The 144,179-nt window shown below is 36.7% G+C and overlaps 1 pseudogene; it reads left to right on the forward strand.

The window, feature by feature from the left end:
• The first annotated feature begins 91,502 nt into the window (after nt 1-91,502).
• On the forward strand, nt 91,503-92,987 carry LOC131493097 (nucleophosmin-like; annotated as a pseudogene).
• Nucleotides 92,988-144,179: the final 51,192 nt, after the last annotated feature.

Raw genomic sequence — 144,179 nt, forward strand, 5'->3', positions numbered from 1 at the left:
ATCCACTACAATGTGCTATTTCCTTCACTTGCATTATTTTATTTGTTCTTTATCATGAATTTGTGGGTGTTATGAAATAGTGCTCATACACTCATAATAGCTAAACATCTGATTCCAAGCCTGGTCACTTGGACGATTTATTGTTCCTACTCCTTCCACTGGGCCAGATTGCCTTCAGATGAGAGGCTTAAAGAAGAAGGCAGTAAAAAGAGGAAGAAAAGTTGAAGAATATCAGAAATGCATAATAGCGCTATAGCAGATGAGCTAGTGGTTGTGATATTAAAAATATACTCAAATTACTTGGCATATAGATGAACTGGGTTAAAGTAGAAATTTATTATTAACAATCTACTGGTTACACCCAGTGTGATATTTTTAGGGGGAGAGCTGTCAATGCCAGGATGGATGTGGTAGCTGGATACTAAAGTCTTAAAGGAAAGAAACAGCATGCTCCATGGCTTTAAGTGGAGAGTTTTAATGAATGGATTATTTACACAGGTGCAGGAAAAGTTAAGGAATAATGAAACTCATAGGGATGAGCAATAGTGCAAGTCTCTCAAGTTTTTAATGGATGGAGGTATTAAAGAGAAAAAAAAAGATTATTTCATTTATTTATGTCACTACCCATGGTCCTGAAAAAGGGAGGGGAAGGAATGGTATTACCGGAATTTGGCATCTCTAGAATTGAGTAAGAGCTATAGCTTTACAACAGGTGTGGCTGAAAAGAAGTCTTAGAGGAACATAGCCACTGCCAAAACCATAACTAGCCATAGAGGGATCTGGAGACGGAGAGGATCAATACCCTTACTTCTCTTTGATTCAACCCTGTGATCTCCCATCAGGACAAGATAGCTTGGGTAGAGTCCATAGAGATGCCCCTCTTAGGGCACATAGTGGGGTGGAGAGGGTGGGGAAGAGACCTGCAGTGGAAAACAAGAAAAGCCAGCACAGGGGCTTTAGTATTAGGCATGAGATAATGGGCACACCTACTCTCCCTGAGCCACCCCAAATTAAACAACACCAAACAAAAACACAGCACCTGCTCAGTGAGTGCAGACTCAAGCCATGTCCTTTAGCATGCATTTCCAACAAAATTACTGCCTCTAAGCTATCCTATGCAGAAATTCTGTAGCCACCCATGGGTAGGAGAAAAATGCTTTTCCCAGAAAGGGATGAGTAGAGAAGACAATGCCTTAGATTATTTCTTGCGTTAGATAAGAGAAAGTCAGAAAGACAAAGCTAATGGAGATGCCATGGTATAAAGAAAGAATAGAAATTAAGAGGAAGAACAGACAAATCAATGTTACAGGAAAATGTTATGGCATATTATTAAGAGAAAAGAGAGAAAGACCTTCAGCACTTCAGAAAGACCTTCAGGATGAAAGGTCTGGAAAAATTGATGGGAATTAACTCATTTACACTTCACGATAACCTAGTAAGATAAGTTTCATGATCCCCACTTTATGAATGAGGAAGTTAAAGAATTGTTGAAGAACACACATTGGCAATAGGCAAAGGTAGAGACCAACCTCCTATTGCCAATTCCCTTGGCCAACAGGCCAGACCCTGGGGAAGAGGTCTCAGCCCAGTGTATGGATTGAAAGCACAATGGGTCAATATCACACACCTGAGGGACTAAGTGGGTCCATCAGCTTCCAACAAATTACTTTTACTATAGGATATACCCTTTTACAGTGGTTCATTAAAGTTCTGTGGCTTTTGAATGATGGTTTCTCTTTCGCCATACTTTTCTAAAAACCCATAACCCTATACTTGACATGTCTCCATTCTTAAAGTGACAGGCATATAGTAACCATATTAATTTGCTGGGGCTGCCTTAATAAAGTACCACAAATGGGTGCTTCCACAGCAGAAATGTACTGTCTCGCTGTTCTGGAGCCTGGAAGCATGAGATCTAGGTGTTGGCAGTATTGGTTCTTTCTGAGATAGGAGGAATCTGTTTGATGGATTTTCTGTAGTTTCTAGTGGTTTGTTGACAATTTTTGGTGTTCCTTGACTTGTGGAAGCATTGGTCTGCTCTCTGCCTTTATCTTCACATGATTTTCTCCCTATATTCCAGTCTCTGTGCACATTTCTCCTGTTTATGAGGACATAGGTCATATTGGATTAGAGGCCATCCTAATGACCTCACCTCATCTACTGGAATTAGCCATGACCCTAATTGCAAATAGGGCCATATTCTAAAGTACTAAGTTTTAGGATTTCAAAGTATGAATTGAGGTAGGGGGGATACAATTCAACCCATAAATGCAACCTGTAAATTTGTCAGCATGTTTTACGAAGAATTGGTTCATAAGGCTTCATAAGGTAGAAGATCCAAAAGAGAAATTACAAGTGAAAGAAAAACAGTGGGCGTTTAGAATATTACTTATAAGAACTATAGTTGCCAATATCCGTATAAAAGGAGTTGGCTTTAATGCTGAAAATCAATTATACGAATATGTATGATGTGCAAATATATTTTATGTAAACCTCTGAGAATCAAATGAGATACCATATGTGATAGCACTTTGCAAGCTGTGTGCTATTCAAAGTAAGGCATTAATTTTATTGCTGTCACTATGTTTATGTAGGTAGCTTATTTTTATTGTTACATTGAACAATTCTCACTTATATGGTCCATTTCTTTTTACTTCAGTTATATTCTTGATTAGTGACATATATGTTTATTTCCTTCTAGGAAACTGAGCCTCTCCATATTTTTCTTCCTGATTATTCTAAAATATCTTTCCCTTTTCTCATTTAAAGATGGAGTAAAGTTCTGGCATTGGATTGTTCAAATGGCTAACAATAATTAAGTTAAGGAACTTAAATTGTCAGCACATTCAACCCACTGACTGTAAACCAGTTCACACAGTGATCAATTAGAAATTGAGACAGTGTCCTGGATGTTTCAGTTAGATCTAGCTAATACCTGCAATGACTTTTGTCTCTTTCTTTCTTTGACTAAACACACAGGTTGTTAATATGTAGTCCTTTGCAGTTTTGAGAAGGTGCAGACATGACACAAGCACAGTCAGGCTGAGAGGGGCAGCCCCTTTCTGCTGAGGGAGTGGAATTGACTGATCAGCAGCCACAGCTCAGTGGCTTGTTTTTTGCTTTGCCACAGCCTTGACTCTCATTAATTTTTAATTTCCTGAATTTTATAAGGGGAAATAATGTACCATAATGACAATCACTGCAAGTCTTAAAGTGTGTCTCTCAAAAAAGGCCAAATCTCATTTCTCTATGTAAAATATAATAAAGGCTATAATCTAGATTAGAAGCTTAGAAGTAAAGTACCTTGACATTTTCAGCCCCTGAGAGAACTCTCCCCACCCTTGCTGTGTTTCCTCAGCTTTCTACAAAATCTATGTATGTATCATACATACATACATACATTCCTCAGCTTCCTACAGAATCTATGTATCTATCAACTTGTAAAAATGCATAACCAGCCAGACATCAAATTATTCATTATGCCAGTATGTAAGAGCCGCCATGTCTAGAAAGTGACTTAACAAAAATAGGTATAAAACCTGGCTGCTGTCTTGAAGGAGTTTATAATCTACTTGGGGAAATGAGACCCGTTTCTTTTCTTGGCACCAACACAAGTCAAGAAGCAGAGGATGATAAGTAACAAATGAATAGTTCTCCATGTGCCTGATTCATTACCAGGAGTCTTCAGAGCCAGACTACATCTAGCCATAAAAACACCTTTTTTCCTAGAGCTATAGAGTGAAGGGTCTCTAAGTTGGCCATCTGGCAGAGTGGACTTACCAGTCGAGAAACAGGGGTGACAAGGACACAGAAGGCAGCCGTTGCAATTTGAAATGTGAATTTGTTTTCTAAAAGCTTTTCATTAACAAAATTATGTGCAGTGAATGGGGGATGATGGAACTAAGCCACTCCCTTCCCTTGTGGGTAAGATAACATTTATGAGCTTTAAATTTCTAGCAAACTTGAAGTCGCTCAAACCAGGCAAGGATGGAGATTAAAATCACCTTCGATGATGATAGAAAGTAGTGTTACCATTGAGGTCTCGGTCCTCCTGCCGGTGGAAGCAAATGTATTTTCCCCATTTAAAAGGATTTCCTTCTGGCCTCCACCCTCCCTGGTATTTGGTTGTGATGGGGTTCTGTTTGACTGATTAATTTTAGTGCTTCTGCTTCATACAAGGTAGACATTGATGAATTGATATATTAAAGATGTGATTAATGGTTACTTTCTATTCAGTGTAATTATCAGGTGATAGTTTCAATGAAAAATGCTGGAAAATGTAACTTTTCACTCCAGATAACTATCCACCCTGTCTGGAAAGAAAAATGGGTCTCTATTTTCAACATATTACTATAGAGCAAGGCCATGAGAGCAAGTGAACACACTGGTTTTGTGAGTTTTGTAGAATAAGATTGATTTGGAAGAGTGCCTGTCTCCAAAAAATTCTTAGAGAAGAAATCTCTGGCTAAGAAAACTTTGTTTTACCTTAATTCTGGACTATTTTACTAGCTTCCACCTAGGCTTTCCAATCATTTCTGGCATTTAATCCATTTTGCTTTGGATTAATATCCCTAAAGTACTGTATTAATCATATCACATTTTTCTACAGAAACTTGCAACATTTTTGTCTTAATATACTAGGAATAATTAAAATCATCAGCATGGCACTTAAGATCCTGTGATAAAAGACGGACCCTTTTTGTTGATGTTTCAATTCCAATCCTCTGATCTCCCAAGCTTATCACCTCCTAGTCATCTCAGCTGGCCATGTTCCTACTGACCTAAGCCTGACCTTGGCCTTTTTTCCACCTATTTCTGTTAGGAAAAATTGTGGATAACTCTAAAATGACCCAAAAGATTATTAGGCTACCTCAGGAAAGAGATTATGTATATTGCATAGAGCACACCCTCTGAGTTATTTGATTCTGTGTGGTTTGTGCATGTCTTCATTTTGGAGATATTATACATCTTTTTAGAGTGAGATGTTAACTTGTAAAAATGCATAGTAATAGAAATGATACTTTTCTATATATATGCAGATAAATTCTGCTCACTGGAGGTTCAATTTACTTTCCTCCCATACTGTGGAATAAGCTGGTTTTGGTTCTATCAAACACATTTATTTCAGCATTTCTGATGACCTTGTAAGTTTGGTGTGTGGATTCTCCTCTGAAATGTCATGGCGTTTGTTTTCAGCTCCCTTACTGTCTAAGGAGTTACACAATTTTTTTTGACATACGTTTGTTTTATATCTGTATCAGTACTCATGATTTATCTTTTCTGAAAATTATCCTTCAATGTCATCAACCCAGTTTTAAAAGCAATTTCAGGTTCTCAGTAAAGTTGATTGGGAATTACAGATGGTTCCCTTGTACTACCTACCCCTACATAAGCACAACCACCCCCACTAACAACATCCAGCACCATAGTGGTGTATCTGTTACATCGATAAACCTCCATTGACACATCATAATCACCCTAAATCCATAAATTACATTAAGGTTCAATGTCTATGGGGTTTGACAAATCTACAATGATATATATCCACGGTTATGTATCAGGTCGTTTTGTGTTTTACCAAAATTGTAAAAATGGAAGTAAGAAACAATAATTTTGTTGCCCTAAAAGTCCTCTGTGTTCCATGTATTCATATCTCTCTTCTCCCAACCCATCTCTGTCAATTACTTACCTTTTTACTGTCTGCATAGTTTTACCTTTTCCAGATTGGTATACAAATTAGAGTCATACAGTATATTAGTTTTTTAAGATCAGCCTTATTTATTTAGCCATATGCATTTTAGATTCCTCCATGTTTTTCATGGCTTGGTAATACATTTATTTGAAGAATAATATTGCATTATCCATAGGTACCACAGTTTATTTATTTATTCACCTACTGAAGGACATTTTTATTACTTCCAAGTTTTGGCATTTATGAACAAATTTGATCTAAACATCTGAGTGCAGGTTTTGTATGGACATGTTTTCTACTGATTTGGTAAATACAAGAGTACAATTGTAGGGCCATATGGCCCATATGCATAGTTTTGTAAGAAACTGCCAAACTTTCTTCTGAAGTGGCTCTACCATTTTTCATTTCCACGCACAATAAATAAAGAGTTCCTTTATCCTCACTATTACTTAAAATGCTTCCAGAAATCATTGTATTGTCAGTGTTCTAAATTTTGGAATTTGAATTGGTGAGTAGTGGTATCTCATTTTTTTGTAATTTGCAAATTTGCAATTCCCTGATGACATATGATATGGAGTACTTTTTCATATGTTTATTTGCTACTTTATATCATCTTTGATGAGGTATCTGTTTAGATCTTTGTCCCATTTTTTAGTTGCATTGTTCATTTTCCTATTGTTGAGTTTTAATATCTATTCAGTTGTTAATGCTTTAACTCCGTTTTCAATATCAGTTGTATATTAGAATTACCTATAGAACTTTCTTTTTTTAATTTTAATATTTATTTTTGAGAGAGAAACAGAGAGGGAGACAGACTCTGAAGCATTCTCCAGGCTCTGAGCTGTCAGCACAGAGCCTGACATGGGGCTTGAACCCAACCACAAGATCATGACCTGAGCTGAAGTCAGAAGCTTAACTGACTGAGCTACCCAGGTGCCCCACCTATAGAACTTTCGAAAAATAAAGCTCTAGCTTCAGTACTCCTTACTCCAGACCCATGAGTCTCAAATCATGTAAGCAACAGACTCCCTAGAGAGTTTATTACAATCCATATTGCTGGATCCCACCACCAGAATTTTTATTTCTTACATTGGGGCAGGGCCTGAGAGTCTGCATTTCTATCAAGTTCCCATGATGGCACTATACTTTGGGAACTGTTGCTGTAACCAGTAAATTAGTTTCTCTGAAAGTGCTTGCCAGGCATAGATATTTTTGAAACTCTATGTTGGTGATTCTACTATTTAGACAATGTTGAGATCTACCAGAAGACTGACCTCGTAGTGTCTTCTCTGTTTAGTATAGGTTAAATTTCTTCAACCTCTTCTTTTTCTATATCACCCTGTTTTAATGTCTAATTTTGTATCTTACATTTTGTTCACAATTACCTATTTAAGTGCATATGTTTGTAATCATAGCTTGGAATTGTGCTTTCTAGGTGACTTTTCAAATGAATGTTTATTGCCTGTTAAATTCTAGCTTTATATATAAATATATATTTTTTTGAATTATAGTTCACATATAATGCTATATTCATTTAAGGTGTGGAACAATGATTTGACAGTTCTTATGTGTTACCCTATGCCTATTGCAGTAAGTGTAGCTACTGTCTATCACCATAAAACATTATTACAATATTATTAACTATATTCTCTGTGTTTTACTTTTTATCCTTGTGACTTATTTATTTATAACTGGAACTTTGTACCTCTTAATTCTCTTAACCTATTTCACCCATTCCCATCCACCTCCTCTCTGGAAACCACCAGTTTTTTTCTTTGTATTTATGGTTCTATCTCTGTTATCTGCTTGTTTTGTTTTCTGGATTCCACATATGGATGAAATAATAGGGCATTTGTCTTTCTCTGTCTGCCTTTCATTTAGCATAATACGCTCTAGGTCTATGTGGTCACAAATGGCAAGATCTCATTTTTTTTTATTGCTGAGTAATATTCCACTGTGTATGTGTACCACATCTTCTTTTTTTTTTTTTTTTTTTTAATTTTTATTTTTATTTATTTATTTATTTATTTTTTAATATATGAAATTTACTGTCAAACTGGTTTCCTTACAACACCCAGTGCTCATCCCAAAAGGTGCCCTCCTCAATACCCATCACCCACCCTGCCCTCCCTCCCACCCCCCATCAACCCTCAGTTTGTTCTCAGTTTTTAACAGTCTCTTATGCTTTGGCTCTCTCCCACTCTAACCTCTTTTTTTTTTTTTTTTCCCTTCCCCTCCCCCATGGGTTTCTGTTACGTTTCTCAGGATCCACATAAGAGTGAAACCATATGGTATCTGTCTTTCTCTGTATGGCTTATTTCACTTAGCATCACACTCTCCAGTTCCATCCACGTTGCTACAAAAGGCCATATTTCATTCTTTCTCATTGCCACATCTTCTTTATGCATTTATCTCTTAAAAGACCCTTAGTTAGTAGAACACTACCAGATGGACAATGGTGCCTGGGGATACAACCACATGATCTTTAGAATTATTCTTCTAAAAGCTTAACAATGAAGGTAAAACTGAAGAATTTTTACTCAGTTAAAGTGAGGGAGTAGGAGTGAGGGACAAAGGGAGAGAAAGAGAGAGAATCTCAAGCAGACTCCACACACAGAACAGAGCCTGGCACAGGGCTCAATGCCATGATCCTCGGATCATGACCTGAGCTGAAATCAAGAGTCAGGAGCTCAATCTGCTGAGCCACCCAGGCGTCCCTGTCTATTATCCTTTTAAATAGAACTGTTAAAACATTTTGATACGACCAATGAAATTAAACAAAGATTCATAGATTTACCCACAGAGTTATAATCTATTAAGGCTACAATAGAATGTGTATATTCACATTTCAAACTGAATATAGATCTGCCTAACCTAAAATCTAGATGAGTTTGTCTTGTTCTAAAATTTAGTATCATAGCTTTTTTGCAGAGAAATCTGGTGATATTTAAGTGAACTTTGACTCCTTAAATTGGACTTCTCTGAGGTAACAGTTGACAATATTTAAGGTGGGTGTATTATACCATAAGTCTGAGTCTTCTCACTAAAGAGTTACCTGCTATTTTAAATAAATCCAAAACAACAGATCTACAAAGCTGAATAAAGTCTATTTTCTCTGGTGTAAGATAACATATTTCAAAAGATGATGAGATATGGAGTAACCTCTAGATAGCATTTTGTTCTTTTCTCATTGATGTTCAACTGTTATGAATCACTGTTTAATACAATTCTCATTTTCCTTCTAGGCTTTTCTTTTATCTCACTATAAAATTTTTTGAAAGCAACTCTTCTGGAGTGCAGGTATATAAAAGTCCTAGTGTGTTAATACTTTAAGATATTTTTCTGGTGAAGAAAGAAAAAAAAGAAAATAACAAATAAAAAAAAGAGAATCATAAAGCATTTAAATAAATATTGCTTATTTATTTTGAAAACATCAGGTTGCCACTCTAGTACTCCCAGATGACATTGTGAGTGTTCATTTGTCTCTTTTTGCAGGTAATTTTGATTTTGCTTTGAGACAAAGGCTGAAAAAGAAACATGCATGTGTATGAGCATGTGTGTGTATTTTTTTCTTTACCTAGTTACCAAAAACAATTCATAGGTAAGAGTATGCCTGTCATGGCTTGGTAATGTAATAGTTATTGCAAACTTAAATGCAGGAGTTATTGAGGAATGAACTTCTTGCCTAGAGTTGATAATCTCAGGTCATGTGATTCATATCTTTTTTTAATTTCTTTCTTTCTTTCTTTCTTTCTTTCTTTCTTTCTTTCTTTCTTTCTTTCTTTCTTTCTTTCTTTCTTTCTTCCCTTCTTCCCTTCCTTTTCCTTCCTTTCTTTCTCTCTCTCTTTCTTTCTTTGTTTCTTTCTTTCAATTGAAAGATCATTTAATAATAGGTAGCCAGTGACTTGGGTAAAGAGACTGCTTTGGAACTCATTGTAGCCCCACAAATGCAGGTTTTAGGCTTTATTCCTAGGCATGAAGAGCAGTTCATTTTTGTGAGGAAGAAATGGAAATTCAACAGGAATGCTGAAAGAGTATAGGCTAGAACCCTAGCCTCAGCATGAAGAGTTGAAGGTTTATAGGATAAAGGACATTCTGAATCTCCAAGTGGATGACAATGGAAGTCCCTCGGGATAAAGTTTCAGTGTTTGGACTGCGGGGACAAATTTTCAGATTTAGAGAATGAACTAAGAGAACTTGTATTAGGTTTGTATTGCCATGTAACAAATTGCACCTAAAACAGTGCACATTTATTAGCTCACAGTCTGGCACTCCATAGCTGAGTTCTCTGTTTAGGATATCAGAGGGCTGAAGTCAGGGTGTTGGCTTCTCTGGAGGCTCCGGGGAAGAAGCCACATACAGGCCCATTCAGCATATCCACAGAATTGTGTTTCCACCCACCTTCATCTCCCTCTTAATGAATCATTCATTCTTCTAACCTCTTTGACTTGTTTCTGACCACTAGATTCAGACTTCCTGGGCTCCAGTGATTAACCCAGCTCTACAGAAATAATCTCATAATCTTAAAGTCAACTATTTTGGACTTACATTACATCCATAAAATCCCTTCATAGCAACATCTAAATTAGTGCTAATTGAATAACCAAGATTAGGTATGTATACATCAGAGATGAAGAATTTGGACGGCCGTTTAGAATTCTGCCCACCCCTGAGCAGTAAACTCACACTCAAGCAATCTGTCAAGCTGACAGCTTATTCAGATCAAGGAGGCATCATTGCAGAGTGGACATTTATGGCCAGATCAAAAATTATACCATTTTAGCAGTAACACAGTATACTAGTTAAAAGCAAAGACAGAAATTGCCATCAGAATTAGGTTTTCTCTCAGCTTTTTACTGCTATGGGGTCTGACTTCTTTGGCATAGAGTATGCCTTCACATTTTGGGGCAATTCAGGGTTGGTAGGGCCTCAATAGGTGATAGTGAGCTTCCTGTCAAAAGAATGCATAGAAATTTGAAAATGATGTGACTCTTTGCATTACAAATACATGTAGGAAGTCACAGCATTTAAACATTGTTTTATTAACTTGTTGCAGGGTCTTGCCCCATGTCAACTCTTACTATTTTCTCTATAACATATGGGAGACAATATAGTTTGATAAAGAACATACTGGGATTCAAAATCCCCACTTCTTACTTACTGTGTGTATGACTTGAGCAAATTAATCTTAAACCTTAGTTTTATTTTTCTGTAAATTGGATAACATAGTAGGACCAACCATGTAAAGTAGTCATGAATAGTAAATGAAATACAATATGTAAAGGGCTTACAACAGACTTTAGTTAAGTGTTTAATACATGTTCTCTGTTGAGTATTATTTATCTAGTTACTGAGCCACATAAGTCTTTGGCTATTTTTGAACCGCTTTTCTATCATTGAGAATAGGATTGGAGTGGATTCATTCATTTACTGTCCATTTGTTCATTCAATGTCCAACCCATATTTATCAAGTTGCAAAGTAAGCAATGGAGATACCAATTTAAATAAGAACTCCCTAGTCCTTGAGGCATTTACAGCCTAGAGATTCTAAAGGGAATAATTTGTGTTCTCTCACCTGACTCCATTCCTACTCAGATTTAGGTAAAACCTTAGAGCATAATGCAGTTTTAAAATAGAGCAATAAAACAGTTTTCTCCCTTCCCCAAAACACTGTAAGCTCTTGGAGTTTAGGTACATTATATTATACATATTTTATTTCACCAGAATTTGGCACAGTGGGAAGCACATACTTAGTGAATTGATATAAACTAAAAATATTAGAAATAGGTATTGTCCTTAGGAAAATAAGCAATAGTATATGCTAGTACCAGTATCTAATGATGAAATATCATTTTAAATAAGAAAAATATTGATTTATTACATCAAGATTAGGGGCTTAAAACACCATTCAGAATGAAACAACATTGAATTCTATGCTTTTATGTAATGCCTCTAAACAAGGTCCCAGGTGTTTTAGAAGCTGTGCTGTTTTAGCACAATATAATATACTGCTGACTTTACACCCATTTATTCTAAAACAATGTGGATCTACTTTTGTCTCATTTATGTCTCACCTTCATCTGGTGAACCAGCAAATAAAACTCATTTTGAAGAGAGGGCTGAAAATCTATCCTAAAAAATAATAATAATAATTGGAGAGGATGGCAGATATTTATATCCAGAGATGTTACAACATCATTAGCACTTGTGGAAAATTGTAACTTACCTGTATGACTAGCAAAGGAGAAATGGTTAAGTATAGTGGTTAAGTTATAAGATAATCGTAAGATGGCATATTAGGCAGCCTTTGAAAATGTGAAGAATTTTTAGTGGTTTGGTGAAAGAGAGCATAATGTTAAATGGAAAGAACAGCAGAGTGCAAAATAGATGCAATATTTCCAGTTATCATAATTCTATTTTAGAACCTTTTTTCTAAGTAAAGAGGCTATTGGTTATTTTATTTCAGCCAGACATTATTTCAAAAACAACTGGCACCATGGTTGGTTGCATTGTGGTGAAATTTGAAGGATGTAGGTAAGGTCTCCATAAACACCTGGCTAAAAGCAGACACTGTACAGTTAGGGACTTGTGTTGTATATTGTGGGCTGGTACTCAGATCCAACCCTGTCTCTCTCTATTATGTCTTTCCAATGTATAGATGTGTAGAAGATAAAACTCACATTTCCTTCTCCCTTGAAGCTATGACTCTGATGTGAATAGTCTGTGAATTCAATTCTGACAGTTAGATATACCTCTATGCTATTTTGAAGTAAGAGAGAGGTCATTTTCCTGCTTCTTTTGGCTGTTTACAGAAAGTGGAGATGTAAAATTTTATAGTAGTACCTTACTAGTGAGCATTCTGTAAATCTTGTGAGTTTGAGAGCAGTGGAATTTTCTTGATCCAGATGCCCATACAAGTCTAAATCTGAGTGGTAACTTATAGCAGAGGAGGCAAACATCCCCTTAAGTAGGTCGGTTCTATGTAGTTCTGGATCGTTATTAAAGGCACAGCATATGGAATGATCCACCTGTGCCTCAGTTATGCTATAAGTGCCTAATGCTCTGTAGTAACCCTCTTTCTGCTGAAAATACGAGAGTGGTTTCTGTTTTCTGACATGAGCCAAATGAGGACAAATAAGCCAAATGAGACAAAATGTGCAAGTAAAAGAAACTTAGAATTTTAGGTGACACCATTGATGATATTTTGGCATGAATATGTTTTCAGCTCTTTTCCCATTAGTAGGTATTAATGTTAAACATATGTTTATGTACATAAATCTATGGGTATTGGGGAATGGATGGAGAACATCCTCGAACATGACATAAGTGCACCTACTACAGACTCTAAAAATAATTTCAGTCTATCAAACCAATATGTTGAATAGTTGTCTTCTGGTGACACAACTTTCAAACATCAATTTAAAAGAGGAGTTATATATAGGTATGCATTCTGGAATGCTGATGCTTTAGCCAGATACTCTTCCTCCTCCTCCATTCCTGTCTAATTAGACATCATGATTAGTCTCTACCTCCCTAGACACCCTACCCCAGGTGAGAAGCGTGCCAATATCTCTGAGTTTGGAGATATCCTACAAATCTAAATAGTTGAGATTTCTTTTAACTCAGTAAGCATTTATGAAGTACCAACTGGGTATCAAATGGCTGCTGAAAACTTCATGGTGATTCAGAAATGACTCTTAAAAAGCCTGCAAACATACAAAATGTTCTACTACTCTATTGGGAGAGGTGGGCTCATGAAGTGACATACCAGTAAATGTTTAAGTACCAGTTTTCTGAGGGAAAATATGAATGGATATATGCACATAAGTTTATTATAAATATTATTGATATGAATAAAGTGTTACACACATAATTTAAATTATTTATTGTAAATTTTATGTAGCTAATTGCTCTTCAAAGAATGCTCTCAGTGGTTTTTTGGCTGAACTCTTATTATCTGTGGCTAACTAATGGTTGCAATTGACAAACAGGTATAGCTCCAACATGAATAACAACTGATGTTTTTGCTTATGTTAACAAGTAAGAGGAAGGAGAAACAGCAAAGATGTATGTCAGAACCTTCCTTATTCATCATGACAGAGCATCTTTGGTCAGCTGGATGATAATTTTCAAATCTTGAACTACTATTTTTTTCATTTTTTGTGCTATTCATAATGCAGCATCTAGAAACCATACATTTTAAGTTTAATCTGTTCTATTAACATTTTCTCAACCATTTTCTTAAGTCTAAATGATCCCTATGACATCATGGAAGCCACAATTTGTGGTGTTTGTCAATTTTGAAGATGTACATATTTCTATCATGGTTGACTTCAAGCTACAAACAGGATGTCACTGAACATGCAGATGGGAAGAGACTCACAGTAGTACATCACTGCTAGTGTTTTGACCATACATGTGAAATAGAAATAAAGAACTTCAAAAATATACAAAATAGTAAAATGTAGTAAAATTACTAGGAAGTGATGAGCTTTTAATTTAGCCTTTAATTTATTTAACTGTAAGTGTATAGAATTTACCTTTTTAATAATAGTTATGTTTAACAGCTGGTTCAAGATTCCTTAAAATTTAAGCATCAGCCCTTGTGAACCTATATGGGCCAGTTCTAGCTTACCACTATGCATGTGACAGCTACTAAAGGTAGAGTGAACCATAAAGAAAAAAATGGTTATTTCTACTGGGGCCATCAGTAAATCAGTCCTGAAGGATGAATGGATGTCAGTCAAGCAACATGGGAAGTGCAATGAGGAGTGTCCCATGCAGAGGAGTAGAATGTCAGTGGTGGGAGGCATACATCAGGACCTGCACTAGCCTCTTATGATTAATATGGGGTGAGGTCTACAGACGTCAGGTTGGGAAGGACCTTTCAGGTCAAACTAAGCAGTCTGAATTTCCTCTTGTGATTGACAGCCTTTAAGGAGCTTTACAATCAATATGATGTTTCAGATTTGCATTTTGGAACAGCTGTTACTGTGGTAATGTGGAAGATGGAAGAGAAGTAGAGTCATCAGGCAGGAAGGCCATCCTGGTCCCATCACAGCTGTATCCTTAACGCTGATGTGGATCCTTGCACTTGTCTTTGGTTAGCAACCCCACGTTTTCATTTTTAGTGTCTCATTCAAATTTGGTTCTTTCCTCAGCAAATCCCAGATTCAGTCCCTAACAGTTAAAGGATTTTTTCCACCTACCTACTCATACTGAGAAGGCTCAAATGTTCCCAAACTCTTCCTAATCTATGGTAACTTTATGGAGTGATGACCACAGATAGATTGTTAACTGAAACTTGACTATACCTCCAAATTGGGAGGAGAATTCAAATCCGGCAATATTTGTTGATATCATTAGGGAAAGTGATACTCAAGACTTTAAACTTATTTGCCTCAGTGATGATAGTAATTCAGGCAAGCAGTGTTAAGAAACTTACTCAGAAACTTAGTTTAATTTTTTTAGTTTAATTATGTAAGATGTATGTAGCACAAACATATACTAATCTTTTGTAATTGGATGAATTTTCTTTTCAAAGAATGCCAGACCTTGCTTGTTTTTTTTTTTTAGGAAGTTTAAATTAGAGTTGAAAGACTTATGGCTTCTTGTGACAAAAAGAAGAAATGTAAGCAGCCCTGTCTCTGGGGCATTTTCCAGATTATAACTTGAGGCTTCTGGGTCCTTGCATATGTTCTAGACATCTGTACCTTCTTGTTTGCCTCTTGTTTCTGTTCTGTTGATAAAGGAATATGCAACATTGGCATGTGGGGAAACTGCTTGGGCACCTGAATTTATTTAGGGGAGGCCAGCATTTCTAGGCAATTTTGGTGCCTTGGTAATGGAATGAGAGCAAGAAAATAAGGCTTGAGATTTTTATTTGAAAATGACTGAATTTCGCCTTCAGTCTTAATAAAGCTCTGCTTCCCAGTTGCAGAATTTCTTGAGGAATATGGTTATAGAGCTGAAAAATACTGCAGCCATCATGTTCAGAGTTCAAACAAATGAACAAACAAACCTTATCAAAAATCTGTCATCAAAAGGAAGGAAAATACCCCCCAAAATCCACAAAAAACATACACACAAAAAAGTTGAATACTGGGAAGCCCGGGTGACTCAGTCGGTTAAACATCCGACTTCGGTTCATGTCATGATCTCAGTTTTTGAGTTTGAGCCCCGCATCAGGCTCGATGGTCTTCTTTTTCTGATTCGCTTATTTATAATTTCATTTTTTTCTGTCTAATATGTCATACATAAGTCTCTTCCAAATGATATCAAACAGAAAGAACACTTTTGCCTCCTGTTGCTTTTAGTAATGAAAATTCCATCAGCATTTAAAAAACATTTATTAATCCAGTTCATTCCCCAAACCATCTCAGGCAGCTTAGAACAAAATCAAGGACATTTAAAGGACAAAGAGTCAGGAGCACAAGAAAATAAATTGTAATAAGTGTAGATCATGACAGGAATATTGGAACGTATATAGAAACTGTGAGGAGCTTTGTTGATGGAACAATAGAGCTACAAAATTGGCCTACTTGGGCTTGACAGTCAAAGGGCAAGAGCCTTGAACAGTTCCGTGAGTTTTATTGACTTACCGCTGAGTTGCTTTTCACATGAGATACCATGTGGGACTGTAATGTATGATGTACACCTGATTTCCTGAGCAGCTTGAGGTATATGCACTAAGGAGTGTCTGAGGCTGCTTTCCTTGTAGTGCTCACCTCTTTGGATCAAAGGAAATGATTGTCACCTTGTCACCTACCTGGTGTCTTCCTCATCCCAATCTGTCTCTGGATTCCAGGGTCCATCATACCCATTGCCTTTTGCTGTAGCCTAGGAAACAAAGGAATCTAGTTTTTCGGCTCCAGGGAGACTGGAGCAAAGGGTGGATGACAGAAGCAATTAGATACATTTTAATTTCCCCTCCCAGCTGCCTCCCTCCCTGATTTTGTTTCATTTCCACTTATAACAAAGAATTCTGCTGGGTTACCAACGTTTTCTAAGGTCTTGATTCTGTCAAGGTCTTCATCTTTTCACTGCAGTTGTGCATAAGCAGAAAGGGCACATGTCCTGAGTGTATCAGGAGGAGGTAGAGCTACCCAAAGCCTCATCTTAACACAGACACCTGGAAAGGGGCTGGAGGCAGGGCTTACAAATCTACTGCAGGAGTATTGAAGGACCATGAAAGTCTTTGGGTGATACAGAGTAGTAGATTAATCTGTTCATCCTTCAGCCCAATATCTAAAATTTCCTTATAGCCCTCTTTCATTTTCCCAATGATCTGCTCTCACCATTGGGCCCTCTCTTTCTCATTGGGTTGTGCTCCATCCTTCTCTCTACTTTAGTCTTTTGGCAATGTGGTACTTGTTGATCTCTCTTTCATTTTCTCTCCACCAGTATCTTTTGTCTGACAATCTATCTCTCTTTCCCCTAACCCACCCCCACCCCCCCCACCATCTCTTTCCAGATCATTCCTTCTTTGTATCTTCTCCATGCTTTGTTATGCAAATCTGGCTTTTCTGGGCTTTTGTAATTAATACATTTGGTTAGGGAGGGAAAGAATGATTATAACTATTACTATTTTTTTTTTCCTGCTGCATTCAGATTTCATTTCTCAGTCTACCTAAGGTCAAACTTTCAGCTGAATTCACCACTCCCTCTACCCTCCTTCTGGTGGTTAAATACACAACAAATAGTATATGCACAGACCAAATATTGAGGAAGAGGAAGAACCTATTTGAAATGGCAAATTTTTTTTTGAAGTATTTGTAAAAGTTTTCCTATGGAACTTACTACCCACTCCTACTCCATTTGATGGTGGGGTGGGGGGGCTGAGATTTATTTCTAGTCATCTGAAAACTGACCACAGACCCGTTGTCATTTGTACTTTGTGAGGACAGATATCTCTGGACATATGCAAAATAGCCCAGAAATTGTAGAAAAGAAAGGCTTGTGGAGCCCATGACAATGCTACTGAAATAATTGTTACCTCAAGAAAAGTATTTTTACCTGACTGTATTCTGTTCTGATTAATCTTTGTTATTTTAATGACAGATGTTTTTGATTTTTAGTAATATTTTTAGTAATATTTCACAAAAGGTGAAAAGCCAAACCATGTGGTCTGAGGTACAGTATGGGGAGGAGTAAGCTGTCTATTTAGTGACCTTCCAGCAGTCACACCTGAGGCAGTTTTTACATGCTGGGGTATGCATCCCAAATGAGTCTCAGGAAAAGCACTTCTGTAAGGAGTGGAGAACGTAGTCTCAACAAATAGCTTTTCTATGACCCAAGAAGAGTCAAGTATGCTACCCCAGACACCTAGAGAGATTGGTGACCTCCATGTCCCCCCACATGACTCTGGATCATGATCTTTACTTTAAACTAGATTTTGATAGGAGGAGATTTAATCAGTGATTCGTAGGCCCAGAGCCATTTGCCAGGGGTTGCTATTAGTAGAAAATCAATTTAGAAATGTCATCTGAGGATGAAGCTCCTTGGTATTCACAAAGCCAAAAGGCATTCCACTACCCACCTTTCAGTAAAAGCTCCTGAGTCACCCAATTTCGCCTGAATTTGGGGGAACACATCCAAAAATCACTTGTGAGTCAAATCCAACTGAAAATATGTAGGCTTTTTTTAGCTACTGCTTTCTCACTGAGCTATTTCTTGAAAACTGTGGAGAAATTTCTACTTTTTATTGGGCCTATTACATGAATTACATACATTTTTATATCTATTTCATATTTATCCTCTATACTACAAGCTGTTCCATAGGCATACCTTTCATCCTTGTGTATACACATGGTGACATTATGGCAGTTTTCACTTTTTGGTCATCTAAAGGAAATGAGAATTTCCAGGGTCTTTGAAAGGAAAAAAACCCTAGGTATCCTTTAGTCTATATTTTTAGAGGCTTGCATGGCCTCTAAATCTACTGTAACATCCACAAGTAAACATAAATGCGTATGCATTGAAAGCTCAGTGATAAGAAAAACACATGGACTTCTTTGCCCAGGGATATATCATGGATCCTTTTAGTATTTTCTTAGTATTTCTGTGTGTTAATTTTGAAGCAATGCAAATAATAACAACTATAATTATTGAGTGTTCACTACATGACAGGAACTATGCCATACACTTTACACAAATCATTCCTTTACAATTATTCTACAAAGAATTATTATTTTCATTTACCCTTTTTTTCTTTCAAAATTAAAAAAAAATGGAGGTTGAGGGATGTTAAATAACTTCCCAAAATCACAAAATCAGTAAGTCACGATTTGATATAAATATGCCAAACTACCATTTTGGGCTTGTTAGGCATTTTTCTCTGCTCTTGTCACACTATACTTCTCTTAAACCTGTTGATCATATTATTTCAGCAAAGTGCTATAAACTCTATTGAACATTTGCCATAGGTAGCCATTGTTCCAGTCACTCAAGTTACAGGATGAATAAGCAGGTCCTAGGTAAACAGAGCTCATATTCTAGGAGGCAGGTCAGAAGAGCAAACAAGTGAATGTAGTGCAAGGTAGTATATGTAATAACATAAGTGACTGCTAGTTAACTGGAGGAGGCTCAGATCAGGGAAAGATTAACTACCTTATGCTGCCCCAGAACGTTCAGTGGGTTGGCCTGGCAGAAGATTGAGGACAATGACCTTCTAGAAAAAGGGAAAGCATATGCAGTGTCATCTAGTGGTGAAATAGCATAGAGCAAAAGCCAAGAATAATACTATGGTTTGGTCACAATGAGTGTGTAGGTGGGAATGAGGCTAGAAGGTGATTAGGTAACAAAAAAGAAAAGAACCTTATAATCCACTCATACAAGTTGGATTTGTTCTTGTAGGTCATAAAGACCCATGAGAAGAATTTTAAGCAGGGATATGATTAGAACAAGTCCTACCTGGAGTAATTATAGGGCAACAATATTTTTTTCCCCAAGAAAATAATTCAGTAGTTTTTGTTTTGTTTTACTGGGGAGAACATGTTCAATAGAGTTTTCTTTCATCTCATTTGATAGGTCATCAGATGTTAGGAATGAAAAGTTCTGGCTGGATTTAGAAATATGGTAAAAATCTTTTGTCTATCGAGGAGATAAAGTTTTTGTTCAACACCCCAGTTCCATAAATGACAGAAATCTTCTCCCCTTCTCCAAGAGTACCACTTTCTTTGAAGCCCTCTTGACTGCAGTCTCCATTCTCCTACACTACAGTATTTTCAAGCCAGGGGAAAATATTTGTATTGTCAAGGAAACCATATATTTTATTCCTTTTGAAGTTCATGACTCCCAAGTTAATCCACTTTTCTCCTCATTGTCTGTCACTTATTTATTAGTTAAAACCCATAGTTACAAAAGACTTTGGAAGTTGGACCGTTGGCCTCTTTTTCACCTCAGTTCCCCCATGGTTTTCAGCCACTTCAATATCTTTGTGGTCAACCCATATGAAATAATATTGTGAGAGTTTGCAGAACAAAAAGTATACTTCTGACTTTGGAAATAAGGGAAAAATCTCAGTAAAGGCATGTCCTATCATTACGCTCTTCCCTGTGTAAGTGAAACTGTAATGCTCAGCCACTGGGGTCTAGGGAGATTTCCTGGGTCGAATAAATAATATAAGCAATGACACAATGTGAAATGGATGACAAAAGGGCACAGAACACCGTGTGACTGGATCACAAATGGTATAAAAAGGACAGTGTGATATAAGGCTAAGAAAGCTAACTTGTTTCTACACTGTGGAAGATTTTTTTTTGACATCAGGAAGAGGAGACTTAGTTTCGGTTGGCTGGCAGTGCGGGGAGGTGAAGATGTTTGAGAAATGAAAGGATCAAACTACACTTTAAGAAATGAATGCCATTGTTCTTGAGGATGGGAAAAGAAGTGGAGAGAGGGAGAAGATAGATTGTGAACTGATGCTAACTTCTTTGTTTATAGACCAATGTATGGGTAAGATTACCCAGGAATAGGAAGCATAAGGTAGAAGGAGAACAGCATCTATAACCTCATCTTGAGGAACGGTAACACTTTAATCCCAAATGGGCTGGCATGAGTACTTCAATTAACTTGAGGAGTGGCTGGAGAAGAAGGAGGGAAATGAAGAGAATACTTTGTATATGAAAAGGAGTAAAGGAGGCAGGCTCTAGGTAGAAAAAAAGTCAAATGCTAAATACAGACAAGAGGTCAAATAAGATGTGGGCTGGAGCATAACCATCAGCATTAGTAACATGGAGGCCATTAATGGTGTTAGCTTATTTGCAATTTGGTTGAGGGCAGCCTCCAGCTTAAATTTGGTTAAGGGTCATGTTGCAAAGTGAGACAGACATGAGAGAGGTTTCGTAGTTAACTACAAATGGTAATAATTTGAAGGTAGATATGTGTTCAATCCGGATTCCTAACTGCCCAATTGTGACTAGACTTTTCTGAACCTTAGTTTCTTTACAATGGATAAGAAAATGAAAGCCAATGAGATTGTATGTAGAATAAATGAGATTGTAAGTGAATTATTTGATGAAAAGAACTTTATGTATTCTCTTTTTTAAATAAATGGTTTTACTTTTATTTTAATTTTATTTTATTTTATTTTATTTTATTATTTTATTTTATTATTTTATTGAGAGAGAGCAAGTGAGAGCATGAGCAAGGGAGAAGCAGAGGGAGAGAGAGAATCTTGACGTTCCACTCTCAGCACTGAGCCTAATGTGGAGCTTGATCCCACAATCCTGGCATCGTGACCTGAGCCAAAATTAAGTCAGATGCTCAACCAACTGAGCCACCAAGGTGCCCCAAACTTTACCTCTTCTTGACCTCAATACTCAAACATGGTGACAGTTGCATTATTTAAATTTGGAAAATGATAAAATATTGAAGAAAAGAGTAACAGGTGTAAAAATAACTTTTTAGTTTTGACTGAGGGTAAAAATGACATTAAGAGAAATGGGGAAATCAAAAGAGTATGTGGCTTAAAAGAGAAAAGAATGAGTTAGATTGATGATTTTCCCTTTTTAAAAATTGAGATAAAATATACCCAAATATAAATGTACAGACATTTTGCAATTTTATAAATCTTGACAATTGCTTACACCTATCTAATTCAAAACCCTTTAAAGATATAGGTAATTTCTACTAAATATATTTTCCTCATTCTTCCTTTGTGGGCAATCCTTCTATCTCTACCCCTCCCCCCACCCCACACACACACAAAGTAGCTATTGTGTCATTTCTATAACCACAGATGAGTTTTTCCTATTCTAAATTTCCGAAGTCAGACTATGTATATATACATTTTTTGTCTCTGTCTTCTTTCACAATGATGTTTTTGGGATTTATCTATGTGGTTTTCTGCACTGGTAGTTTGGGTTTTGTTTATTGTTATATTTGAATGTATAGAATATGCTACAGTTTTTTGTTTTAAAATCTATACATGTGTTCATGGACACTTCTTTCGGTTTCCAGTTTTAGACTTTTATGAACAAAGCTTCCATAAACATTTTTGTACAGATATTGCTATGTAAGAAATTTTCACATACCCAAGCCAGAAATTTCCGTATTTCTTTTTGAAGTTTATAGTTTAGCTCTTACGTTTAGATCTGTTATTCATTATGGACTTAATTATTGTGTGCAGTTATAGTTGGCTGTAGAAGCTCATTTTTCCCCTATATGGATATAATGTGCATCCATGAAATATTTGAAAAGGCTTTTCTTTCTGTATTGAATTGCTCCAAGAATTCTCTCTCTCCTTTCTCTCCTCTCTTTGGTCTCTCTCTCTTTTGCCCCTCCCTTTTTTTCTCCCTCCCTCTTTCCCTCTTTTAAGGAATCTGACTATGGTGTATCTCAGTGTGGTTTTCTTCCTGTTTATTCAGGTTGAGTTTTATTTAGCTTCCTTTAATAATTTTTAAAGACAAATTTGGAAAATTTTTAAGCCACCATTTCCTCAAATATTTGTTTCTTCCCCAAGTTCTCGTTCTTTTGAGAGTCCAATTACACGTTTGTCAGACTATGCAATGTTGTCTCACAGGTCACTTCAGTTCTATTTTTTAAATTTTTTCCCTCTTTGTATTAATTTATAATTTTTATATTTCTGTCATAAAGTTTACTAATAATTTCTTCTCCAGTATCCAGTCATCTGTTAACCAGTAAGATATTTTTATATTTCAGACATCGTATTTTTTAGTTCTAGAATTTAGTTCTCAAATTCATTTATACGGATTCCATTAATTTTCTGAGAACTCCTACCTGCTCATATATTATATTTACATTTTTCAAAATCCTTGAACATACACATAATAGTTGTTATAAATCCCTGCTAATTCCAATCTGTGTGGTTTCTTTGGAACTATTTCCATTGGGTAGTTTTTCTCTTGGTTAGGAAGAAACTAAAGGATTTCATTGTCATGGTAATAGTGACATAAATATTATCTTAATTTGATTTGGCATAGTCCCAAGTAAATTTGATATTCCTAATTCCAATTTAATTTTTAATATAATAGCAATAGTATTTATTGCCTAAATTAGTATAGAATAGAAACCTCAGCTATTATGGTGGGGAATGGAAAACTATAATTACACATGACAATGAAAGCAAAGATTCTAATTACTTGTATTTGAACATTGAATAAATGCTACTTTGACAGAATGTGTTGAACTTAGACGTTTAGGAGTAGAATAATGGAGGAAGAACTAGCGATGTTTTAAAAGGGCATCAGCAAAGATAGAAACCTAAGCAGAGAAGATGCTCTTTTCTGTTCTCTTCATCTTCCAACTTGCCTTTCTACTTTAGAAAAATTTGTGCTGCAGTAAAGCACTCAGATTTTCTTTATAGATCCTGTTGGAAACTTTTTCAGAGCAATTAATCACCATGGAGGAACCTAGCTGTTCTTATACAGCATCTATCTATTAATTAATTCAGTTTTCACTAGAGAGCTGATATGTGCTTGTCTTTCTAATAGACATTATAATAGGTAGAGAGAGACATGGTTCCTAACATAGGGAGTTTAGAGGTGAGTTAGTATATGCTTTCATGCTCTTAGTTTGACAGTTGTGTAGTTGCCACTAAGTGCTCTAATGAAACACCTTTGGTTCCCAATTCTTGTCAGCGATCCTGACAGATGCATCTATCTCTTCTACTTATTCCATTGATTCCTTGAAATCTCATGGTTTTGTTTTCTTTTGTTTTATCAGTAAAGAATGAGGATGAAAATAGGATTCTGTAGATATCATGGTACTCCAGATGTAGCATTGCAATTGTTTTATCTTTCTGTTTTAAGGAGATTGGGGAGAAAGGTGACTCTTACCAGTGTATGGTATTCCATATATATAATACTGTAGATTCCATTTCAAGTTTTAATGATAGTATAAGCAGGATATTGAAAGACAGCCAATAACATCCATCTCTTTAAATAAGTATGCTGCAGGGCTGAAATAACTTTGACTTTATTGCTTTTAAACTTCATGAAGCCTGGGTTAAGCTCTTGGCTATGTTACATCTGAGAAATACAGACCTCATTTCACCTGTTCCACGCTACAGCTGCAGTTTTATTTGGAAAATTGATGAGGGCATTAAGTTCTGAACTCATGTTGATTCTAATGTAAATAAATGGCATCATTACTTCATAGTTGGGAGTGCCACTAATCCAGACCTTAAAATTAAGGGTTATCTTGTTGATTGGGGGAAAATTAAGGCAATCAACTTTCAAGGCTTTAATAAATGAGATTGAGCACTTAAAAATCATTTTCAACCTGGCTTTAAAAGTAGATGACTAGAAAATCAATAGCAGTAATACATGCCTGTGGAAATAGTATGGGCTATATTTAAGGATGTTTTTATTCTGTTGTTTGAGCTGAGTTTATTAATATGGGGCTTAAAAGTAATCATATATAGTGCTGAGCATATTTTAATAGGAGGAAACACACTGTATGTTTTGGTGGTAGTTAATATAAGCACAGCCATGAAAAGTTGAATTTTCAAAAAAGAAAAAAAGATGATACAGGATCAGCATTCCTAATGTAAATTCATGAAATTGAAGATTTTCATGGGAAGCTTGAGGTATAAAGGACTCAATCCTATACCTGGATATAATATTTACATAGATGTGTTTGTGAGTATGCATCTGGTGTGTATGTATGTGAATATGTGCATATGTGGTGTGTGTGTGTGTGTTATTTTGTCTTATTCTTTACCAAAGAGATGCTGTGCTAAGAGCTATTTAGCAAAAAGTAGGCTCTCAATAAATGTTTGTGAGCTAAGCTTTCTGTTACTCCACACTGTGTGTCCAGTAGTGATCTGAACAAAATCAGTACTTGGGATGTGTTTTAAATTGTTAACAACAGAAGGCAAATGTGTACTGTCATACACATTTGGGGAAGTTTATTGCTCAATTTCATGGATACAGAGTCGTGTATGGTAGAATAATTAGTAAAATCATTTTATACATCAATATGTGCTTGAGAACACAAATCTGACCACTCCAAGACAATGCTTTTGGTTGTTTTTATTATTGTTTGCTTTTAAGTTTGGGAGAGATTTGTAAGGTACTTCAGAAACAATAGAAGAAATTGATATTTGCATACATATCACTTTGGAGTTGATTCAAATAAAACTTTCAACATCAGACTAATGCATATTTAATGAGATGTGTAATTAATGTGTTTTATTATAAACATAAAAATAAGTGTCCAGGATAGTATGTCCTAGATAGTCCTCATTGTCTATCTTGCCATCCTCTGCTCTTAGGGCCACAAACAGAGCAGCCATAGGAGTCTGAGGCCAGACAAATCTCTGCTATAAGGATGATCTTAGCCATAGTAATAATAAAAATGATGGCTGTTTCAATATAACTGCATACTAGATCCTATACTATACACTTAACATGCATATCTCACTTTATTTTATTTTTTTAATTTTTTTTAACGTTTATTTATTTTTGAGACAGAGAGAGACAGAGCATGAATGGGGGAGGGTCAGAGAGAGAGAGGGAGACACAGAATCTGAAACAGGCTCCAGGCTCTGAGCTGTCAGCACAGAGCCTGACGCGGGGCTTGAACTCATGAACTGCGAGATCATGACCTGAGCCGAAGTCGGACGCTTAACCACCTGAGCCACCCAGGTGCCCCTCTCACTTTATTTTAATTAAAACCCAGTGAGATAGTTGTAGTTTTCGGATAAAAAAAACATTAAGACTAAAGACCTGAAAATGAGGGCCATGTAATATAATGGAAAGAACCTGTGATTTGGAATCAGATACACTCCATTTCAATGCATGATTCACCACTCACTGTGTGATCTTGGGAAAGTTACCTAACCTTTCTGTATCCCAGGTTTGTAAAGCATACCAAAGGATTGCTAGCTACTGTTCTCTGTTATAATAATTTATTAAGCGATGCATGTAAAACCCCAAACATAGTACCTAGAACCCCAAACATAGTACCTAGAGCATTTTGCAATATTGGTCCCTCCTTCTTATATTCCTAGGACCCTCTTGTGTAAATGCAGTTAGTATTAACCTCAGGCAGTGTTCACTCTGGATTCAGTGAGGAAAAGGGGACCTATGGCCAGTGATTTTCCATGTAAGCTAAAGATATAGGTGGAGGCAGGAGCCTATGCATTTTCCTTACCCTCCTCTCCTCCCAGCAGAACCTCAGTTGCCCATATGGCTTGACACAGCCTTGTGGAAGACATTTTGGTGAACAAATGGCCTCCTCATATGAGGAGAAAAGTGTGTTGGAGGTCCCAAAGATGACCCCCAGTTTCGATGATTCACTGGGAGGGCACAAAACAAAGGGAAAGGTGCATGGAGCGAAGTCCAGAGAAAACTAGGCACCAGCTTCCTAGAGTTCTACCTCAAGTGGAGTCACGCAGGACATGCTCCATTAACCTTAGCAAGTTGTGAGAACACGTGAGAAATGTCTTCCAGGGAGGCTCATTAGAGACTAAACTCACAGGGACTTTATTAGGAACCATTCACACAGGCACCCTCTGCCTGGAATGTATCAAAATTGCAGACATTTCAAATAAAAGCAGGTGTTGAGCACAAATCACATTATTTGCATAAACAGTCTAGGTGAAGTTAGCCATTCTTATCAGGGAATGCTGGGAACCCTCATGACATCCCAGTTCCTAGACTGCAGGCAAGGGCAACTTTGCAAGTAGGTCTTTGTATAGATAGCAGATTGAGGCTTGCTCAGGTTGTAGTAACTCTTGCTAGTATAGTTTCAGGCTATGTTTCTTTTTAAAACTTTTTATAATGTTTATTTATTTTTTGAGAGAGAGAGAGAGAGAGAGAGAGAGAGCGCAAATGAGAGCGAGTGAGTGGGGCAGGGGCAGAGAGAGATGGAGACACAGGATCCAAAGCAGTCTCTTCTAGGCTTCAAGCTGTCAGCACAGAGCCTGACGCCGGGCTTGAACTCACAAACTGAGATGATGACCTGAGCCGAAGTCGGATGCTTAACCAACTGAGTCACCCAGGCGCCCCTGGGCTATGTTTCTTCTTACCTGAATAAAAAGGCACTCTTTTCTTGACGAAGACACAGTTCTATGCCAAGACATAGGAATTGGAAAACAGGATGTGGATGGATTTTTGTTCTCACCTGTCTCTTTGGTTATGTACTTTTGGGTACTGAATAACCTGCTCAACTTTAAACAGCTTCTAGGAGAGCTCACATTGTGTGACTTGTGCTACAGTGGGCCCTATTTTTTTCTTCATTCTCTAATCCTTTAAATAATCCAGTTTGCCTTCTTTTGGGTAGTTCTTTGCACATACAGCAGGTTTGTTGAATGCTTTACAAAACCTTTGGATGACTTCTGCATTAGTCTGCCATTTGGTAGTGATTAGAAAACTTTTTTTCTAATAAAACAATTTATCTTGTTCTAATAAAAACAATTTATCTTATACTTGGAATTTTGTAGGCTTTTAGTAACTTATTTACATTTGTGTGTCTCTCCCTTTTTAAATGTTTGTCTTGTTTTTCCTCCCTAAGCTTCTCTAGGAGGTAATTAGGACTGTGACTAGATAGTTGAGACTCATTGTAGTTAAGTAACCATATTATGGAAATCTGTTGGAAAGACTTGGACCCAAACACTGGTTTTCTATTTCTTGAGTGAGCATCCTTTCTGTACAATCAACTTAGTATCATAAAAGTCAGTTCATAGAAAGAGTCATAATAGTTAGGCAGCCTCAATCCAATTACAGACAGTCCCTGCTTTTATGACCCCTTGCAGCAAAAGGAAGCCCAGGAGAGTTATAACCAAGAGGGTCATTGCTATGGTGGGGTTTGAGAGGCCCGAGCTAGAGTAGGGTGGTCAACTATTCTAGGGTGACTGGAAATTAACAGCATCTAATGATCATTGCAAACAGTAAAATGATCAAGACCCAAGAAAGTCTACTCATCAAATCAAAATTCACAGTAAAGAGAGATATAAAAGAACTCAAAATTCATAGTATGGGGAGATGTAAAGGATGGGATGGACATATTCAGAAATGAACCAGTGAATGAGGGACAGAGTCAAACACAAAGACAGAGATCCAATTATTTTACCAAGAACTGGGCTTGAATCTCTTGATGTCTAAGTACAGCCTATTATAACACAAATTTTTCTCTCATTTGAATATAAGTTTTCCAGTAACTGGGTGTCTTATCTATTTAAAAGCCACTGTTTGTCATGAATAAGGCTTAACTCATTCAGGTTTTGTTCACTCTCTCACAAACGTTGAAATAACCATTTGGGAAGGAGAGTTCGTTTTATGGAGACATCCCACTATAAAAGATATTTAGTATTCAATAAAGCTTGCAGTCCTTTACCTTAATGTTGTGTCTTAATATATTGATTCAGGTCTCGTGGGAAATCTGAGACACAGGTTCCATGATCTATGCACTTAATAAACCTTTAAGTAACAAACAAGATATACCTGAAGGCCCAGATGCCTTTTGTTTCTGTTTTATGCATGCACTTTTATGAGCTTGATTATTAGCACCCAGACTGGACCTTGGCAACATTGTAGAGTTAGAAAGGTCTTTCTAGCCCTCTTCTGACTTCCCTTTCTCACCACCCTTGATACTTGTGCATTCTTTCTTCAGCTGCCTGAGGCTGCCATGCTGCTAAGAATTTAGTTTCTGCCTTTTCCTTAAAGGATTTGCATCTCCTAGGGCTACTCCATATACCAGACCAAGTTTTAACAATACTTTGGAAGTCATTTGTTAATTTTTTGACTTTTCATTTCTTGTAGAGAAGGATCTTATCCATCAACTCATATATTTACACGAATTTAGGGTATAGGGAGTGGTAGTGGTGATCTGAAGAGAACACAGATGCCCTACCAGCTGCTTCCCAGAGAAACTACAGTCCACATAATCAGACTCAAAACCTCCACATCATCAGCACAATAGAAACCTAGCCTCTCCCACATTTGTTTCCTCTTTGCATACCTTTTAGGAGGTATGCCACACTTTATAAATTCTGTCTCATTTCAAGGGAGATTTTGATGTTCATTTAAACCTGGACTCTCTTAGTTAAGTATCATAGCTGTAAAGGACACAAAATGTTGCCAGATAATTAATACTTAGTCTGGCTAAGCAACAAGATCAGGTAATTTGTTGGTAAGGTGGGACCATAGTCTACACATCCTGAGAATGGCCATGGGTTCCTTGCTTCTGGGCCCACAAAATCCATGAAAGTGGTACTAAGATGCGAAGACCATAAAAGCTCTGGAGTAACACTGACAGGATGGTGGAGACATCAGAATGCTGAAGCTTGTGGTAGGTGGTTTTGGTCACGTGATCTTTTAATTTGAAGGTTTTTTTCCTAGAATATTCACTCTTAGGAACTTTCTCTTTTTTCAAAAAAGAAGCACCCTAAGATGGGTCAAATAAAGAACAAAGTTCTCACTGGCTCTTATAGGAAAGAAAGACATATCTCTTGAAATGATATGTCTAGGCATTATCCAGTTATCTATGCTGAAAGCAGAAGATAGCACAAGGGAAAGATAAAGTGTGATCCAAAGAATAAACTGCTATTCTTGTTTTGATGGATGGATACAGCTGAGGGAAGAAACAATTTGTAATAAGAAGGAAGAGATACATTGCGTGTGTGTGTGTGTGTGTGTGTGTGTGTGCGCACGCGTGTGTGTATGTGTGTGTGTGTGTCTCAAGAAGGACCTTGGGTTATAATGGACTGGACTTAAGTATGAATTATGTCTGCCTCCACAAAAACTGTCCATCCATGAGCCTTAAATCTTGTTCTTGATGATAAAGAACTCCAGCTTGTGCATGCAAAAGTCCTCCTTGTATAGTTCTTATTATCATCCTCATCATCTATTCTCATGCAAAGTTTACTGGCTATCTGAGCCTCACTTCATCATCTCTCCCTAGTGGTCAAAAATTCCCATAGAGCACTTCATGAGCCAAGAACTCTGCCAGGCACTGGGAGTATGCAGTGAACAAGGCACTTTGTATTAAACAAGATAGGCTACTCCTATAGACATCAACCTTGAGTGGGGAAATATTTACCCTTTTTTGCTTTGTGTTTTCTTCTTCTTAAAATATGCAGTGATGTGCTTTTGTTTGCTTTATTGCTTTATAGAGACTTGCAGACTCCTCCTAGGTGATTTGGACACAATGTCAGTCTGAGTGCCAGCTCAACCCCCATACTATTGTTCCTGGGCCTGTCATGGTCTTTTACCCCAGGGAAGAATTCTGTCCATCCAGTGCACTGATTAAGGGATTAAGAAAGGACCTTACTCCATGATAGTTTATGGAACCCAAGATTGTGAACTGGTCGTGTCCCCCAAAGTCTCTGTCTACCATCCATCTCATGCAGGCTTTCAGCCCTGTATGCAAATAGGACCATCTCCCCTAAAATCTTGACCATCACTCTGGAACTCTCCAAATATGGGCATTTAGTACGTCTAAGGGAGTTGGTTTGTGGGGTATTTAAGTGAGTGAGAGAGCCCTTCTCTGTAATGAGTCCCAATATTTTGAGCAGACACACAAGAAATAATAAGAGACTAACAGAGGATAACCAGGTAGTTTATGTGACTAGTGCCATTTAAATCCTTGCTCAAAGCATATATGCTCATCATTAACACACCAAGCATAGATTATTTCTCTAAATTCAGAAAAACAACAACAGCAGCAGCCATAAATGATGACAGAAGAGGCGGGAAAAGATAGGCATAAGAGAGAGGTTACAGGAGGCAATGGGGATGATAAATAACTTGCAGCTTGAGAAATACAAATTAGGACATATGATAATGGCAATTAAACATTTGTTGAATCCCGTGTATAACATATTTCTATGAACTATCTCATTTTATCTCCACATTAACTCTAAGAAATAAATATTATGTGTGTTAGCCTAAGGTTATCCAGAATGTAGAGTCTGGGAGGTTTTATGGACCATTACTTTAATTGAGAATACAACTCCAGGGATAGCAGTGAGGGTACAAGAAAATGAAGCAGAGAAGGAGGAGAAGCCAAGATGAGCATGCTTTATCAAGGTGGTCATGACTGAGGATTACAATTGCTTGATCAACAGTACAGTCCCCCCGAGAAGAAACCTTGTGTCCGAGACATTTCTCCAGGGGGTACCAGGGAGGTGAATTTATCCATGACCTGTGTTTCCCGTGATCAGAAATTATCGTCATGGCTTTAATGTTCTCCCCCAATGATCATCCCAGGTGCCCATGCACAAGAGCCATGGCAGTCAGTATGGAGGCCTCAGGATGAGAGAGGAGAGGTAGCTGGGGAGGCACTCTCAGCCTGTGCCCATACGAAGTTGGCCTGATCCCAGAGATGAGCGATCTAAGACCGATGAGGCCAGGGGACTTGAAATGATGCAAAAGTGCTATCTAGTTCCTTGCTGTTTTCTCCATTTTACAGATGGAGAAAACTGAGGCTCAGAAAGAAAGCTAAGTATTTTGTCCTGTTAAAAAGAAGATTAAAATGCAGTCAGTGATAGGAAGAAAAATTTAACACAGAGAGTCTCAACTGCTCTCTCCAAACACTCAGTTACTAACTATTGATAGACTTACCTTGAAAACTTTCAGACATTAACCCACAGGGTGACATAGACTAAAATTTTAGAGTGTCAAAAAGAATTTTAGAAAAGCTGTGAATAAGAAACTCTTACTAAGTTACTACAGGACAATGGGAAGTAAGAGGCATGTCTTCAACTAGGTCAACCACATTCTTCAATCCTGAATGCCTTTGATGCCCTTGTCCCTTGCACAGAGTAGAGATCTGAGCTACATATTGGTTTTTTTTTAAGTTTCTAAAATATTTATTAATTTTTAAGAGAGAGACAGTGTGAACAGGGAAGGAGCAGAGGGAGAGGGACACACAGAATCTGAAGCAGGCTCCAGGCTCTGAGCTGTCAGCACAGAGCCTGATGTGGGGCTGGAACTCATGAACTGTGAGATCATGACCTGAGCTCAAGTCAGATGCTTAACTAACTGAGCCACCCAGGTGCCTCACATATTGGCATTCTTAAATGTACTTGACCATATTCCAGAAAAAGGAAAGTGGTGCTCATATTTGTTTGGTATCTGCTTTGTGCCAGAGCCTGCACAACACTGTAAGGTAGGTAATAGTATCACCATTTGACAGATGATAAAACTGAGGTTCAGATGGGGAAAGGGAGTGCTCTTTGGTATCTTATATTGTCCCTATGTTCTATATAGCAGCTGTATATTTTGATTTTGATCTATATTTGCCTTCTGTATTAATATTCTGGAAAAGGGGTGATAGACCCTGGTCTTACATTACTATAATGTAAGAAACATGTTAAAATTATAGAGCCTTAAGCCCCACCTCAAACCTGCTGCGTTCAGCTTTCCATAGCTAAGAAACCAGCTATCTGCAATGTGATTATATTTCACAGAGGGTCAGTTGGAAATCCAAGGTTAACAATCAAAAGGGCAGACTGAAAACAGTGAATATGCCTTTAAAGTGCATGAAATAAATATATAATATTCAGAACAAGGGTTGGGAGAGAAGATGGTCCTACTCTTCTTTGTAAAAAGCGTATGAAAGGAGTTTTATATGTGGAGTTGCTTACTTGTACTTTAAGGGCCAAGTTAGGAAAGAATGATTTTGCTGGGGATTAGGGACTGTGTCCATGTGACTCAAGGCAAATCAGACACAGACCAAGAGGCTGGCAATTGGGAAAGCCTGCTAAGGGCAGTTTTCTCATCCTCGTTAAAGCAACCAGCCAACCAACATGCAAACAAGTAAAAAGCTTCTCCCAGCTGGGTTTCTGTGTTTTGGTGGCAGTCAGCATAGTCCTAGAACAGACCGCTCTTTCTGCCCTGCAGTATCCCTGCCCAGCCTTGCCAGCATACCAGTCTGCATCTGGGTTCTTCCTCTCCCCTCACCGCTGAATCCATAGCTCCCCCACCACAACTCCCACCCCCCTCCCACACACAAACAAGCTATTTTTGAGCAGGGCAGCTATTTTCTGACATTTGGCACTGAACGATCATAATCAGATACAATTTCCCAGCCACACAATTGCACTCCACGTGCAGCTTCAGGTATAATTATAAAGGCCGTCCCAGCATCCGCTGCCTACACTGTACTTAAGGGGGAGGGATGGACTCTCATTCTCTATTAAATGTTTTGAAAGAAAACCTGTAGGCATGACAAGGTTCAGACACCAAGACGAAATGGGAATTGAAGTGTCCTTGCTTTGATAGGCATGTACAAGTTTTAATTATCTGCACATCCAGGATTTAATTTTTTTTCATTTTGCCATAAAAAGCAGAGAATGGTGACAATCTGATTTCACGTGCACACAGGGAATGAAATCGGTTGACAACATTGTCCACACTTCAGTCACTGTCACTCCTCCCCTTATTTTTTTCCTTTGTAATGTTTTTCTTCCTCATTCTATATAAAATGAAATACAGAAAATATGAAAAATATAGAAATACGCATATAGATAAACAATCTATGGCCCCACAGTTCAGATAAAACTTATGTTAATATATGTATATATTGTCATTCAATCTCCTATTCATTCACAGTCAAACACACATGGATAAAATAATTAAGGTTGTATTGTAGCAGTTTTATAAAACAAATAAACTTGGGGCACCTGGGTGGCCCAGTCAGTTAAACATCTGAGTCTTGATTTCAGCTCAGTTCATGATCTCACTATTTGTGAGATCGAGTCCTGCATTGGGCTCCTTGCTGACAGCACAGAGCCTGCTTGGGATTCTCCCTCTCCCTCCCTCTCTGTCTCTCTCTCTCTCTCAAAATAAATTGGAAAAAAAACATTTTAAAAAATCTTAAAAAGATAAACTTAAAAACTTTCTGATTGTGAATATTGGAGATTTTTTTTTCCTTATTATTTTAGCAAAATTACACTTGCGTATCAGCATTTTATTTCCTTTTTCATCACTATGTCTCTTGATATTTTTTCCAGCCAAAACCCCAACAACTTGGACTATGTGTCTCCAAGAGGCAAACGGCAAAACAGTTGGTAGTTGGTTAAAAAAAAAAAAAAAAAAAAAAAAAAAAAAAAAAAAAGCCTGACTTCAATTCCTGGCTCAGTCTCTTATGAGCTAGGTGGCCTTGGGTGAGCCTATAAACTATTTCATCTGTATCTGTTTACATGGAAATAATATTTCCTAATTCTTAAAATTGTGCTGTTTAAATAAATGGCATATAGTTATCACTTAATAAATAGCTTTTTATTAGAATATTGTCAGCTATTATTTTTATAGAAGAATCACATAAAAAGGTTCTATTGAAATCTGGTTGGCACATGTTCAGCTCTCAGAAATAAAACTGAATCAAATTTATGGTGGAGTAAATTTTTAGAGGCTTTGATATTTCATTTTTTAAGCATCCAATCTATTCTATACACACATATCAGCATTTTTACATGACAATGAAAATAGTAGAGAAAGAAAATCATTAGGTTATAGACATTAAGTTAACAGGGGAGGCATTAAAGATCAAATAACCTAGATTAGATTTAATCTTTAAGAAGGGAAACTGAGGACCAAGTATGTCCCATAAATTGCCAGGACCCATATTTGAGAGGGGGCAGGATTGGGATTAGAACCAGTCCTCAAACTTTATCTCCCTATCCCACACAGGATTCCTGCATATTCACTAGAAATGCCTCAGCTACTCTCACCATTGGAAGTTTCTGGGTCTTTCAAAATTCTATTTATGTATCTACAGTAAAAACAAATTTAAATTTAAATTCACATTACATATTGGTCAAATCTGCCAAGAGTCTCCAGGTATTTCATTATTGTTATTAATTATTGCTGTTCTTCCCCACCCGCCCTTCCCCCCAGTTCCTAAAGCTTGGTTTTATTGAAAGTACTATTTTTTTTCCACTGAAGCGAATCCCAGGTGAATTTTTATGTTATATGTCAAGCTCCCTTATGAATCTGTCTAAAACATCTAAGGAATAAATCCCAGGGCAGGGAGAACTTGTATTCACACATCTAATTAACCTTTAATTGTCTATGTGACTGCCTTGCAGTTCAATAGTTGCTTGATTTTTATTATCCATCTCATTAGTGTGATTTAAGTGGCTTTTTATGTCAGATTTTATTATATCAGTTTGCTTACACAATTTCAGGACACTCTGGGGAGTTCCCACATCACTGTAATGTTTAAATGCTATATACCTATGTGTTGTTTGTTTGATTTTTCTCTTCAGAAAAAAAGTGCTTTGACCAATTTTTCCCACTAGGGTGTATAAGTAGTCTATGAAATTTCATAATGATGGCAAAAGCCTTTCTATTAATTGTGCATAAATTATCAACATAGCCAGCCAGCTCTAATTACTTGTTTTTCTACTCAATAAGGCTGCAGAGTGACAGAGCTGATATTCTAAAACAAGTGGGGTGGTGAAAGAAACCTCCCCAAATACTTCAGTTCAGGGCAAGCCCACAAACATGCACGTATTTTTAGATCAGGCTTTATCGTCATGAAAATATAATTTGTTACCAAAATCTATGGATTGCTGTTAATTGTGTGTCTTTAATAGGATGGTTAAGATTTAAAATAATCAATTACATGTGTAAATCTTATTCCCTACCACTTACCCTTTCCTTAGTTTTGTATGCCACTTTTATTTCCAACCAGAGAGTAAACTTACTTTCAATCATATAATTTGCATTTTTCACATGCCAGCGTTCTTTCCTTATTCTACTAACTTACTCATTACTAAAAATTAATATGAATGCCATTTAATTCTGTCCACATTGGGCAGTATGATTGTCTCTGCTGTTGACTCTGATCATAGTTTCCTTTAGCCTCCCTGAGCTGTTGATTTCTTTGTCTCTTTGGCTTTAATATAGAATAAGCAGCTTGACTTATTTCTGGATCTCTGTCTCTGTCTCTGTCTGTCTGTCTCTCTCTGTTTTAGAGATGTATAAAAATCCTCTATTTCCAATGTTTTCAATTTATCACTAATAGTGAAAATGTTCAGTGGTAATTGCCTTATGTACAGGAACAATGAATGGTATGATAAAGAATGAAAGTACTGGGGTGCTTGGGTGGCTCAATCAGTTTGACTCTTGATTCCAGTTCAGGTCATAACCTCATAGTTCCTGAGATCAAGCCCCATTTCATGCTCTTCCTTGATAGCACAGAGCCTGCTTGGGATTCTCTGGGGTTTCTTTCTCTCCCTCTCTCTGTCCCCCTCCCCTGCTTACATGTGTGTTCTCTGTCTCTCAAAATAAATAAATAAACATTTAAAAAATGAAAGCACTGTGGCATGCTGTCCGATGTACAAAGAAAGAACCCAAAGTACTGAATTATTTTCCCTACTCTGTCTTTGATTTATAGTTTAGCCTTGGGCAACCCATGCTTCCTACCCTATTATTTTCTTATTATTTCCATCTGGGCAACAAAGATAATTGTATTTATGGGTAGGATAAAGGAAAGATATGCCATAAATTTCTTTGAATGGAAATTATTCACAAAACTCAAGGATTAATCTAAAATATAATTTATCCCACATTTATTGAGCACCTTCTATGCTGTAACAACTGTCCTGGGCACCAGAGATACAAAGTCAAGTTTGGCATTACATAGGTGTTTATTATCTGACAGAGGGTAGAAGAGAGAACTGAATTCCAATGTGTTTGAAACACTATCTGGAATCTCATGATAAATCCAAGTGAATTACATTGTAAGTATAGTATGTCTATTAGCAATCTGAAGAAAGACAGTAAATGAAGAATTAGAAGTTCACTATAGTAGATTGGATAATTGTTTGCAGTGCTTTAATCCCTATGTGGAAGAACTATACATTGATTTTATTTGCCATGTGACTTTGTAGTACCTCCCATTAAAGTTGGCAAAGTGCACATCCCTCTTCCATTGGCTGGTTTAAGTGAGGTAATGTGCTTTACCCAGTGGAATAAGGGGAGAAAAGACATTTTGCTAGTTCTGAGCTGAGCCTTAAAGACTCCTGGGAAATTTTTTGCCAATTTCCTACCCTTTGCCAGAAAAGACCATGTTTCAAGTGACTGTTGCTCTTTAGCCATATTGGAAACAAAGAAACATGTAGCTGACTGAACTCCACCCAAAGCCTGCTTGGGACTAGCAAGCCGACCCCACTCTACACCAGCTGAATCTCAGACGCACCTAAAAGCACAAAATAAATGTTAATGTAGGTTCTAGAGATTTAGAGGTCATTTGTTATACAACAGTCTTATATTTAAATAAAAAAGCTATTTAATAAAACACCTTTTTGTAAGCCCAAATGAAATTATTAATAGAGTAGATGGTCATCAATGAGCAATAAAACTATTTAATGGACGATAGATGGGGAAATGAGTATTTACATGACTCCACAGATCTCTTTCTGGGCACAAAAGAACAAATCCAGATTCGATGGAGAGGTCAAGTTTTCATTACCTTAACCTGTGTGCTATTCAAATTTCTGGACAACCAGACACTATAATGCACCACATCAGGTAACAGATATACTCCTCAGAATGACGTGTGAAGTGTTTTTTCCAAAGTGATTAACTTGAAGTTAGTAAACCCTGAAATCCTTTCTTTTGCAGAAAATACACACTATAGAGGGAGAAGTTCAGTAGTACCTTGAGTTAACATCACAAAATTCAGTACAATGCATTCTGTAAGACAGTTGACCGGTGTTTTCAACAAGCCAATGTTTCCAAGAGAAAAACTGACAAGTAGGCAGAAAAAATAGAACCGTTAAATGCAGGTTGTGGTTCTAGATTGTATCCTGGTTTGAAAAATTGGGCTATAAGAGACAATTGGAGGCAAGTAAGGTAATTTAAATATTGACTGGCTATTAGATCTTATTCAGAAATTATTTTTAATTTTATTTGTTTTAATAATGGTACTGTAGTTAGGTAGGAAAATGTTTCAACTTTTCTCTTTAAAAATTTTTTAAATTTGTTTTGAGAGACAGAATGGAAGAGAGACAGAGAGAGAGAGAGAGAGAGAGAGAGAGAGAGAGAGAGAGAGAATATCAGGCAGGTTCTATGCTGTCAGCGCAGAGCCGAATGTGGGGCTGGAACTCAAGAACTATGAGACATGACCTGAACTGAAACCAAGAGTCGGATGCTTAACCAACTGAGCTACCCAGGCACCCCTCAACTTTTCAAGATATGTATTGAACTATTTACAGTTTGTAGGTCATATGTAAATGATTTGAAATTACTTAAAAATAGATGTTATAATTATGGCAAAATGCCAATGCCTATTAAATTGGGGGGAAAGATGCTTAATATCTTTTAATAATAAACAGTAGGTTTAATATGACTTTATTATTTCTAAATTTCTGTATGTGTAATTCTTTTTTTTCTTTTAATAAAAATATCTCATTGACAATGTGCTTAGAACCCAGGGTAAAATCATTTAGGATGTCAGTCTATGCAGTCTGGTCCTCAATTTACTATTGATTTAGTGTCCTCTACTTATCTTACTTGTTTAAAACCTGTATGCAGAAGACATGCATAAGCTACATAAAGATCAGTACCAAGTTTCACACTTGTTTTCACTTAGCACAAGCAGTTGGTGGATATTTGTGTAAATACATTAGCCACTCAAAGATGATATAAAGAACCTTCTTTTTATTATTGGTTATTACATTATCAACTGAATATTGCCCTTCTTTGCCCTTATTAGTGGAAGCACAGTCTATGTTTATGTGGCTCCTCATCCTAGGAATTAAATCAGTTTAATTAGTTAAATCAGTTTAATTAATCAGTTGGTTAAATCAGTTTAAGCAGTGCCCTCTTGAACCACTAGTGGGGCCAGGCAACCACCTGGTTTAAGCTAGTGAGATATCAGTCACCACAACTATCTGAGATTACTCTGTGTCAGCTAATACAGAAAGCAAGGGGACAGATTGTGTGTTTAAATGCCTATTGCATCTACACAATTTCTTTCTCTACGTTCCTATCATGGGACAAATATGTTTTGAAATGAGGATTATGATGTAAACAGATATCAAGAAACAATGTTTCAGTAATAATAAGGTGACCATCACCTTAATTTTGACAGATTAGCTATATTAGCTTTTAAAATCTTCTAATCAAGTATCTCATGCTTGTAATTGGCAAGATACTAGAATTGATTGACTAGTGTTGCAAATTCCTCAAACGTAAATTTTTAAAAAGGGAGTGCATAGTAATTTTCATACAATGATTAGCCATCCATATTCATCCATTAATATCAAGAATAAAGATTTCTCTGTTCTTATAGCAACAGAGAGCTCAGAAAAGTGAGGCCTTTCTAGAAAAGATGAAAAGTGATAGTCATTATCATGGGGCTATAATCTCTTTCAAAATATTAATAATGAAAATGATGATGCAGTCATTCAGTTTGAGCTGGCTAGATCCCCAGAAACACACCAGATATCCCAGATTATATTATTTATGATCTTCTTATTAAAACCCTACTAGATCAATAAACTATTTCCTGTTCCTTCTTTTGCACGTAGGAAAACTAAAGTAGAATGGAAAATAAATTCTGAAAGAACATTTGTTAGTTCAAAGCGAAGTGAACACCAGAACTCAGGACTTCTTGAATCTAAATGACACATTCTTCTCACTACTCTTTCTTAAAAATATTTATAAAGTTAATGGGGAGGAGCATCTGGATGGCTTAGTGGGTTAAGCATCTAACTCTTGATTTCAGCTCAGGTCATGATCTCACGATCGTGGGATCAAGCCCGGCGTTGGGCTGGGCACTGAGCAGTCTGCTTTAGAGTCCTTCTCCTTCTCCCTCTGACTTTCTGCTGCCTGCTGGCATGCTCACTTTCTCTCTGTCTCTCTCAAAAAAATAGGTAATGGGGAGGGGGTAGTTTCATCAAAAGTCTTGCATGTTTACAATATTATTACTTTAACAGTAGTCTTGGTGGGGACGAAAACATGATGAAACAAAATAACAGATGAGTAAATTGGTGTCATGTGGACTAAAGCTTTATATTAAAGACCTTTTTTTGTGGCATTAGGTAAATTTAGCAGCAGATAAATATAATCAGTATAAAATGAAGTGCTATATTAAGTCTAATATTCTAAGAATTAAATCCAAATATAGCAGCACTCTGTATATGTGAAACAAGAGCGTAGGGGCTGTTTATTTATTTTTTAATTGTCTAGATAAAAGCCACAATTTCTATATTACTCCTAAATGTATAGATTCAAGCTTGAGCGCTCAAGGTTAAGCATTATCATGAATCATTGATACTGATTAGAAAGAAGTTGTAGCAAGGAAGCAATGGATCAGCAGATTGGAAAGGAAAGATAATGTTGTAGAATATTGGCAGGGATTTGTTTCTTGTCAATAAAATTGGCTGAAAGACTTAGAGCTTGTAATTAGGAATGAGATAAGAACGTTATAGCAATTGTGAACAGTATGGATTATGATGAATAATCATAAGAATGATTAGAGAATATACATGTACCCATATATGTAATGAGAGCAAAATTTAAGAAAAATGGAACAGGGGGCACCTGGGTGGCTCAGTCGGCTAAGCATCGGACTCCTGGTTTTGGCTCAGGTCATGGTCTTATGGTTCGTGAGACTGAGCTCCATGTCAGGCTCTACACTGAAAGACTGACAGTGCAGAGCTTGGGAGCCTGTTTGGGATTCTCTTCCTCTCTCTCTGCCCCATCCCCACTCATGCTTGTTCATGTGCATTCTTTCTCAAAATAAATAAATATTTTTATTTATTTTTTTATTTTTTAAAATTTTTTTTCAACGTTTTTTAATTTATTTTTGGGACAGAGAGAGACAGAGCATGAACGGGGGAGGGGCAGAGAGAGAGGGAGACACAGAATCGGAAACAGGCTCCAGGCTCCGAGCCATCAGCCCAGAGCCTGACGCGGGGCTCGAACTCACGGACCGCGAGATCGTGACCTGGCTGAAGTCGGACGCTTAACCGACTGCGCCACCCAGGCGCCCCTAAATAAATATTTTTTAAAAATGGAAGGAAGAAAATTATTTTGTTGCATTTTAGAAACATTTGAAAAAATGCACATATAGTTAACGGTAAGCATGGAAATATTTGGCAGAAAGTCAAATGTAGTTTAAATAATCTAAAAACATTAATATAATTTCCAAATAGCCAGGTGATAATACAAACATCAGAATGTTCTTAAAATTTTTCCAAACATTAAATATTTGAACAATTTTGCTTCATCCATTGAAAATAATTCTACCTTATCTCTACCCACTCCAATCCACTTCCCTGAATGAATTGACAAAGAATTTCTTTCATCAGGTTACTGCTAAGCTAAAATAAAAATGACAGTAGTTTCTCTTTAGCACATCAGGTCTGTGACTGCAAGAGAGGAACCTATTCCAACGTGCTTGTCGATATAAGATTCCCTTAAACCCTTGAGAATACATTTTCTTCAGTTTCTATTTGTAGCCTCTGTATGTGGCTCTGATTAAAGGATCTACAGAAGAATTTTTGTAAATATTAACTTTATTACTACATCAGCATCGACACCCCTGTCATTACTAGCTCTATCTCTAGATAGAGATAGATAGCTCTATCTCTAGATGGAGTCATGGTCATAGCTTACTTTTTCTATTTAAACCAGCTTTCTCCTATTCTTTTGCATCGTAGCCCAAATGAAATCCTTATTTCAAAAAGTCCCTTTTAGGACTGTTCACCAGTTATTTTAAAAGGTCTGTTAATGCTCAAGTCACAACTCCTCCAATACCATATCATATTAAATTTAGTTGTTGATATGCTCATCTTTTCCTATTAGACTATGAACTTTCAATGATGGAAATTGTGTGTTGTTAATTTTTCCTCCCCAGTGCCCAGCCAGTATTTAGGAAAGCATGTTGTATAAGTGAACAAGTAATCAGCAACCATTTATATGGAAAAACTTGAAAAACAAGATAGAAGGTAAACCTATGACCTCAAAGGTTTATCAATGTAGTGAAGAGAAAGCAACATTTGCACACAGAATAGATGAGCAGGACTTCTCTCCTAGATCTATAGGACCTTAGAGTGCATATGAGGGACCCACTTTGCAGGAATATTTGAGAATTAGCTACAACAAGAAATAAAGACGAAACTTGAGGCAAAGAAAATAAAGGAACACTGGTGGGCTTGGGTATGTCATTTTCAGGGACTAACAGTGAGTGGACCAGTTTTTCTAAAGAAAAAGGGAGTTGAGGTGGCCATTAGAATAATGTTTATAGACTAATTATTACTTATTTGAAATAATCATTTTTCCTATTCAGAACATTAATTTAACTGATTATAATGGGCTGAGATTGTGATGGTTTAATTAAGGTTAAACAAGGAAATCTAGTATTTAATTAGGGGTGAAAAAAAAACTATAGTATTCTAAAATTCCTATGCCTGCCACCTTTACCCCAAGAATTATCTGGAAATTCTTTTTCCAATCAACAGAGCAAAAACCATTTGTTCTATCTGGTTTTATGTCTGTATTTTAAAGATTGTATTCAGAAGGTTTCAGAGGAAAGACTAGGCCAATTAATGGGCAAAATGAAAACTTCATATATTGTCTCTGTCCCTCACACCCACTTCAAAAGCCTCCTTTATCCATTCTTAAAATGGACTCTTTATCCAGATGAACAAATATTCACGCCCTTATTGACGTATGGGTGATATTCTCATTCCTCTTTCTATATGTATCTGTGAATATCATGGAAACTTTGCTTTTGGCAGTAATTACTTGATGTTTCCCAAATATTGTGGAACTGGTAAAATAAGAATCTAATATTTATACCAAGGGAGTATTAGCAACTTAATTATATTTTTAATGTTTATTATTATTATTATTATTATTAGTTGTTGTTGTTGTTAAGATCCAAGTAAATACAAGCCAAAACTTGGATAGATAAGAAATATTGTGGGCTTCTAAGAGATGAACCTGGTCCCAGCTGTCATCTGGTTTTTCTCTCCACTGAGAATGAAACCAATGGAAATAGGATTGAAAATGAAGCAAGAATCAACATTGGACTCACCCATCTGGACATTAGGCAAATGCTTTCATGTGTGCTGTTCACTTGTAATGCTTAGGTTTTGAATTTCTCTAAATCAAACCTAAGCCCATTTATGCTTTATACATTCCCAAATAACATAACAAAAGATCTGATCTTTGCTAATGTTTATTACTTTCCCAACTGTGTGGGAAGAAGCTCTTTATTTGCACCATCTTATTTAATATTCACATTCCCATATAGGTCCCTAACTACAAATTCTGTAAAGCTTAAAAAGTTAGGTAATTTGCTTAAGCTCACACAGATTCTAAATGGTGGATGTTGGGCTCAAATCTTGATCTATCTCCAAAATCTAACCTCTTAATGTCTGTTTTATATGTTAATGGATCATTAAGTATACATATTAAGATCTATTTTTTCCCACATGCAGGTAATCCCACTGAATATAATGAAATTCATAGGAATTAGAAGGTATCTCCTAAAGGCACTCAGACCATCCTCACAGTTTCAGCAGGGTGGCACTAACCCTTTCTTTCCTCCTAAACTTTCCTCCTTTTACATTCCCTATGTAAATAAATGCACAGTCTCTTTCATTTTATAGGTACAGCTTTCCCCAATTCTATATTTATTATGTCTTCTGCTTGTTCATGCTTTTATATATTTCTTTATTTATTTCTATATTTCTATATTTATTATTTCTTCTGCTTGTTCATGCTTTTATATGTAATCCAGAGATTTGATACCATAGTCGGTCCCAAGATGCAAAATTCCTCTCTTACTTTGTGCAGAATGAGTGGTTATCCAGGGTTGGGTGCTAGGACTGGGCATAAAGAATTTATCTCATCCCATAAAGAGATTGAAAATGAGTCGGTAAGACAAGGCATTTGCACACCAGCATATGGAGACTGTATTTACTATGTGCTATTAAGAGCTAAAATGTGCAATGGGCTCCAATACCAGTAAGACTTTAGCAGATACATATGAAAAGACAGAAGTAGTGGAGGATAATTTCCTATATGAGATGAACCTATGCTCGGTCTTGAAGAAAACTAGCTTTTATTGAGTCCCTACTATTTGGCGAGCAAATACACGGACATTTGATGTATGCTTACTCATTTGCTCTTCATAAAGGAGGCATTGTCATTGCACATTTTACAGAGAAGGAAACTGAGATTCAAAAGGAATTAATTGGGGCACCTGGATGGCTAAATTGGTTGGATGTCTGACTCTTGATTTTGGCTCGGATCATAATCTCACTGTTTCTAAAATCAAGCTCTGTGTTGGGCTCTGTGCTGACAGCAGGAAGCCTGCATGGGATTATCTCTCTCTCTCTCTCTCTCTCTCTCTCTCTCTCTCTGTCCCTCCCTGCTCACATAAACACACACATATTCTTTCTCTCTCTTTCAACACTCTCTCTCTCTCTCTCAAACAAACATTAAAAAAAAAACAAGGCATTAATCAACTGGATAAAAACATACTGTAACTTTTTGGTTTGTACATTGTCCCCATATAATCTGAATCTATGTTTACTGTTTGTTTTGTTTTGTTGCATTACCTTATAATTGTCTCAAGGTTTGTTCTATATTGCATAGGTTATATTTACTATTTCTTACCCAGACCCATTGCCCTTTTTGGTGACAGCTCTTGTGTGTGTGTGTGTGTGTGTGTGTGTGTGTGTATATATATATATATATGTATATATATATATATATATATTTGAGAGATTACCCTACCCCCACGCTCAGTGTGTGTCCTTCTGGTAGTGCTGACATCTTTCCATCAACTCTAGAGATAGACATGTGATATAGGTCAGGACAATCAACAAAATCCGTTTCCCAGACCACAGTAATTAGTTCAGATAGTATAAATGGCCACTGTGTGTATTGGGATAGAAAAATCATCTTTTACTTTTTTTAAATAATGTATTTATTTTGAGAGAGTGGGAGAGGGAGAGCAGGATCATGAGCAGGGGAGAGGCAGACAGTGGAAGGAGAGAATCGCAAGCAGCACCCATCCCCCCCCCCCCCCCCCACCACTGTCAGCAAAGAGCCCATTGCTGGCCTGGAACTCATGAACTGCAAGATCTTGACCGGAGCAGAAATCAAGAGTCTGACTTTAACCGACTGAGTCACCCAGATGCCCCAAGGTCATCTTTATTTTAAGGATTTAAGCTCCAAAAATAGAAGCTTATCGTTTTTAATTGCCACATTGCTACCAAAAGTGAGAAGGTATTTGAGAAGGATACCATTAGAAAAGAAAGCAAGGGTCAAGTAAAAGAGAACAGAAGGACTTGAGCACCAGGAATTTGCTTGCTTGGGCATGTGTGACTTAATTTTTGTCTCAACCACTTGGGTTTGAAGTTCTGCTGTATAAAACCAAATGAACCCAGACAGACGCAGAAGGTATTATGAGAATGGTTGACAATTTTGATGTGGCAAGATGAAACAGGGTTATAATAAGGAAAGTGGCATGTTTTAAATAAATACATTCAGGATGTAAAGCTAAAATGAAGTGGAGATACTGAGTAGGAGACAGGAGGAGTCAAAACCCTTTTCATTAGCTTTCACCTCTCACAGGAAAGGAGAATTTGACTGACCTAGGCTGCTGATGTACTGGCATTTAAAGGAGCATAGCAAAAATACACTGAATATTAAAATGCACCGTAGAAATCATGTGCATCATATATCTATGATAAAAAGAAAGCTGTAACTGTAGTCACATTATCACAAGTAGGAAATCTCTTGTGAATTGTACTTACAGAAACAGCCAATATTTTCTGCATATTAAAACATTCTCCAAAATGATACAATTGCTAGCAGCACTATAGTTCATCTTACAAGACAAATACATTCTAAAAATAACATAGATGAACTAGAAAGCACATTATTTGTTCAAATTGTATTCTGTGGTCAATCGAGATACACTGCTAGTTTCTTGCAATTTGAGGTATTTTTCTAAAACTGATTTTCACTTGAGATTTTGAGAAACAGTCTGGTCAAAATCTTTCATGATCTTATTCCATCAAAAAATGGCAACATTAAAAAAATCTTTTGTAAAAACTTTACAACAGCTAAAATAACCAAGCAAATAGTTCAAATAAAGAGCTTCATAGCATAAATAATTACTTTTGTTTTCTTCTGAGAAGAGTCAAGGTATCAATCTATTCCAGCAGATGGATCTACATCACAGGAGTTAATTCAGTCCAAACTTTTTTTTCTACATTATCTAAAAGTGCTGAGAAATAGCTTTTCTTTAAATAAATTACTTAAGTTAGTAATTAAAATATCGGAACAATCCAAAAGTTACTAAGGAGTTCTTAGGTGCCTTGCACATATACATACATTTTTTAATATAAAAGCAAATGGATTTGATCCATTAAGGAAGAACTTCAGTTTCCTTACTTGTCAAACTTTGATGGTAGTAATACTTCAGATTCTTGGATGAATAAATTAGTTTAATGTAGATAAAGCACTTGAATCACTGACTGGTGCCTGATAAATATTCTATAAATGGTAGTTATTGTTACACTGTGAATAGATATATCCTGTGAATATATCCATTCACAGAACTATGAAAGCATTCAAAAGGGAATGACTAGTTCTATTTTGAGACCAGAGAAGTCTTTGTAAGAAGGGATAATTTTAGAAGATCATTAAGGATGAGTAGAAGCTTATTAAATGGAAAAATTGGCTCCCCAGGGAAAGACTGATGGGTTAAAATTCTGGAGCCGTAGAAATGCTTGGTAAGTTCAGGGAATGATGAGCAGACAATTGGGTATGAAAGGGTGCTTAAATTTCATCCTCTGGAGTGTAGGAGATAATTTATTTATTTAATTTTAATTTTTTTTTTTTTTTTTGCAGACTAGAGGTATAATAAAGTTTCACTTCCAAAATACCCCTGAATGTCATTTGAATATTAAGTTATTGAAATAGCATGGTATGAAGTCAGAATTGTCTGGTTCCAAACCTATCTGCTACTTAGTGATTTCCTATTTTAAAAATGTAAAAAATAGTTCTTATTGCAGAGATTTTAACTTAAAATGAAATTTATAGACCCCCATATATATTAGGTACCATGTGGTGTTTTCCTACACATATGGTGATGAGTAATTAAGACATATGCACTATAAAAGTGTTATGTACAGTATGATAATTAATATGTTTATGTCCACTTTAAAAGTTGTTGGCTGGGGCGCCTGGGTGGCGCAGTCGGTTAAGCGTCCGACTTCAGCCAGGTCACGATCTCGCGGTCCGTGAGTTCGAGCCCCGCGTCGGGCTCTGGGCTGATGGCTCAGAGCCTGGAGCCTGCTTCCGATTCTGTGTCTCCCTCTCTCTCTGCCCCTCCCCCGTTCATGCTCTGTCTCTCTCTGTCCCAAAAATAAATAAAAAACGTTGAAAAAAAAATTTTTTTAAGTTGTTGGCTGAATTAACAAATATGAGACTTCGTTAAACTCTTTAAAGAACAAAAATTTCAAGCAAAACAAAAACAGAATAGCATAACAAATTATAATGAACCCCATCATCCATCTTGCCCATCTTGTCTCTTTCATACTCCCATTTATTTCCTCAACTTCCTTGATTTGAAGCACATGTCAAAGAAACCTAATTTCAATTGTGAATAACATGCATCTCCAAGAGATAAGGGTGTGTGTGTGCGTGTGTGTGTATGTATTTAAGAAATAGAAATATATATATAATTTATGTATAAGGATATATATATATATCCCAATACCCTTATCATACATAAAAAATTAACAAAAATTCTATAATAATTCCAAATATCCAAGTTGTGCTCCCAATTGTCTTCAATTTGTTTGAATCATGATTCAAATAAGGCTTATATTCTTTTTTATTTATGTCTAATGTTTTTATCTGCTTCTTTTGCGACTTTGTAATCATTATCTTATTGTTGAATTGTTGAAGATACCATGTTGTGTGTCCTCTAGTTTTCCACCTTATGGATGGTGCTTACTGCATCTTTGTGTTAGTCTTAACATCTTCAGGCTACAGTATTTTCTATCAATTGTTTGATAAAGAGGCTGGATCAGATTTACACATGCTGTTTTAGGGAAGATTATTTTATAGGCAGCATTGTGTGTGTCTATCAGGTGTTATATTTTGTTTCATCTTTCATTTTGTGATATCATCAGTCATTGGTAACCATTATTTAAGACTTGAAAAGGGTGGTGATATAATCCTATAATTCCCTCTTCATTTATGTAGATATATTTCTGTAAAGAGAAACTTCTCCTTATCAACTATTTTGTTGGTTACTCTAAGATACAACAAGATAAATGCTTGAAGCTTTTTGTTTATCAGCTTTCAAAACCATGAGTAGATACCCTAATAGTCTCCAAACTTGGATTTGTAGAAAATGGCATTATGAACAAATGGATTGAGAAACATTTGATGTGTTTCAAATCATTGTACTTGCTAACCTTACTGAAGCTCAAATGTTCACATTTGTGCTCATGGGAGATGATTCAAGTTGACACTTCAATACTTTTAGGAGCTTCTTTTCTGACATATAGGTACTTCAGGCTCATCTCATGTATTTCCTGCTGCAGCCTTGGAATTGTCATATTTCCAAGAAACACTGGTTGCTTTCATTAAAAAACAGAATTTTCTCTAGAATGTAAGATCTAGGAATTAAGGATAGTTTTGTTATTGAGTTAGTCATTATTTGTATGTCTTTTCATTGAACAAACATAAGAGATTTTCTAAAAAAAATTACATACAAATTTATATTGATGACCAGTTCAAATTCAGGGCTATAGGATTTTAATTTATTCTCACCAACTTTTTTTTTTTTCTTTCTTACTCCCATGTCAAAAATCCTAGTTTTCAACAAACAAATATAATTACTCATTTGCTTTAACTAACACTACATAAAAAATGCATACTAGAAAACTATCACTAACAATATGATTATCCCAAAACAGTTTATAACTTATTATTTGCAAATATAATTTTACCCTTAGGGTATATATCATTATGGATGTACAGCAAAAACACACCATGTTTTATGATTATTTGGAGTCATTCCCTCTCTAGAATAGTGCTTCAAGTTAGGTAAGGAGATAGGTTTTCCTTTTCCTTTTAAAATTTATGGATTTCTTTTTAAATCTCAATTATACTTTATAATTATGTAAAATGTGCACATGGCTTCAATGCCAAATCTCCAAAGTATATTCAAAAACCACAGGCTATTTAGACATGAGATATGGTTTTTGACTTGCCTCATTTCACCAGGAGAATTTTGACGGCAGTTGCTAGATGCAAAATTCTTTTTAATTCTAGTTTCAGAAGAGGCTTAGTTAGGGGTCACTCATCTTGAACCAGTTCTCATCTAGGAATGAAGATCTGGCTGGCACTGAGGACCGAGGTAGAGTAACAATGTGGAAACACTTCTGAAATTGCTCAGATCTCTTTTGCTTATAGAAAAAGTACACCAAGTGTCAAGTAATATTATTAAAAATTGGGAAATTAAGTAAAAATATCAGCCACAGTCTCCTACTACTGTATCTGTTATAGAGTTGACCCTAAGAGATTGCTTATAACTTGAGATTCTGCATTTTTTAAAATTTTTTTTCAACGTTTTTTATTTATTTTTGGGACAGAGAGAGACAGAGCATGAACGGGGGAGGGGCAGAGAGAGAGGGAGACACAGAATCGGAAACAGGCTCCAGGCTCCGAGCCATCAGCCCAGAGCCTGACGCGGGGCTCGAACTCACGGACCGCGAGATCGTGACCTGGCTGAAGTCGGACGCTTAACCGACTGCGCCACCCAGGCGCCCAGAGATTCTGCATTTTTTGATATTCTTTCATAAACATTTCCCATGTTGCAGAATATTCTTCATATTATTATTTTAATGGCTACACACTTTTCCATCTAGTGGATGGAGCTTAATTTAATTTGCTGTTGTATTGTTCTAGAGCATTTAGGCAGTTTCCAATGAATGAATGAATGAATGAATGAATGAATGATTGAATATGTGATCATTTAAAAAAAATAATCTCAACATTGTCTTCAGCTGTGACAGCAGTAGCAAGTAGTATTTTTGATCATCTGGGCACATAATACTTTACCAGGTCTTGTTTGCCAATTAGAAGAAATATTTGCCAATTAGAATGCAAGGTAGAGTAAAAACATTAGTATCTTGTATCAGCTGCTAAGAGAGCAAATGGAATCCAATACTATCTAAAAATCTGACCTGAAGTTGCCCTCTGTGACCACATCAGACTCTTTTCAAGATTTATATGTATTTCTCTGCTCCATAGAAAATGTACTTTCATCAGTCTCTCCTCTTGCAGATTATGCTGTATGCTACGTCACTGAAACACCCATGCCAAAAACCCATGACTGCCTGCTGATCCTGTTGCAGATCTAGGTTTCTGTTGGGGTAAACCAAACCTGGCAAATATGCTGCTAAAATCACCAGCCCCAGCATTGAATCCCAAAAGAGCTCTGTAGTCTTATGTAATAATTGTACAGCAGTCAAGAAGGCAAATAGAAGGAACAAGTTGGGGATGTTCTGTAGTTGAAAGTTAAGAGCACAGGAAGAGGAAAATATGGAGTCATAGGGCTAAGTGTATAGAAGCTAGGAGACCCTGAGATCCCTGGGTACAGGAGATGGAGTGTTGCAAGATGTTGGAATGATCAGACACTCCATCCAATATTCCTGGGCACCACCCTTGATTTGATTGAAGTCAGAATTCAGAATTTGTGCACATTTATTGCTCTTAGTGTACAGGACTAGGAATATCTTGGAAATGGGGTTAATCAACCATAGGCAGAGCTGCGATGGAGAATGCCTCTCAGAAGATGAACCATGATGGCTTCAGAGAGTTAATTTCTGGATGGTTTCAGGATCATATGGGACATCCCTAGAGATGTTACCATAGTTGGTTGGGGCTTGGATTTTGCAGACCACTGGTGAAGAGGATTTTTGAAGATATAAGTGAGTACAGGCAGAGTAATAAAACTTACTCATTGAACTTGTTAGCCATGTTTGTCATTTAAATTCAGAGTGGCATTATTAGAGTTCTGGAGAGTTATAAAGCAAGTCTGACAGGTGACATGATTTTTTTCACATTGAACCTTGACTTAAATTAAAAAACTAATATTTGAGATACGGTGAGGCTGATTTTTCTAAATAGTATAATTGTGGATTTTGAATGTTTTGTGCTTAATTCCTCCAAGATTAATTTCTTTGTAAACCAGAAAAGGTGCCTATGTTTTGAATTAGACATTGATATTATGCAGGGAGCAATTTTTTTCAACAAAGATAGTTCCTGCTGAGATTTAAATGGGTAGGGCCCTAGTCATATGAGTCATGAAAGATGTCTAATTGTCTCTTCATTTTATTAGAATATTATTTCATTGGAAATTTTACCAACTTCATTAAGACATGAAAACCAAGAGAGAAAGAGCTATTCAGCTAAAATAATTAGCTAGAATTTTTCATTTGTGAGGTCTTTTGCCAACCTTAATCATTAACCTGGCCTTTAACAACTTGTGCATTCTTACTGATGGCCTCTCATCCTGAATTCTTCAATCTAAGTGAAATTCTCCTCCCTTGAGATAACCTGTGTACTGCCTCTTCACCCATCTGAGCTGCTGAGGAAATCTTACCCTAAGAGAGTAGTAGTGACATTGAAATGTGTTGAGAAGTGCAGGAAGGGCTCTTTGACTAATTCACGATGCTCAGGAAGCCATTTTATCCTTCTGTGGAGCCGTTTCTTAACATCACATTTTGAAATACATGGAAAAATTGGTGAGACAAAGAGTGGAGATTGGGAATCTTCTAATTCTTGTCTGTGTCAGATACAAAATTTTACTTTTTTCAAGACCCCTAAGAAGACAGCTAAGAGGAAACCTAAGGGTTTATTCAGGATAATGGTTTATAATTCTTTTATCACAACACACAAGACAGATGGTAGCTCAAGTGCTGCCTCCTCCCACGGGTTATTTTAAATAGCTCCTCAGGTGTTTTGGATGTGCAGCCAAATTTGAGAACAACTGGCTGGTGGAGAGATGACACAGGGGTCATAAGTCCTGGCTCTGGCAACAACAAACTGTATAAACTGAGACCTGAGTTTTAAACTTTAACAAACCTGAACAAATATATCCTAATTTATAAAATAAAAGCTTTAGATTAGAAGATTGATAATGGGTTGTTTTTTTTTAATGAAAATTCCTCTATTCTTGCCTTCACAGTCAACTGTCAGCCTGCCTCTCTGCCCTTGCTGAATTATATAACACTCTGTCAGTGGCTCACTGGGGCAGATTGATTACATGAAAACTTTTAGATCATTCAAAATCCAAGTGATAACATAATTGAAAGAAATGCTTTTTGTATACTTTTAATAATGGCTCTTAACAAAAGATTAGTTAAGTTTTTTTCAGATACAAAGGTTTGTAAAAGGGTTTTTATAGTGATATATATATTTTTTAGTATTCAAAATATTAAAAAAACCCTCAGTGGCCACCAATTAATAAATTTTTGAATATCCTTTCAAGAGACTATAACATAGCCATAAAAAATAATAATGTAGATATGTTCTTACCTATATAAATAGATGTTTGGTATAGAGGATTAAGTAAAAAAAAGTGCTGTAAACCATGTATGTGTGTGTATGTATATATATATATGTATATGTATATATGTGCACATATATACATATGTATATGTATATATATGTGTACATATAACACATATGTATATGTATATATATGTGTGTGTGTGTTTGTGTACATATACATCTAAACATAAATAGTAAAATTTGGAAGATGATAAATGAACATTTTAGCAATAATGCCCTCAGAGATGATGCTACTTTTCCTCTATAATTTATAATAGGGTTCTAAAATTTTAAAGCACATTATTAATTAAATTTTTAATAATTTAAAATTTCTCTAATTTAGACATAACTAATAGGAAAGTATACTATTTCAAAATGTGCTGGTGACCTCTTAAGGGTTTATATCGAGATTTTTAAAAGCTTCAGAAGGACAACTGGAAATCCTAACTAAGGCAGCGTTTTTTACTCTGTCCAGTTCAGACCAATACTTACAAACCTAAAATAATTTCAAAGTTATAGGGCAAGCAGAGGCTGACTTGGAAAGGTCAGTTTTTTAAGTCAAACTATCCATTGTCTTTCCTCTTCATCCCATTCCATTTTAATTTCATCATTAAAAATTCAATGAAAGGACAAACATATGATGATGAAAAATAAACTATTAGGTATCTTCTGATCTCGGGAATGGTTTAATCCTGAGAGAATAGCTGCCAACTATATCCTCATGGCAAAGAGACACATAGTGTCAGGTCAACTAAGCAGAACTTGTCAGTGAGGTGGCCAACCACCAGTTTTGCAACCCTTAGCTGACCAACTACATCTAGTCTATTAAAGAGATTTGAGAGCCTGAGGAAATTTGCTGTAGGTAAGAAGATTTGGGAACAGATTTATCAGACTACTGTGTGCTTCCCCTACCATGTTCCTGCCCCTCCCCATCATGGATGAGGGATGGAGAAGCTTTCCCCTCATTTCAAGTCTAAAGCAAGAGACTGCACAGGGACTATTTGAATGCTTGATCTATGTTCTTTAGAGCTGGGATATTGGTGCATTCATGCCCAGTTGATTCCTGAGAGAGAGAAAAGCTAGGGATGGTGGCTAGCTAGTTGCTCTTATCCAGAACAAAGATTTGCCACAGTGAAAATAAACTGCTGGAATGTCCCAAGTCTATCAGGACATAGTTCATGTTCTCCAGGGACCAATGTGGCAAGCTTAACTAAATTACCTTCAGGTTAAATGTTTCTCCTCTCCTCCTCCTCTTCCTCCTCCTCCTCCTCCTCTTCCTCCTCCTCCTCCTCCTCTTCCTCCTCTTCCTCCTCCTCCTCCTCCTCCTCCTCTTCCTCCTCCTCCTCCTTTCCTCTCCCCTCCCTTCCCCTCCCCATTAGAGATTCTGAATTTAATCACTTGGCTAATATTGTAATTGATCCATTGTGATGTTCTAGTTTTATCTTAATAATTAGTAAGAAATGTGTGAATCCTGTTTCCCAACCACTTCTCAACTAATGGTGATACATTTTTAAACCAATTACAGTATTATGGCTTTACAAAATTGTAAATATATTTTTTCCTTCTATATTTATTAGCTGTTTTTTTTTCCTGTTTAAAAAAAGTTTTCCTTTTTATTCTCTTTTTTTCTTTTGTTTGAACATTACCATGGCCTTAGGGATTTTAATTTAAATTAATGGATAACAATTAAATGCTGTCATGATTATTTTTGCTCTTACATTTATTGCATATATGACAGTGGGTACTCCTTCTAGCTGGCTCCTTTATCTATTTGTGACATGACTCCAATAGCTACTTGATTACTTCCTGTGCCAGAATCCCCTCATACTTTGGAAACCATACTTTGGAATCAGCCCTTTATCTAAAGAGCTCTGGTTGTTTTCCATGGGAAATGATCATGAGAAAGCAAAATCTAGGTACTGGGTGTGCTTACTGCTACTCACATGGTGCCATGCTACCATTGCATATGGGTCTTTTGAGTGGACAAAGGCAAGTGATATTTTGAAAAGGAAATGAAGTACTTTGCATTGATATTTCCATTACAAATTTAACATTATAGATTTATATTTACTTTAGTTAATTTTTTTATTACACTGAAAGTTTTGGCTCTTACCATTTTTCATGGATTTTAATTTATATTAATGGGTTATAATTTACTTCATCCTAATTGTGTGTGTTTATGTGTGTGTTATTATTAAATTTACTGACTGAAATTTGGTTACAACTTCTTGGCAGGTACACTTAACAGATATACAGTACTTTAAAGATACTCTACCAAGAAAATACAGTAGTAATACTGTATTTGAAGAAATATTTGAAGAAATTCTTTAATCTGTATGACTTTGTTAGCAATTAAGTTCATTTGTCTCTGTGTTAAATTTTAGCATCTGCAATTTTTTTTATTTTTGATATTTTATTTTTTAAATGTGCAAATCCTTTATACAGCTCAAAAGTTAAAACATTATAAAATGTATATTCAGAAAAAGCTTACCCTCATCTCTGTCCCTCTCACCTCATTGTCCATAGGGAGCCATTTCTTTTAGTTTCTTATTTATCCATGTTTATTACTGTCATGAATTGGTCACAATGGCAGAGGATTTATTTGCACAAATACATTAGCCACAGAGTGACAGAGCCATGAATCAAACCAGGGCAGTCTGTCTGTCAAGGCAGAATATTCCACTCCTTTGCAAAGGCCATAGTGAAGTAACACTGTGGAAAAAACAGGCTTTAAAATCAATAGGTTGTCTGATTTACTGTCTGTGTGACTTTGGGCAAGTTCTTTAACTTCTCTGAGCTTCATTTTTTCCAGTTATGAATTAGGGATAATAAAACCAACTATGCAGAAATGTAACAAGGTTTAGACCTAATTTACACAAAATTATCATCAGATTGCTAAGCATAGAGTAATTATTCATTGTATGTTGTCCATTGTTATAACTAGAAAAATCAAATTAATGCCAGTCATACAGAAAGACAATAGAAATTTTTTACTGTTAGGCTGTCAATGAAGTACATTGTGATCTGATTGCATTTTGTGATCTGATTGCATGATTGTATTTAATAAAATTAAAATGTCCTAAGAATTGATGAATTTGGGGATTATTGGGCCAAAAACAAACAGAACAAAAAGCAAGCAAGTCTGGGTTTAGTAGTTCATGACTTCAAAAAGGTTACACAAATTTTAGAGGTTTGGGCTGATATGGCTTCATTTTCAAAATAGAGATTTTAATATGTTAGTGGAAAAGAAAGTTCACTACTACTAGAAGGACTATAAAAACAATAGATTAATTTCTTGCTGAAATGAGTCTTATTTAAATTTTGTATTCTTTTTTTTTCATTGCTTTCCCTCTCTGTTTGTAATAGAAGAAATACAGTAGTAATACTGTATCCTGTGTTTAACACAAAAAAAGGTTGAACCATGCAGAGGTGGAATTTAATTTGTATAAAATCCTCTTAATAGCATGGTCTAATTAAGATACCCATTAAATTCATGTAATGCTAATTTAATTTGAAGGCAAACGTAATTGAGCACTATTGGATTTCTTTTAACATGAAATTAACAAAGTGGACGTAAAATGGATGTGATAATTGGATATTGTTATCAGAAATATTACATGAATGAAAATTATGACTGCTATCTTGATGGTAATCATTGATTTACAGAATGAAACATACTGAGCTTACTAGGGTTACTAGCATAATTTATATAAAGCTATATGAAGAAAACTGTTAGTGACTGTTTCTGAAGCCAAAGGTCACCCACCAACTTTTTTCTGACATTAGTAAATGTCTTGGTCCCTGCGTTAGAGAGTTTGTTATGTTGTTGAACTTTATAATAGTAGATTGAGCATATTGATTTGCAGTAAGGGAACAAATTTCAAATTATTTTATCTCAAGACTCTTAGACATTCTTAAAAATTATCCAGGACTTCAAAGAGCTTTCATTGATGTAGGTTTATACCGATAATACTCACCTTAGGAGGAATTAAAATTGAAAACAAAATTAAAATATTCATTAACTTATTTAAAATAGCAAAACCATTATATATGAATATAAATAGCATATTTTAGCAAAACATAACTACATTTGTCAAAAAATACTGGAAAAAAAGTGACCTTAGTTTACAATTTTGGAAGCTTCTTTGAAGTCTGACTTCACAGAGGACATCCAGTTTCTACTAATTTTCTCTGCATGAAATGTGTTGTGATATGTTGCCTTGGTTGAAGCATATATATACAAAGAAAATATAGCCTCACTTAGATATTTGGCTTGGAAAGTGAGGAGTATGTTAGCCTTTTCAGATAATTTGTTGGTGTTCTTCTTTAATGTGACACCCAAACTCTACAAGTGGCAGTCTCCTTCTGAGATCAGACAAATCGGAAGCGTTCAGGATGGCAGGGTCGTAGACTACAAGTGGCACTTTCCTAAAGAGTAGCTGCAGTGGAATATCTGAAACCCTATCAGGGAACTTATCACACTCATTACACATTGAATGGAGTCCTTATTCATGCACGATTACGTAACATCATTCATTGCTCATGAAAAATATATGTTCATTGACTTATGTGGATCTTCCAAATGTTGACATACTTCAGTATAAAATGCATGAAAATTGAACTTGCTTATATCACAGTGTTCTCATCAGAAAGCTGTCAGTATCTGGGTGGCAGATGCACATTTTCCAGAATTTGATTTTTTTTTTTTTTGGCCTGCAAACTGTCTGCTGTTTTCTTGCAGTGACAGATTCAGTAGTTTATTTTTGAGAAAGTGTCTGCTAAATACCCAAATCTGAATAACTATAGCTTTTGATAATTCTTTCAAGTCAGAATCATGTAAATTAAAAAAAAAGAACCTGTTAATCTCAAAACTCAAGCAACTGCACATGTGCTTTTCCTTGAAATAACCACCATGCAGAATTGTTTATACAAACTCCCCACTTTACTGAAGATATTAAATATTATGTAATCAGAGGTTGTAAATAAATTGTAATATTTTCTCTGGTTTCAACAAATATATTTTAATATGAAATTGGCACTTTTTTTTATCCCCTGCAAGTGAGTAGCATTGAAAAGTACAATGACTACTTGTACAGTTTTGTGCCACTGCTTTGAATCATGGTAAGGCACTGGCAGTTTTACTCATGATTGCTTTTGCATCATCAGTACAGATGTCAATGCAATGAAAAGGTAAAAGGATGTCTTAAAATTATTATGGAAATAGTTTTGACTCTTTTGACTCTGCGGATTACTGACAAATGTCTATGGCCTCCCCAAGGGTCTGTGAACCAGACTTCAAAAGCACTATGGTTAGGTCCATGTCTGCCTAGATGTCCTGGAATTGGGGCAGAGATGACATTTACAAAGAAAGGTGGGCTTCTTTCTATGATGCCATATGCACAGTGAAACTGTGGGCAGTCCAAGAATGTCCATCCTGGCCTGGCCCGTGTCCTTTTCCTTCTCTTCACTGTAGCCACACATCAGCCACCACCAAACAGACGAACAAATACAACAGAGAGAATATCTCAATGAGATGTTTCTGCCAGATCATTTGGGGGCAGAGAGTGGACAAACTGTAATAGATTGCAAATTGTTTTTAAAACTCTAGAACAAGTGAATGTGAGTTAATACTCAGATAAAGTCTGATTTCATATGTTAGCCTCAGCTCTTGAGGACCAGTGGACCCTGAGGTCACATACTTTATAACTTAACACAGGTGTTATAAATGTAGAGACCAGTCAACTTTGTTTTGAAGATCTGTGTTGAGAAAAGGATGTTGCTGCTGATTATTTACAGTACCAGTATTCCAGGTATCCAGTCCAGAAGAGTGCAGTTGGGGGGGGGGGGTTGGTATGAGGACACATCAAATGGTCCTGCTGCCATCTTAAGGATTGACCCTTCCATTCAAGGCAGAAACAAAGTATTCTGGAGGCACTAAAACATGTACCTCATGCAGTCTTCCATTCTTATTTTCAAAATGTTATTTAAACTGCATATTACCTAGAAAGAAATTAAAAATACAGATTACTTACCTTGTTTTTATTTTTTTGAGGATTTGAGGATTAATATGAGCTTTAGTAGGAAGAAAATAACTTTGCTAGCTCCAAATATATACAATGTACCTATTGTGTTGGTTTTGATATAAGATTTGGGTTAGAAAGAGGACTTCAACTCTTCAGAGAATGAGGAAAATGAAAGTGAATAGAGTAATTTGGGAGGTTCAAATCATGCAGTGGTGGAACTTTGCTATTGCTTATATTTAGAAAGACAACTAGAGATAAATACCTGGGAAGAACCATTAGTGAATTAATGTACATTGTACTTTGCTTAAGTTCTTCTTATTCATTGTTTAAAGGATATTGTTTTCCTTTGACTAGTTTGAAAAGGATGTTTCCTAAGTCTGGGGTGAAATTTTCATTTCTCACATTTTAAGATCCTTAAGCAAGCAAGCAGGTTTTATTTAAAATATTTAGCCTTGCGGCACCTGGGTGATTCAGTCACTTAAGCATCAGACTGTTGGTTTTTGCTCAGGTCATAACTGCATGGTTTGTGCCTTTGAGCCCCACATCCATGCTCTGTCAGCACAGAGCCTGCTTCGGATCCTCTGTCTCCCTCTGTCTCTGCCCCTCCTCATCTCATGGTCTCTCTCTCTCTCAAAAATAAATAAACATTTAAAAAAATTAGCCTTGAAATGAAGGGGTAAACAAATTGATAATATTGATAATGGTGTTTTTAAAGTTCTTTGTGTTATGTAGGTGACCATTACTGGGTTAAAAGGAATTTTTATTTAGGGCAAGCTTCTTACAACACTGAAGACTTTGAGATGATCACCTGGTCTGTTACTTTTACTACTTCCTGTAATCCATACAGGAGTTAGTTTAGCATAATGTAGCACAGGCTACCCAGGGAAAGATCAGTGACAAACAGCTAGTAGAAACCACACTGAAGTAATTGGTTAATTATGCAAAGAACATTTCAGGTTCAGGAATTTATTCTATCTTGGGTTCTTCTAAAGATATTGGGCAATGTTTTTGTGTGTGTTTATTTTTTCTTTTTTCAAATTATTACCCCACCATTGATTGTTTTCTTATTTGCAAAATGATTGTAAATGCAAATATTTCTCCTTGGAGAACAAAATGAAATTTCAAATGGACTTGTACTGAAATCAGTTAATGTCTGGAATGAAAACTTGCTCAATGTACTGAGAGTCAGTCTGCCTAAGATTCCAAAATATTTTGGCCAATCCTGTCTTTATTTCTTAAGGAATTATGGAAAGAATGAGAATGAGTGGGAAAAATGGGACAAGTATACTGCACTGTAGTAATCAGAATATTGGTTTGTATAGAATGGTAGTTAGATTCTACTGAGGTCTCTGCCATTAGCAGATTGTGATCTCAAGTGAATTTTGAAAAAGTAATTGGCACATGATTCCCTAATTCAAGATTCTTTGAGAACAGGTGGAGGACTGGACACCGTATCCGACAGTGGGCTCAGTCACTGAAACATGCTTTGGTGGGCTTTGGGAAACTGGAAAGAGTCTGAAAACCCAGAGAATATCAAACCTTATTTGACATTCTCTCTGACCTCAGAATGCCTTCTCTTAATCTAACATCTTGTCTTCTTTGCCCATTTTATTAGATGACAAACTGATCTGATTTTTTGACTTCTCATTACTTCCTATGACTCAGAAATAACTTACACCAACCCTAGTAGACACAGAAGTATCTCTGATTCATCTGTAGCATAAATACGCGTAGCGGAAGAGGACATACCAAGCCTGCCTTAATTCAGCAACCCAGCCTTATCTAAAGCCCTAATGGCCTTTTGATTGTAACAGTCATCCTCCGGACCCTCCTATCTCTATCCTCCCCATCCCTTCACCTTCAGGGTGACCACTTGCTCCACCGCATTGTGAACACCTAGGATAGCTCCAGCTTGAAAGCATTTCTACCAGTCAGCCTACAGAGAATAAGGAAAATAATTATCCTAAGGAATCCCTTGGCTCCATGAGCCAGGTGTCTCTTTTCTTCATCTTGACTTTCCTTATTGGTGTGCCACAGCGAAGGGGGAGCAGAAGACAAAGTACCAAGTCAACTTGGTTTCAGAATGAAGAGGAAGGAGGTGCCCCTCTGTCCTAATAATACTCCAGAAGAGCCAAGCATTGTAGGAGCCTCAAGGTTTTTGGCAATTTGTATACCTCTGTCAGGGTTTCTTTCATTCTCTGATTTTAATTTTCTGTCTGTCTTGAAGAGGAGAAAGCTAGAAGAGATTAAATATATCATAAGCATCCAGTACATTTTACATAAACAGGCTCATTCAACTCTCTCAGCAATGGTTGCTATAATCCCTATTTAACAATAACAAAATGGTGGCTCAGGGAAGGTAAATTGTTTTCCCAAGACTTCATTCCTAGTAAGTCTGTGTAAATTCAAATTTTGTTCTCATTTTTCTGTCCATATCCCATTAGTTACTATATTCTTTTCATTTCTCATTCTCTTTTCAAGACTTCCCCCCGCCCCCGATAGGTCACTTTGTTCTTGTCACTGCTTTCAATATTTATGACAAGCAGTGTCCTTCCCAAATGTGTAAGGCAATGAAGAGCTTTTTCTTATGGGATTTCTCAGTAGAGAAGTCATGAATGGCATTTCTCACAGAGGCCACCTCCAAAGGATCCACACTTATGGTAATAACAGATGAAATGACCTGCTGGATGTTGCCAAAGTGGGCAGTACTTAAAAGTGTTCTCAGGGGCGCCTGGGTGGCGCAGTCGGTTAAGCGTCCGACTTCAGCCAGGTCACGATCTCGCGGTCCATGAGTTCGAGCCCCGCGTCGGGCTCTGGGCTGATGGCTCGGAGCCTGGAGCCTGTTTCCGATTCTGTGTCTCCCTCTCTCTCTGCCCCTCCCCCGTTCATGCTCTGTCTCTCTCTGTCCCAAAAATAAATAAAAAAACGTTGAAAAAAAAAATTAAAAAAAAAATAATAATAAAAAAAAAAAAGTGTTCTCAGAAATATTCTAAATTTTAAAATGAACTCAAGGTCTTGCTTTATAACTTGAAGTCAATGCCATTTAGCTATTTTATAAAGATTCCTGGCCACAACTAAATTCCATTTTAAACTGTTAGTGTTCCCTAATGAGGAACTTTATAAAGTCCCAATAAAAGCCACAATTCAGGAGTTAGAATAACGCAGTGAAATTAACCACGTAAATGCCCAATGAAGCAAATGATTAAAAAAGAATGGATACAAAAAATAAAGATTACAATGGATAAAATTACATTTTTTTTTCTTTTTTGGTACTCCTTATAGGTCATAATTAAATCATAGTGGTTCAAAAACATAAAACCAACTTCATCCCTCACCAGGTGTGGAAAGTAATGAGAAATGTTTTCTAGCTTTAGAGTGATGACACAGATTGTATTGTTTTCACTTACATTCCTCGATGCATTATAATTTAGTATTAGCTTTCTTAATGATCACTAAATTTAGCTACTCTTTTGGGGTAGTTATAAGCCTCTGCCTCGCTGATAACCACAGACATAGGCCTCTAGTCAGAACTGAAATACACTTGCAGTTGAGAGTCCTGCTATCTTCTACAATGAGGACAATATTTTGGTATATAAGAAATAATCATGTTTATGGTTTGAGATTTAAAATAATGCTTTCCAAATTCTCTTTAGTTTACTGATTTCCTTAACATGCAAGAACTCTTTTCTTATCAAGATAAGATGCTAGCATAGAGTTAGAATCATCCCTGTTTTACAAGACAGGAAACTCAAAATCAAAGAAATTAAGTGTCTTTCTCAAGTTCCTGAACTATATACTGAGATTCAAATCCAGACGTGTTGACTTTAAGCCAGGTTCTTTTGTCTAGACTGCAATTCAAGTTTTGTTTTTTGTTTGTTTGTTTGTTTGTTTTTTATCTAGACTGCAATTCCCTCCTATGAGTGGAGATAAGCAAAACAAAATTAAACCAAGAACTAAGTAGGGTTGTATTTTCAAACACATCCTCTTTACATCATTAAGCAGCTACTAGGTGCCCGCATTGCTCCTGGCAGGCATCGCAGATGGGTGAGTTAAGACAGTGCACATGCCCTCAGGCTGTAGGTATGTCAGCAGCTATGGAAACCACAGTAAAATAAATGGCTGTCATGAGAGCAGCAGGAACAAATCACCAGGAGAGCACAGTGAGGAAGTAAAAGCCTCACCATTAGGAATTCCATCTAGCTCAGAAAAACACCCTTTCTCACTTCAAGTGTGTTTCTTAAGCAAACATCTGCTTAACACAGATTGAAACCATCATGACTTTGTTGTAGATGTTTGTTTGTATAAGTAAAAACTGGAAACAACCCTGATCTCATGAACCCAAGCAGAGTACCTGCTTGGATCACCTTTGGAAACAAGTGCAATGAGCTTATCATGTTTTTATATTCTTTATTTCTCTCTCACATTCTTTGTTGTCAGTGGGCCCACGGATCACTGGTAGCCTCACATGGGATAGTATACTTGTTCCTGTATAACACTGAGTGTGAAGACAGAAGTTGTAGTATAAATTCAAAGGCTTTCAGTCTTACCACATTCATTTTTCCAAACACCATGCTGGTTCTAGGACACAAAACTCTTGGAATGTGTAGTGTTCCAGTCACACTGTTATTCTAACAGTTTCAGTCCTGATTTCCTAGTTACCTTTGTAGGTTTCCAGACTCTTAGGTGGTAGTCAGGGGCACGAGCTCACTCCAGGAGCAAGCTCACACAGTCCCCCATTGACAAAGGCATTATCCTCTGTCCCATATATTACTGTCACGTAATAGAACAAATAGACAATGTTGTTGAACATTTAGTTCATTCATCCTGGTACTTTGGCAGTGTAAGAACAGGGCATGCTGCTAACCATTCTCATGGATCTCTTAAGAATGCAGGATGCAGATAAGCTCTTTAGTTATGATCCAAGGTGTAGCTTGTACTTTACCTTCTGCCTAAGCCTTCCAAAACCCCTCGCAAACCCTCCTCTAAGGTGAAGTTCACCAGACCGTCATTATTTCTAACCTGATTAGGTTTTTATTCGTTGGCTTGTGACTCTTCTCAGGTAATATTATTACTTTGAGCCAGGCTCACTATAGTCAGAGCAACCAGGAGTGGTTTCTGTAGTGCTGAGTAATAGGCATACCCTGTGTTGTTCTTGATTAAGTTCCATCTGGGTTCTGGTTTATTTCTCTCTCTCTCTCTCTCTCTCTCTCTCTCTTTTTTTTTTTTTGATGATCCATACTCTTTGCCCTTCTCACTAATTTGCTTATATTTTACTAATCAAATTCATTTCTTCTAACTTACTCATACAGTATGTTCTACTTACATCAGTAACAGAATTTTTCTCAAAATACATAACCACATGATCATGTGTATATATAGTTTTTAATCACATATATGTATGTATGTGTGTATGTGATTTGCTACCAACTGTGTATTTCTAAATATCTCCCTGTGAAAGAGGTTCTTGTCTCCTGATTGTTAAACCTCATCACTTGTAATCTCAAATTCCATGAAGTGGCACTGGTGATTAATTCTCATTGTCAATAGGGCTAAGTCAGTGAATTACTGTTACTTGACCATATCAAGGTCTTTGGGTGAAGGGCTCTGAAATCAGTATTTCTCAAAAGTTGTGAGGTTGGTTTTAATGTAAAGGCAGACTCTCAGTTCCAGCCTTTTGGAACGTCCTGTTGATTAGTCTCAACACTAGACTCAAAAAATTGCCTATCTTCTTCATTTATTGTCAATATTTATTGGCAACAGTTTTCATTAAGCAACACAAATTAAATTCTCTGCCTAACGTAGGGTGACAGTGGTAGTTCTTCCTGATTCCTGATTGAGTGAATGGAAATACTAGTCAGTTGCTTACTGATTCTCTAAGTATAGATATAAAAATATACAAAGCTCCCCTTCCACCTTCTATTTTCTGTTGGTGAAATCCCGTTGTCATAAATGCAAATTAAGGCCCTAACATATGCTGTACAAAATCTTGGGGTAAAGTATTCAAAATGAGATGCAGACCCTACGTTGCCAAATTAAGTCATTAAGAAGTACTTTAAATGTGTTGAGTGACATGAAGGAGTCCAGGATACTCACTTCATCTAACAGGTGTACTAACCTGGCTTTGAATGTGGCAGGGTACATTCTTTATTCCTTGTAAGTGAATTGTTCCAAAATATTTCTGGTTGAAAACTCTACTGAGACAGTTTATTGCTCCCTATATAGTATACTTGTTTTTGTTACCCATCTATTATTTTCACAGCTAAATTAAGTCTCCTGAGGTAAGCCCTAAAAATGAATTAGTCTAATGCACAAGCCAAGACAGCTGAAGACTATATGAGGTGACAGGACATAGATTTTTAAGGAATTTTTCATGGAAATATATTTCTTGGGAATTTTCTCCATCAGTGGTTCTCACTCAGGTTATATCATGAGAATTGACAGTATATCATATCTCTCTCATAAGGTGACTAGCTTATTTTGGATCCATTTTTTCTCTCAGCAAAAGCCAATTAGAATGTTTCCAGGTTGATTTTGAGGTTGTCTTTGACATTTGGGACACACAGTCACAACATTTTGGGTCTGAGTTCATGTTAATGGCATAAGGAACAGAAGATTCTACCCTGTAATGTGTGCCTTTATACACTGATCTTCCCACTAAAGTTCACTGGGGCAGAGTTTTTAATATGGAAATTCTTTCCTTACCTGAAGAATCTTCAATATTTCTAGATTTTATGCTATCTGTGGAACAAATCAAAATATCTTCTTAACTCCAAATCCAGGCCTTCTCAGAAACTCTGAAGAAAGAGTGAAAATGCTGGTTTTGCACTCATTCAAAGTCATGTGTGGGCGGTGACATATCAAGCCAGCCCTTAGTGGCACAGAACTCTCTAGTGACACCAGGCAGGTTTCCCATCCTCCCGTCTTTTTGCAAGTGGATGAAAAAAGAAATGAATGGAGAAAGCATTGAACTTACATGAACATCGAAAACATTAGAGGGGGTCAAAGTGGCTGAAGCACATAAATGATGAGAGACATTTCACCTGCTTTGCTTTAGTGATGAAACTCCTGAAAGCAGACTGTACATGCATGAATCTTGGGAACTTTTGTCCAGACACACTCTCATCTGTCTCACTGCTTCTGTAATTCAGAAGAGCTCCCCAAGAGCAAATTAATCTAACGAGCTCTGTCTTAGATATGGCTCTATCACCGCATTATCTACTGCTAAATTCCCTTCCCAAGAGGTAAACGAACAAGGAGACCACACTAAAATACTATTCATTTCCAACTAAAGCCTATATATTATTTCCCAGGAGGCATCAAGTGGACTCCCTTTCAGGGTTCTATATCTGAATCTCTGACTGAGTCTTGTTGGGCTTCCCAAGGGAGTTTTCCTGTATTGTATGAAACTATGACTCCTTGAAGACTTAAGCCCTCCAGTGTGTGTGCATGTGTGTGTGGGAGGGGGGGGGGGAGGGAGAGTGGGGGGGGTTGTTGTTGGTTTACCACTAGGATAAAATTTTGAAAAACTAAAAGATTATTAATGGTGGGAGCAGAGAGCTTTTTATTCCAGTTTTATTAAATTCATTTTGGCATAGGATATTTACCTAAAATTAAAATTTATAGGTATATTAAATATGTAAAATGATACCATCTGAGCTGGCTGAAGGGAAAGGTGAAACCTGGTTTCTTGGTCTTTCTCTTCAACCTATTCTCTTACCCTTCACCAGGTTATCCTTAAAGCTTCTCCTTGGACTTGTACCACTTTACAGAAAGGCATTTTAAATATCATAGATGTAGTGAGTGACTAATTTCATGAAGGAGACAAGTGAGACTCAAAGCAGAAGAGAGCTTTGTCTAAGACCCTCTAACCAATTAGTCACAGATGATATTCTCTACACTGTGTTGCATGGCATGACATCTTTCAATTATCTGTGATTATTACCTCATGATACATATTCAGTAGCATCCTGGGGCAAGCAAGCTGAACATACTACCCAATCAGATAGGGCAGCTGTGAATGAGGAGAGAGTCTGTGGGAAGCTTATGGAATGGCTCCAGGTGTCCATCTTTCTATTTCACCTTTGCTACTGCTTTCCCTGTCTCAGGGGGCCCATTTCCCATTGGCTGTCCCTCAAAGTAAGCGGAAAGTGAGTGTGTTTAATTTAGACATTCCTCAAGTTCTTTGACTTGCAATCAGCACATCTTGTACCCTTACCTCTCCAGCTGTTCTCTGTGCTGAACAAACCAAGACTGCTGAAAATGTCAGAGCCATTTAGTGTCAGGGAATCTCCCCAATGGCTTCAACATTCTTAAAGTGACTAATTTAATTGGAGTTGTAAGGCATCAGATAATAATGATATCCTTTGGCTATGTTCTTAGTAGGTTGTACACCTGTAATGAAATCCATAAAGGAAAATTGAAGTATATTTGGGAAGCAAATCTATTGAATTTCATGTGCAGTAGGTAAAAACATGTAATGCTTTACCTTTGTTTTTACCTTCAGAGACTTAAGTCTGTATGGTAAGAATATTATATTAATAGTGTAAATTCCTATTGCATCCTAAATTCACACAGTATTTCTCTAAGTGGAAACCCAATTCATTAGACATCAGACTTGTAAAACTGAGATATAATGTGGGCTGCTAATTGTATTTACTATGATTAATTTTTTTTGTCTCCTCTTATTCCTTTTGTGTTCTGAGGTCCTTTCTGCTATCCCTTGTTCCTCCTGCTGAAGGAATTTGCCATGGTATTTCTTTTTTTTTTGGGGGGGCGGGGGGAGGGTGGGGGGGTGTACTAGGGGCCAGAAGGTGGTTAAGTTATTATAATTTCTTTTTTTCTAGTATATGCACAGAAAGCCTGACAGCTAAGTGTTCATGCACACACACATGCACATATACACACACAGAGTCCCTTTCCAGTGATAGCCATGCTCCACAAAGGAAGCAGACAGGCTGGGAAATCAAACACTGCTCTCCTGCTCACAGATCCACTTCTGCAAACACAATATCTTGGGTACCTATGATGATAGCAATGTCCGCCCGCCTGTTTACCTTAGACGTCTTGTTTAAACCAGCCAGGTGGCCAAAACCAGACCGTGATCTTGCATCAATAAAGGGAGCTGCTGCCATCAGACACCAAGTACACCCCAAACTCTCCCTTAAGATATCATGGTTTTTCTGCACTTTTTGGTATTTCCTTGGACTACCTTTCTAAGAACATTTGTGTAGCAGATAACCTTGGAAGATAGAGGTATTATTCTCTCCCTCCAGGGCAGAAGACTATATGATAAAAGGATAAAAGTTGGACAGGTCTGCTTCCAGCCCCCTTCATAGACTGAGTGTTTTATAATCTAAGGGTTCCTCAGCTATGGCATAAATCTGTGTGCACAGCAACCCCCAGGCCCAGCTCCACATGATTCCTACCAACTCTCCCCGTGTCACTTGAAAGACAAGGGCAATTGATTTGACAAAGGCAAACCTCATGCTCTCTCCTGTGTTCTCAGTAACAGAGTCCTTTGTCTCTGATCCAGGAATTTTCTATCTTCTTTGAGTATCTATGAGACTAGCTAGCTAATTTGTAAATTTCTGACTGGTAAATATCAGACCCTTTACAGTTCTTGACACCTGATTTCTTTCTTCTGGAACCTTGGTCTTAGATCTCAATTATCAACACCTGTTGCACCATCTTCACCCCAGCGTCCTTTCCCAGTTTTAAGGGTTCAGCCCATATTTCTAGTATCACTTCCTGCTGTATTAACCGTCTAAGGGTTCCTCCTTGTGTCACAATGAAGCAGAAAATTTTCTGTAGGTGCATTTCAATTTATATGCCAGTTATAATTATTTGATAGTGACAGCCTCGAGCTTATGATAGATTCAGAAGTTATGTCTAAATTCAGGGTGAAAGGGTTATATGATCTACAGTGCTAGGAAGGAGAATTGGTCTAGATGTTTCAAATCCAAAACCTCTGCATTAAGACTGTGGTGTCAGGCATACCCAGTACTAAATGATATGGAGAATTAATGACTAGAGCAGTACTTATACCTAACTTGAAATTAACTATTTTTGATGATGGTGAAGTCACTGTTTATCCAAATTGATAACTACTCAGGCTGTTTACAGAGAATAAATTTGCTGAGTTTTCTTCAATCCTTGTCTTGATTACTATATGGCCAGACAATTAGGATCCTTCTAACTAGTTTTAAAGGTAGAAAAGCCCAACTAGTTTATACTAGTTGTATAAAGCCACTGTTAATTTAACAGGTTTATAGAATGCACTGTTAATTTATTAAGTTTTTAAATGATGACATTTCTTCTTATTTTTCACCAAGAAAACTGGGAAATCTTAATGATTTGTCTTTTTTTTTTTAAGATTTTTTTTTTAAGTAATTTTTACACCCAACCTGGGCTTGAACTTACAACCTTGAGATCAAGAGTCACATTCTCTGTGGACTGATCCAGCCAGGTGCCCCTTGGCCTTTTTTTTTTAAATGAAACTTTGCCAGTTACTTTTAACCTATTCTTTGCTTTGACTACTAGAAAGCTGAGGAACACCTTTCTTTATTAACCAGCAATGGTTCTCAAACTTTGATACATATTGGAAACCAGAGAAATTTTAAGAATACTTGAGTTCCACTCTCACAGATACTTACTTAAATGGATCTGAGATTTTTTTTTAAGATCACCAGATGATTGTAGTATGCAACAGTAATTTAAAAGAAATTGTAAGATTTTTCCATTTAGCATTTTAGACTATCTAGAGTTTACTTTTGGGCTGCTATATAGTAAGGTTCTAACACTTATTTTTCCAAGTAGCCAAATTTTCTAACATTATTTATGAAATCCTCCATTTTTCTAAAACTATTTTTGTTTTCCTTACTAATTTTTAAGTGATGTTCTTACAAATGTAAATTCCACATGTCTGATTCTATTTCTGGGTTCTCTCTGCTATTCCATTGATCTACTTGATTATTACTTAACCAATATCACTATTTTAATTGCTGTATATATGATGTTATGATAGCTGACAGGACAACATTTTTTTTAAATGTGGAACATATTTTTAAAATGTTCTTGGTCAAGTTATTTTCCTTTTCCAGAAAAAAATTTAAAATAAACTCATTAAGTTCCACAATCTAGTGTTCTGGGGGCATTCAAACTAAGTCTCTGTGAGCAAGGAAGTGTAGAATTCTAATTGCCCAGACCTTAGTTCCATGCTCTATTCTTGAAGTTCCATTTAAAAGCACATAATTGAGATCCAGAAAGAAGGTTTTGGTAGATAGAGTATGCTGTCAGGACTGTATGGTAAGGAAAATTTGGAGTTCTGTTACCCAAAAAAGCAAAAATATCTATGAAGCATCCAAAATCATCAAGTGCCCACTGCATTTCATTTACTTTTTAAGGCATTGGGAATCAGCCCAGGATGTGATACTAAATGATAGTCCTCCAAGGAAGAAGCTATAGTTACAAATGAAGAATGCCATGCACCCATCATTAAATTTACTTTTCAACATTTTATTACTATGGCAACCTTCAAGGTTGTGTTGTATCACAAAAATTTCCCTACCTTCAACTTTTTAGTTATTCAGAGCATCCCCTTAGTTTACATTAAGATAAAGAAATTGGAAAGATGGATGAGAGATAAAGGAGACCTTAATAGTTGGGAGAATTTTATTAAGTACAACCAGGAAGGGAGTCTTTTAGAATTAAATTACATTTTCAAGGTCACAATTCCTATCAATCTGTCCTCTGCAATATCAGCTTCGCATCACCCATACAGATGAGCATTAAGATCTTGCACTTTGAATGACTACTTTGTGATCTCTGATATGAGATTCTATTGAAGACACCATGGCTTTTTCTGTCTCAGGGCCTTTGTACATGCTCTTTTCAGTGCCTGAAAATTTCTCTGTCCTCTTCCTTCCTTTTTATTGAGCTAACTGCAACTCATACAATAAATATTTTCCTGGTATTTTTTTTAGAAACACCTCAGTGACTTAGAGTGACATTCAAATTCCTCCATAGGTTGACTACCACTTATTTATTTATTTATTTATTTATTTATTTATTTATTTATGGTATATCTCCTAATAAATCAACCTAATTGCCTAAATGTCCTTTTCCCTCCTATTATTTATACTGTGTTACCTGCCTAAATTAACTCTTTCTATAGAAATCCTTCCACTTGGGAATAGTAGTTTTGTTTTGTTTTGTTTTCCTGTTAACATGCACTTTGCTTGTATTTAGTCACATTCTGACTAGAATTACAGGGCTCTCTCTGAAAGTATGTGTCATGTTTGCATCTGTCTATACTCAATGTTTCCTCCAAGCAAATTTTGTTATTCCAGAGTAAACCCCAAACTTTATTCCTTTACATGCCTTCCATAGAATTTTGAGCAAGTGGCAAGAGATACTTGATGGAAGTGTTTCTCAAACTTTAAAACTCATCAAAATCACTTGGAAAGCTTGTCGCAACACAGCTTATTGGGCCTACCTCTAGAATTTCTGGTTCAGAAAACCTGGGAGGGAGGCAAAGAATTTGCATCTCCAGCAAGTTTGGGTGATGTTGACACTACTAACTCAGGAACCACCCTTTAAACCACTATCCTGTAACAGTGTTTTCAAATGTTGTTTTATATTAGAATTTCCTTCTGAAAGTTAAACAACAACAATAAAAAAGACTGTATCTGTGCTCCATCCCATACAAATTATATTAAGATCTCTGAGGGGTGGGGCTTTTCTGATGACAATAAAAAATATCAACAACCACAACTCCTCAGGTAATTTTAATGTGCAGTTAGGGTTAAACGCCACTGCTCTATACATGTAGTGGATAAAGAAGTGGAGTTTTGAACATGAAAGATACTTGCTGGGAGGCCAGACCAAAACAAAGCAACTGCTATAACTTAGCAAGCAAATGTGACTTAGAGAGTACATCACACACTTTGATGTATTTACAGTTAAGATGCAGATAGTAAATTTGGGATGGTATTTGAGGTGCTGCTGTTCTAACAAGCTTGTAGCTGATTACAGCCCAGGAAGCACACTTATTAGGGAAGAATTTAGGCCTCTGTGAACAAACAGGGTCGGGGCAAACAAGGGATGAGAAAGACAGATGGACAGATTAGACTGGGAAAGTAAAACAAGACTGGAGGACCCACATCCTATTGGATGCTTTCAGAATTCCCAAGTGGGAAGGAAGGGAGTGTGCTGGGAGATTCCCCTGCATAGGAAACTATTTGAAAGCCATAGGTTGAGATTTTAAGTGAATTTTGGGAGAAGGCATTCAATTTTTCTGAAACTGTCCCAGACTAAGTATGTCATTTCTACCTCATTGAGTAGGCAGGTATGTGAGCAAAAAGGCAAATGCAGCTTCTAGTGACACGTCTTAAGAAAGCCCTAGAGAGAGAGATTGTTAAAGCCCATAGGCTTTCTCCATCTTCTTAGTTGTCTTAGTTGAGAAGGTAATTTCCATTGCAAAAAATAGGATTTTGCTTTATTCCCAGTAGCTGGCATTAAATTAGTCCCACAGAATGTGTTTGGGGACCAAGTTGATGAGCAGAGATTGTCTAAGCAGCAGGTGCATTAGATTCATTTAATCATTGAAACCACATGCTCTGCACATATTTCAGCTTTCTGAGTTGCGTTGACTTTTATTTGCAAAACACCTATCTGAAGGTGTGCTATAGTGGATGTCTAATTGATAGTGCCTGTCATATTTTATGTTCTGTAAATGCCAAGCACGTTTTCCCTAATCCATTTTTTCACAGTAAGCATTTGAAAAAATGTAATTCCTTAGAGATTCTAAGCAAGACCTACTTTCTCACAGATGTTTAGGATGAAGAGGAGAATTCCCATCTCCAGATTCAGCCTAAATCTCTTGTACTCAGAAATATGGTCAATATGTGAATAGAGGGAGGGAACCTCTTTATGTCACTGATCCAGAATCCAGGCTGCTGCCTATGGATGTCTTCCCTCTTTTCTCTCATTAGAGAGAGAGGGAGAGGGAGAAGAAGAAGAAGAAGAGAGAGAGAGAGTGTGTATGTGTGTATTCTCTACCAGTGATGGTTTGAATGGTGGTCTCCCAGATTTGGAGAATAAGGTTTCCCTTATTTGGAAAAAAAAAAAAAAAAAAAAAAGGTCTTTGCAGAAGTACTTTATTTAGGGATCTTGAGATGAGATTATCCTCGATTATGTGGTGCATCCTATATCCAATTCTAAGTGCCCTCATAAGAGAAGAGCTGAAGACACAGAGGAGAAGGTCAGGTGAAAAGAGAGGCAGAGACTGGAGTGATAACTCATAAGGAAGGAATGCCTGGCACCACCAGAAGGTGGAAGAGGCAAGGACCAGAATCTCCCTAGAGCTTCTGGAGGAAGCTGTTCCTTTAGACACCTTGATTGAAGGTTTCTGCCCTCCAAAATTGTGACAGAATACATTTCTGTTGTTTTTAAGTCACCTATTTTGTGGTAATCTGTCACAGAAGGCCTAGAAAATGAATACATTTCCTAATAGCAGGGTGGTGAGCAGGAAAGGTGAAAAAAAGAAAAGTTCCCTGGCCCTCCTAAAAGGTCATTTTGTTTAGACTTTGTTTCCATGCATCTTTTGTGTCCTCCCAAGGGGCTTCTGCTGACAACAGGTTGTCAGCAGCCCTTCAATAAGACAGAGACTTTCTTTACTTCTATCCTAACTTTAAAGCCAAATATAGCTTCTTGTAAAGGCCTGAAGCTAAGGGGATTCTCTGCGGTTGGGTCAGTGAGCAGTTTTGTGCTTGTGTGTAGGGTTGTAGCCAAAGTCTTCAGACCTCCATGGACTAAATAAAATTCTAGAGATTTAAAAGAACATTCTCTGTGGGAATGCCTGTACACCAGCCTCCCTGTGTTACTTTTTCTCTCATAAAATAGGCAGCGAGAAAGATACTAAATGTCCTAGGAGAATCCACAGACTTCCAACTCTGTTTCCCATAGTCTGGTTGATGTTATTAGTGGTGATATAGTACGTCTTCTCACTGTTGTTCAGTTTCACTGTGGAATATCAGTATTCACCTCTCAAGTAATTTATGAAATTAATAAAAAACAAATAGTTCTGACATGGCCTATTTTTTCCCTGCCCTTACCATCCCAACTGCCATTCCAACAAAGACCCACCACTTCTCCACATACAAGTAAACTGCATTTGATTTAAGATTCTAAATGTTCCTGCTCCTACTTGGGTCCTCAGGTAGGTAAGTAGCCTATGTAGATATAGACAAGCTACATGAGGCTAAATGACTCACCCAGTTACATAACATTTCACTCCCATTATTGTCTTGAATATTCAGTGCCAAGGCTTGGAAAGAAGGAGAATCTATCTGCCAATGAGAACGATTTGTAATCACTTAAAAATGGAGTACAAGGAAGGAAGGAAAGAGCAGACTTAAATTCTAATGGCCTGTGGAAGCCAGGGGCTTAAACCATAGAGAAGACGATTGAGAAATCTTGCAGTCCTCAAGTATTGTAGCAGAATGCAAAGCAGAGGATATAAGCTGACAACCTCTGATCCAGGTCTGACCTGCACATGTGCCTCTGAAAATTTTTTCCGATTTTTAAAAATCAGGATTATTTTACATAAGAAAATGAATTTTTCTCTTGAGAAGATTTGGGTGATATGGCAGCACTGCATTGCCAGGAACGGGTTATAGAGGCACTAAACCTACTTGGCCAATCACGCTGAAGTCAGGCATAGTTAAAGGGAGAGAAGCATATGGACTAAGGTGTTGTGTGAGACCTTGAATAAGTTTATTATTTTTATTTACTTTGAGAAAATTTTGTTAATGTTTGTTTATTTTTGAAACAGACAAAAACAGAGCATGAGTGGGGGAGGGTCAGAGAAAGAGGGAGACGCAGAATCCGAAGCAGGGTCCAGGCTCTTGAGCTGTCAGCATAGAGCCTGATGCGGGGCTCAAACCCACGAATCATGGGATAATGACCTGAGCTGAAGCCGGACGCTTAACCGACTGAGCCTCCCAGGCACCCCAAGACTTGAATAAGTTTATAAGTTAAAACATCGTAAAATAAGGTGTAAGATATGAGCCCTATATTTTAAGAAATAGATGTGTAATTCAAAAATAATGTCAATTGTGGTCCATTTTTTCCCAACTTCCTCGCAATCTGACCTGACTCTCTAGTCACTAACTTTGTGTTGTATTTTAGATATGTGATTAATATTCTTGAACCCCTAATGCCTCATACACAAAAAACGTACCTCATAGGGTTTTTATAAATACTGAATATGAAAGACAATGTATTTTAAGTGCATACCATGACTGGGACATAATCAACACTTATATAGGAGCTGTTATTGTGATTGTTATTATTAACAAAGTGATATTAGTTGTCATTAATGACTTTGGATAAGAAGGGTTCAAACAAAGAACAAGATGTTGAATGGCTGAGGCAACCAGTATGGTTGGAAATAATAGAAAAGTTAGTTACTGCTATATTGTGCTAGCCCTTGAAAAAAAATGCATGGTGTTTAAAGAAATTGCTTGATAAAGTTCTGTATGGCTTCAGTAAAAAATTATGTTCCATTTTCACAGCATGAAAGAAGCAGTTAAAGCAAGAAAAGTGTGTTTAGAAGTTTGAAGAGTACAGGTGTCTGGTGGGTTGAGAAATGAGATTAACCCTTCACTGACTAGTGCTCCATTTTCCATCAGAATAAATTCTTTAAGAAAAAAGCATTATTGGGGCACCTGGGTGGTCCAGTTGGTTGAACATCCATCTTCAGCTCAGGTCAAGATCTCACAGTTTGTGACTTTGAGCCCCACATTGTCTCTATGCTGACAGCTCAGAACTTAGAGGCTGCTTCAGATTCTGTCTCCCTCTCTCTCTGTGCCTCCCCTGCTTTTGTTCTGTCTCTCTCTCAAATATAAATAAACATTTAATTTTTTTTTAAAGAAAGAGGAAAGTGTTATGATGGCTCATGAAAGCAAAAACAGTGATAGTGTCCTCTTGTTTGTTTTCTATTTGTCTTTCTCCCCCAGATCCATTTGAGTATCAAAAGTAACTTCCTACTCAATCTGCTTTTTGGTAAGATTGTTCTTAAAGTGTGCAGTTGACATAATTAAGTGTGGTTTTGAGGTTACCTTGTATAGCCCAAGGTGAGACCTCCATAGGATCTAATTTTTTTTTCCATTTAAAAGCTGTTTTACAGACAGAAGCTATAGATCAGGACTCATTACAAAGGCATCTCATTATTTTTAATGAACAATTCCATTATTTCTGACTCTGCTGAAAGAGGGACATAATTCTGTTAAGGAGAGAAGCTTGTTAAAATTTGGTGGTCAGAAACAAAACTTAGGACTTCCAATTAAATTCTGAGGTCCTGATTATTAAGTTTAAAGACATAATATTGTATGTTTATGTGGGCTTCATAAAGGTGCATTGATATAGGGAGTATATTTTGTTTGAAGGAATAATTAGATATGTTGTGATTCAGTGTTAGTGAAGTCTTTGAAGTTCTTCTCAAAATGAGTAATTTTGGGCAAACATTCTCAGTATTTGAATTCATTGAACTAGTCAAAAATTTTAATTGTGAAAACTTTGGCCAAGTTATCTGATAACTATAAAATTTGATTTGGGGTCTTAGAAATACTCATTTTCTTCCTGACCTTGGGGATGTGTCCATTGTTAAAACTTAGATAGGTAATGAGTTTGTCCAAAAATTTTTGGAACAAGATCAATAAAAGGAAAGAAAGAAAGGGACTCATTTTTAGAGCAGGGGAAAGAGTGATTTACAGAAGAAAAGAAGATAAAAGAGAGCAGGGAAAGGAAAAATAAAGTTCACATAAATTGCTTATGACTGATATCATTAAAGTGAACCATCTTGTAGTAAATACCTGCAATCTGTATGTTCCCATAACCTATAAAAGGAGAAAGGAAACCAAATATAATGGAACACCTGTTATGTGGTGTTGTGCATGGTGATAAGGATATATAGCAAGTAAGGCAACATTTCTGTTTAAAATTATAGAATGTGTTTGTGTGGGAGTATGTGTACTGCAGGAGACTTATGTAGAAGAATAGTGGGAATGAGTAGATGAGAAAGTAGACAATTATATTAGAGAAGAAGAACATACAAGCTATCTCAGGAAAGCTTAATTATATCTGTACTTTAGGAATAGAATGACACCCTCTAGAAATAAATGGATTAAAGACTTAAAAACAAAGTCTTTCAGTCTAAGTGGTCAAACCAAGTTAAGAAAAAAACAAAAAGAAACAAACAAACAAACAAACAAACAAACAAACAAAAAAGAACCAAAGAGAAAGAAACCAAAAACCAAACCAAACAAAAACAAACAAAAAACAAAAAAGATAAAAACAAGTATATACGCATCATTTTTCCCTCAAACTCTTGGTGGAAAAGCTTGGGAACCAGGACTGTTCATATGGGAAGATTGTAAACTGGACCTTTCAGGGATCTGATGAGCCAGTGGAGTTGGTACCAGATGGCCCTGCCAGCCTCCAAACCTGGAAGATTAATGTGTAGGTTCAATTTCCTAGTAATTCTTCATAGGCCCTAACACCTTAAATTTTGTAAGAAAATTTGTACTCTACTCAATTCCATTTCTATTTCCATGCTCTTTCTTTCTCTGTGGTCATTAACTGGCATTAAAAAAAAAATTTTTTTAAGGATTTTTGTCAGCTTTTAACTTAACTTTGGCCAGAAATAGGTATTTTCCTCCAATTATGTTTTAAATGGAAACTTTTCAGTGCACCTATTTCTAACTAGTCATAATTCAGTTTGATAACTTACAATATTACCATGTTAGTCATTAGTTGCTATTATTGGAGTTTTAAACACTTGTTCAAATAAATCAGCCTGTCAGATCTATATACAAATTATTTTCAATTTTTAAAACTTTTCTCTGTAAGTTAATGTCATAAACTAAAAATAATTGTGGTCTTTATACATAGTTTAAGGATAACTCATCGTGAGAAGGCAAGGTATAATTATTATTCAACGTATTTATTTTTGCCAAATAACACGTTACTAAATTTGATAAAATTTCTTTGTGCATGATATGTGCAACCAACTCATTAAGCAATGCCTTCATCAGATGTATTAGCATGTGAAAAATGGGTTCAGCTTCTTTGTGTTTTATGAAATTCAAGCACAATTTTATTCATGTGTAATTAGTTTGGGTTTAAAAGCTTATACATTTATAACTACTCTGTAAATATTATTTAAACCTGTGTTATGTGCAAAACATTATACTAGTTGCTATAAAGCTTATCAAGATGGATCAGGTTTCAACTTCTCCCCTTGAAGAAGTTAGAGTCTATCATATTAATATGATAATCACATAAATGATGGCAAATCGCTCACAAAAAGTGAAATAAGCAGGCTTTTATCACAGGTATAAAGACATGACTTGAGCATCACTCTCCAGATGTGTATCCCATAGTTTGTGTCGCATATGCCCTGTGTTCATACCTACTCTTGGGTGAAATTATTAAATCTTCTAGAAAATGAGCAAACACTGATTTGTGTCAGACATGTGCGGATGCTTTCGCCCAGGGAATGTGTATAGCTGGAGGGTCTCAGTGTCCCTCTTATATAAATAGATATAAGAAGAGACTATGGATAGTTTATAGTTCTTTAGCAAGTAAAAAGTTAAAACACAAAATTCAAAAATGAATGTTCCAATGAATTGTAATAAGGGTGATGGACAGACCTACTCACCTGGAACTATTGACTGATCTCTGTACTGGATGTACATGGCCTGACATGTTAGGGATGGTGCCCCATTGCTGAGTTATTTTTGTTTTTTTTTTTTTTTTTTTTTTTTTTTAAGATTATTTATTTATTTTTTTATTTTTTTTATTTTTTTTTTTAAATTTTTTTTTTTCAACATTTTTTATTTTATTTTTGGGACAGAGAGAGACAGAGCATGAACGGGGGAGGGGCAGAGAGAGAGGGAGACACAGAATCGGAAACAGGCTCCAGGCTCCGAGCCATCAGCCCAGAGCCTGACGCGGGGCTCGAACTCACGGACCGCGAGATCGTGACCTGGCTGAAGTCGGACGCTTAACCGACTGCGCCACCCAGGCGCCCCTTAAGATTATTTATTTACTTATGTTTTGAGAGAGACAGAGAGACAGAGAGAGAGAGAGACAGAGAGAGAGAGAGGAGGGGAAAGGATCCCAAGCAGGCCCCACATTGTCAGTGCAGAGCCTGGTGCTGGACTCAAGCTCACAAATCACGAGATCATGTCCTAGCTGAAACCAAGGGTCAGACACTCAACCAACTGAGCCACCCAGGAGTCCCATCATTTCTGAGTTTTAAAAAATGCCCATATCGGGGCGCCTGGGTGGCGCAGTCGGTTAAGCGTCCAACTTCAGCCAGGTCACGATCTCGCGGTCCGTGAGTTCGAGCCCCGCGTCGGGCTCTGGGCTGATGGCTCGGAGCCTGGAGCCTGTTTCCGATTCTGTGTCTCCCTCTCTCTCTGCCCCTCCCCCGTTCATGCTCTGTCTCTCTCTGTCCCAAAAATAAATAAAAAACGTTGAAAAAAAAAAAATTTTGAAAAAAAAAATGCCCATATCAACCTGAAAATAGCATTTGGTATCAAATCCAGATACTCTATTTTTATTTTTTATGAGTTGGGCAAACATTTATGGTTGGTTCAGAAAACAGTCATCCAAGAGTCCATTCATTGTTTCATGTAGGAGTTCTTCCTTTATTAAAAGTGAAAATAACATATTTGGGAGCTGTAGTGTATTAATATGTGTCCCCCCCCCAAAAGATATGTGTAAGTGCTAATCCTCAGTACAGTAACTGCCACTTTATTTGAAAACAGGAATTTTTCAGATGCATTTAAGCAAAAATGAGGCTACACTGGATTAGGGTAGGCCCTCTAGGGAACTGATAACAGGAGTGAAGAAAAGGGGAAGGGCATGAGTAGGCTATGTCATCTTTCCTGCCTGACCACTATCTTCAATAAATGGACATTTATGTTAAGAGATTTCATATCGAATGTACTTAATATTAACACCTACATGTGTCATCTGGAGAAAATTATGACACTGTTTTTTTGTGTTTTGATTTTTTTAGAATAATTAGGCTTTCTCATTGACCTCTAGTTAGATCTTCTAAAAAGGGAGATTTGTGTGAATATTGTGTCTTACTAAAAAGCATTGACCCTATAGGTGACCCACTGTCACCTGATTTGTGTTTGAGACAAGGTCCCTGAACTTGGTTTTGAGACAAGTTACTCTGGCTAGATCTTGGACATGAAATCTTAGAAGCATTTACTTAGTTTTTAGTATGACTTAACCAAATGCTTCTTAGAAAGGTCACCTTAATTTAATTCTTGACTTTGTTACTTATTGGAAAGTTACCTTGTACTTGCTAAGGAAACTCTCCAGACCTCATCAGTTACATGAGAGTTTTATAGGAGATCCCTTTCAGCTTTCTTGAGTCAATGACTTAGTAGATTAACAATTTCCTTAAAATCACTTGTAAAAACTCTGAGTTATGCAACTAGAATTTACAGTTTACTCACTTGTAAGCACAGGCTTTCACATAATTTTAATTAGCTCTTGTTAAATTATAAAGCTTATTTTATTTGTATTTCTTACAAATGAACTGCAACTCTTATTATTAGATGATTTTACTAAGAATAAAGGGAAAGGCAGTAATTTGAATTTCAAATTTCTAGTCCATCAAATATGAAATGAATATTTAAAGTGAACAATAAAATTAGACCACATTTTTGAAAAATATATCTGCTTGCTAAAGCCAGAATTATACAGCCACGACCTTTAAAATAAAATAGAGTTTCAGATAAATGCAGTACTTGTAGATTATACTTTCTGGAGAATTCTGCCCAAAGTGATATATGCCCATTCGTCTTTTCTTTCAAAGAAAAAAAAATATTTAAGTCAGATGAGTGTTCTAGAATTCTAAAATAATATGAATGGCTTCCACTCTTCCATGTTAATATGGATTCTCCCCCCCCCCAAAAAAAAAAGAAAGTTTATAATCTTTGATGTCTAGTCATGCTTGACTTGGCATTTAAAACTTCTCGAGTAGATTTGTGTCAGAATATGATTAACTACTAGGGACTCTAGAAAGAATGTGGGGCTGCTTGGTTTTGCTTTCTTTTTAGGTCTGCTGCTATACTGGGTGCTATATTGGTGGCAGTCTCAGGTAAATGGAGGCAGAAACAAGGTAAATGGAGTTGCCTGTAGCAAATTTGATTTTGCTTGAGAAATCATAATACGTGTACATAATATACATGACAATTACTCCACAAATTGAGGCATATGTGTTATTGTCATGAAAGCATCAATGAAAAAGAAACTAAATTTTGTAATATAATAGTATGGGGGGTATTATTACATAATTTGTATGGTAAAATGGAAAAGAAGCAGTGTCTCTGGAAGGATTCAGACAATAAAGTCAACACATTGCATTTCTCTATCTTTAGTCTTCTTCTCACATCTTACCTTACCCACATTCATTAACTAAATAACTCAGGGCCCCCAGTTTCTTCTATGTATATATTTTATTTTTCTGCCCAAATGTAGTATAAATCAATTTTTGACTGATACATTAAAAATATGAGAGAGATGCAAGGCATTTATAACTCACTAGGGACTCCTTGGCATTTGGTTGCTCAATAGTGTTATGGTACTTTATGAAAATGTGGGCAGTAGTAAGATTTTTGCTATGTGTGGTCCAGCAACACCATGAAAACATCTCTTCCTCAATGAAATAATGACAAAGTAATGAAGATTCCCGCTGCATAATGAGCCCAGAGGTTAACAAAGGAGCTTAATCATTAAGAGCTTGGGCTCTCTAGAGTCACACTACCTGGATTTACCCAGCCCTGCTACTTAACTAGCTGTGTGACCTTGAACAGTTTACTTAATCTCTTTGCAGATTGCATGCCATAAAAAGTAGAATGGGAATGATAAGAGGACCTTCCCCTGAGGAATGAGTTAATACATGTAAAGCCCTTAGAACAGTATCCTTAACATTATAAGCACTTGATGAATCATAGTTGTTATTATTAATGAGAGTTTAAAGATAGGTAAGAGAGGCAATTTGGGGGAAGGAACATTAGTCTGTATCATCTGCAAATATCCAGGGAGCAATTATATAAAATTCTACTGTTGAATCTGCAGTTTGAATATTTTAAACTTAGGGTACCAAGTTTGAGATTCTCGTGGTTGGCCAACCCAGAGCATGTTAAACTATATTTTGATTACATTTTTTGCACCTGTAGCTAGCTCTTTCAGAGCTGATCTGTGGAGCTCAGGCAGTCCGTGGAAGTGAAATTCTAAACTCCTTTTCTTCCCTCTCACTAAAGAAGTATATGGATAAATGTAGAGGTAGTAGAAGGGTCATAACAACTTTGAGAGACTCAAAGGTACAACTGATTAGGGAATGGTCATCTTACTGGCAGCATTTGTAGTCCCAGCCACATCAGGGGGATGAAGAGGAACAGTAGCATAGGGCAGACAAGGATGCTATGGATGCTATAGAGGCGGTCTAGACTCCCGTGACATAGCATAGGCTTCCCATAATTTCATAAGCACCATATTTCATGACATAGTGGTCAAGAGAAAATATATGCTTCATGGTGTGTTTGAATGTTGCTGTATGCCTTACCCTTTTGGACCTAGTCTAATGAGTGGGCTCCACTAACTACAGAAACCAACACAAAGTTAAGAAGGTGGTTGTACTACTGTTTGAGATAGGACAACAAGTGTGTTTCTCATGAGCCCCTGCCTAACAGCCTGACCAAGAGCAGCCTCTCTATGTCTCTGTCCTTCCCTCTCCTCACTCACACTTTATCTCAGCCCAAAGAGATATGAGCTTATGTTTTTCATGTACCCTTTTATCTTCCTCATCATCATTTTGATTGTGATGCTGCCCACAACTGCCACAAGAGATAAAACACAAGATTCTTCCCCAGATGCAAAGTCCTGTCTCTGTTGCCATTTTCTTGCTTTCTGAGCAAAGGTAGAAGTGACTCGTGGCTTCTTCACATCTGTCAAAGAAAGAAAGACAGCTGTCTTTTAGAATGACAGGATTAACTTGTTTAAGACAGACCTTACAGAAAATTTCTCCTGTTTCCTGATTAGAGGAATTTGTTTGGAATCTGTATAGATATTAGAGGCCCTCGCATTTTGGTGTGCAACAATTCCTAGAAATATAAGCCTTGTGATCCCAAGAAAATGTGCTTGTTCCAATAGGCTTGTACAGACTACGCATTGGAGAAGTGATGGGGCCCAGCTGCCCCCGCATACATCAATCATTGCATTGTATTTATTCAGCAATGTAATTTTAAACCTGCGGGCAGTCATGGGGTCTACAGGAGTTATTTTTGCTTTAGCAACCCAATTAGACTAGTAACCTCATGGTTCTGGCCACCAGAGACTCTACCTATCATTAAGCTTGAACATAATTGGAGATCATAATATACAGCTGATCAGGTCAGAACCAGTATTATAAACTAAGACTAAAAATTTTTAGGCCTGTATGATACTGAGTTTTGGTTTAAATATAATACTAATTGGTGGGACTTATCTTTTATCTTCAGGATTTAGAATTCAACTCATCACCAAGAACTTCATCGGTATGATATTTATCATAATTGTATTTCTGTCTCCAATGCATCACCTAATAGTAGACATATGTTAGGCATTTAGCTTCTTTTTTTTTCTTTTTTTTAAAACTTTATTTACTTATTTTGAGAGACAGCATAAGCAGAAGACAGACAGAGAGAAAAGGAGAAAGAGAGAATCCCAAGCAGGTTCCCCACCATCAGTGCAGAGCCCAAGGCAGGGCTCAAATTCACAAACTGCAAGATCATGACCTGAGCCAAAACGAAGAGTTGGATGCTTAACCAATTGAGCCACTCATGTGCCCCTAGCTTTTTTTTTTTAACATGTGGATGAATGAATACATGACTATAAAATTAATATTCCATTTAAATAAACATTCAAGTGAGCAGATTAAAAGTGTAAAAAGCAGGAAAAGCCGCATACATAGTGATTTTCTATTATATTTTATTTCTGAAGTTGACATAATTTGGCTTCTGTGAAAAAGAATACCTAGGAAGAAAATGGGTCATCATCTCCTTTTAGCAGAGGTGGGAAACTCTTTATTCATTTATTTATTTTTGAGTATGAAAACATGAATATTTAGACCTCCGAATAGGAGCCATATGATGGGTTTTCATCAAAGACCCAGAGGCTTCCAGTTTTGACTATAAGAGGAGAGTTTAGAATCTGGTCTCTCTGCTGCCCTCAGATATGTTAGAATTAAATGAGCATACTTTTGGGACGCCTGAGTGGCTCGGTCGGTTAAGCATCCGACTTCAGCTCAGGTCATGATCTCACGGTCCGTGAGTTTGAGCCCTGCGTCGGGCTCTGTTCTGACAGCTCAGAGCCTGGAGCCTGTTTCAGATTCTGTGTCTCCCTCTCTCTCTGCCCCTCCCCTGTTCATGCTCTGTCTCTCTCTGTCTCAAAAATAAATAAACGTTAAAAAAAAATTTAAATAAATAAATGAGCATACTTTTTTTAAGGTTTATTTATTTTTGACAGAGAGAGAACATGAGTGGGAGAAGTGCAGAGAGAGAGGGAGACACAGAATCTGAAGCAGGCTCCAGACTGAGCTATTAGCATCGAGCCTGACATGGGGCTGAAAGTCATGAACGGTGAGATCATGACCTGAGCCGAAGTCAGATGCTCAACCTACTGAGCCACCCAGGTGCCCCATAAATAAATGAGCATACTTTTAACTTTTAAAGTCACATGTACAGCTGTGGAAGAGAGACAGAACCAGAGAACCAGACTTGGAAGCACTTTACAGTTTATATGTATGAGTCTCCTTATCCACCCGCCCCCATGAAAACTGGGGCCAGGGAGGAATAGTTATACAACATACCTTTGCAACAGAATATGAACTGGGGCCATGATGGAAAAGAGGTGTATGATATAGTAAATAAAAAGTAAAGTACTAAATTTTATATATGATTCCATTGTAACTACTAAAAATTACAACATATAAAAGATGACTAGTGATTTTTTTTTTTTTTGCATTTTTCAAGCATTCTCCTATGCAGGCATTAGGAAACTTTTTTTTAACTTTTTTTTTAAATGTTTGCTTATTTTTGAGAGAGAGAGAGAGAGACAGCGTGAGTAGGGGAGGGGCAGAGAGAGAAGGAGACACAGAATTTGAAGCAGGCTCCAGGCTCTGAGCTGTCAGCACAGAGCCCAGTGTGGGGCTTGAACTCGTGAATCATGAGATCATGACCTGAGCTGAAATCAGACACTTAACCACTGAACTACTCAGGTGCTCCGGGAAACATTTTTTTAAAGGGCCAGATAGCAATTTGTTTTAGCTTCACAGGCCAGGAAGTCTTTGCAGCATGAAAGTAGCCATCGACATTGTGTAAGTGCATGATCATTAGTGTGTTCAGGGACCTTGCAAAACAAGGGATGGCCGTATTTAGTTCAGTGGCCACAGTTTGACCACCCCCGTTTTCTTCTCTCAACAAATGTTCATTTATCAAACAAATGTTACATATTAGGTGTTGTGTTTATATACTGGGAACAAAGGTGAATAAAATCTGGTCCTACTGTCCAGCTATATCCCAGTCCAAATAATAGTAATTGCCTTATTTTTAAATTAAAGTCATCTATGAATTAATTTCCTCTTTATCTTGTTGACATCTTTCTAGTGGGTGTAACCTGAAAGGTAGACTCCTTCCTTCAACATGCTTTGAGAATCTAGGGAAGGAAGAAATGCAAATGAGTAAGGAAACTTTGAGCCTATATGAATAATAATTTTTCACTGAATATAAATTACCCTTAAAATATGTGGATACTACTATTGTTTAGCTCTGCAAAGGAAGAACAGAATTCCGTGTTCATGTTGAATTTTGCCTTCAAAGACAATGGAGTCAGTGAACTACAGAATCCTTGCGATCCTTATGGAATATTCATGCTTGGCAAATCCCACCGTGTGTACTATTATTGCTCAAAGAGTGCTCAAGGGATATTGAGTAAATGCTGCTAGAGAGGAGATAAGACTTCAGAAAAGAAGAGTGCAAATAGAAACGTACATTTTTACAAAGGACTAAATTGTGTGAGTGCTAATAAGAATGCAATCTAAGTTTAATCAGGAGCGCCTTGTAGAAGTGGGGTAAGTACAAATCTGAAACATTCTGATGGCTTTGCCAGAGGATGTTCTACATGCTAAAACTTGGGCAAAAATTCTTATCAAATAATGTTGTGAGTTTTAAAAATATTCAGTAACTATACACTGATAATTGTGCCCTATAATCAGTAATTTGAGGTTTGAGGGAAAGACACATTACCTCTTGCCCAATGGGAGGTGGTGCAATGGGAATTTAGTAATCTAACATAGAAATGTTGGCCATGAGCTTGCCTTTCCCCACATGGAAATTTCGTTAGCTCTCCAGTTTGGATGAGTCTAGGTAGCAGAGGGAAAAACCACCTCAAAATCCTTTCCATCCTACATGAAATGCCTGAAAACAGAACAGTATATTGTAGACACACTTATACTCAGAGACACAGCTGGTTCTCAAAAGACAAGTTCAATAAGGAAAGAAAAGCGAAAATAATATAAAAACGGGGAGGGGGACAAAATGTAAGAGACTCCTAAATGTGGAGAACAAACAAAGCACTGCTGAAAGGCTTGTGGGAGGGGGAGTGGGCTAAATGGGTAAGGGGCATTAAGGAATCTACTCCTCAAATCATTATTGCACTATATGCCAACTTGGATGTAAATTAAAAAAATAAATTAAAAAAAAAAGACAAGTTCAATTTAAAGTTCTTTCAACGTGATGAAGAGTAGGGTAAGCCTGCAGGTCCCATGGTGTTTTAAAGCTATGCACAGTTTTTTTCCTGCTTAAGGATTTATGTTGTTTACCATCTTGTATCCTTCTAACATTGATAAGTTTATCTTTGGCAAAAGATGCTTCCCATTCACTGCTCACCACTCACTCTGTTGTGTTACTTCCAAGGAGCACATAGAGAGAATGCACATCTGGGCTGCATCACATGTTCCCAGGCCTCTCACCTTAGAACTGCTGCCAAGCCTCTTGTTTTCCTTATCTCTAAAGGTGAATAAAAGTAGTACCTACTTTACAGGGTTGCTAGAGTAAAAGCAGGTAAAGCCTTTGAGGTACCTGAAAGTATCTTTTCATAAAAAACTAGAAACTATTAATAAGAATACCAACAAAAATATATTTATGGTCAGCAAAAGTTCAAGCAGCAATTCAGCCCTTGTGCTTATTCTGAAATTAATTTCCAAACTTTTCCTGAATTATCAGCTGACTACTAAGACATTGCTTATAATTAACAATCCTGGAGCCAGAAACTTGAATATCTTTCCTCTTTTTTTTTAATTTATTTTGTCATTTAGCATAGTCAATCACTAGCGATTTTTAGTGTAGAGGTAGAATTCTTCACATAATATGTGGCCGTATCATTCATCAACCAAATAGGGCATTTGTAAAAGTAAAAAGGATATTAAAATAATTAAATGCCACAATTATCACAATATTGATTGATTGATTAATACAATGGATTTATTGATTTTGTAGACCTGTATAACTCGAAATGTATTTTCAGAAATAAAATTCTTTCAAAATATAAAAGCAGCATATACATTTTATTAAAGCAAAATTAATCTTCCTTTGTATTTATTATCTGGATAGTAAAACTATAGCATATGCAGCTTAATTATTCTTGGTACACATTTTCATACTTTAATCAATTGTTATTTGTATCTGTTTCAAACCTCATTGCTTGTATATTTCTGAAGAATGTATATTCACTTGCAATATGGTCTTATTTAAATTATTTTTCATAAAAATATGAAGTCTTCAAACATGTAATCTTCAAAATTGCATTTTATGGTTAATAACTGAAATTATTGAGATCCTCATTTGACGCTCTTTGTAGACCATAATATTTTTATTTGAGAGCATACTTTTTTATATACGCTAAACTCACTCCTAATTATGAGTCAGTTTCTTAAAATAAATCTCTTTCTCTTTATACATGAATATGTGTGTGTGTGTGTGTGTGTGTGTGTGTGTGAGAGTGTGTGTGTGTGTGTGTGTGTGCAGATACACACACATATATATTCATATATACTTTTGGTACTTTTGTTTATGTCTCTCTAGAAAATCCTAGTACAAACAATAAACTTTGTAAAGTTCTACTTCAATTTCATGAATTGAAAGGAAAAAAAATGGAACTACAATTGAAATTAACTTTCTGTTTGATGAGTCTAGCAACACTGATGTAAAACTAGATTCATTTAACTGTTTCCAAAGTTCTTTTATTCAAGCCAATAAATTAGCAGCTATCACTTTGTATTTTATTCTTGTACATGAAAACTTGGAAGTAAAAGTGAGCAAGATGAATTTAGAAGAAGAATAATTTGATCTAAATAAAAAGTCACTTTGCATAGAATGGTATATAAATATGTCTTTTGTTGCTGCATGTATTAAATCTTTTTTTTTCCAGCATAGTTATCTTAAATTAACTATAGTATTTGAAGGCCATTGAGGTGTTTTTAAGTAGACTTGAGTTCCCCAGTTTTAGTATGATCAGTGATATTGTTACAATCATTATGGGGGATAGTCACTAATGACATATATTTTGTGCAAGTTACATTGTCAACTTTCTTGAGAAGCAGAAATCTCATCATTAAACTGTAATTTTTCATTTATTTCGTTATTTCATGTCATTTTTTCATTTATTTCTCCTAAAGTGGATTATTGTGAAATAAAGAAATAAAATGATTATTTTATGCCACAAAATGAGGAAACAACAGTTGTGGCACCACACATCAGAATACTCTATCTCTTGCTAAGGCAGGGCTTCTTCTGTTTCCCACTCAAATTTCACATATACACTTCCAATATTTTCTACATTTTCCATCGGTCTTGCTTGCTGACTAATACCTTGGTGGCTTGAACTTTTTAGGACTGTGGGACTGGCTATGGCCCTGGTGGAAGCAAATGGTGCCCCAAGTGGGTCCTCAGGGGGTAGTATCAAATTCTTCTGCTTCTTCCCCAGGAGATTTGAAGCATTTCTGAGTGTGTCTCATTTTATCAGAAAGAGCCCGCCACGCTCTGCCTTAAAGAGTTAAATTAAAGTTGTGGTGCATTTAGAAGGATTGGGAAAGAAGTAAGGTATGGATCCTGTTTATCTTTAAATTTAACCACCAGTTAAAGCAAGAACTCTGTTCCGTGAACCTAAGCGTCCCATGTGCTAAGAGAAATCACAGAAACTCACAGTACAAAGTGGAGAACTCCCAGACCTACACCAGGTCATTTGAATTCAACTATTTAAAATAAAATGGCATTGTTTAAGAATGAAAATTCTGGAACAGATGCCAAATCAGAAAGGCATCAAGGCAACACTTGTAAATTGGACTTGTCCCAGAGAAACTAGGACACACCGTTAGCCTAAGTATGAGTCACCACCTGACCTGACTGCCACTTACAAATAATTTATCTGGTATATATATGTAAAATATTTGTCAATTCACTATTTTCAAATTTAATTATCTCAACTTTCATTTCCATAATAATTATGTTCTCCTATATGTTCTTAAAATATCTTTCATGCTTTTGTAATTGTTAGATATCATAAGAATAACAATGTGAGTCAAATACTTCAAAATTAAACCCAAACTCAGCAAAATGTGTTGCTTGCTCATGAGTCTCACCACTAGTTATTGGTATGGGCAGAGCTAATGTATTTTGTTATGGAGCACAGCTTTTTTAATATGTGTGACAGTAAATGACAGGTTCACAGGAGAGAAACTTATTGTTTTAATACTATTGAGTAGATTATACAAATATCTCAACCCATGTGAAATTATATATAATGAAGATTGAAAGAATATGACCTATTGCAGAAATGCTCAGTTACGTATCTGTGCCCCAAACTGAGAACCATAGCCTTTAACAACAGGGAAAATATTTGTTGACCTTTCATTTCTGTATTGGAGGACCATTCTACACCTCTCTGATAGGAGAAATCTTGTTTCAAGTTTCAAAAGTCATGCCTTTCATTACCTACTCTCTCTCCCATGTTTTGACCTCAACTTGTAGTTACATGTAATGAATTGTCATCATGTTCTCTCATATGTACCTGTTTATGTTTCTGTATTCTGTAAGTCTCTGTCTAGGACAGGGCCAAGTCTTATTCTTTGTATTTTAACAACCACTTAGTGTGATTTAAAATAGAGTAAATAGCTCAAGATGTGCTTGTTGAAAAAAAAATGTCAAGATTGCGTTCACTTTCTGGTCATAATTGTCCTACTGACCATCGTTAATGATTACCATTTTTAAAATTCTAATTAATGTATAAGTCAAAAATTTTGTAGATTTCAGTGTGACAGTTGAACTCCAAATAACTCTAGCTTGAGGCAAAAACAGTACCAAAAACCATTCTAATTACTGTGATGGCTTTAAATAAAGGTATATGCAACCAGAATTTGTGTAATTTTTAAAAACCAGTAATACAAGTATGTTTAAGACCACCAGTTGTTCAGCCTATAGTAATTGGTGTACATATCTATCTGTAGCAGCATGCTGCTCTAAAAGGATCTTTGGTATTGTGGCTGGGAAGATGGTCTTATATCAACAAATGAGTTATATCTTTCTGCAGAAACTTTGTCTCTTTCACATTACAGAGTATCAGACTCAGTGTTGAATTGCTGACACTATAATAATGAAAAGAGTTTTCAGGTGAAAGGTTTTATAAACTACTTTATTTTTTTCAACATACTTACCTACACAAGAAAACAATTCAGTTCAAGTAGTTAAAATGACATATTTTAAATTACTTAGTAATTTGTCATTTAGGCCGCCTTTAAGCCATCAACATTTTTGCTAAGTGAAACAGGCTTTCTCACACACAAAAAAATGAACTGTTGTTTCTTTTTTTTTTTTAGTGTGAAGAACATAGTGTGTTTCAGGAAAAAATCATGTTTAAAACATCTCTCTTTGTCAATGTCATGAGGCTTATCCTAATCAGAGCCCCCATTTGATGTCTGCAAAATTTAGAGTATCTTTAAACACAGAATCTACACATGCTAACATACAGAATATGTTGTGTTTCTATTTCAAGGGAAAATTGTGTTTACCCTATTACCTATCATCATAATACCTGTCTGAATTGTTGTTGTAAGTCATTCATCATCTTAGAAGTAAATAATTTTCTGGGTGTGTTGAAGGAAAAATACATCAATATAGAGAATCATGATGGTGTGATTACAGTAATTATCCCATGTAACACGGGTAGTTACTACTATTTAGTTCTCTTCTAATTCATTATAGAGCTAGTAAAAATCACATTAGGGAGGATATACAAGGTGAAATAACATTAAGGAATTTTTACTCACTGGAAATGAATAAAAGGCTTTGAAGTAGATTTGATTTACAATATTTTTCTGGCTAAACTCTAGGGTAAATTTTAATGACCTATATTATAGTTTTGAGAAGGATTAAAATAACTTTCAACTGGAAACATTATTATAAATAGTCATTGAAAAGATGAAAGAGTCAGGAAGACAACAGACTTGAAAATATTCTATTTTTCTAAAATTTATCATTTGTGTTGTTGATTATCGGTTTCTTTTTCTAGATCCTGGATTATGCAGAGACAGAAATCACATTTCTGGAATATAGTGGTATATGGAAAGTGATATGTGGAGTGCTGGGTCTCCCTCGTGCTAGTGTGTGAGAGCTGATTGTTAGGCTTTAAAGAACTGTTCAAGCTGTTTGGTGTTGCATTGGTAGTTTGACATTAGGCGTGGTGGGAGTATTTCTAATACAGAATTAGGTGGGGAAAGAGTTTTTCCCCAGAGAGCATGTGACTAAGCATTTACTGGCATACCATCAGAAATTTTTCAATAAATGGTGAGTGAACAAAGAATGAGTGAATGATTAAAACAAAACAACATAGTGATAATCTGCAATAATACAAAGAAATGCAAACCATTCATGACATAAACACATCATTAAATAAGATAAAATATTGTCATTTGGTGTCACACAAGCTTCTCTTTCTAATGTGGACTCTTGCACTGACTTGTTGTGTATTCTTATGCAAGAAATTTATATTCTTTGTAATATAAGCCTCTTTTACCATGTGAGGATACAATGAGACATCTACACCCTGCAGGAGGGTCCCCCACTGATGGCATCCCAATCTTGGACTTCCAGCCCCAAGAACTGTTGTGAACTAAAAGCTGACTTTAAAGTGGGAAATGATGAAAATGAACGCAAGTTTTCTTTAAAAACAATCAGTTTAGGGGTTTATGCAGAGGATGAATTGTACATTGTGGAAGCAGGGGCAATGAATTGTGAAGGCAGTCCAATTGTACTTCACTGACAACTTTGAAAATGTTGGTACAGTCACTGGTTTGTCTTGGGGCTCTGAAACACCACCACCCGTGGTCTTACGGCTAAGTATGGTTTGGGGTCTATGCATATTAGCGAACAGGACTCAGTAGCTGTAGAGGAAGATGCTGAGTCATGTGAACCCCCTAAGTACATCTGGAAAATGACCTGCTTCTGGAAGTGGTAGCAAGTTTCCACAGAAAAAAGCAAAACTTGGAGTTGATAATGTTGACGAAGATATTGAAGATGATGATTTTGATAAGGAGGAAGTGAAGCAAAAACTTCAGCAAACAAATGTATATGCGATACTATATGTAATACTCAAGCCAAAAAATGCACAAAAATCAAACCAGAATGAAAAAGATGCAAAACCATTAACACTAAGATCAAAAGGTGAAGAATCCTTCAAAAAACAGCAAAAACATTCCCAAGACACCAAAAGAACTTAGTTCTGTAGAAGACAGTAAAACAAACATGTAAGCAAATATAGTAAATGTGGCTGTCTTCCTAACCTGGAAGCCAAGTTCATCAACTGTGTGGAGAGTTGCTTCTGGATGACTGACCAGAGAGGCTATTCAAGGTCGCTGGCAGTGAAGGAAGTCTCTTAAAGGAAATATTTTTTTTAGTTTGTTAAAATTTCCCATCTTATTTCATTTATGTAGTAGTTGATATACTAATGCAAAGTGTCAACTTTGCATACCATGTCTGATAATTATTATCCAGGTCCCATTGCCAAAAATGTGTTCTCCAAAATGTCTGTTTAGTTTTTCAAAATGGAGCTTTTCCTTTGCTTGGTTTTAAATATGTGTGGAATGTTATGATAGCAGTGGTGGTCAGACAAATGGAAATGGGGAGACAAAAATATACATGTGAAATAAACTCAGTATATTAATAAAATACAAAATAAATTATTTGAAGCTTAAGTAACTTTCTCAATGGTGTGTATGTGTGTGCATACACATGTATGTATGCATGTGTGTGTGTGTGTGTGTGTGAGAGAGAGAGAGAGAGAGAGAGAGAGGGAGGGAGAAAGAGAAATGTGGGTAATAATGTTCACCATATAGGAATATAATGGAGATTGACTAAAATTTATGAGATCAAATCATAGGGAATGGATTTTGTTATACATCAAAAACAGTTAGGTCAATTATTTCACATGGCTTGACTTTTATAGTAGGTATGCAATAAATATCAGAAGGGAGACAGAAGTAAAGAGAAATAAAAAAGGTTAGGAAGAAAGAAAAAAAGAATATAGAAGCTATCATAATTTTACTCATTTTTTTCCTCTGTGTACGTACACATTTTCTCTTGCCCAATCATCCATTTCACTACTATTGTCAGTGACTTACACAGCAAAAACTAATTTGACTTAAGACATTGAAGCCCCTACAGATGCCATCTGAACCATGCAATATATATTTAAATGTGTAATGTCTATTAGTACCTTGTAATCTTTTGATAACAGTCCATTTAGACTGTGTTTTGGGGACGAAGTTAAGAAACACCTTTTAATATATTTATGTGGCTAGCTCATTTTAAAATCAATATATGTCCTTAAAAAAATCCTAACCATATTGAAGTTTAAAATAGCTGTATATCAAGGAGAACACATGTAAATATTAATTAGGACATAAATCAGATCATGCTGTGCATACTGTTCTACAGAATGTATTTCAGACTAACAAATATGCCATGGGTATCTTTCCATTGAATGCAGAGAGATCTATTTTGTCTCTTATTTTTATATAATATTCCATAGTATGGATGAGTCAAAGAAGACTAAATCAGTCTTCTCTCACTTTCGGCTTTCACAAACAATGCATCAATGGACATTTGTAAGTGCATGTATATATGTGTGTATATATATGTTTTTGTATATTTATGTACATACACACTCTATTACATATGTAGGCACACACATATTGTTTTCATACATGGATAATTATATATGATAAAGTCTTAGAGTTCGAAGTGCTTTAAATTTGGCTAAATATGACTAAATTATTCTCCAGAGAGGTTAGGCTAATTTATATTTTCTGCAAAATAAAAATTATCTTTTCTCTGTATATCAAAAAAATGGTTTATAAATCATCTATGGAATATCTTCAAGTTTGATATATAAAAAAAATGTGCATTACTTGATAATTAATGAAGGTGATTATCTCCACATATATTTATTACTTCTCAATTTTTTCCCTACATCTTATGTTCATACTTTTTGCTTGTCTTTCTATTGGGTTGTAAGGCACCTTTTTAAAAATATATCATTATGTCAGTTTGTTCCATATAACGTTTACATTTTTGTTTTCCCTTAACATTTTCTGTGGTGCTTTTTACTGTGCCATTTAAAAATTTTATGTGGTGAAATCTGTCAATATTTTGTTTTAAGATTTATATCACACACACCTTTCCTCACATTTTCCAATATTTTATACATATTTTTATATTTAAATCATAGATTGTATGGAATTTATTTTGGTGAAGTTAGGGAGCACTGGCTTATTATGTAATGGCTGGAAGTTATCCCAGTAACACTTTTTGAATAATCCATCTTTCGCTTGTCCATTTAAAATACTTGTTTTCCTGTATTCTGATTATCATTGTGTCCTGGGTATATTTAAACTTCCAAAAAAATTTTCCAGTGGTTATTCTAGTCTTGCATCTACAAGATCTTGTTGTAATTTTGGTTTTTTTGTTATATGTTTTAATATAATTTAGGATAAGTTATTTTTCATTATTCTGTGTGTATGTGTGTGTGTGCTCTTGATTTCTGCTTGGGTCATGATCTCACGGTTTATGAGTTAGAGCCCCACATGAGGGAGAGTAGAACCTTTCAGTGAAGAGCCTGCTTGGGATTCTCTGTCTCCCTCTCTGCCTCTCCCCAACTCAAGCTCTCTCTGTCTCTCCCAGAATAAATAATCATTAAAAAATATTTTGACACATTGCAAATTTAAACACAGAGAGACACACAGATGTATACTCATTGAAATTTTCACTGAGCTTACACTAAATTTACTAATTGGTTTATAGAAAACTGACATGATACAAAAGGGAATCTCTGCATTTCACCATTTTTTTTAAACTTTTCTTCTTGCTTCCACAGTCTTGTAACTTTATTCATATAAGTCTTGTATATTTTTAGTAAAGGCATTTTCTTTTCTTTCCTTTTTTTTTTTTTTACTGGTTGATGAATATTTATTGATTGAAGCAGAGTTAAACTTATAGGTTGTTCTTTTTTTTTTTCAATATATGAAGTTTATTGTCAAATTGGTTTCCATACAACACCCAGTGCTCATCCCAAAAGGTGCCCTCCTCAATATCCATCACCCACCCTCCCCTCCCTCCCACCCACCTATCAACCCTCAGTTTGTTCTAAGTTTTTAAGAGTCTCTTATGCTTTGGCTCTCTTCCACTCTAACTTCTTTTTTATTTCCTTCCCCTCCCCCATGGGTTCCTGTTAAGTTTCTCGGGATCCACATAAGAGTGAACACATATGGTATCTGTCTTTCTCTGTATGGCTTATTTCACTTAGCATCACACTCTCCCGTTCCATCCATGTTACTACAAAGGGCCATATTTCATTCTTTCTCATTGCCACGTAGTACTCCATTGTGTATATAAACCACAATTTCTTTATCCATTCATCAGTTGATGGACATTTAGGCTCTTTCCATAATTTGGCTATCGTTGAGAGTGCTGCTATAAACATTGGGGTACAAGTGCCCCTATGCATCAGTACTCCTGTATCCCTTGGGTAAATTCCTAGCAGTGCTATTGCTGGGTCATAGGGTAGGTCTATTTTTAATTTTCTGAGGAACCTCCAGAGTGGCTGCACCAATTTGCATTCCCACCAACAGTGCAAGAGGGTTCCCGTTTCTCCACATCCTCTCCAGCATCTATAGTCTCCTGATTTGTTCATTTTGGCCACTCTGACTGGCGTGAGGTGATATCTGAGTGTGGTTTTGAATTGTATTTCCCTGATAAGGAGTGACGTTGAACATGTTTTCATGTGCCTGTTGGCCATCCAGATGTCTTCTTTAGAGAAGTGTCTATTCATGTTTTCTGCCCATTTCTTCACTGGGTTATTTGTTTTTCGGGTGTGGAGTTTGGTGAGTTCTTTTGGATTTTGGATACTAGCCCTTTGTCCGATATGTCATTTGCAAATATCTTTTCCCATTCCGTTGGTTGCCTTTTAGTTTTGTTGGTTGTTTCCTTTGCTGTGCAGAAGCTTTTTATCTTCATAAGGTCCCCGTAGTTCACTTTTGCTTTTAATTCCCTTGTCTTTGGGGATGTGTCGAGTAAGAGATTGCTACGGCTGAGGTCAGAGAGGTCTTTTCCTGCTTTCTCCTCTAGGGTTTTGATGGTTTCCTGTCTCACATTCAGGTCCTTTATCCATTTTGAGTTTATTTTTGTGAGTGGTGTGAGAAAGTGGTCTAGTTTCAGCCTTCTGCATGTTGCTGTCCAGTTCTCCCAGCACCATTTGTTAAAGAGACTGTCTTTTTTCCATTGGATGTTCTTTCCTGCTTTGTCAAAGATGAGTTGGCCCTACGTTTGTGGGTCTAGTTCTGGGGTTTCTATTCTATTCCATTGGTCTATGTGTCTGTTTTTGTGTCAATACCATGCTGTCTTGATGATGACAGCTTTGTAGTAGAGGCTAAAGTCTGGGATTGTGATGCCTCCTGCTTTGGTCTTCTTCTTCAAAATTACCTTGGCTATTCGGGGCCTTTTGTGGTTCCATATGAATTTTAGGATTGCTTGTTCTAGTTTCGAGAAGAATGCTGGTGCAATTTTGATTGGGATTGCATTGAATGTGTAGATAGCTTTGGGTAGTATTGACATTTTGACAATATTTATTCTTCCAATCCATGAGCAGGGAATGTCTTTCCATTTCTTTATATCTTCTTCAATTACCTTCATAAGCTTTCTATAGTTTTCAGCATACAGATCTTTTACATCTTTGGTTAGATTTATTCCTAGGGATTTTATGCTTCTTGGTGCAATTGTGAATGGGATCAGTTTCTTTATTTGTCTTTCTGTTGCTTCATTGTTAGTGTATAAGAATGCAACTGATTTCTGTACATTGATTTTGTATCCTGCAACTTTGCTGAATTCATGTATCAGTTCTAGCAGACTTTTGGTGGAGTCTATCGGATTTTCCATGTGTAATATCATGTCATCTGCAAAAAGCAAAAGCTTGACTTCATCTTTGCCAATTTTGATGCCTTTGATTTCCTTTTGTTGTCTGATTGCTGATGCTAGAACTTCCAGCACTATGTTAAACAACAGCGGTGAGAGTGGGCATCCCTGTCGTGTTCCTGATCTCAGGGAAAAAGTTCTCAGTTTTTCCCCGTTGAGGATGATGTTAGCTGTGGGCTTTTCATAAATGGCTTTTATGGTCTTTAAGTATGTTTCTTCTATCCCAACTTTCTCAAGGGTTTTTATTAAGAAAGGGTGCTGGATTTTGTCAAAGGCCTTTTCTGCATCGATTGACAGGATCATATGGTTCTTCTCTTTTTTTTTGTTAATGTGATGTATCACGTTGATCGATTTGCGAATGTTGAACCAGCCCTGCATCCCAGGAATGAATCCCACTTGATCATGGTGAATAATTCTTTTTATATGCCGTTGAATTCGATTTGCTAGTATCTTATTGAGAATTTTTGCATCCATATTCATCAGGGATATTGGCCTGTAGTTCTCTTTTTTTACTGGGTCTCTGTCTGGTTTAGGAATCAAAGTAATACTGGCTTCATAGAATGAGTCTGGAAGTTTTCCTTCCCTTTCTATTTCTTGGAATAGCTTGAGAAGGATAGGTATTATCTCTGCTTTAAACGTCTGGTAGAACTCCCCTGGGAAGCCATCTGATCCTGGACTTTTATTTTTTGGGAGATTTTTGATAACCAATTCAATTTCTTCGCTGGTTATGGGTCTGTTCAAGCTTTCTATTTCCTCCTGATTGAGTTTTGGAAGAGTGTGGGTGTTTAGGAATTTGTCCATTTCTTCCAGGTTGTCCAATTTGTTGGCATATAATTTTTCATAGTATTCCCTGATAATTGTTTGTATCTCTGAGGGATTGGTTGTAATAATTCCATTTTCATTCATGATTTTATCTATTTGAGTCATCTCCCTTTTCTTTTTGAGAAGCCTGGCTAGAGGTTTGTCAATTTTGTTTATTTTTTCAAAAAACCAACTCTTGGTTTCATTGATCTGCTCTACAGTTTTTTTAGATTCTATATTGTTTATTTCTGCTCTGATCTTTATGATTTCTCTTCTTCTGCTGGGTTTAGGCTGCCTTTGCTGTTCTGCTTCTATTTCCTTTAGGTGTGCTGTTAGATTTTGTATTTGGGATTTTTCTTGTTTCTTGAGATAGGCCTGGATTGCAATGTATTTTCCTCTCAGGACTGCCTTCGCTGCGTCCCAAAGCGTTTGGATTGTTGTATTTTCATTTTCATTTGTTTCCATATATTTTTTAATTTCTTCTCTAATTGCCTGGTTGACCCACTCATTCGTTAGTAGGGTGTTCTTTAACCTCCATGCTTTTGGAGGTTTTCCAGACTTTTTCCTGTGGTTGATTTCAAGCTTCATAGCATTGTGGTCTGAAAGTATGCATGGTATAATTTCAATTCTTGTAAACTTATGAAGGGCTGTTTTGTGACCCAGTATATGATCTATCTTGGAGAATGTTCCATGTGCACTCGAGAAGAAAGTATATTCTGTTGCTTTGGGATGCAGAGTTCTAAATAGATCTGTCAAGTCCATCTGATCCAATGTATCATTCAGGGCCCTTGTTTCTTTATTGACTGTGTGTCTAGATGATCTATCCATTTCTGTAAGTGGGGTGTTAAAGTCCCCTGCAATGACCACATTCTTATCAATAAGGTTGCTTATGTTTATGAGTAATTGTTTTATATATTTGGGACTCCAGTATTCGGCGCATAGACATTTATAATCGTTAGCTCTTCCTGATGGATAGACCCTGTAATTATTATATAATGCCCTTCTTCATCTCTTGTTACAGCCTTTAATTTAAAGTCTAGTTTGTCTGATATAAGTATGGCTACTCCAGCTTTCTTTTGGCTTCCAGTAGCATGATAAATAGTTCTCCATCCCCTCACTCTCAATCTAAAGGTGTCCTCAGGTCTAAAATGAGTCTCTTGTAGACAGCAAATAGATGGGTCTTGTTTTTTTTTTATCCTATGTCTTTTGGTTGGCGCATTTAATCCATTTACATTCAGTGTTATTATAGAAAGATACGGGTTTAGAGTCATTGTGATGTCTGTTTTATGCTTGTAGTGATGTCTCTGGTACTTTGTCTCACAGGATCCCCCTTAGGATCTCTTGTAGGGCTGGTTTCGTGGTGACAAATTCCTTCAGTTTTTGTTTGTTTGGGAAGACCTTTATCTCTCCTTCTATTCTAAATGACAGACTTGCTGGATAAAGGATTCTTGCCTGCATATTTTTTCTGTTTAGCACACTGAAGATATCGTGCCCATCCTTTCTGGCCTGCCAAGTTTCAAAAGAGAGATCAGTCACAAGTCTTATAGGTCTCCCTTTATATGTGAGGGCACGTTTATCCCTTGCTGCTTTCAGAATTTTCTCTTTATCCTTGTATTTTGCCAGTTTCACTATGATATGTCGTGCAGAAGATCGATTCAAGTTACGTCTGAAGGGAGTTCTCTGTGCCTCTTGGATTTCAATGCCTTTTTCCTTCCCCAGTTCAGGGAAGTTCTCAGCTATAATTTCTTCAAGTACCCCTTCTGCACCTTTCCCTCTTTCTTCCTCCTCTGGGATACCAATTATGCGTATATTATTTCTTTTTAGTGTATCACTTAGTTCTCTAATTTTCCCCTCATACACCTGGATTTTTTTATCTCTCTTTCTCTCAGCTTCCTCTTTTTCCATAACTTTATCTTCTAGTTCACCTATTCTCTCCTCTGCCTCTTCAATCCGAGCTGTCGTCGTTTCCATTTTGTTTTGCATTTCGTTTAAAGTGCTTTTCAGCAACTCGTGACTGTTCCTTAGTCCCTTGATCTCTGTAGCAAGAGATTCTCTGCTGTCCTCTATACTGTTTTCAAGCCCAGCGATTAATTTTATGACTATTATTCTAAATTCAATTTCTGTTATATTATTTAAATCCTTTTTGATCAGTTCATTAGCTGTTGTTATTTCCTGGAGATTCTTCTGAGGGGAATTCTTCCATTTGGTCATTTTGGATAGTCCCTGGAGTGGTGAGGACCTGCAGGGCACTTCCCCTGTGCTGTGGTGTATAACTGGAGTTGGTGGGCGGGGCAGCAGTCTGACCTGATGTCTGCCCCCAGCCCACCGCTGGGGCCACAGTCAGACTGGTGTGTGCCTTCTCTTCCCCTCTCCTAGGGTCGGGATTCACTGTGGGGTGGCGTGGCCCGTCTGGGCTACTTGCACACTGCCAGGCTTGTGGTGCTGGGGATCTGGTGTATTAGCTGGGGTGGGTAGGCAAGATGCACGGGGGCAGGAGGGGCAGGCTTAGCTCGCTTCTCCTTAGGTGATCCACTTCAGGAGGGGCCCTGTGGCAGCGGGAGGGAGTCAGATCCGCTGCCGGAGGTTTGGCTCCGCAGAAGCACAGATTTGGGTCTTTGCGTGGAGCGAGCAAGTTCCCTGGCAGGAACTGGTTCCCTTTGGGATTTTGGCTGAGGGATGGGCGGGGGAGATGGCGCTGGTGAGCGCCTTTGTTCCCCCACCAAACTGAGCTCTGTGGTCCAGGGGCTCAGCAACTCTCCCTCCCTTTGTCCTCCAGCCTTCCCGCTTTCTGAGCAGAGCTGTTAACTTATGACCTCCCAGACGCTAAGTCGCGCTTGCTGTCGGAACACAGTCCGTCCGGCCCCTCCGCTTTTGCCAGACAGACTCGGGGGCTCTGCTTGGCCGGCAAGCCGCCCCTCCGCCCCGGCTCCCTCCCGCCAGTCCGTGGAGCGCGCACCACCTCGCCGCCCTTCCTACCCTCTTCCGTGGGCCTCTCGTCTGCGCTTGGCTCCGGAGACTCCGTTCTGCTAATCCTCTGGCGGTTTTCTGGGTTATTTAGGCAGGTGTAGGTGGAATCTAAGTGATCAGCAGGACGCGCAGTGAGCCCAGTGTCCTCCTATGCCGCCATCTTCCCTCGGATCCCCCTGTCAGCACTTCTTCTAGGGTAGATATGTAGAAGTGTAATTTCAGTGACACAGGAGATACATAATTAAAATTTGCAGACACTGCCAAATTGTCTTCCATATTGCCTATATTAATTTATACTTTTATCATCACAATATGAGAATTGGCTATTTCTATAAATTCTTATTTGCCAAAAATGTTTTTAATACACTTGTATATTTGACATTCTGATAGATAAAAACACACAAAAGAAAAATGTCTTTTGTAGAAGTTTTTCATGTTTGGGTTACTGGAAAAGTTGAATATCTTTGCATATTTCATTGGTAATTTTTATTTCATATTCTGTAATAAGACCATTTATATCATTTGCCTTTTGAAATTGAACAATTTTGTTCGTAAGAATTTTACTTTTTAAGATCTTGCATAGATACTGAAAATATGTTCAACTGTCTCACTTAAATTTTAGCCATATTTTTTTTTATCATGCACATTTATTTACATTTTCTAGTATGGATATTGCTTCTGAATTTAAAATTTTTGTTTATTCTTAAAGGTATACACGTATTTTTTTTATAATTTCCTTTAATTCTCATTTAGAGAATTTTTGGTGTGTGTGCATGTGTATACATTTTGGAAAGTTTGATCATCAGTTTATTTCTGGAAATTATTTTTTTATATTAAAAAATATACCAGTTATATTAAAATATAATTAACACATAACATTGTATGACTTTAAAATTTTTTTTTAACGTTTATTTATTTTTGAGATAGAGAGAGACAGAGCATGAATGGGGGAGGATCAGAGAGAGGGAGACACAGAATCCGAAACAGGGTCCAGGCTCTGAGCTGTCAGCACAGAGCCCGACGTGGAGCTCGAACTCATGGACCGCGAGATCATGACCTGAGCTGAAGTCGGCCGCCCAACTGACTGAGCCACCCAGGCGCCCCATGTATGACTTTAAAGTATACAGTGTGATGATTTGATACATATATACACTGCAAAATTGATTACCACAATAAAGTCAGTGAATACATCCATCATCTTACATAATTACACTTTTTGTAGTGACGACAGTTTAAGATCTTCTCTCTTAGTAACTTCTAACTATATAATACAGTAATGGTGAACTATAGTCATCATGCTGTACATTAGGTCCCCAGAACTTACTCATCTTATAATTGGAGTTTCATCCCCTTTGACCAATATCTTCCCATTTGCTCTACCTGCTGGCCCCTGGCAACCACAATTTTATTTTCTCTTTTTTATGAGTTCAGCTTTTTGTCTTTGTCTATCTCACTTATCTTTCTTAACATAATACTCTCACAGTCCATCTCATGGTTGTTTTGAATGACTTGATTTCCTTTTTTTTATAGCTGATTAGTATTCCATTATATTTATCTCTTTACATCCCTTTATATATTTCATATTTTCTTTACTAACTCATCCATTGATGGACTTAGACTGTTTCCATGTCTTGGCTATTGTGAATAATACTGCAGTGAACATTAGGGTGCAGACATCTCTTTGAGATAGTGATTTCATATCCTTCAGATACACCTAGAATACATGGATAGATAGAGAATGGGATTTGTAGATCATATGGTGTTCTATTTTTTATTTTTTGAGGAATCTCCATATTGTTTTTCATAGCAACTTTGAAATTACATTTTCATCAACATGCACAAAGCATTTTCTTTCTCTGCATCCTCACCAGCACTTGTTATTTCTTCTCTTTTTTATAGAAGTCATTCTAGCAGGTTTGAGGTGTCTCATTGCGATTTTGATCTGCATTTCTCCGAGGATTAGTGATATTGAGAACCTTTTAATGAGCATTTTGGCCGTATTTTTATTATCTTTGGAAAAATGTCTATTCAAGTCCTCTGCCCATTTTCAATGTGATTATTAATCTTTTTGCAATTGAGTTATATGAGTTCTTTATATGTTTTCAACATTAACCATTTACCTTATACACGGTTTGCAAATATTTTCTTTTACTTCACAGGCTGCTCTTCATTTTATTGATTCTTTCCTTTCTTGCATAGAAGCTTCTTAGTTTTATGTAGTTCCACTTGTTTAATTTTGCTTTTGTTATCTGTGCTTTTGTTGCCATATCCAAACAATTATCAAGGAGATTTTCTCTATGTTTTCTTCTAGTCTTAAATTAAATCTTTAATCTATTTCATGTTAATTTTTGAGGGTGGTGTGAGAAAAGAGTCCAATTTTGTTCTTTTGTATGGGGATATTCAGTTTTCCAACATCATTTATTGAAAATATCCTTTCCCCAATTGAGTGAGTATTATTGGTTCTCTTGTCAAATATTAGTTGACCACATGTGTATGGGTACACTTCTGGACTCTTGAATTCTGTTTCATTGGTCTATGTATCGTTTTCTGTGCCACTACTGTATGTACTGGTTAGATTACTATAGTTTTCTAATATACTTTGAAATCAAGAATTGTGATGTTTCCAGCTTTGTTCTTCTTTCTCCAGATTGCTTTGACTGCTCAGGGTCTTTTGTAACTCCATACAAATTTTAGGATTATTTTCTGTGAAAAATGACTTTGGGATTTTAATGGGGATTGCACTGAATTTGTAGATTACTTTGGGTAGTATGTAAAATTTAAACATTTTAAATCTTCCAATCCGTGGACACAGGATTGCTCTTCATTTATCTATGTCTTCTTTAATTTCTTCATCATTGTCTTACAGGTTCAGTGTACCCATCTTTCACGTCCTTGGTTAAATACATTCCTAATAAGTATTTTGTAGTTTTAATATTATTGTATTTTTTTCTCTCTCTTTCAGGTAGTTTGTTGTTAGTATAGAGTAATAAAACAGATTTTGTATACTGAAAATTTACTGAATTCATTTATTGTTGTAATAGTTTTATGGTGGAGTCTTTAGTATTATCTTTGCATAAGATCATATCATATGCAGTCGGAGACAATTTTACTCTTTTTCCTATCTGGATGCCTATTATTTCTTGTTATTGTCCAGTTGCTCTGTTTAGGACTTCCAATCCTGTGTTAAATGGGAGAGATGAAAGTGGGCACCCTTGTCTTATTCCTGATTTTCGAGGAAAACTTCCAACTTTTCACTGTTGAGTACATTGTTAGCTGTGGGTTCTTCATTTATGGCCTTTTTTACATTGAAATATGTTCTTTCTATACCCAATTGATTGAGATATTTTACCACGGAAGGATGTTAAATTCTGTCAAAAATTTTTTCTGCATCTCTTGAGAGAATGATATGATTTTTATCCCTCATTCTATTAATGTGGTGTGTCATGTCTATTAATTAGTGTATGTCGAACTGTTTTTGAATCCCAGTAATAAATCCCATTTGATTGTGGTGTATGATCTTTGTAATGTGTTATTGAATTCAGGTTACTAGTATTTGTTTTTTGTTTTTATTTTTTTATTTTTATTTTTAATATGAGATTTATTGTCAAATTGGTTTCCATACAACACCCAGTGCTCATTCCAACAGGTGCCCTCCTCAATGCCCATCACCCTCCCTCCTCTCCCTCCCACCCCCCATCAACCCTCAGTTTATTCTCAGTTTTTAAGAGTCTCTTATGGTTTGGCTCTCTCCCTCTCTAACTTTTTTTTTCTTCCCCTCCCCCATGGTCTTCTGTTAAGTTTTTCAGGATCCTTATAAGAGTGAAAACATAAGGTATCTGTCTTTCTCTGTATGACTTATTTCACTTAGCATAACACTCTCCAGCTCCATCCACATTGCTACAAAAGGCCATGTTTCATTCTTTTTCATTGCCAAGTAGTATTCCATTGTGTATATAAACCACAATGTCTTTATCCATTCATTAGTTGATGGACATTTAGGCTCTTTCCAGGTTACTGGTATTTGTTAAGATTTTTTGCATTTATATTCATCAGGAATATTGGCCTGTAGTTTTCTTGGTTTGTAATCCTTAAATGTCTTTGGTATTAGGGTAATGTTGCCCTTGTAAAATGAGCTTAGAAGTGTTTAATCCTCTTCAGTATTTCGGAAGAATTTAAGAAGGATTGGCATGAGTTTAAGTGTTTGGTAGAATTCACCCATGAAACCATCTGGGTCCTGGGCTTTTCTTTTTGGGAATTTTTTTTAATGTTTATTTATTTTTGAGACAAAGAGAGACAGAGCATGAATGGGGGAGGGTCAGGGAGAGGGAGACACTGAGTCTGAAACAGGCTCCAGTGTCTGAGCTGTCAGCACAGAGCCCGACGCGGGGCTCAAACTCACGGACCATGAGATCACGACCTGAGCTGAAGTCGGATGCTTAACTGACTGAGCCACCCAGGCGCCCCTCTTTTTGGGAATTTTTTGAAAACTGCTTCATTCTCCTTAGTTTTTATGGATCTGTTCATTTTTTATACTTCTTCAAGGTTCAGTCATGTTTCTAGGAATTTATCCATTTCTTTTAGTTTTGTTGTTCATAATTATGATAGCATCTTGTAATTCTTTGTATTTCTGCCCTGTCAGCTGTGATATCTTCTCTCTCATTTCTGATTTTATCTATTTGAGTCTTCTCTCTTCTTTTCTTTTTTGGTACAGCCAACAGTTAGTCAATTTTGTTTATTTTTTCAAAACAAACAAACAAACAAAACCCCAACTCTTTGTTTTATTGGTTTTTTTTTTGTTTTCTCTTCAGTCTCATCATTTATTTCTTCTCTAATCTCTATTATATCCTTCCTTATGCTACTTTGGGACTTAGATTATATTTTTTCTATATCTTGAGATATAAAGTTAGGTTATTGATTTCAGATCTTCCTTTTTTTCCCTAAATGTAGGTCTTTATCATTTTAAGTGATTTTGATAAATGTTGGCTTGGAGGGGCTTGAGTTGACTCTAAGCCCCTTCAGGATCTCTGGGATTGCAAACGGGATTGTCTCCTGCTGGGTCCCTGGATTGACAGGTCTACTGTCAGACTTTGGTTGTGAGGGGAACCAAGTATAGGGCCCTTTCAAGATCTCCAGTGGCATAGGTTACTGTATTAAAAGGACTGTTCACACACTGTGGCAGAGATAGTTTGGAGCCCAGTTAAAGGGCCCTTGCAGAATCTATGATCTGACTAAATTTGGCAGCTTTACCTCCAGGGGCTCCAAGACTGTGGTCAAGAGGAGCTGAAGCTCATTCATGAGCCACTTCAGGGCCTAAAACTGTGACTAAATCTTGAACGTCTTTTACCCAACACACACGTGAGTGAGGTAACTCCTCCCAGGTCCCTTGGCATGTGGTGCTAGTGACAGGACCAAGACAAATAACGGTGTGGTGAAGTCCTTAGGGAAATAGAGCTGTTTCTGAATATGTAGCTGTGAATTTACTCGGCATGTCAGCCACCTGGGAGCAAATCTGCCTTCTGATAATGGCTCTCCTCAGTTTTGACCTTCACTTGGGTTCCACATACTCCTACCTGGCTCTTAAAACCCCAGGAAGTCATTTTTATCTGTGGATGAATGCCACGTTATTGTTGCTCATAGGGTATGCATGAGGGGGACATCTTGTTTGGCCGCCTTGCTGATACCCCTCTATTGTTGTGTATTTTTGTGTATGATGAGTGAAAAGCATTCAAGCTTATATTTTCCAAATAGATATCTTATTTTTTGAATATAATTTATATAAATCTGTATTTATGAATTTTCTATTTATTGGGATTCAAGGTCACACTTAAAAACAGACCAAAAAAGCATTCAAAGAGAAACAGTGTTAATGGAAATGATAGAATTATCATGTTTTCTTTCTGGAATATAAGTTTCCTCTGTCTGTCTTTTTCTCCCTTCTTACCTCTCTCTCCCATTCTCCCTACAAAGAGGGTTTGGATAGATAAATTAGGTAACTGTTCTTTGCGTGACTGAATTGTTTGTGTTGATACTCTGCGATTGCATATTTATGTCAACACTTCTGATTATGTTCCATTTGTAAAATTTGAAATCACAGGCTCCTTCCCAGCTTCAGGAGATAACAGATGAAATATGAGGCAAAGAAATGGGGAGGATGTCATGCTGATTGCTTTCTGGAAGACTCAATTTGTAAGCTAGTGAGAATCCATATCTTTCCCAGTTGACCTTTCTTGTTACACTTTTTGTACTCTTTTTCTTCTAACACAAAAATTATCATGGGGATTTGTGGGAGATTGTTTGATTCTGGGAACTGCATGTGTTACTTCTTGTAATTTATAGCAGCTCTCCACAAATAATTTATTAGTGCTTGTTGTTAAATGCTCTGTGAAATATCTACCAGTCCATACTCTCACAAAAATATTGAGACCTTTTCTCCATATGCAGATTCTTTCTTAATTACATTTATTCCTAGTACTGGGATATTCCCAACAGTGATGTCAAAAAGAATGATATTAGCCCTCCCCTGTGTTCTAGGGTCCTCCCAGTTCCAATAACATCTTTCTATTGTATTACCTGCTGTTCAGTGAATTATTAGCCATCTGCTACTGGCTTAGTACTGTGATTTAAGTATTATATTAGGCGGGTACAAAGGGTAAGAAGATAGATGTAACATTCTCTTTCTCAGTATGCCACTTAATTTGCTTGACATATTACACCTTGTAAGTTCCTGTGTCAGTCAACACATCCTCTCTACCCCCAACCTAGCCTGCAAGTCTGAAGTGTGTTGTTGATTTTAAATCTGTTCCCCTTCCATAGCTCCATATAGTGTATAGGATGGGGAAATAGTTTGTAATTCACATGTAGGTTCAGTTTGATAGATAACGGTAACTGACTGTGCTAGGAAAAAACTGAGGCCATGCATTTGCCACTCAGTACTTGTCCAATAGGGAAGATTTGGTGACTAGTGGTTTGGTTTCTATTTTTGTTATCTTTTTCCAGTGTCATATTAAAAACATCGATTTTCATACATATAACATTTTTTTCTATTCTATCGAATGCATTCATTTAGCTACAAAAAATTTAGATCATATTTTTTTTTTTTTTTTTTTTTAAATTTTTTTTTCAACGTTTTTTTATTTATTTTTTTTTTTGGGACAGAGAGAGACAGAGCATGAACGGGGGAGGGGCAGAGAGAGAGAGGGAGACACAGAATCGGAAACAGGCTCCAGGCTCCGAGCCATCAGCCCAGAGCCCGACGCGGGGCTCGAACTCACGGACCGCGAGATCGTGACCTGGCTGAAGTCGGACGCTTAACCGACTGCGCCACCCAGGCGCCCCTAGATCATATTTTTAAAATATTAATTAAAAGCAAGTTCATTAGTGAATTTATTGCATGTCAGTACTAGAACCTATGAATACTTGAACTTGAATTTCTTGAATGGCAGTTATATTCCACTGTAATCTGTCAGGAAACAAAGAATCCTAATGAATTAGTTAGACTTATAAAACTGAGAAAAAGTGTTTTGCATTAGTGTGAAGTTTAAATTGCAAGTTATTTTATTTTATTTTTCTAATAATTTCATGGAATATGTTAAAAAATTTGAGGGTCGCCTTGGTGGCTCGGTCAGTTAAGCGTCTGACTTTGGCTCAGGTCATGAGTTTGTGGTTTGATTCGTGAGTTCAAGCCCCACTTTGGGCTCTGTGCTGACAGCTCACAGCCTGGAGCTTGCTTCGGATTCTGGGTTTCCCTCTCTCTCTGCCCCTCCCCTGCTCATGCTCTGTCTTTGTCTCTTTAAAAAATAAATAAAAAATAATTTAAAAAAATTAGAAGTATGTAAGGAAATTTTAAGTGGAAGAAAAATGACTTTTATGATCCTGACTCACTATACTATTAAAAGTTTTACATACACTGTTGCGTTTTTTGTTATGTGTGTGTTTTTATAATTCAATTAAAACTATACTGAAAAGATAATGTATATCCTGTTCATTTCACCTATCATTAAAACATAAGTATTCTCTGATGTTTGTAAACTCTTCATAACAGTATTTTTTATAGATTTAGAATATTCAATTAACTGAATGTGTTTACTTCACTGAAGCGTTCCTAATATGATACATTTACATGGATTTCTCATTTTTACCACAATTAACAATGTCCCATTGAATGACGTAATATATTTTAGATTATTGTATTTTACCACAAGTGAAATTCTCAGAGCAAAGGGAAAAGTATTTTAAGGTTTTGACTAAAAACCTTCTTTTACAATAAACAAGTGTATGTAACAGGATCCATCTGTGCAGTGTAGCTTTTCAACTTTGTTATTTTCTTAAATAAACAAGTCATGCTGGTATTGGCAAGGAAGATCCCATCCTGGCAGGTAATAAATTTTTAAATGGCTTTGTTCTGGCAATGATTCTGGACTTTAGATATCTCTTGTTGTGATAGATACCATGGAGGAAAGAAAACTATAGAAAAGTTGTTATTTTCAAGGACAGTTGATCGAGTAAAATGCAATATCAGATTTCAGACCACATATTGTATAGTGTGCTCTTTGAAATTTCTTCTAGAAAATATGGAACTAAAATTTTTTAAAGCAATTAATTTTAGTTTATTATCAACTTTAGGTTATAGTAGCAACTGTGTATGATTATTGGAAACTAAAAAAAATTCAATTTTTCAGCATATTTTTCTAAGTTTAAAGTTAGCAGAATCCTTCACTCGGGATGATTTCTGCACCATGTTCATAAGCAGGGTCCTTTTTATATAAATCTTTGGTACATCAGCAGTTTTCCCAAGGACCTCACCTAATCTTTTGAAATTCAAGTAATTCTCTTTGGAACTGTCTTTTTATGATCCTCCCATATCAGCTTCCCAGATCTCTTCCTGCTAACTGATCTATCTCTGTTGGAAACTCATTTGCCAATGGCTTTGCATGTGGTTCTTCAACATCACTTATGTGAAATCCCAGATCATTTGCAGAAATGTGAAGTTCCATAAGCTGACCCAGTTGCACGTGGATTTTAAAACATCTGATACATTTTTTTTTAATAACAAAATGGGAAGAGATAGCTGTCAGTGGTAGCCAGGAGAACTGTTTGAATAGGGATTGATTTGATAAATCATCAGTTATATAGCAAATATTTTTGTATTATGAGTCCTGACCAATATCAGGACTTTAAGATTGTGACTAATAAATGTTTGGATATAAAGAGCCACGTATATGCTGTGATCCTACTGTGCAATCTGTCCTTCTAACCTAGCGTCAGGGTTTACAGTTCAGTCAGGAGGCGACAACTTGATGGAGATATTCTTCATACTAATCATGAGGATTAACTCTATTGAAAACAAGGGGTTTGTAATATTGGCTTCACATTAGAATTGCCTGGGGAGCTTTTAAAAAAATGCCAAGTATGCAACCCACACTCAAATAAATTAAATTAGAATTTTTGAAGTTTGGCCCCAGTCATTAATATTTTTTTAACCATCCTTCTAAAAGAGAAAACATGAGTATGAACTCATGTTCTGACTCTTAATCCTAAGAGAGTCATTTGAGAGTCTTCTAGATTGAGAGTCTTAATCCTAAGAAACTCATCTTCTGACTCTCAGTTGGTAAGAATTCTGATTAACCATATTTGGGGATTTGGTATCTGAGAATTAGCACTTTTAATTGGCCTCTGTGACTGTGATATAAGTTGTCTTGGAGAGCCCTTTAAGACAGTGCTGACCTTCAAAGACAAGAAATGGTATATAAAGAGATTAGGGGTGACTGGGTGGCTCGGTTAGTTAAGCACCCAACTCTTGGTTTGGGCTGGTGTCGTGATCTCACAGTTCGTGAATTTGAGCCCCACATTGGGCTCTACTCTGACAGCATGAAGCCTGCCTGGGATTCTCTCTCCCTCTCTCTCTGCCCCTCCTCTGCTCTCTCTGTCTCTCAAAATAAATAAACAAAAAAGAGAGATAGTTAATCTTATCCTATGGAATGGCAATGCTCAATAATTTTAATTTTTACTTTTTATTTTCTGATTAATATCATCAAACATTTTTACTTCTCTGTAAGACATTGGCTACTTCTGCAGATAACAACTAAAACTACTTAGCATGCCAATTTTACCTGTTTTATGGTGAGAATTGCTAGTTATAAAGGATTTCACTGCAACTAATCAAATACTGGTGCACTGGGTATATGACATTTTATACATAATTATTTACACACACACACACACACACACACACACACACACACTGTGTCATAGCCGTCACTCATGAAACAATTAACATTAAAAGCATCTCTAGATCAGTGCTTCTACAAGTTCATTGTGCATCCAAATTACCTGAAAATCTTGCTAAAATTTCTGTTATGTTTCCAATTCTTATGACTGAAATGAGACCTAAGATTCAGCATTCCCAACAAGTTTTGCAGCTTTTGTCACTTCTTTTAAATTGGACCAAAATTTGAGTAAAAAGGTTCCAAGACTATCTCTGTGTATACATCTGTCTCATAGGACTAGATCCAACAAAATGGACCATTCTCTTGATATTGACCCATTATAACCTTCTCATAATTAAATACACTTGAAAAATATATTTACTAGGTATTCCGAACCTCCCAGGACAGAACACTTTAAATATCAAACATCAAAGACCTGACCTTGTTTATTATACCCACTTAACTGAGGCTTAGAGAAAAGTGGTACTTCACTCAAGGCCACACAGTTTGAATGGCAGGACTGGAGTTTATATTCATCTTCATCTGGTTCCAGTCGGCTATCTTAGAGTCTTACAGTCTGTCATCTAACTGAACAATATAATCTTGTCCTGGCTTCTCTGCCTCCTACCACCCCCTCAGCTGACCTCTCAACCTGTTGTTTGGTAATGATCAAAAATGGGTGTTTGAACTTTATCACATGCTACATATTGCACCTTGAAAATAGTTGTCTAGGCAAGACTATTAATTATTAACATCATTCTGGCATACATTTAAAAAAGTAAAATATGGAATTGTTATTGCACATTTGGGTAGCACCTCCCTCTGTATTCAAGTCTTTTTATACTAACTGGATTTGAATTTCTTCTGCAGAAAATGACGATTGACCTCCATCTTTATTTTTGGATGAATGAAACCAAGGAAATAAATGCTAAGTTACTAGAGGGTTGGCATGGATCTTATGGCGTTTCTTCTAATAGAAAAATAACTTTTATTGATCTCCTATTCTGCACTGCATATTATGCTAGTGACCTCATGCACAGATTATGCCACTCAGTCATCACAAGCTACTAAATTATCCCCTACATTGTATAGATGAAGAAACTAAAAATAAAGGTGTTAAAAACATACCTGCCATTAACAGCTGCTAAATGACAATGGCAGTGTTTGTCTTCTTAGTAAATCAATATAGTTAAAGGAGTATCATGTTTATTTCTATACAAACTGCAGATAAGAATTTGGAGTACATTAGATGAATTTGTAATATATTGTGGTAAAATAGATCTGTTTTTATTTTGGAACAAATGAAGGCATGTTTAATCTGATGATCATTGCAACAACTCTAGCCTGATTGAGATTCATGAGGGTGGTTATTTATGTGAGGAAGATAAAGTAACATTTTGCAGAAGGCACACCCAGCCACCAGTATTTTTACATGTGATTTATAAAGTGAAAGTGAAAGCTTCCTAAAATGAAAGATATGGAGTGTTTCACTTCCTGTATCTTCGCATTTGTAATAAACCATGCCATGATGAATGAATCACATTATATTGATTAGGTTTTTGCTACAGTCAGTTATCATTTTACTTACTAAGCCCTTCTGCTTGAGACTAAGAATTAAACAAATGGCTTAATTACAATGAAGGGAAATCCTTTTTCACTTCCAACTAGTAGGCAGGAAAATTAGAAAAGAAAAAAAAAACACGTTTTGGTGATGACTAACTTCTCATTTATGATAAAATCATGAATATGTTATAAAGCCTGTGCTTGTCTTACTATTTCTGGATTAGATCCAATTTCCAAATATCTGAGTGAATTTTTACTTTTTTGTTGTTATTGTCATTCTGTTTCATTCTTCCTGAAAATTGTTTTCACACTAGTCCTATATTCCCATACGAGTTCTATGTTACAGCCATGGGAAAAATTTGGGGCTGTACTAACTCTGGATTCTTCTCCTTTGCCAACTGAAGATGTTGGTTGATCAGGTCTGCATGTTTGCTAGCGAATGGTTCTTTCTTCTCTCTTCTCTTCCCCCATGTCTTCATTTCATTTCTGCTCCTATATTGTAATTATTATTTACAGAAGCCCTTGAGGGCAGCATCTATTTTTTTTTAATATATGAATCTCCAGGCATCACACATGATGAGCACTCAGTAAGCTCAATAAATATTGGTGGACTTAATAACTATTAAATACCCATGCAGAAAATTGATTAAACATTACTAGCAAACTTTCTATAATTTGGGCTAGACATTAGTAAAATGGTAATTGCCTTTTCTTATCTATATTTACTCTCAAATTTATCATGATGATATGATTTCTAAGGAAATGAACTCTTCAGGATAAAAGTAATCATTTAGGCAATTCCTTATATTTTCATTTGGATCGGCACATGGACGCGTCTCTGTACAAGAAGTCTTTTCTCAGCAGGTTGTTTATGGTTAGAAACCCATTTCTGTCCTCCAACAATCTGAGACCCTCATTTTGGTTTAGAGCATAGATTTCCTGAGTAGCAGTGGCCATGGTAATATTGTACACAGAGCTGGAATGTGGTTTTCAAACAAGGTCTGATTACACCCCAGTGGTTCATGAAACTCTAATGCCGGGCAGTCGTTTCAAAGCATTTTATTTGTGAACACCTCAAATGAGAATTCTAAATTGTATTTGCTTGGAGCAGAAATTGAAATACAGAGAGGCGGAGCTGAGATCTGTTGTTACAATGTGAAAAAACATCTTGGCTTCCAGTGCAGAGAACACTTCCAGGGAGAACCATAAATGGTCTGTGGAATTATTCCTTTTCTACCTAGTATGATAATAGAGTAATTGTTCTCTAAAAGGCCTGGCTGTTATTGTAATGGTACTAACTGCTATGTTTTAGACTCTTCTTGTTCATATTATAGTATTTATTTAGAACTAAATATTAGAAGCCTTTTGGGCCAGTGAGTAAATCTAGGATGTGAGTTGCCTCTGCATTTTGCCCAATTAACTTCCTAGAAAGCTTAAAAAAAAAAAAGGCAATAATTAATTAATTTAAAAAAATAAGAAAGTCTTTATTCTATTACTAGGAATAACTTAGATTTTAAAGCTAGAGGATCTGGATTCAAATCACAATTCCCCACATTCTAGTTGTGTGTCAACAGGTAATTTTTATTAACCATCTGGGCCTCTTTTTACTTATCTGTAAATTAGAAATAGTTAACTAAGTAGTTGTGACTATATATTATAAATATACATACACACACAGAAAAGAAACTGCCCATACCTGACACACTGAAATGTGAATAGACATGATTTACTCTGCAATGGCAAAACGCTGTATGTAATTGGTGGTATAGTATTAAGAGATAATTGATGCAACTTTGCCAAAAATTAGATTGAAAACAAACCCTAGGTGTTCCTACTACAGAATTTTTTTTGTATCATTTTAATGAAGAAATACTCAGTTTTATGTCTATAAGTTATCATAAATTCTTGATGCATTATGACACTTATAGGTTATGAGTTAACAAACCAGCTGTAAGGAAAAGATAGTAAATATTTTAGACTCTATGACTCATATGGTCATGGTGGCATCTGCTCAATTCTGCCATTGTAATAGCATAGACAATATATCAACAGGTGATCATAGCTTTACTGCAGTAAGGCTTTATTTACAAAAAAACAGATGGTTGGCCACATTTGTCCCATGACCCCTGCAATATGTCATAGGTAGTATAGTTCATGATTGTAGATTATTAGCTAGTATTGCAGAAATTAAAGCACTACCTAACTACTACTGAGTTGATGAAGGGGTGTGTGTGTGTGTGTGTGTGTGTGCGCCTATGTATATTTTATTTCTGAGTTTGTGGGAGTGAAGAAGAGGAAGCTGTCAGTCTTACTTCCAGTAATGTTTAGGACAATAGGAGGACTTTAGATAATACATCGTAAATTGCTTTTTGGAGATACATCTGCTAGAATACATTTTTAAGAAGGATTATGAAATCCCACCTTCAGGCTCTCTAGCTGATTGCAAGAATGCTTCACACTCTCATATTGTACAATCCTTTTTTTTTTTTTTTTAAGAATTGAGAAGTTAATTTCTGTTATAGTGTCTGTCACGGAACAAGAGCTGGAGCGTTAGTGTAGATTACCCCTAGCCAAGTAAGCCCAACATATTGAAATATGTTGACAAGTGGTAGGATATAGGAAATGACTCTGCAGTCATGACAGGATTCTCCACAGGTATTTTTGAAAAATAACTCTCCTATTTAAAATAGGATGTAATTGATGGACATCCATTTGCCCACTCACCTAGAACACATCTGTTGGCACATCTGTACTTTATATTTTATGGAACTTTCTCTTGAAGCTTATATTTGAGGACATCTTCTAAATACTGTAACATCAGTGTCCAGGCAAAAAAATATTATGAATATTATGAATATTAGCATCTACATCTAAAATGAGGGAGAGTGATAACATGCAGGTTTTAATAAGAACTTTCAATATTTTTGTCACTGATGTCTCTTTTGGGAAATTCATACAACATTATTTCATGGTTTCCATAATTTTGTGATCACTCCAGCCTACAGTTACTTTCTGACCTTTTTGATCTCCTGTGTGTTTGCCATCAAAACTATCTCATCCCGTTTTGTACACCTGGGTCCTGTGTTATAAAAGGTTTGTGAAAAGATTGAAATAATGGCTTGAAATTGAAGATTGAAATACCCACTCTCGTTCCACATTATATACTCTGTCTAAGAAGTCTAATTTTATTCTTGAAATCCTTAGCTTTTAAGAATTCAATATTTTGTCTTTCTTTTTAAAAGCTAATGATGCATTTCTTCGTTTCTTAGAATAAGTGGTCAGTTGAATAAAAATGTGTGTAAAAACATTAGTGCAAACCAAAATACATTTGGTATTATTTGAATGCAGTGAAATAATTCTTTTTAAGTATAGGGTACAAAATATGAAGTACTGATAAATATAGCCCTGAAAAAAATAAAGCAAACTGATTTTTTTAATTTGTTAAATCCATTCCCTTAGAGATTGTTTACAAAGGCAATTCAAACATACATTTTGGGGCCAGTCAACTACATTTTCATTAAACTATAGACCAGACACTGTGCTAAGTCCCGGAAAAGCAGATATGACTAAGACATGGCCCTTACATTAAAGGAACTTGGAGAAGAGATGAATTTTGACTGCTACATAGTAATGGAAGTCTTTCCAGGGTTCAGTCATATCAGCCAAGCATTTTGCATTCTTTGAATTACTCTATTACAGCTTTTTGGAAAACACCATCAGACTGCCTAGTGCAAAGTCCATTACAGTCTAATGTATAGATCAGTCCCACATTCCCAATGACTCTTTTGCTCCATTTTGATTCTTCGACACCAAGAATCTGGAGTGTAATAGGAAATCTGTCACTCTGTAATCACTTGCAGATTTCATTTGCTTTTTCTTATGGACATTCTCATCTGTTCTTGATATTTTCTTCTCCTAAAATAATACCCATCTATTTCATGGGGACCAGATAAGTTGGCATGAGGAACAAAATAACAATTACTTTTCATTAAGTAAGATCTAGTTCAGAGATGCTTATTGTTCTGACTGTATTCCTGATTTCTGAAAGGCCCTTTAAAAGAATTGCCTCCAGTGGGAAAAAGGGAGGCTCTGCATGGGCTGACTGTTATGCAACAGCAGGGAATATCTGTGCATTAATAACAACAACAAATGCTCTGAAAGAATACATTTTGTGAAGTCTATGCTAGATCAGAGTAGACTGAGCATGACTCAATGTTAGGGTTTTAAAATGCTTTGGAAAGAAGATAGCCTATTTTTATTTCTTTGTCATCTAACATTATTATTATGAGAAACAATTAATTTGCTTTATTTTATGTCCCTGTTACAATCTGTGTTGTGAGACAGAGCCGTGGCATTATGTTGAAATCATAAGAACAGATAAATAGCACTATGGTGCTTAGGGAAGATTACATTATTTCCAACTATGGACAGTCTGGCAAATTTAGCAAACACCTGACCTGGTTTTTGCCCAGTGGCAAAACTTAGAAGAGATGACGTAAAGCATTTCTCTATGACCCAGCCCCATTTCTTCAGTAGGAGTGCTGAAAACTAAGATTCAAGTCCTAGGTCTTGTTGTACTCATTTCCAGCATGGTATAATTGACAGCATTTCCTAGAACAGTCAGTGGGACTCTTAGTTCTTTCTTTCTCTCTTTTTTACTCTTGCTCTCTTTCCTGGTCTTTCTCTGAAAAGTAAGATACTTCTAGACCTGTTCTTCCATCTAGCCAAATCCAAATCATCCTGAAAGACTTCAGACTGGGGGCACTTGGGTGGCTCTGTCATTTAAGCATTTGACTCTTGGCTTCGGGTCAGGTCATGATCTCACGGTTTGTGGGTTGGAGATGCACATTGGGCTCCACATTGACAGTGCAGATTCTCTCTCTGCCTCTCTCTCTGCTCCTCCCCTATTATCTCTCCCTCTCTCTCTCTCTCTCTGTCTCTCTCTCAAAAAAATAAACTTAAAAAAAGACTATGGACTGGCATTCATCTTTTCAGGATTCAGGTGCCAGCTGGAAATTGGAGACATGGTTTTAGAGACTCATTCAACCCTGACATTCTGTGGTTCATGATATTTGAGTTTACTTTTGATCCTTCCATTTTTTTTCTTTTATATCTGATAATACTTCCAGGATGTGGTAACCACTCTCAACTATTTAATTGTAGAAGATTATTTTCTTGTACTTTGCCTAAGCCCACAGTTCTAGATGTTTTTACCCAGCAGTCGATTCTAAATTGCAATTGTCAGATTGTTGTTGTAGTTATTCTATTATTATTATTATTATTATTATTATTATTATTATTATTATACTGCTTTCAAATAGTATTGGATATGCCCTTAAAATTGGGTATACTTTTTCCCTCACTAAGTAAAAGTCTATATAAAATTTAAGTTGGGAAATTTTAGCCTTCTTTATGATACCATCTTCCCAGGGGATATTTATGTTACTTGTGGAACAAGTACAAAGGGCATTTATATATTACATGCTATCTCTGTTCATCCTGTAGTAAAACCACCTTCACTCTCCAGGTTATGTATGACTCATGTTTTCATTCTTTAGTCAGGGTTTCCGTTTGGAAAGCTAAAGTGTCCTGAATGTCTAAAGCTTTGTTTATCACTGCAATAGCTAGCATTTACCAAGTGTGTCTTATGGACTAAACATGGTACTAAGTACAATTATATATATTCTTTCTCCTTGAATCCTCTTAGACCCTCCTTACTGAGGTGCCGTAGTTTCCCCCCTGTTGCAGATGAGGACACCGAGATTATGAGATGTCAAGTAAATGACTCAACGTAAGATGAATTCTTCCTATTTTATTTTTTCCTTTGTATGTATTTTCTTTAATTGGCAATATTTATTTAGTGCCTATAGTGTGGCAAGTACTGTGCTGAGCACTAAGAATATATGGGTAGGCAAAACCAGAGTGGTCTTTGTTATCATGTAGCTATTTAACAACTGATGGATATAGAATCCATATACAGGTCCATCCTTCTCTAGGGATGAACTGTTCAACACTCTGTGTCTTTTAAAGAATGTTTTTGTTCCTTCCTGCATCACTATTAACAATGTAATAGGCACAGTGAGTATGAGTGAAGTTCTAATGTGGTCCCTGCTTGACTGACTTCATCCTGCTCTTTCATGAGAATGCAGGTTTTCTCCTATCTTAGACTCTCTGCTGCTGCTACCTTGGCCTGCAGAGAGTCCAAAACACCAGCCCCCTGTAGCAGTGACATCCCATCTTTCAATATTTATTCTCCTGGACCTCAGAGATTCTCTTACTTCCCAAAGTCCCCTCATGAAATGTTCAAACCCACTGCCTAGGTGAGAGGTGACCAGCGCTAGTATTTCTGTGTCATGACACAAATACAAAATGCTCATATTTGTGTAGGAAAGCTACTTGTAGCCGTGATAATAGGTTCAAAGATTCCGGCTGCCCCAGATCTCCTCTGACCACCCTGGGCAGAGAATCCTTGTCCCAGAACCCTGTAAATTATTAATAGCATTTGATTTTTTCTTAGTCTATTCCCAGCTTAAGTTGGTTTTAATGTATTTTATTTCTCAGGTAACCCTGAGCTGAGTCCCGTGGGAGTTAAAAGTCAAGTGGACCTTCCTGGCAGTTACATAGAGAGAGAGCTCTCAGGGACTTTCCTTTTCACCCTCTGACCACTTTATGAGAAATGAAAGTTCAGGGCATTGATTTCACTCTACCTGTACTTCACTATGGCTCTCCGTGTGACATGTTCATATGGCGTTCAAAGTTTAGAAAGAAGTGGATCCTGTAGTACAGAGAGAAATATAAAAGGCAGAGGCTAAAGCAAAGACAAAAGGGGAAAAATAGGATGAGGTCAGCACATGAAAGTGTTTTCTTTCTCTCCTCCTGGGCTGCTTTCACAATGTTCACACACCAGGGTGGCTGCCTTCCTCAGTACTTTGCTAAAGGGCTCTGATTGGGTAGGAATCTTGACTGCACTAGAGGATATCAAACATCCAGCAAGTCTTTGGTCTTACCCAGGTGCCAGCAGCTGGGTCCTGTGTTTCTCTTCTCCTGTTCACCACATTTTGCTGGTGGAGTTCAGCTTGCTTCAGACACTAGGTTACCTGTTCCACAAAGGAAAGGGGGTGTTGGATAGAAAATGATCATCCTTTTCAATAGGTGAATCAAAGAGGACTTACCATCTCTTCCATCATGAGAAATCTGTGCTAACATATTGGCTTCATGTGTGTAGGCATAGTTTTTTACTAATTTCTGCTATGTTTTTAACATGCTTAATATTTTTGTAAAATGGATCAGACTCTACCTAAGGAAGCCCACAGAAACCCAGTCAGTGGTCATGGCTGACTGTGATTGAATTCTTAACTAGTGAACCTCTCCTTACAAAGCAGTGTACCTATCAAGGTCACCAAGAATTTCCTGGTGAGTGTATTAAAAGGGCATATTTTGGGGGCTCCTGGGTGGCTCAGTCTGTTAAGGGTCCAGCTTCGGCTCAGGTCATGATCTCGTGGTCCGTGAGTTTGAGCCCTGCGTCCTGCTCTGTGCTGACAGCTCAGAGCCTGGAGCCTGTTTCAGATTCTGTGCCTCCCTCTCTCTCTGACCCTCCCTTATTCATGCTCTGTCTCTCTCTGTCTCAAAAATAAATAAACGTTAAAAGAAATAAAAAATAAAAATAAAAGGGCATGTTTTTGTTTTTGTTTTCTTTAGAGATATTTTTACTGCAGTTACCATCAAAAATTTTAAGCAATTAGGGACTATATTTTTATTAAGCATGTTTTTATAATGTTTCTTAAGTCATATTATTAATAAATAGAAAATTTCAAAATTCAAAGAAACGTGATAATTTTCTGCCCATGCAAGAACCATATATTGGTAAAGTAAATATCCTTTTTCTTTTACTCTATTTTTCAGTAAATCATACATTTTTTGACATATTTACATCCCTGAAAATTTTCTAAGTGGTGGTATGAAAGTAATTTTAAGTCTACAACTAAATTCTTTGTTTTAATTAATTTATTTTTTAATTTACATCCAAGTTAGTTAGCATATAGTGCACCAATGATTTCAGGAGTAGATTTCAGTGATTCATCCCCTATGTATAACACCCAGTGCTTATCCCAACAAGTGTCTTCCTTAATGCTCCTTACCCATGTAACCCATCCCCACTCCCATAACCCCTCCAGCAACCCTCTGTTTGTTCTCTGTATTTGAGTCTCTTATGTTTTGTCCCCCTCCTTGTTTTTATATTATTTTTGTTTCCCTTCCCTTATGTTCATCTGTTTTGTATCTTAAATTCCTCATATGAGTGAAGTCATAGGATATTTGTCTTTCTCTGACTAATTTTGTTTAGCACAATGCCCTCTAGTTCCATCCACATAGTTGCAATTCACAAGATTTCCTTCTTTTTGATTGCCAAGTAATACTCCATTGTATATATATACCACATCTTCTTTACCCATTCATCCATTGATGGATATTTGGGCTCTTCCCATACTTTGGCTATTGTCAATAGTACTGCTATAAACATTGAGGTGCATGGACCGTTTGAAAACAGCACACCTGTACCCCTTGGATAAATACAGAGTAGTGCAATTGCTGGGATGTAGGGTAATCCTATTTTTAATTTTTTGGGGAACCTCCATACTGTTTTCCAGAGTGGCTGCACCAGTTGGTATTCCCACCAGCAGTGGAAAAAAGATCCTCTTTCTCTGCATCCTCGCCAACAGCTGCCGTTGGTTGAGTTATTAATGTTAGCCATTCTGACTGGTGTGAGTTGGTATCTCATTGTAGTTTTGATTTGTATTTCCCTGACGATGAATGATGTTGAGCATTTTTTCATGTGTCAGTTGGCCATCTGGATGTCTTCTTTGGAGAAGTGTCTATTCATGTCTTTTGCCCATTCCTTCACTGGATTATTTGTTTTTTGGGTGTTGAGTTTGATAAGTTCTTTACAGATTTTGGATACTAACCCTTTATCTGATATGTCATTTACAGATATCTTCTCTCACTCTGTTGTTTGCTTTTTGGTTTTGCTGATTGTTTCCTTCTCTGTGCAGAAGGTTATTTTAATGAGGTCCCATTAGTTCATTTTTACTTTGGTTTCCCTTGCCTCTGAAGACGTGTTGAATAAGAAGTTGCTGTGGCCAAGGTCAAAGAGGTTTCTGCCTGCTTTTTCCTCTAGGATTTTGATGACTTCCTATCTTATGTTCAGGTCTTTCATCCACTTTGAGCTTATTTTTGTGTATGGTGTAAGAAAGTGGTACAGGTTCATTTTTCTGCATGTCTCTGTCTACTTTTCCCAGCACCATTTGCTGATGAGACTGTTTTTATTCCATTGGATATTCTTTCCTGCTTTGTCAAAGGTTAGTTGCCTATACGTTTCTGGATCTATTTCTGGGTTCACTATTCTGTCTGTTCCATTGATCTGCCTGTTTGTTTTTGTGCCAGTACCACACTGTATATTGATGATTACAGTTTTATAATACATCTTAAAGTCTGGGATTGTGATGCCTCAAGTTTTGGTTGTCTTTTTAAGGATTGCTTTGGTATTCAGGGTGTTTTCTGGTTCCACAGAAATTTTAGGATACTTTGTTCTAGTTCTGTGAAGAATTCTGGTGTTGGGGTGCCTGGGTGGCATAGTCAGTTAAGTATCCAACTTCGGCTCAGGTCATGATCTCGCCGTCTGTGGTTTTGAGCCCCACGTTGGGCTCTGTGCTGACAGCTCACAGCCTGGAGCCTGCTTCAGATTCTGTGTCTTCCTCTCTCTCCGCCACTCTCCTCCCCTCATATATAAAAATTAAAAAAAAAAAAATTAAAGTTGAAAACTGGTGTTATTTTGTTAGGGATTGCATTGACTATGCAGATTGCTTTGAGTGGTATCGACATTTTAACAATATGTGTTCTTCCAATCCAGGAGCATGGAATACTTTTTTTTCCATTTTTTTGCATGTGTCTTCTTCAATTTCTTTCATAAACTTTCCATAGTTTCCAGTGTACACATTTTTCACCTCTTTGGTTAGGTTTATTCCTAGGTATTTTATGGTTTTGGTGCGATTTTAAATGGGATGGATTCCTTGATTTCTCTTTCTGTTGCTTTATTATTGATGTATAGAAATGCAACTGATTTCTGTGCATTAATTTTATATCCTGTGACTTTGCTGAATTCATGGATCAGTTATAGCATTTTTTTGGTGGAATATTTTGGGTTTTCCATACAGAGTATCATGTTGTCTGCAAAGAGTGAAAGTTTGACTTCCTCCTGGGCAATTTGGATGCTTTTCATTCCTTTGTGTTGTCTGACTGCTGAGACTAGGACTTCCAATACTATGTTGAATAACAGTGGCAAGAGTGGACATCCCTGTCTTGTTCCTGACCTTAGGGGGAAAGCTCTCAGTTTTTCCCCATTGAGGATGATATTAGCGGTGGGTCTTCATATATGGCTTTTATGATCTTGAGGTGTGATCCTACGACTCTTGAGGGTTTTTATCAAGAAAGGGTGTTGTATTTTGCCACATGCTTTCTCTGCATCTGTTGAGAGGATCATGTCATTCTTGTTCTTTCTATAATAGAAAGTTTCATAAGATCTTACTTCCCAATTCTAAAACTACTGAGCCAAGTGACTTTGGAAAGTTATCTACCTTTACTGATTATCAATTTCCTTATCCATTTTGCAGATAAAAATAATAACATCTATTTTATTTTTTAAATTTTTTAAATGTGTACTTATTTTTGAGAGAGAGAGAGAGAGAGACATTCACAGAGTGTGAGCAGGGGAGGGGCAGAGAGAAAGGGACACACAGAATCCAAAGCAGGCTCCAGGCTCTGAGCTATCAGCTCAGAGTCCGACATGGGGAGCAAACTGACAAAGTGTGAGATCATGACCTGAGCTGAAGTCAGAAGCTTAACTGACCAAGCCACCCAGGCGCCCCAGTAATGCCTGTTTTAAACGGTTTGAGATACGTTTGTAATGTTCTCTATTGTTTGGACTTTTTAAAGCAGCAACAAAACAAAATATAGTAATTTATTAATAAACCTATAGTACCTCACAAAATCAAAGAAAAGAATGCTAAAACAAGGATAGACCCATAGACTGAAAGAACTAAAAATGAGAACATAATAACCCAAGGATTTACTCCTTCTCTCTATTTCTTATCTTTGCTTCTAAGTTCCTTTCAATTCTCACTCTCCATGATTCCAAAAGATGGAATTTAACCTGTTAGCCCCATCAGAAAAACTAAGATGCTAACTCTGATTGACCCTACTTGAGTCACATGTCTTAACATTAGCCTCATCCTTATGGTAGATAGCATTGGGCCTTGAATTATTTTGTCTTAAATTACATGCCCACCTGTGTGGGCTTTTTATTCCTTTGTTATGCCATTCCTAGAAGGGCTTTTTATTCCTTTGTTATGCCATTCCTAGAAGGGCATGAGAAAGGAAAGAATGTAGCTACTGTAGTCAAGTACTTGTTTGCTAAATATATAACACACACTCACCCTCCAAAAAACATTCCAAAGCTTCCCTATCTGATTTAATTCATATGTCACACATGCATTCACTCTTTCAAAGTGTAGAGAACTCAAAGTTATGTCCAACTACTTCAACCTGCCCTAAATTTGAGGTGTGTCTGTAATGTGTATTATTTGAACAATATATAGATGGACACTCATTATTTTGCAATATATGAGCAAAATACCTATATTTAACCATTCCCCAGACACCTGTTACACAGTGTTGGTGAAGAAACAAACAGTAAAACATGAGTCAATATTCCCATGTAGGGAAGGGAAACAGTAATCGCCATAACTTTGTCCCTGTTTGAGGGAAATATGGTATATTATTGGACAGTGAGGAGGAAACGTTGACTGGCTCCAGCCCTTCCAGTTGCATGACTGGTCATCCTTTATGTCTTCCCCATATGTCCTCTGTAGTACTTCTGAAGATTATTCTTTTTGGCCACACCTGAGAACTTTAGGAAAAACTACTTGGAAACTGTACTTCCATGGCAGGCCTTTTTTGGTATGGTCACAGGAGGTAGTTATTAACTTAGAAGTTAAATATTAACAGGTCTGTCTTTGAAACATATAGGATTTCTTTGGTAATTCAATTACTTATAAACCATATTGTCCACTTGATTTGGGTATTTTTATTTGGACATATCTCCTTTGTTTAAAAACCAAAGACTGGATTCTTGTTCAATGGTAATTTTTAAACCCAAACCTTGACTTTGAACATTTTATCTTTAATATTAGTCTATAAGTTTTGCCCATTCTGATAAAATACATTTTAAGAGATTCAACCCATCATCTGCCTCAAAATCCTAGTAGGAATCCCTGAGAACTGGGTATTTCAGTTGAATGAATTATTATCTCTTTTATATGCCAGAAAGTGATAATGAGGGATCAGGCCTTTCCCGTTTCTCTGACTATTGCCATGTCCCAAACTTCTGCCTTTTTTTTTTTTTTTTTTTTTTTTTTTTTTTTTTTTGGCATGGCTCTATTGCACAGATACTAAGTCATTCCTACAAACACCTGGGAATATGCAGTCTCCCATCTTTGCAGAATGATCTTCCTTGTCTATTAATTCTAACCTGTCACAGTTTCCTATTCCCATTAAGGCATTTTTTGATAACAAAACATTTTCTTCTAATTCTATCAAAAACATTTTTTCTCCCCTTGAACACCCAAAGATGATAAATTTAGCACTTTATAGTATAATATATTATGCCACTCTCTATTCCTATGTGTCAGTCATATCACCTCAAAGAAATTCACAGGGAAGAACATGTTATGCAATTCTATTTTATTTTCTACAGTACCCAGTTCAAGGTTGAATTTAATTCACTCTTTTATTCATCTATCAGCAATCATTTATTATATGAATATTATTTGCTTGTTATACTATGATAGGGTGTTGTGATAGAAGTATTAAAAACATGGTACTCCAACTCAAGGTGCTTATAATTTAGTGGGTGGGACAGAGAATAAAATGAACAATTAGAGTAAACAGATCATGTGTTGTAATGGCTGTAAACGGAGGATACTTGTAGAATCCTGAGAAATATGTATCAATAAGCAAAATGAGATCTTAGAAGTCTTCATGGAAGAGGTCATCATTGATCTTCAGTGTGAAGGGCTGGTAGGAATTAGTCAAATGAATAAGAGGATGGGGCTTAGCATGGGGAAAGTCACAGAGGCACAGTCCATTAAAAGACTTACATGTGATTCAAAGGTGTCAGAGCAATGATTCTCCTCTATTTTTCATACCTAGATGCACCTAAGGATTAGAACATATTCCTTATTGCTGCCCTGTCTAGTGACTCAGACAGTAGTGATTCATCCAAGGAGGTGGAGAAGGCCATACCTTCTTGCAGGAAATATGACAAAAACATCAAGCCTGTGCTTGGTTGGAAAAACTTCCCAGAAGATTCTGTGCTAAAAAATAGTGTTTTCCCTTCTGCTTAGGCACCAATAGGCTAAATGACTGGATTAGTGTGGAAAGCTGGGGGGAAAAGGAGACTAATGATGAGCGTCTCTTGCATTCTTGGCCTATTGAAGTGAACCAGCTCTAGTCTCTGCATATGAGGAATCCACAATCCAGGTGAATTGGTAAGCATATATATGTAGGAATAAAAGACCCATGACAGAGAAGGGAACAAGATGCCATGGGTCAGAAAGGAGGATTAGGTAGGATTCATAAGGGAAGTAATTTCTGGGCTGTTTAATAAAGGATGCTGTATTAATAGTTACATTATCAACGAAAGTAAATAAACAGAGTTATAGGAGTACCTATATTCTTATGTATTCTTCCCTATATTAGAAACCTAGTTGGTGATCCTGCCTCATCAAGAACATATTCTAGTAAATTAAACCCAGAGTATCTTTGCTGAAAAAAGCTGTAGGCATCAACTCAACTGTTATATTTTACCCTGTTTGTTTTGCTAAAATATGTATGTATATGAGATCCAGTTTTGAAAAAGTTCTGGGGAGACTAAGAAAGCTATTAAATGATGAGAAGAGAAAGGAAGTTCTACTGAACAAGAATAAAGGATCAGGTCTAAAATTTTTGGATTTCGAAGATGCAGTTTGTTTTCCTTATAATTTTGACTTGGCCCAGCTTTATCCTTGGTTAAAAATAAAAAGTGACTGAAAGGAATATTTTGTTGAAATATTATCAGTTCAGGGAGATGATCTAGTTATCTCTAGGAGAGAGCAGCCATGCAAGAATGGACTCTGAATCCATCAATTGTATGGTGGTTTTCAGGTAGAAAGCAAACTTTGGGAAGGGGGAGGGACAAAGGAGTCTTGGTTGGCCAGGTATAGCACAGTAGCATTGAACATCTGGGGACCTTGATAAAAAAGAAATGAGTTGGACAAAGTTTATCTTCAACTGTAGTTTTCCAGAGGATTGACACTAAGACATGGATAACCGTAATCGGGCGTGGAAAATGTGTGTATGTGTGCATGCACACTTGTGTTACCCATGTGCATGCGTGTTTATAGAAGAATGGGGAGCAGTTAGCAATCAGAAAGGACAAAAATGATTCAGGTATGTACTTTTTTCTAATGTCAGAGATCCTAGATCTCCTGAAACCCCTTAAAAGCAAGCCAGAAGAGTTAAATTATTTTCGTAATCCATGATATTGATTTCAACAGCTTATTGATTCAATTCCACTGCAGCATGATAAAATTTAGAATTTTATTTTTGTTGCATTATTCACACTTCAGTATTTGGGTAGACTTATTTTCTACTCTCATCTTAAAATGTAAAATATGTATATAATGTATTTGTAATAAGATGACATTTGTGTGGAGGCACCTGCCCTTAAGTGTGGGATGTCATTAACAGTGCAGAATACTACTCATTTCTCAGTGCTTTTGTTTGTTTGTTTGTTTGTTTTGTTTTTTAAATTCCTGAGTTATTTATTTTTTTCAAGATGTATAATTTACATGCAAAGCTAATTTTATTTCTTAATAGATAATATTTAAAGAAAGATATCTCCCACATTGTTTAGAAATTCTCTATTTGTGTTTCTACATGTGTGTCTGTGTATGATATATCCAGAAAATATACAATGAAGGTTAGTAATATATATATACATCCATTTTTGGTTTCCTCTTAGTGATGAGTTAAATAAAGGAATATCATGACTGTTTCAGACAGTAGAACATACATTCAGATTAAGATAGAGACTTAAATCCTAGCATTGCCACTTAAAATTTGTGTAACCTTGGGAAAATTACCTACATTGCTTTGAACTAATCTTACTACTTTTTAAAATGAAAATGGGGGACCTGGGTGGCTCAGTTGTTTGAGTGTCCAACTCTGGATTTCAGCTCAGGTCATGATCCCAGGGTTGTGACATCGAGCCCCATGTTGGGCTCTCCACCGAGTGCAGAGCCTGCTTAAGATTCTCCCTCTCTCTCTGCCCTTCTCACTCGCTCATGCTGTCTCTCTCTTAAGTAAAAATAAATAAAAATAAAAACGTTTTAAAATGAAAATAATAAAGTGCCCTTTTTGTAGGATTGTTGTGAGGATTAAAAGAATTATGAGTATAAAATAGAACAGCACAGACTAAGCACATGGAAAAACCTCAAGAAATTTTATTTCATTGATTTAATACACACATTCTCTCCACTCCCCAAAATTTGAACATCTTTGTGGAGGGAGTATGTCTTACCATTTATGATGTCTTATCTTATAGTTGATGAAGCATAGGATTATTAAACGTATGATTAATAGTTGAAGCATAACATTTAGTTTAAAAATGTTAGAAATCAATACTACCAAATCAGATACCATTGGGTATAATTTAGAGTGAAGAATAAATAGGATGGAATTAATGTACGTTCTATTTTGAGTTTATTCATTTATTCCATAAATATCCCTTTGTCGAATTGACAACCATGTACCAGAGTCATTTTAAGTCAAAAATCTAAAAGATGATGCCTATGTGGCTCAATTGGTTAAGCATCTGACTCTCGATTTCAGCTCAGGTCATGAACTCACAGTCTGTGAGTTCAAGTCCTGCATCAGGCTCTGTGCTGACAAGAGCAGAGTCAGCTTAGGATTCTCTCTCTCCTTCTCTCTCAGTCCCTCTGCCACACACATACACATACTTTCTTGCTCACAAAGTAAATAAACTTAAAAAAATAATCTAAAAGACGAGTAAAACAAGATCATCATCTTTAAAGATACAACATGTCTCATGAAAGACCGCATAACCATTGGGTACAGTATCAGACATAAGTACCTAAGCTAAGAGTTTATATAGAAAAGGGATCTGGGGCACCTAGGTGGCTCAATTGGTTGAGCCTCCGACTTTGGCTCAGGTCATGATCTCACTGTGGATTTGAGTTCCATGTGCTGTGCTGACAGGTCAGAGCCTGGAGCCTGCTTTGGATTCTGTCTCCCCCTCTCTCTCTACCCCTCCCCCTCTCTCGCTTGCTCTCTCTCTCTCTCTCAAAAATAAAGATTATTTTTTTTTCAAATATAAAGACTCTGAAATAGTTAGAAGTACAGGAAGGTTATCATTGCCACGTTATTTCCAAAATACTCCTCAGAATAAATTAAAGCATAGGGGCATCAGCGTGGCTCAGGCAGTGAGTATCCAACTCTTGATTTTGGCTCAGGTCATGATCCCAAGATCTTGGGATTGAGTCCTGTTTTGGACTCTGCATTGAGCATGTAGACTGCTTAAGATTCTCTGCCTCTGTGCCTCTCCCCTAACTTGTGCTCTCTCTCCCTCTCTCTCTCTCTCTCTCTCTCAATTAAGATTAAAAAAAAATTAAATGTGAACTAAAGTGGACAACGTTGGAGACTTGTAGCTAGGGACTTACTTTGATAGTTGTTAATAATGGTACTAGAGATGTTCTAGAATGGGCACATATGAGAGATTATTAAGGATGTGGAATCCATAGGACTAAGTAATTAATTGGATGTGAAATAGATAATAGAAATCAAGTTTGAATTAGCAATTCTCAGTTCTTATACACCGTTTGTAGCTTATACACCGTTTGTATGACTCTAGTGCCTAACACAGTGCTGGGTTCATAATAAACATTTGGTACACAGTCGTACATTGTCTGATCACCTATCCCTCTGGAAATTCCTTGTGTATTTCACAGACATCTGACCATAGTGAATTAATATGTAATTAGCCAGAGGGGGGAAAATCCCTGAGTCAACATTTTAGAAATGTTCAATTGCCTAAAGTGGATTTTCTCGTTGTCTTTTTCCATAACAACATGGTGGCTTGGAATACAACATGACAACAAGAAATAGCAAAATAAAAAGGATCTTTGAAGCAGTTCCTTTTTATCTTGCCTTATTCTTAACAGCGTTTCTCTGGTCTAATTCTTTTATGGTTCCGGGGAGAATTACATTTCAAATTCCATAATTGCACAGGAGAATTGGAGTCTTGTAAAAATTTAGAGTACTCTGTTCAAAGGCAATTTTTATTATCAACTGAACCTATGCCATGTTGCAGCCAGAGACATTGTTTAGAGCATCATTAAAAGAACCCTTTTTAATATGACTGCTTTCTCTTGAAAAAATGTAGCACACTCTTATTTAATATTACCATATTACTAAAATTGACTATATATTTGTTGAAAGTCTCATAGTATGGTATTTAGGGTATTGAACCAGCACAAAATACACATGAACTTTATCAGTTTTCATTTTCCCTTTACAAACCAAGAACAATATTAAATGACATTTTATGACATTTGATAGGTATTTAAAATTTGTTATTGCGGCTGTTCAGTGAACCATAAAATAAAAGTGTAACAGACTGGCTGTGCTTCCATTAGGAGAAATGCAAGAGAGAAGCACTAAAATCAGCATCCTGTAGTATGTGCCCATTTTCCATCAGTGTCTTTCTCCTGACCCTCTGCCAAGTTCATTACCTCCTCTGTGCCTAAATTTGTCCATATGAAAAATTAGGGGAAAAGAAAAAATAAATTAATACTTACTTGCCTCTAAAATGATATGAAATCCAGATATGGAAAGTCTTATGCAATCTTAAAAGACCAATTTATTAACTGCTGCCCTCATTTATTTGAACATACTACAGCGTTCTGTGGGAGAGTAGCTGAGAGACTGATGTAATAGTCCTTTTCACACCTTCCATCCATAAAGATGGTTCTTTTATTTGCAGCTGAGGCTATTATATCTAGAGCCTGTAACTGTTTGGCACTTTTAACGATGGAAATTTTAAAAGAGAAACAGCAAGTAAAATGTGAAAATGTCCTCTGGGACATTATTTTATTATTACATGTCCCTTATCATTTAGCAAACTAGATGCAATATGAAAAATTCAGTCAAACAGTTTGTTTTGTGGCTGGTTGGCAAAGAATCAAATAACAGGTACTAAAAAAAAATAATGCTTAGCTAACTAATAAACAGTGTATGTGTGTGTGTATGTGTGTGTGTGCATGTGTGTACCATAAGCCAAGTTGGAGAGGCAAATCAAAAAGTCATCAGAGGAGAGGCAAAGTTACTTGGCTTGAACAAACAGCATGGTGTCATGAGGGAAGAGTGAACTTCGGGGGCTGGCAAGCTTGGGTTTGGATTATGGCATATTTATTATGTTACTAATTTATGAGCATTAATTTCTTCAGGGAAAAATACATGGTCATACTAATATCACACAGGGTTTTAAGGATCAAGTAATATAATGAAAGTCAAGCATGTATAAAGATGTCTACCATATTGTTGGAACTCAGAAATGACATTCCTGCTTTCTTTCAATTATGGAGCTATTGGGAAAACAAAATTTATCTAGACCAGCATTATGAAGACAGCATGCCCCATCTTCCCCAACCACCTCTTCAGGTAATGGGTCAGATCCTTGGTTGATGTCTCTTTCAAGTGAGTATAGTTGAGCTGCCTTTGTGTAGATACAGTATCTCGGTTATAACTGATATGCAGAAAAGTCACCAGAAATGACCCTTCTAAGCTGCCATACTGGGCCTAAACTAGTCAGCCCTAGTAGAGATTCTTTGGTGCATATCAGTAACTGCCCAACTGAGTGATGGTTAGTTGAAAACCTCTGTCAGAAAAGGAAGATACTAAGGTTAGTTAGTAGAAATAAAACAATCTAAGTAAGTTTATGGTAAGTTATGCAGGTAAAAGAGCTCATATTATGAATAAGACTTCAAAGACACTAGTAGAATTGAACCAGCAACAATTTTTCAGTAAGTTCAATCTCAATATACCTCTTTGCTGTCTATGAACCGGAAGTCACATTCCAACCCCTTCAGGAGAGGCAGTGGCAGACCTTTTCAAAATATACTTCTATTTTATAGGTAGAAATATAGTTCTGTCTTACAGATTTTGGTTTAGTTTTTACATCTTCACCATTATTTAGATATTTATAATTTCACTGTGATTTGTTTCACTGCTTATATAGTTGATTTCATATACTATATGTTTTATGTTATATTGTATTTCATATTCTTATAAATGTCCTTTTCTGGAGAATCACATCCTATGTGGGGACATCTAGATTTTGTACTGAAACCTAAAAGTGGGGCATTTTTAACATGAGGGTAGGTGTAATGTGCTTCTAAAATATTCAATTATAGTCCTGCAGAGTGAGTCAAACTTTGTGACTTTGCTCTTAATCATTAACATAGTCACCATTAGCCTAATGATCAGACATAAAACACTCAAGAGTTACCACGCAGCTTCACCACTGGTACCCAGGAGCCAACCAAAGCTTTCTTTAGCGAAACTGGTTGTTTTCCCTGAGAAATGAAAGTAAACTAGTGAACAAGAATCATAGACTTTTACCAAAGATAGACTTTATTCTATGCAAAGTTCTGAGTGTTGCAGATACTAAATTCAGTCAAAATCTCTCACCTGAGCCTGGATGTGGGTCCTCAGTCAACATTTGAGCCTTGTTTCTTTTCTTTGAAGATGTATCACTATTCCTCTTGGGTTCAGTCTAACATGATGGTCTTAGGCATCTAATCAAAGCTCCATTTATGGTGTCACAAAACCTTAGTCTGCTTGAGTATCCAGCTTAGAAGGTGTCAAACTGTCACCTCTTTCTGTTAATGCACACTTGTATGATTCTTTTACTTTCTTTTCCAGATAAACAATTCTTTTTTTTAAATGTGTTTCATCTTCTAGCTTTCATTATTTTTTAAAGATATTATACCTCACTATTCCTTTTTCCCTCCCACTCTTCATATATCTTATGGTTAGGAATCCTGGATACTAGCAAATTTTCTTATCATATGGGCCTAATGATAATATATTTATAGTTTAAAGAAAGCTCCTTTATCCACTTAGTCTTTTATTTTTTATTTATTTAATTTTATTACAAAAATGTATTATTTTAAATTTGAAAAATACCAAAATAGAGAAAGAAATAAGTTAGTCATTCTTTTTTTTTTTTAAGTTTACTTATTTTGAGAGAGGGAGAGAGCAGGGGAGAGGCAGAAAGAAAGAATCCTAAGCACTGCCAGTGCAGAGCCCCATGCAAGACTCAAACTCATGAACCGCAAGATCCTGACCTGAACCGAAACCATGAGTTGGATGCTTAACCCAGTGAGCCACCTAGGTGCCCCGGTCATTCTTTCTTTCATATCTCAAGAATAGATCATCTTACATTTTTAATGCATTTTGATGTGTCATTTGTATTATAATTAAATGGTTTCATAATTACAACTCTGCTTTTTATCTACTGGTATAACACAACTGAAAGTTCACAGTTTTGCCTCTTATGAAGATTGATTTTTTTTTTACTCAACTCCACCATGGTTTTCAGAAAATATGGATGCATTCTTCATGTATATTTTGATACGATTGAAAGAAAAATCCCTGGTAGAGATTTCCATTCCCACTTATGTCACAGGGCAATGGGAATTGGATCAGGGAATTGGGTGGCCTGTGCAGTAGGATTTCTGAACCCACTGAAGGTATATGGCTGTCACGTTCCCAGAAAACACTTGATGATCCCGTTTTCTGGTGACTACATTTTTATATATTCCCCTCAGTATGTATCATTGTATTAAGTTGGTCCCTGTGTTAAAGTATTGGATTAAAGTTGGTCTGTGTAGTCAAAAGAATATGATAGAAGTGATGGTATGTTACTTCAAAGATTAGGTATTGGAGACACTGTAGCTCCCCCACCCCCTGCTCTTGTCTCCCCTCTCTTTCTCTCTGGTAATCCTTCATTGGTCTCTCTGAAGGAAGCCAGCTACTATATCATAAAAAAGAAGCCCATGTGTAAAGGAACTAAGGTCTTGTACCAAGAGCTATGTGAGTGAACTGTCTTGGAAGTGGATCTTCTAGCCCCAGGCAAACCTTCAATGACTACAGCTCCATTCAATACCTTGATGGCAACATCATGAGAGACTCTAAGCCAGAACCACCCAGCTGTGCCTCTTTCAAATACCTGACCTCAGAAAGTGTGTGAAATAAATGTTGTATTTTTAGTCATTACCTTTTGAGGTAGTTTACTATGCAGCAGTAGTAATACAGAGAGATCGAGGGATCGGCTGCTTCTTGCTATACACAGAACATATAAAGTCATAAAGTAAGTAACAGCCTCTGTAGAAGACTTGATTAAACTATGTCAGGAGAACAAAACTCAATCAGTCAGGAGACCTTAGAAAAATTGAAGGGAAACTTGGAAAGTTGAGATCAAGACCCTTTGGAGTGACCTATGGTCTGAATGAATCTCAGAAAACAAGTGGAACTGCGTAACCAGCTTCTGCATGTTTCCAGCATGCACTTAGAAAGGTGAGCATGGTACATTCCCAGCTGCCTGGGTGGCTCAGTTGGTTAACTGTCCAACTTCAGCTCAGGTCATGATCTCTTGGTGACTGAGAGTCAAGCCCTGCATTGGGCTTGCTATTGTTGGCACAGTGCCCGGTTTGAATCCTCTGCCTCCCCCCTCAAAAAATAAACAAACATTTTTATAAAAGGTGAGCTTGGTGCATTCCAATGAATGAAGACAAGAGAGTCCTAACATATTCTGAATACTGTGTGCGTAAGTCAGGGATGTCCCTTCTATGCCATATTTTCTGATTACTATCTTTTGGCTATGGTTTAATGTTACACTGCCTTAAAATATAAGTTCCATTGGTTAGAAATAGGCAATTCCTACTTTTAAATGCTCTCGTGATGTATTCAATGATCCTAGAACTTACTTGCTAGGCATTGTGCTTCTTTGTAGACAAATAGCTTCTCATCTTTAAACAAGTGGATAAGCTGGACCTTATGATCCACTTTAGTAGTATGATCCTATTACTATGCAGGCTGCTCTAAGTATGAGTAGATAAAAGTATAAACCTTTAAGTGGTGATATATCTAAAATACTCCACCGAATTGTCTCACAGGTGTAGTCAAACTCAGAAGAAACTTTTATATGCATGTTGATGGTACTATGAAGGAATGGGCCAAGGTGCATGAACATGGAGACATAGAGGGAAAGGGAGAGGGAGAATGAGAGGGAGAAGGATGGGGAGGAGACAAGTCTTTCACAAGAATGAATAATGATAAGTCAATTTCCAGGCACAAAAATAAAATGTCGGAGGTGGGAGAGTTCTACTTGAACGTATTTTAGCAACATTCCTCCATGGTTATCTTTGAAAAACACAAATATGGTTGTGGTGTATCTTTCCTTAAACTCGTTCGGTAGTTCCTCAACACGTAATGCAAGTATTTCTAGCTTAAACATAGGGATTCTTACAAGTTCCTTGGCATTTGGGGGACTCTGAAAAAATTGCAAATGTTTTCCTCCCCATCTCCGTATCCCTATGAGAGAATTTTTCACTTTCCACTGGGATTCTTGATTCAGATCTAAGTATGAAGAAGAAAAACTTTACAGTTTCGATGAGTGAGCAAAGAGGCAGAGATCATTAATATTGTAAATCCTAGAGTTGTGTGTTTTTTTTAATTGGGATGTTATTGACATATAACATCGCATAGACTTGAGATATACCATGTGATGGTTTGATGCACTTACATATTATTATTACTATAGTAGTGTTACTAACATTTTTATCATGTCACATAATTATTATTTGTGCCTGTTGAGAACAATTAAGACCTAGTCTCCTAGCAACTTTGAAGTTTATAATACAGTGTTGTTGATTATAATTACTATGTTGCATATCGATCTCTAGGAGTTGTTTATCTACTAGTTGGAAGTTTATAGAGTCGAGTTTTAAGAGAATGTTAGTGTTAGCAGGAGGAAGGTTTGTTTATTAAGGCAAACAAATGAAACAGCTGAATAAATGCAGGGCATAAAGCCCTCCTAATACACTCCCATCTCTGTTGAGACAGATGGAATTAAGTACTGAGAGTTGAGATCCTGCAGTGTGGGCAGAGCAGAGGCACCAAAAGAGAGAGGGACAAGGCAGAGTGCAAAGGAAGCACTGCGTTGGGTTCTGTATGGGCAAATAGAGTATCTATCCTTCTTTGTTTTGTTTTTGGCAAAGTATTGTTTAGGATACTGTTGGATACAACCAATCAAAATCTAATTCAGTTTCATTTAACCACATAAGGGACTTAGTGGCTACCATCAAAAGGGCCCAGTGGTAGGTGGATATCAGTGCTATATTGATTATGGGACTCAAAAGTATCAATAAAAGCCATGTTTCTTTCAACCTCTTCATTCTTCTTTCCATGGTACCAGCTTAATTGTAAAGCTTGACTCCCTATCACATTCACAGAATATGGCTGGCAGTAACCCCTGGAAATACTATGTCCTTAACCATATAGAGGAAAAGAGAGAGATTGTGCAATTTGTTTCTGGAAACCCTCCCAGAAAAGCCAGGATGCTTATTTCCTGGAAACCTTCAGAAAAACTTTTCAGTAAATCACTTGGTCAAACATGTGTCTCATGCTCTCCCCTGAATCAATAACTGTGGCCAAAGGGTAGGATTTTGATGATTATCTTAAAGTGGAGCCACATGTCTTATCTGTAAACCCAAAGATTGAGTAATTTTCTCTCAAAGCGCTCTTGTGTTCTATGGAGGAGTTGTAGCTGTTGAAATGAGAACTGGGCCAGTCTCCCAAGAAAAAGAAACAAAACAAAAAATTATTGATTGATTTTGGAGAACTAGTCCCTATACCCATTACTATTTCATCCCATTGATACTCCATGTGCTTTTATAACAGACTAAAAAAAAATGTTTTCCTGGCTGTAGACTATACTTCCCACCTTGTCCAGTATTCAGGATATTTTATAGAAATGTGTGTGTATGCGTGTGTGTGTGTGTGTGTGTGTGTGTGTGTGTGTGTGTGTGTGTCTTCCCAAAGAGAGGATGCATAACACTCACTGTAAATTGAAATAAATTTGTAATTCCAAAAATACCAGGAGTTACTGAAATTTAGGTCGAGTTCCTAGATAAGTTGGCTATTTCTTCTCTTCTAGTGTCTCTCCAATTTACATCCATAGGACCAACACAAAAACAATTCCAACATTTCCCTTTGCCTTCTTGGACCATTTTGTGGTCTTAGGTTCTATAAGCCTGTCATTTCCTCTTCCACCTGTTCTGCCTGGTAAACCCTCACTCTGCCTTCAAGACTGACTTCAAGTGCATCATCTCAAGTGGAGCTTCTTTTTTTTTTTTATTGTGCTTTGTTTCTGAACAGAGAAACAAATATTCTGTTTGTATGTCTCACTCCTTAGGGAGACCATGAGCAATAAAAACACAGGATTTGTGTCTTTCCTCTTCATCTTTACATTCATTAGCCTTCTTAGCTTGTTAAGCCCTTGCTTAGTGAACACACAACCATTGGTAGGTTTAATTGTCAGTGAAGCAGCAGTCGAAAATGTTTGGTGCAATATTTTCAATATTATTTTTTTTGTTATGGTGGAATATTACTGCTGTTGACTTTTAAAAATTTTTTAATATTTATTTTTGTGAGAGAGACAGACACAGCATGAGCAGGGGAGGGGTAGAGAAAGAGCAAGATTCAGAATCCATAGCAGGCTCCAAGCTCCAGCTGTCAGCACAGAACTTGACACAGGGCTTGAACCCATGAACTCTGAGATCATGACCTGAGCCAAAATCAGATGCTTAACCGACTGAGCCACCCAGGTGCCCCACTTGAGAGTCTTGTCCTACTCTTAAGTTAGGACTTAGGTACCTCCAGGACAATGTGTCCAAAATGGATCTTTGGATAAATGATGTGATTCCATATTATATCTTGGGAGTTCACACATTATGTCCCTAAATCTAGTTAACAGAAAAGAATCTTAAAAGTTGACATTTATTGAGTGTTTTCTATGTGTTTGGCACTTTGCTAAGTGTTCTACAAAAATCATTTCATTGTATCTTTACAAAAATATCAGCAAGTGGATTCTATCATTATTGTTGCCATTTTATCAAAGAAAATGTTTAGGTTTACAGAGGGTATATAATTTGCCCACTGTCATACTATCTGTAGCTAGAGGAGACAGTATTTGAATTCAGGTCTCTCTGACTATAGTTAAATGCTTGAGATAAGTTAAAGATCATGCTCTAGGATTTCTGTATACCAGGCAGAGAGCTAGATATTTTATTATGAATTAAAAAAAAAATGTTTACAACAATCCTGCAATGTAGGATTTGCTATTTTCATTTTAAATGTGGGAAATGCAGGTTTATAAAAGATAACCAAATTTTCTAAAAAAAGCATAATTTGTAATTGTTACAGCCACTCTTGAATATTAGTTTTCTTGACTCCTATGTGCATGCATACATTTTTTCAGTAAAAAAAAAAACAAAAACAAACAAACAAAAAAAAAACCAGGAAAGCAGAGTGTTAGCTACATCCCAGGAATTGATGCTGTGTGTTTGTTGGAAAAGCCAAGGCAGTTATGGAAAGAAGCCTCTGCCTTGTAGGAATTTACAGCACTGTCAAGATGGTAAAATATAGTATTATAAAATCTCAGAGTTGGAATGGCTATTTGAGGTCATCTAAGAAGATAATGTGAAAAGTTAAATACAAATGAGAAATTTAAATAGCTATTCAGCAAAGCCTGGAGAGATATCTCTGGATTGAAAGTGATTAATTATTCTATTGGATGAATAACTATAAATATAGGCACTTGGGGGAGAGGATTTGAGCTCAAGATTTATTCTCTTTGAGGAAGCCCCTCCTCTGAAAGTTTATGAGTGACTTTACTGTGGTATGATGTGACTGTCAATTTCTTTGTCAATCAACTTCACTAGACTATAAGTTGCTTGAGGGTAACTAAGAATCATACATTGTTGTATTTTGAACGTATCCCAATTTGTGGTACTTGGTAGCTAGTTATTTAGTGAAAACTTACTGCACCATGCCAGCATCATTCCAACTATGAGAGCAAGGTCAGAGAAACCATCAATGAGGATGTAAGTTTTGAAGTGAAGGAAGGATTTTGTTAGGTTAAGGTGATGTGGGCAGATCTTTTAGGAGGGTGAAACAATGTGAGCCACTTCCAGGTGTCAGGAAAGAATCACGGTGAATGTCTCTGTTCTCCACATCTTCCTGGTCCAGCAGCAATAGGTGGCCATCATTATCTGGGTATGGCCCTGCATATAGGGCACAGGTACCAGAGGCTGTCACAAATGAGAGAAAACTGTAGATTCTAGAAGTTCTCATCACAGCTCGAAGGTTACTGTGAGGTACCCTGGAAAGTACCCTGCAGGAACAATTAACATTTGTGCTCTTTTCTTTTCTTTTTAATTTTTTAAGTTTATCTATATATTTTTGAGAGAGACAGAGACAGCATGAGCAGGGAGGGGAAGAGAGAAAGGGAGAGAGAAAATCCCAAGCAGTGTCTGCACTGTCAGCACAGAGCTCAATGTGGGGCTTGAACCCATGAAACTGTGAAATCATGACCTGAACCTAAACCGGGAGATGGATGCTTAACCGACTGAGCCACCCAGGCGTCCCCATTTGTGCTCTTTATTGAGATGACACTTATTTTATTATGTGATACTGGAGAAGTCATTTAACTTCTCTGAACCTCAGCTTAGAAAATAGTACAATAAGCATTTTTATATGATTCAAGATGTTTGCCCTTGATCTTGAAATGATTAAATCCTACCCCATTTCCTCATATGCTTGGCTCCGTCTCTCTGGTCCATGAGGCCACTTCAAGGCAAATATCCATTTAATTGCTAGCTGGAAACCTGGCCTTATATTTCCTTGTCATATTAAACATTGATGGTGTGGCCTACTCACATGGGAGTCACAGGACCTCTTCTGGCATGCCAGAGGCCTTACAAGACTGATATATCCCTTACCTCTTTGGACCTATCCTGGATTCTTCCTCCTTCTTAATAGCAGGATCTAGCTCCAAAATGGGTGGCAGCCCCAGATCAACCAACTGCAGGGCTGGAAAGGAAAGAAGTGAATCCAAAGGAAGCCTCTGGAAGATATTTTGCAAAAAAGACAGAGTCTCTTGTATCTGTGCTCTTGCCATAATCTCCACTACCTTTGTTCTTTGAGCAATTTGGGGCCTATATTGTCTCTGACCTATATCTGGGTGTCTCTGCACTGGAGTGAGTAGGGTAAGTAGGATGGGGAAGGGGATGGCAAACTGATGAGTTTTTCTGGAGGTTAAAGTGGGTTATCCATGTGAAATCACTTTTGAAAAGCACTAATTAGTAAGCTAACATTTGAAGTTAGATGATTTTATTGATATGGAGGCTTTACAGTAAGTAATTACTTATTATTTTTTAAAAAAAATATTTATTCCCCCAAGAAAGGATATCTAAATCTCTTTCTCCTGAAGAGCTATGTTCCTCATTCTGGAGAAACAAACAAATAAACCATTAAGAGATAAAAAATGAGAAAACAAAACAAAACACCAGAAAAATCATAGATAGGTGTACAGAGCTACTAATTCTGCATTAGATCACAACTGTGATTTTACAATACATCTTAATAAAAAGACTAAATTACTTTTTGTTTTCACAGACATAAGTTTGCTTCTAGGCTTACCCAAGTGGATTGATATACTTGTTTGAATGTGATTTCCATTTACCTTTATATTAAAATGAATGGAAGCGAAAAGGTCAAGTTTATTTAGAAAATTGTTAGCTATCCTTGGGAAAAAATAATTCTGCATGTACGATTTTAATCAATTTTCATTCGTTGTTAAAGTTCATACAAAGTTTAGCTTGATGTCCATGGGAAATGGAAACGGTGACTGGTTTTATAAGTATAATAAATATACCTGAATCTAAAGTCCTCGAGACAATATTGTTAATAAAGCATATTTGGCTCCATAAAATAGAAATGTTTAAATTAGAAGAGCTGCTTGCTTAGATGCTAGGTTAATAAGAGCGTTTTCAATTCTGAATCTTTATTGTTTACAATGGCAAGAGGGAAAATTGACTTGAACACAGTGTCTGTGCTGTTAATCAGAGCAGTTACATAATATCTGGGGAACAGCCATAAGGGGAAAGACCTGGAAGTGGGAGATACCAAAGAAGGGATTTAGGCCTTTTGCCTCCTGCTGTTCCAAAGTGGAAATACACCCCAAGTTTTTCCAAGTCTTTAGTCAGCTCTCCACACAGTGCTTAGGACCATGTAGGCAGCAAGAGAAGACTTGGTCTTTTTATGGTGTGATGAGATTTAGGAATAGGGTGACACTCAGAATGATGTATTAGAGAAAGAATTCAGGCCCATAAATACAAAACAAACCAATATGGGATTAGACCCTGAGCTATAATTGTGCAGGTAATAGTGAGTCGAAGATGGAGAGGATCAGTGTAGCCTGGAATAGCAGAAGGGTTAGGAGAGGAAGTAGGTCTCGGTGTGAATTGTACAGTAAGGGAAGGATTTTAATGGGCAGAGCTGGAATAATTATTTCAGGCCTTGGAAACATGATCTTAAGTAGAGAAACAGCGATAAAGATGTGGTGTGATGGAGCTCTGTAGATATTAGCCTAATCTTCTATGGACAGTGTGTTTATGTGTGTTAGGTAGTTTGATTGACTGGGGCAAACTGGATCTGAATAAATAAACTAAACAAATAATGCCTATCTCAAAATAGGATGCTGACTGATTTCAACTTTTTGCAGGGTCATTATGACTAAAACTTTGGAGCATCAATGTCCCTCAGTTAATGGTAATATTCTTTTGTAAATTGGTTTTAAAATACCTCCTTTTCCTTTAGATAAGTGTGTACAGATGCATAGGATGATTGAAAAATTATATGGCTGAAAGACAAAGAGGTAGAGTTAACAATAAAAAAGAGGGGTGCTATGTGCTAAAGTCTGTCCTTTCTCAAATTCATACATTGAAGCCCTAATCGACAATGTGAATACACTTGGAGATAGGGCTTGTAAGGAGGTACTTAAGGTTGAATGAGCTAATAAAGGGCAGGGGGAAGTTCTTAATTCAATAGGACTGGTGTCCTTAGAAGAAGAAGCAGAGACAGCAGGAATGTACATACTAAGAGAAAAGGCCATGTGAACACAGTGAGAAGGTGGCCATCTGCAAGCCAAGGAGGGAGGTCTCAGCAGGAACAAGCCCTGTTAGCACCTTGATCTTGGACTTCCATTATTCAGAATTGTGAGATAATACATTTCTGGTGTTTAAACCAAGGCAACTCAAACACACCAATATCAGGGATTACTTCAAATAGCAATTACAAAATGACACAAAATCAAAAGACAAGTTGAACTAGATCCTTTCATGGACCCAGCCAGAGGACTGTAACTTTGTCAGCAGAATGGAACTATTTAAATTTTTTTAACATTTATTTATTATTGAGAGACAGAGACAGAGCATGAGCATGGGAGGCACAAAGAGAGGAGGAGCACAGAATCTAAATCAGACTCCAGGCTCTGAGCTGCCAGCACAGAGCCTGACGGGGGGCTTGAACTCACAAACTGTGAGGTCATGACCTGAGCAAAAGTCAGATGCCCAACCTACTGAGCCACCTAGGCATCCCAGAATGGAAGTATTTCAATCCTGACCTAATCTTTCTTCCCAATACCTTATAAATAGCTTTGTTAGGTTTAAGGGACTATAAACATATGTTAAGTTCATCATGTTAGGGGAGGAGGTTCTAAACCTCATGTTTTATAACTTTCTGAGAAAAAAAAAAGCACAATATATTCTTCTTCTATAGAAGAATTGTGTTCTGTCTTAACTTTTCTATCGACAATTAATAACTCAATTTTGTCTTTTTATTTTACTTTCCTTTATCATCAAAAAGTGTATCATTTGGCAAAAGAAAATGGAAACACCAATATATTTTGTTATGTTTATACTAAGAAAATTTTGGCGAACTTTGGGAATAACACACTTAAAAACAAAACAAAACAAAACAAAACCCAACAAACCAGGAAGCACAAAGGCCTACAATAAAACAATGACTTAGTAACTACTGAATTTATAAGTGACAAAAAAAAAAAAAGAAACAGAGAGGATCAGAGAGATAAAAGGTTACACTAGCTAGGATATTTTTAGTGGCAAGTGATAAAATATCCAATACAAACAGACTTAAATAATAAGGGTTCTTATGCTCTAGTTATTGAAAAGACTGAAAGTTTCATTCTTCAGGTGTGGTTCGATCAAGGTGGCAGCTCTTTTTCTATTTTATTCTCTTAGGTCCTTGTGTTAGCTTTATCCTTAGTCTGCCTTCTCTCATAGTAGCAAAATGTCTGTATTGGTTCCAAGGCTAGACATGAATATCTAATGCAAAGAGAAAGGAGAAAGCATCTCTGTTAGGTCAATTTATAGACTGGTGCACACTGACACACAGGTTATATTTTAAACTTTGTGCAGACTAATTTCATAAGGTTCCTATCATCTTAACTATCAGTGAAAGTTCTAGGTCACAGGGAGGAGCCAAGATGGTGGAACAGCATGGAAGTTGTTTTTTGTTGGGTTTTTTTGTTTGTTTGTTTTTTGCATCTCCCATCTTGGAAATATAGCCAGATCAACACTAAGCCATCCTGCATGCATAGAAAACTGTTTTGAGGAATAACACAATAATCTGCATAACCTGAACCAGAGAATTCAGCAGGTACGCGGTGTGGAGAGGTAAAGTGGGGGAGAGAGAAGCCGTGATGGCAGGGAGCTGTTTTTGCTTGTGGAGAGAGTACAGACAAGGGGGGAGAGTACAGAAAGCATCTCCCCCACCCAAACAAGCTGAAGAGAAAAGAGAGAGTATGCAAGGGACTGAACAAAAAAGGGAGAAAGGAGAAAGGATAGGGTTTAAATTCTGTTAAGACTCTATAAACAGGGGGAGTGCAAAGTCTGAAACTCCACAGCTCAATACTTGGTGGTGCTCTGGTAGGAAGGGTGAATCTG

The sequence above is a fragment of the Neofelis nebulosa genome, chromosome 2 (assembly GCF_028018385.1).
Source record: "Neofelis nebulosa isolate mNeoNeb1 chromosome 2, mNeoNeb1.pri, whole genome shotgun sequence".
In the NCBI taxonomy this organism is placed as follows: Eukaryota; Metazoa; Chordata; class Mammalia; order Carnivora; family Felidae; genus Neofelis; species Neofelis nebulosa.